This window comes from Euleptes europaea, chromosome 1 (assembly GCF_029931775.1).
Source record: "Euleptes europaea isolate rEulEur1 chromosome 1, rEulEur1.hap1, whole genome shotgun sequence".
NCBI classification, from domain to species: domain Eukaryota; kingdom Metazoa; phylum Chordata; class Lepidosauria; order Squamata; family Sphaerodactylidae; genus Euleptes; species Euleptes europaea.
Window position 1 is genome coordinate 57294774 of NC_079312.1, and position 111536 is coordinate 57406309.

General features: G+C 44.1%; 2 protein-coding genes across 2 annotated transcripts; both read left to right on the plus strand.

Moving 5' to 3' along the window:
- Nucleotides 1-903: 903 nt before the first annotated feature.
- MCM2 (minichromosome maintenance complex component 2) lies at nt 904-21486 on the plus strand. Its single transcript, XM_056846930.1, has 16 exons — nt 904-909; nt 2765-2958; nt 4171-4346; nt 5238-5501; nt 6804-7023; nt 8743-8950; nt 10385-10519; nt 12324-12515; nt 13221-13314; nt 14447-14697; nt 15090-15216; nt 15574-15686; nt 16479-16721; nt 17205-17387; nt 19247-19402; nt 21255-21486. Exons 1-16 carry the CDS (start codon nt 904-906, stop codon nt 21363-21365), a joined length of 2673 nt encoding a protein of 890 aa, XP_056702908.1. The 3' UTR covers nt 21366-21486.
- Nucleotides 21487-38205: 16719 nt separating this feature from the next.
- PODXL2 (podocalyxin like 2) lies at nt 38206-106640 on the plus strand. Its single transcript, XM_056846940.1, has 8 exons — nt 38206-38251; nt 70259-70549; nt 88659-89593; nt 93930-94004; nt 101427-101583; nt 103877-103938; nt 105850-106029; nt 106377-106640. Exons 1-8 carry the CDS (start codon nt 38206-38208, stop codon nt 106584-106586), a joined length of 1956 nt encoding a protein of 651 aa, XP_056702918.1. The 3' UTR covers nt 106587-106640.
- Nucleotides 106641-111536: the final 4896 nt, after the last annotated feature.

The window sequence follows — 111536 nt, forward strand, 5'->3', positions numbered from 1 at the left end:
TGTGTGTATTTTTATCTATTGTATTTCATAATCCATTTAAAGCATTTTCGATGTTAATATTGTGTTTATTAAGGACCAAAGTATCTTATGATTTATGCAAAAGTATTAGGATAATTATTGTTTAATGCTGATATTACTTTATCATATATTGCTCACAATCATTATTGTTTTTTATAACATATTGTTAATTATATCTTCATTTGTTATATTGTTTCTTTCTCTTTTGGTGCAATTGATTTAAATGTAACTTTTTATTTTCTTTCATGTTTTGTTTATATTCTTTAAAAAACTTTATAAAAAAGAAAGAGAGAACTGATCTTGGCCGCATGGAGATCAATTGTAATAGTGGGAGATCAGGTGCTACCTGGAGGGTGGCAACCTTATACAGGCTGCGGAGATAAGGAGGATGGAGGCAATGAGCTTTTGACCCTGAGAGTCTCCCTCAAGGAAATGACCCTTATGAAACAAAAATACTCACCGCTCCCTTTTCTTTTTCTCTACCTTGCCAATTATCTGCAGAGTTACCTTCATCTGCAGAGTTCCCGTCATGCAAATCAACTACGAGTCCCGGTTAAACATGCATAGGATCGGGCCGCATGTGTGTCCCCCCCCCCCAATTTGCTAATCGTAACATCAGCGCGCTCTTTTTCTTTCTTGCATGTAATACTGATTGAGCTTCCACGCGGGCAACGTCACGCCGCCGTCACTCACGATCGGTTAATATTCATGAACGCGTCCTCCGCAGTTCGTTCGCGATGAGGCCCCGCCTTATCTGCATATTCAGTAGGTGCTGGGTTATTATTCATGAGCTTTCGCGGGCTTTTCAACCACGTGATTTTGTTTCGCGCGGAATCCGGGCTGCCGCTGCTGTAGTCGGGAAGAACTGTGCAGGTCGCTGCAGAGATGGCGGTGAGTGGGTGCTGCTGCTGGCCAGGCCCGCTGTTAGGGGGTCGAGCAAACTATCCCGGGGGTGGTGTTGCGTTTCCCTTTTCCTGGCTTGGATGTATTCTCTCCCCTTCCCCGTTCATACCCTGGCCGCTTCCCCGCAAGGTTATTGTGCGCCAGGCATTCCCCTAGCTATTGGGTGGTTCCTTTTTAAAAGCTTCCTTCCTTGCTCAGTTGGGTACTCTGGGTCTTTCCGGTGTGTGTGTGTGTGGGGGGGGGTGTTCTAGGAGGAAGGGGTCTGATAGCATTAGGCAGATCCCGCATCTTAACAGTTCCCCTCGCAGGAGGGGAAAGTTTTCCTGTTTTGTTTAAAGCAGTGGTTCCCAACCTTTTTTTGACCAGGGACCACTAGGACTTTTTTGTTCGGTGCAGGGACCCCAAGGTTCAAAATAAAAATTCAGAGAATTTGAAAATAAAGTTTAATCATAACTGTTAGTTAAACATTAAACTTAGAATAATCTTTGAATGTATATTTTTATAATAGAGAACTTTTAATTGAAAATATTAATTTATTATGGGTTTATAACTTTGTTTCGCGGACCCTAATTTAGTTTTCACGGACCCCTGGTTGGGAACCAGTGGTTTAAAGTCACGAATTTGTATCCAGGCAATCCGCCTGCCCAATTCTCGACTGTACGATTTCAGGCAGCAGAGGGGACTCACCGGCGGAAATACGCTGCTTTGGTGAGGAGGGAACCCTTCACCCACCCCCAGAAAACTAGCATGTTGAGAAGCCTATCTTTCCGACTCTGTGTATGTTTTTGGTGGGGTGTGCTCTTAGGCATGTGAGGTCCCTCCTATATTTTGAAGTGGTACATTGAGTACATATTGAGTACAATTTTTTCCTCCCCTTTCCTCCAGTAGCTCAAGGACACATGGGGAGGGGCCGTGGCTCAGCAGTAGAGCATCTGCTTGGCATGCAGAAGGTCCCAGGTTGAATCCCGGGCATCTCCAGTTAAAGGGACCAGGCGAGTAGGTGATGTGAAAGACCTCCGCCTGAGACCCTGGAGAGCCGCTGGCCAGTCCGCGCCATAGACAATACTGAGTTCGATGGACCAACGGTCTGATTCAGTATAAGGCAGCTTCATGTGTTCATACGCTGAACTCACTTGCTCCATTTTATGCTTACAACAACCCTGGGGTAGTTTAAACTGACGATGAGAGGTCCAAAGTGAACTTCATGGTACAGTCGGGATTTGGGCCTAGTTTGACCCTTAAAGCAGGACAGCAAGTCCAGACACTTGTAATTTTACTTTTTGTAATCTGCCTTGAGCCTTGGTGAGAAAGATGGGCTATAAACAAAGTTTATACCTTCAATGTTGATCTTCTGCCTTCAAAAAGAAAAAGAAGAAAGCTGCATCCCAAGAAAGCAGCTACACTTTTACTTGTTGGGGATCCCTTCTGGGATCCGTGTGGGAAATTTTCTTTTTCTTTTTTGCCATACTTTTATTTTATTGTATAATAATAGATACCAGAAAATATAGAACAACCAAAACATACATATGGGAAATATTCTTGTTCAAGATAACAGAGATAGCACCTTCTTTCCAACAAACCTCCCTACATTTCATAAGTTGTTTGCAGAATATATTAACTTCCCTTCCCTTCTTAGAGCATTCCTTCCCTACCAATACACTTTTTGAGTCTATGGGAATAAACGGTTGTTCACAGAGAACAATTTCCTGGGTTTGGGTGGGGGTTGCATTTACTGTACATGCTTGTGGTCTTGAAAATTACCTCATTTGCTGTATCTCTGCCAATAGGATGCCTGCCCTCTCCCACTGCAGTTTTTTAAATTTGTCACTGTATGTTTTCTTAGGATTCTTCTGAGTCGCTCAACATGGCTACCAGCCCTGCACGCAGTTCTCGGCGTGGGGATGCCCTCACTTCCAGCCCTGGGAGAGATCTGCCCCCCTTTGAGGATGAATCTGAAGGGCTTCTGGGGACGGAGGGCCTCCCTGATGAGGAAGACGAGGATGATGGGGAAGAGCTGATTGTAGACGGGATGGAGCGGTAGGATGGGTGCTTGCGCTTAGGATCCTTCTCTGGAAGCAGATTCTATGAATGATGCCTTGGTTTGTTTGCTTACTGGAAACAGGGTTAGCCTAGAAGCTGTGGTCTCCCAAGGTGCAAGAGTTCTTCATTTGTCAAAGTTATCCATGCCTAAGCAGCTTGGGTTTATTTTGAAGGCTCCCATTAGACATGAGTGTATGCCTCTTAACATATGGAAAAGTCCAAGGAGTATAGGTATAAATCATACAGTTAATTAAAACTGAGAAGCAGCAGTGTGATGTGGGCCTGTGGGTTTGGACTTTTTTGCAGATAGGAACTATGCAGCGAGAGGGCCACATATAGGCCTAGGGGTGGAACAGGCAGGTGTGATCTCTTTCCCCACCACACGTAAATAGCCTGCCCAGAATTGACCCTTTGAGCGATACAGCACTTTTCGGCAGTTGCGAGTGCTTATTGCTCTCGTGGAGGTGGGGAGAAGGGTTCTCTGGAAGGGATAGCCCACATCAGCATTCAACAAAAGTGGGAAGCTGTTCCCACTTTGTGGATATTTAACAATCCTAAACAGAGTTGTGGAACTGGTACAGTCCCAATTCATTCTCCTTACTGCTCTCCCTGGACAGTGGAGGGGGTGATCTAAAGATCACAGAAGTTGCATAAGTGGGGTATTTTGCTGGAAGGGTCAGATCTTTCCCCCATCAAAATCCCTTGCTGGGTGTGCGTATATGTACCAATGCATGAAAAAAAAAGTGAAACACTTGGGAATTGTTCTTGGAATACACTGCTTCGGAGACTGTGACGTATGGAAAGAAGTGGCGCCTATGGCAGTCTGTGTTGTGGCTGAATCTCACAGCATATTCTGTCTGTTACAAATGAAATAGGGGAACTGTTTTCTTGTCTCCAGTGTGGGAACATAGATGCGCCTATAAAACCTAACCTCTGCACATCATGGTAGCAAGTTAACATTCTTTTTATTAAATGTATATCAGCATTTTGAATGCCAGGTTATAAATAGGAGATGTACAATTTCTGCCATGCTGTACTTTAGATTTCTGATATAGAGATGGCAGCACCCAAACGGCTTTTAGAGACAACTGAGAACACGAGTATCTAACACAAGTGTGGGCTTTCTTCCATTGATGGGCTTCATGCCCAAGTATCCAGAGCATTTGGTAGTGCCGTACAGCTGGCTGATTGAGTTCTGTGGGCCTCTAGGGACTACCGGCATATTCCAGAGCTGGATGTCTATGAAGCTGAGGGCTTAGCCATGGATGATGAAGACATAGAGGAACTGACCGCCAGTCAAAGGGAAGCGGCAGAGCGGGCGATGAGGCAGAGGGACCGCGAAATGGACCGTGGCCTGGGCCGCATGCGGACTGGTCTACTTTATGGTATGTCTTTGAAGCTTGGAGCATTCACCTAATCTACCTCTTGAAGACCCCCCACTCATGGCATTTCCCCACAACAAATGGTTTACTCTGGCATGGTTCTCTTCACAGTGGTAACTAAGCCTTTAAGGCATGGCTTTCAGGCTCACATTGGGATGTGAACTCACCTAGGTTTTGAGACCACTGAGACTGGATCCCCAGAGCTGCTCATAGCAGATGGCTTTACTTTATTATTACTATGGTCACTGACCAGAAAATACACATTTACATACACAACACATCCAGATGAGGACAAAAGCAGTCCTCGATAGGGCAACACCAAAGGACCAATCCATAACAGCAGCAAAACCACCTAACCTCTTGCACAATTCCAACACCGAGTAGCAGATGGCTTGATGAGACGAGTAAGAAGAAAAGACGGGGGTGGGGGTGGGGGTGGGGAAAGGAACATGATCACACTCTGAAGGGTTGTCACATAGAAGATGACGAGGACTTGGCCTAAAATGCTCCAGAGGGGCAAGACTCAGTCTAACAGGCTTTAGTTACAGGAGGGTAGGGTTCAAGGGTTAAGAGAACTGTCTTAACGGTAAGGGTAAATTGACAGTGGAACCAGTAACCAGGTGGGTAGGACTTAACCTGGGTGATGGTTTCCAGACAGAGATTGGACAGCCATTTGTCAGGAATGTTCTCAACTTTCTGCACTGAGCTTGGGATTGGCCTAAGTGACCTATGAGAGGCCCCCTTCTGACTCTTAGGGGAGGATAAGCATGAGACCAAGTCATGTTTTCTGGGAGCATATGCAGAGGATCTTACTTGTGCACTTGGAATGCTGTAGTTGGAATTATAGATGGTATATGCATCCTCATCTGATCTGACCCCTCTCACTTCATCTAGAGAGCGATGATGAAGACGAGGACCGCCCTTTGCGGAAGAGGCGCATGGCTGAACGAGCTGCTGATGGCATGGAGGATGAGGATGAAGACATGATTGAGAGCATTGAGAACCTGGAAGACATGAAGGGGCACTCAGTGAGGGAGTGGGTGTCTATGGCAGCTCCTCGGCTTGAAATCTACCACCGCTTCAAGAACTTCCTGAAGACACATGTGGATGACCATGGCCACAATGTCTTTAAGGAAAGGATCAGTGACATGTGCAAAGGTGCAGCTGAGTGGGAATAGGGGAGTGGAACAATGTGGGGGGGTGTAGGCTACTTTGCTGTCTACATAGAGACTCTCTCCTCCATATTTTTGCCTGCTGTTGAAACTCGGACCCCCATGTGCTTTCTTTCTACTTCAGCTGGAATTGTCCTTTCCAGCCTTTTCACTTTGGGGGATATACACGGGGTTTCCTACAGTTGGTCCCATAAGTCGGAAATTCCTTTAGCGGAATAAACATTGTACCCATTGCAGGAGATACCAGAGCTTGTCCTTCAGTCCCTTATTTTGACTGTGGATGTTCAACATACAACTTCTCTTCCTCCATGGCTGCCATTCGGGTGACTCATTTAGGAACCATCTTGTTCATAGAATAATTCCCTGTGGACAATTCCATAATTATTATTGCTGCAATTTATTCCTGTACTGAAAAACAATTTTTATTCTTGTTAGTCACAACTATAATCCATCTCGTAGTCATCTTTACCTGGTCATTACAAACTTCATAGAGAGGAATTTAATAGGTCAGATAAAGTTTTCTTATGGCCATTTGTACTGTTTAAATATCTCTGTATCTAATTCCAAAGGGCTGGTTCCCATGGAGGTAGCAAAATATGCATAGTGAACCAGCCAGTACTATATTTGAGGGTTCTGCAAACCCAGGGAAACCCCCAGGTTTGGAGAAAAATCCAACTTGGTAGAGAAAAATGGAGGGATGGTGGTAAAAAAAACCAGAAAAAAATTGTCACTGACATCTTCACATGCACAGATGTTGTAAGAAAGCAAATCAGCTACAGTTCCACTTATCATTTTTGGATTCCATAGCAATGCACCACAAGTTCAGTGGTTGTCTTGGGAATGATGGCTAGTATAAGGTGGAGGAGGCAGTCCTGAGCACAGTGGAAGAGAAGTAACAGGGGAAATGGGTTATTCTCTTCCACAAAATTTCTCATAGGTCCCCACTTGGTAACTGTCTATTAATAACAATGCGTTATATAGTATTATGTCATGTCTGCTTCTGTTTCTGTAGGGTTTTGTTTATAAATTATTATTCAATGGGGAAACCTTTCAGCTGATATTCAGGATGTTTTCATATTGTTGGTGCTGTTGTTAGTGAATATAACATGCCGTATATTTTAAAGGGTAATGCAACAATGAACATAAGTGTTGTTATGGGAGGTAATAGCATTATTTAATGGGTGGAGAGTTCATTCAATGCTTGACTTTCTTTTTTTGCAGTGGTTGGGGTGGGAAGGAAGAACCTGGCCCTATTATGTCACAAGCTCACCTCACTTTCTCTTGGCAGAGAACAGAGAGAGCCTAGTGGTGAACTATGAAGACTTGGCTGCCCGAGAACATGTCCTTGCCTATTTTCTTCCCGAGGCTCCAGCAGAAATGTTGAAAATCTTTGATGAAGCAGCCAAGGAAGTGGTGTTGGCAATGTACCCCAAATATGACCGGATTGCTCAGGAAATCCACGTTCGCATCTCCCACTTACCTCTGGTGGAGGAGTTGCGGTCGCTCAGGTGAGAAGTCAGCTTGGTTTCTGGAAGGACAAACTCTTGGCAAAACACTGCAACATGCACCTCTGCCAATTTTATTTCAGTAATCTGTTTAGGAAAGAGGCAGTGATATGAGGTGGTTCGTGTATTGAGAATATTTGCTTGCCCCCTTTCCAGAAAAACTACTGAAATGGAAAACGTCTGTAATGAAAAGCTATAACAGTAGATACTTCTCTCACTCTCTCAGCCTTTACAGAGCCAGCCCTCTGAAACTTTGGGTCTGAGTTTGTTTGTTTTGTAATATTGGCAGTCTGTCTTTTTCACTGAGACTCAAAGCAGAATTCACAGTGTGAGTCCATGCAGTCCAATAGTTTGAGACATCTAATAAGTAATGGAAGAGGACTAGGATTCTGGGTTAGAAACAGTGCAAAAATATTAGCTGTTATGTCAAAATAATACAGAAAATAGAATTACAAAAGTAGACAGTGTAGTAAGAGCAGGATAATACATACCATTAACACATAATCCATGCCATAAAGAGTGAGCATAGACTACAATCCTGTTCTCTTTATAAAAACACCTTCCTGAATCATTCTGTTCTACTGATTTGCTGTCCCCAGTAAAGGAGGTGCCCTTAAAGGTACCAGGTGTACAGTTAATCCTGTTATCCTTGCATTTGTGACCAGGACTTTTAAACTTGGCTTGTTAAATAGCCACTTGCCTGATTGTTCAGTGGCAGCACTTGAAAAAAACCAGGAGGAGAGTGAAGTAAAGTAGATTTTGAAGGGGCAAAGTGTATGTTACATTTTCCTCATTTTATTAATATTATTCCCCTCCAATGTCTTTGCTCTAAGTTGCTTTAGCTTTGCCTTGTAAGAAAAGTGTCATAGTCCCTTAAACACCTTTCTGTATTTGCATTATTTATTTATTTATGTCCCACTTTTCTCCCCAGTTCCAGACTCAAAGAGGCTTTTATAACGTCATTACCCCTCTGTTTTCCCACAACAACAGCCCTGTGAGGTAGGCCAGGCTGAAAGTTTGTAATGGGTCCAAAGTCACCCAGCAAGCTTCCATGGCAGAAGTGGGGATTCAAACCTGGGTTGCCCAGGTCCTAGTCCAACACTAGGGTCCTGTTGTTGTGAGAGCCAGCGTGGGGCAGTGGTTGAGAGCGGTGGTTTAAAGCAGTGAACTCTGATCTGGAGAACCAGGTTTGATTCCCCACGTAAATGTGCACTAAAAGGGGTAGGGAAATCATCGTATACACAAGACAACATCCTTATACTCTGTAACCAACTTAGCTACTGTCCTAATGAGGCATTGTACCTCTTTGGAGTCCCCAAATTGCCTGGGAGAGCTAAGGGCTCCAGAACATCCTGGTCTAGAGAGCAAGCTACTTAGGGCCATTAGCTGATGCCAGAGGAGAGCATCTTTGAAGTGCACCTGTAGTGGTGAAGACAGTTTATTGAGTCTTGTTTTAGCATATTAGCGGCAACTGAGTTTTTTCTCCTCCATCCTTGGATTATGAGCGTGCTGGTAATTTCAGCTTGTTTCACTAAGCGTTGCTTAAAAATCAGTTTACTCAGAACTGAATATTTCTAGGGTGTTGTGCCTGTTCCAGTAGTATTCTGGCATGGTCCATCATATGCCAAGGTAACAGCGGGACCATTGAGATCACTTTTCCTAATCTGAAATTAGAGGTTCTGCCTACCCTACCGTAACCTGGCTTCTTGCCTTTCATTACAGGCAGCTGCATTTGAACCAGCTGATCCGGACGGGTGGGGTTGTAACAAGCTCTACGGGGGTCCTCCCCCAGCTCAGCATGGTCAAATACAATTGTAGTAAATGCAGCTTCATCTTGGGGCCTTTCTGTCAGTCTCAGAACCAGGAAGTGAAGCCTGGATCCTGCCCAGAGTGTCAGTCTGTTGGCCCCTTTGAAATCAACATGGAACAGGTCAGTGATGCTTGGGGACCGGGTTGGGCATCTGGAGTGTCTGGAGAAACCAGACACTTCAGAGTCCGTGTGTTAAGGCAGTTGCATTGCTAACAGAATTGGAGAACGAGCCCAGAGTCCAGCTCTTTGGGTGGAATGGAACAGATGGTTGCTTGCTGGTGTAAGATGATTTGTAGATGGTGATAGGGCAGGTGCACTTGGGTTTCCCTTGTCCTAGGCCCTGCTTCACTGTTACCTTCCCGTAGGTGTCCTGTGCTAAATTCAGCAGCTTAGGACCCAAGAGTATGCAAGCACCTTTATATGCCTTCCCTTTATCCCATTTCTGAGCTGACTGCATTCTTTGTGGCAGCCCTTTCCCAGGTCACTTACCAAGCAACTGATGGTCATAGGGCTTCACAGCCCCAATTGTCCAAGCTCTGGAGATCTGAAAATCCTGCTGCAACATATCTCCAACCACTAACCTGGTAGTAGCTGAAGCGGCACCAGTCTTAGTTGCTGGACTGAAAGTTTTCATGGGACTTGCAGCATGGGCTGTGTTGTTTGGCATCTGGGCATACTGAAGAGTTGTGGCTATTTTTTTTCTTCAAGGTGTAAGCTGCATGGTTGCAGTATGCATGCATGCAGGGTTGCAAGAGTCTGACTTGTGTGGATACCGCACACTGAAGCAGGCTGCTGGCTACCAAATTAATAATATGGCTCAGGCCTTGGAGACCAAGTCTTGTAGCATTCTCTACAGATACATACTAACATGCCTACTCTCCTGGAGATTTATTGTGTGGACATGAGATCAAATGGCCTGTCTTTGCTTTAAATCCACGATGTCCCATTTTGAGCCTTGTAAACCCTGATTAAAAGAGCCCTGTGGCGCAGAGTGGTAAGCTGCAGTACTAGCTCGTCTCACGACCTGAGTTTGATCCCGACGGAAGTTGGTTTCAGGTAGCCGGCTCAAGGTTGACTCAGCCTTCTAGCCTTCCAAGGTCGGTAAAATGAGTTCCCAGCTTGCTGGGGGTAAAGGGAAGATGACTGGGGAAGGCACTGGCAAACCACCCCGGAAGCAAAGTCTGCCTAGGAAACGTTGGGATGTGAAATCACCCCATCGGTCAGGAATGACCCGGTGCTTGCACAGCAGACCTTTACCTTTTAAACAGTGATTGTCTCTGTACAGTTTTCTGCCTGAAGACTTAGGCCTTATCAAATGTTGCTCTTGTGTTTGGATGTATAATAAAGTTTGATTAATAGAACTCATCAGCCGTTAGCACTGGATGCATTCTTGCAATGCCGCATTGCATGGTAGCCCCATCTGTTATTGTTTTGCAATGAATATTCTGGAATTTGGGGGCCCTCAATTTCCTTTTGTAATTCTGTGCCGTTCATCAGTGCAGGCTCCACTATTAACTCTGAATCTCCTAATAATGCATATTGGTTCTCCTTCAGACGGTCTACCAGAACTACCAGCGCATCAAAATCCAAGAAAGCCCCGGGAAAGTGGCAGCTGGCCGGCTCCCTCGCTCCAAGGATGCCATTTTACTTGCTGACTTAGTGGACAGCTGCAAGCCGGGAGATGAGATTGTAAGTATCAGGTCCAGAAGATGGAAAGGCAGGACCAAAACACTGACCCCATTCATAGAGTTTAGGAAAGGGGTCCTTATGGAAAGGAGAATAAAGTAACTTCTGAAACAGGTGTACATCTTTCCAAAATTTCTCAGGGGTTGGGATTTTTGTTTTGTTTTTTGCACATGCAGCAGAAAATAGAAGCTATAGTTGCTGGCATGGAAAATCACCCTCAGACTAGGAATTGCTGTCTATTAACCTGGCATCCGTTTTTAGCGTCCATGGAAATGAAGACAGGTTCCTGGCATGCGGTGCAAATCTTCAATGAGCTGAAGTGTATTGCTTGGAGAATAAACTCCATAGCAATGTGATGGGTTGAGATTGAAGTGCTTACATGTAAAGGTTAGCTGTAGGGCTGTTCAGGTCGTATGTTAATTTTTCCACATGTTGCGTGCTTTTATCATTTCTGCAACCATTATCAAAACATGAGTCTTGAAGACCATTGCAGAAAGCAGTGGCATTCATACAACTCGTAGGCTGAAAGGGCTCTTGATAAATTAATCCCGTAAGCCCCTTTTAATAAAACAGATTCACAGCATTTAATACCTTTGGCAACTTGTTCCCTGAACAGATCAATCATGTACATGGCATAACAGAATCCACTTTGATTCATGTCTGATGGTTTCTGCAGTTCTCTGAATGACTGGGAATTCCCCTAGTACCGTGTTGACGAACCTATGGCACGGGTGCCACTTCCGGCACGCGTAGCCCTTTCTGCCGGCACGCACGGTTCCTCCAAGCCGCTGGCCTTTCCGGCTCTGCCCCACCCCGGATGGGGGAGGCTGTAGCCCAGGGGTGGGGAACCTCCGACATCATTGGCGGTGGCCCCCGGACTCTCCCACAGAAGCTGCCGCCATTGCCGCCGCTGGAGCGTGCGTGGCCAGCCAGGCGGGTGGGAGAGCGGGGAACAGAAGCCGAGCGCTCACACTCGGCATGGCCGGTGGCTTCTCCAGCGCCCTCTGGGCCTGTGCGGGCGGAGGGGCATGGCTGGTCGGTGGGTGCGAAGGAGGCACCCTCTGCCCCACCCTGCTCGCCTCTCACAAGCCTGCCGCCGCGCCCCACCGAGTGGCAAATCCAAGGCAAAACCTCCCATGCATAAATGGCCTCTTTCTTTTTCTGTCTCCCTCTGTCCTTTTCTTTCTCTCCCTTGCTCCATTTCTTTCTCCCTTTCTCTCTCTTTTTCTTTCTTTCTCTCCCTCCCTTCCTTCCTTTTCCCCCTCCCTTCCCTTCTTTCCTTCCTTCTTTCCCTCCAGCGGCTTCTCCGGCACCCTCTGGGTCTGTGCGGGCGGAGGGGCGTGCAGTCCTATTCCACCTTTGAAGTGCCCACAAGCTATCCTCCAAACACCTTTCCATTTGTCTTGATATGTAGAGAGAAAACACTAAGGAACTAGTTGCCAATCTCCAGGTACTAGCTGGAGATCTGCTATTACAGGTGATCTCCAACCAATAGAGATCAGTTCCCCTGGAAAAAATTGCCACTTTGGCAATTGGACTCTATGGCACTGAAGTCCTTCCCCAAACCCCGCCCTTCTCAGGCGCCACCCCAAAAACCTCCCACTCATGGCGAAGAGGAACTTGGCAACCCTAGCCTCTCCCTCTGGGCCCCCTCTGGGGGTGGTATTCAGGTTAAATTGCCGCACTGGCACTCGGCGATAAATAAGTGGGTTTTTGGTTGCAGTTTGGGCACTCGGTCTCTAAAAGGTTCGCCATCACTGCCCTAGTACCTGTAATGTTGGAATGTCCTTTTTCTCTGCCTTTCCAGGAGCTTACTGGAATCTATCATAATAATTATGATGGTTCTTTGAACACAGCCAATGGGTTTCCAGTGTTTGCCACAGTGATTCTGGCCAATCACATTGCAAAGAAGGATGACAAGGTAGCAGTTGGGGAGCTCACGGACGAGGATATGAAGGTCATCGTCGGCCTCTCCAAGGATGAGCAGATTGGAGAGAAGGTGAGTGTGATTCCAAAGTTCTGCCATTGGGCTGTCTGTCTATGACTCTAAGGCAAGGAGTCGCATGTCCAAAATAGAAGAGAAAGAGAGTTTCTTCCTCATTGTGTACCCTGACTGGGAGTAGCCACTTCTCAAAAACATTTTGGAAAATCAAAATAAGTGTGCTTTAAGATGTGCATCATATTTTTATCCCTCCCTTCTTCCAAAGAGCTCAAGGTGGCATACATGTTTACAGTAAAGAGCTTGCTCCTTACTCCAGGAACGTTCCTGTAATTGCAGTATAGTTGGTCTACAAGACAGGTGGCCGGAGCAAATAAATTGTCTTCTGTGTCATTGGCAACCAGTTCCTATATATAATCTGTAAGCAGTTTGTGTTGATCAGAAGCTGGGTGTGTTCTTTTGGTTCTTCTAAGTAAGAACTTGGATCTGGGTGGTTTGGAGGGAGAAATTGGGGGCTCCCAGTGAGGACTGTTTCTGAGGTTACATTATGATGTCTTACCTTTAGCTTTGCACACACTGAGGTTGACACAGTATGATGATATCAGGCCTCCCTAACACACACACACACACAAAAACATGTTTGCTCTCAATCACAGTTTTCCCTTGCATTTGAAGCAAACTGCTGCAGCGTTCCATTGCAATATGCATGTCTTGTACAGTTCTGGCCATTCTGTATCATGGGTGACCTGCTGGTTTTCCTTCCAGATCTTTGCTAGCATTGCTCCTTCCATTTATGGGCATGAAGACATCAAAAGGGGCCTGGCCCTAGCCCTGTTTGGGGGAGAACCCAAAAACCCAGGTAAGTGAAAGTGCCAGTTCTCAAAAGAAGCTGCAAGGTCAGTACTGCTTTTACATGTGTGCCCTGAGTTGCTCACAGTGACATCTCCTTTGGGGCTACAGTTATATTACATTGGAGAGAAATCTTGATCCACAGTTGCTTGGAAAGGTCAAGTACCTGCAGCCATCATTTTTGTACAGTTCTTGTATCTCACTGCAGGGAGAGAGGAGTTGTTAGTTTTACCTTTCAGGATGTTACACGAGACACACCGAACCATATCTTCTTCATCTCCCCCCTCAATGTTGAAACTTATGAAACTGTCCTTAAATTCCCAGATCTTGCATCAGGAAACAAGTTGGCTACTTATAGTGCTGTCGTAAGCAGAGGTACACCCTTTTAAGTCTATGGACTTCAGTGAATTTAGAACTTAGCATGGCACTGTTAGTGTCTCGTTGTCTTTTCCAAGGGACCACCAGGGTCATCTAGTCCAATCCCCTGCACAGTGCAGGAAACTCACAACTACCTCCCCCACACACACCCAGTGACCCCTACTCCATGCCCAGAGGATGGCCAAGCTGCCCTCCCTCCCATGATCTGCCTACGGTCATAGAATCAGCATTGCTGACAGAAGGCCATCTAGCCTCTGCTTAAAAACCTCTAGGGAAGGAGAGCTTACCACCTCCCCAGGAAGTCTGTTCCACTGAGGAGCTGTTAGAAAATTCTTCCTAATGTCTAGACAAAAACTCTTTTGATTTAATTTCAACCCATTGGTTCTGGTGCGACCTTCTGGGGAAACAGAAAACAACTTGGCACCATCCTCTATATGACAGCCCTTCAAGTACTTGATGGTTATTCTATCCCCTCTCAGTCTTCTCCTCTGCAGGCTAAACATCCAGATGCATCTCTTAGTTTCTGTTGTAGGATCTTTAGGTATGATGCTAGGATTCTTCATCCTAAATATAAAAGGCAATGGGTGTTGGGAATAGTGGGAGGACAGGCATCCATAGTATAAAATTCTGCATTCACTTAATTGTTCATGTTAACATGCCAATAATGCATTCGGTAACTTATTGTTCCACTAGAGGGCAGCACCAGCATTTAAAGTTTGCTCCCCATCCCAGACTGGATTCATTTTTGATCTTATGTGCTTTAGGGGGGAAACACAAGGTCCGTGGTGACATCAACGTTTTGCTTTGTGGGGATCCTGGAACAGCCAAGTCTCAGTTCCTGAAATACGTGGAGAAAGCGTCCAGCAGAGCTATCTTTACCACCGGCCAGGGTGCTTCTGCTGTCGGTCTCACCGCATATGTGCAGAGGCACCCGGTGAGCAAGGAGTGGACCCTGGAGGCTGGTGCCCTGGTGCTGGCAGACAGGGGGATCTGCTTAATAGATGAGTTTGACAAGGTGAGTCAAGGTCTGGGGTAGACTTCAAATTTCAGAGCCTAGATTATTGCAACTCTTTTGAACCTGACAGCTGGGAGGCAAAGGAATGGGCAAGCAATGGCTGGTAGTCTGTAGCTAAGGGTTTGCTTGCCTGGAAAACTGGCATAGACTCGGCTGCAGATTTGGACGTGGAATCGAGACAGCTATGCAGAGTATGGACAGATCAATAATGCTAGGCAGCACTAACTGTAGTGTCCGATGAAGTCAGTTTGATGCTTTCTGCCCTTGAAGATCCTTAAACACACTTTTGCTGGTGTCTCTTTGGGAACGGGTGTTACGTTGAGCCTCTGCATAATCAGGTGTGTGAGCCTCACTCAGCCAGCAGGTGTCTGAATTCCTTTGTGATCCCTCAGATGACTGATCAGGACAGGACCAGCATCCACGAAGCCATGGAGCAGCAGAGCATCTCCATCTCAAAGGCTGGCATCGTCACGTCTTTGCAGGCTCGCTGCACTGTTATCGCTGCTGCCAACCCCATAGGTATGGATGGATGGACCATGAAAATAAAAAAGCATTTGCTGCTCTGCACTGGACAGGAACAGTCATAGGTGCTCTGGGACACTGGCAGGATGGTGCTGCTGCAGTCGTCTTGTTTGGGGGCTTCCTAGAGGCACATGGTTGGCCACTGTGTAAACAGACTGCTGGACTTGATGGACCTTGGTCTGATCCAGCAGGGTTTTTCTTATTTTCTCTGCTGCCTGTTAGCCGATCTGAGAGAATTACTCCTTTGCCTGTAATAAAGGTGAATCAGGGCTAATTCAGAAGGGAAGATGTGCACAATATTGACAATCCTGGGTTCAGCGCCTTTTTTGAAATGAGTTTTTCTCCTTTCCCTAGGTGGCCGCTATGACCCCTCCTTGACTTTCTCAGAAAACGTCGATCTGACGGAGCCCATCATCTCTCGATTTGATATCCTGTGTGTCGTCAGGGACACAGTGGATCCTGTTCAGGTGTGTGACTTGGCGAATTGTTTCTGACCTGAGCAAGGTTTAAGGACAGATCCGTGAGCCACCCTCTTGCACAGCCCAGGCCACGAAGCGCAGGGGAAGGGGAGTCAGTGCGGAGTGCAGGAGTCTAGCTAATGAGGCCTGGGTGACAAGGTCCACTCAGAGGTGACATTCAGTGCACACAGTTAGGTCAGTCACTCACTCTTGGCATAAGCTGCATTGCAAGGTTGTTGCAGATATAAGCTACAGAGGGGGTTCATGTTTGCCACACTGAGATACTCGGAGGTAGAAGTTGGTTTTTACACCACGATTTTCTCTACCTTTAAGGAGTCTCAACCCGGCTTATAATTTCCTTCCCTTCCTCTTCCCACAACACACCTTGTGAGGTAGGTGGGGCTGAGAGAATTCAGAGAGAACTGTGACTGGCCCAAGGTCACCCAGCAGGCTGCATGTGGAGGAGCAGGAAATCAAACCTGGTTCTCCAGATCAGAGTCCACCGCTCTAAACCACTACACGTTGAAAAGGCAGGATCAAATTGTAAATGGTACCTGGGGGAGACTGCACCCTGACAGCAGAGTATTGTCACTTTTGCTGGTGCTTTAGTTTCCCTCCCCCCACCCACCACCACTGCACTTGAGAATAGCAGGATCACATAGAAATCGAGCCCATCTTCTGCTAAACTGTTCCTATATTTCCAGCCTGGTGTTTCTCTTTCCCTCTGCACAAGGTTAAGTATTTGATATACCTCAATTCTGTGACTTCATCATCGGTTCTCTTTCCTGAATTCTGCTGTAGGATGAGATGCTGGCTCGGTTTGTGGTTGGCAGCCACATCAAACATCACCCCAACAACAAGGACATTGTGAATGGAGACTCTCAAGAGATGGTCCTTCCTAATACTTACGGTGTAGAACCCATACCACAGGAGGTCCTGAGGAAATATATTATCTACGCCAAGGAGAAAGTCCATCCCAAACTCAACCAGATGGACCAGGACAAAGTGGCCAGGATGTACAGTGAACTTAGGAAAGAATCAATGGTAAAGCAACCACTGGAGGAAGTAGGATTTAAGGCAGTGGGGAGAGGGGAGGTGCAGAGGTCTTAGCAGGTCGTGCTACCTGGATTGCATTAACTGAATTGCCAGGAACTGAACTGAAGATCTTTTATGTGTGCCAAACATGCGCTATACCACTCTTGCCTCATAAGTGGAACAGTTAGAGCTGTTGCGTCCAAATCAGCCTGGAACTTATTTAAAGAGTTCATTTACTAATTTAGTTGGTAGACCGGAGAACTGATTGCCTTCTCGGCATTGTTCTCTCTATGCCAGCAGATGGCACACACTCCCTAAGTTCTTGGCATAGTTTGAACATTTAAAGTTCTCCAGTCTCCTGCGGGCTATGTATCTTGCTGTTGTTAGTTTCATTTCTCAGTTTTTTTACACACTACTCACGGAACTGTAAACCCATATAACATCTGGAGGAAAGCCCTCTTGTGTTGTAGGCTCATTCCATTGTTCCTTTAGGCAACCGGAAGTATCCCTATCACTGTGCGTCACATTGAATCCATGATCCGAATGGCCGAGGCCCACGCCCGCATGCACCTGCGGGATTACGTGATGGAGGACGATGTCAACATGGCCATCCGGGTGATGCTGGAGAGTTTCATTGACACGCAGAAGTTCAGCGTTATGAGGAGTATGCGGAAAGTACGTGGGGATGGTTTTTTTGTGAAGTTGCGTAGGCTTGCAGTCCTTTTTGAACATGCGGGAACAGAACAATTCCCATGTACACAGCAAGGGGTCCGTTTTCCCTGATCCCCTCCTTCTGTGGTAGACCTCCACCCTCCTGCTATTCTTGGGGGTCCACATCCCTCCAAAGCAGTCAGTATTTGGAGGGGGGGTATTTCCTTCTATCCATGGAAATTTTACATAGGGATCCAAGCCAGTGACAATCATTACCAAAACTTCAATCTTTGAAGACTGGGAACCAAGGTCTGGCCCTAAATTTTCAGGTGCCCTAACTTCAGGGTCTAGCTCTTTGTATGTTATATATGCACATAATCTGTATTGAAGCTGCTAGAGCACTGTTTTCATCTGTGAGAATGGCTGAGTTGGGTGGGATGAAGACATTTCAAGTACCCACAAGCATTGTATTTGGAATCCTGCCCATTTTTCCATTTTTTTGGTAGCACAAATGGATGGACCAGGGGCAAGAGTCTCACTGCAGATGTTGCTAGCCCCCCTTTCATGTGCACACCCTCCCAGCCTGAATGGATATCCTGCCAGAGTAACGCAGTGAGCAAGTCCCACGAGGCACACACAGAACATGGGGAGCACTGCCATGTTCTGTGTCTCACAGGAAACCGTGTAGCGGTGAACACAGCAGAGCATCCTAGAAGGACCAGGGGTGCGGTAACACAGTCCTACCATGCTGGTGGGTGCAGCAGAATATTCTAGAAGGATGGAGTGGCTGCAGTGCCTTGTAATCTGGAGCACTCCTGACTGACAGAGAAAATATTCTAGAACAAATCAAGAATCTGTTTTGCAGAGTTAGAATGATGGGGGCAGGCCTTTGCTTTTTAAAACCATACTTCCAAGTGTTTTTTATCCATTTGTATCTGTTTGACATAGGACTGCTAAACTTGCTGAAACCACTGCCCTTCTGATTCTTGATACAGCACTAAGCGACCTTATTCGCAACAAAGCGACCTTATTCGCAACAAAGGATGATCAAAATAGTGTTACTGTGTTAAAGCATCAAGTGTTGTACTTGAGTTTGTGTGCATGCATTTATGTGAATGTTGATTTCCCTTCAGAAAATAGTCATGGGTAGCTCACAAAATCTAAAAAAAAAAGGAAAGTAAGAAAGGTTTTGTGTGTGCCCTAAAACATTTCAAGAGGTTGGACTGTAGCTGGCTTCCCTTGAAAGGGAGCTCAGCAGCTGTGGTACCAGAACTGAAAAGGCCCTGCCCCTCATCTTCCTAGTTCTTGCTTCACAAATGGGTGGAAATCTGAGGAGGCCCCTTCTATAGACTGTCATGTGCTCAATTTCATAGGAGAAGAGGTACTTTCTAAGATGCTGCCACTGGTCTGTATTCTAAAGTTGGAAGCAGTTACTCTGAATCTTGATCACTTAATAGATGCAAAATAAAAGATTTCACTAGTGGCCACGCCTCATACCCCTGAAAGGCTGTTCTGGTTGCTGTGTATTGCTCAGCTCTGAGCTCTTACCTGAGCTTTGTCACTAATATATGTGCTTCAGCAATGTAATGATAAGAACAGCTGTAATGTTGGAGAGCTGTAATTGGGCTTTCGTTCTCTCTTAATTCCTCATTGCTATGCATCTTTGAAAAGCCCAGTCTTGTGCTTCTTCATAGAAGGTCCCATCTGTGATGGTCTGGAGATGGATAATGGCTTGGTGGCTCATAGACATTCCCTCAACTTTAAAGCGGAGATTGAGTTGATTTGGGGAGAGGCGGTGTCAAAACGTGCTTTATCTTTTGTTTTAAAAAATGATGTTGATGGTGGTGACCCTCTCAACCTCGCTTTCTATTCTTCCCACACAGACGTTTGCTCGGTACCTTGCCTTCAGGCGGGATAACAATGAACTGTTGCTGTTCATTTTGAAACAGCTGGTCTCAGAACAGGTGATGTATCAGAGGAATCGTTATGGGGCTCAGCAAGATACCATTGAAGTGCCAGAGAAAGACTTGGTCGACAAGGTACAGGACGTCTCCTTTTTCCCTTGTGCATTTTGTGTTAGGAGCCTGAACCTTACCTGTTCTAAGCCTTTCCCGCATTTCCCCTTCTGAACTGAAAGGATGTTGGTGTTAGTTCATGCGTACTTGAGTTTCTAGAAGTGGGTGAGGGGTTCTTTGCCCTAGCTTTTTCCGCAGTCTTTACGTACTTAGTCCTGGAATTGAGTTGTTATTGGGAAGAGCTAAATATGCATTGGCAGGAAAGATTCAGAGCTCGCTACAAGGATACAGCATTCATTTGGTGACCATGAGAGGGCGGTCTTTGCAACATGAATAGTGAATCCAGTCTGCCGCTGGACGTTCACTTGAGAAGTGAAATGGGCTTGTACTTCTTCCAGTTTAGCTGTTGTGTTCTGGGGCAACAAGTGAGGGCAGCTTGCAGCAACTCTCCAGGAATAGGTTAGACTTCTTTCTATCAACTCAGTGGCTAAAAATTAAGATTTTTGGAGGATTCTAACAGTGGCAACTTTTCAGTCCCTGGTTGGCAGTGTAGTGGTGGTTGTGTTTTAGAAATCACGTGCTCTCCACAAAACGAGAGGTAGTTTCGTTTATTTTTAAGCAGAATTAGAAGCTCTTATAGGCACATCTTTTCTAGACACTTTCTTATTCCTGTCCTTGTTTCAGCTTTTGTTAAGTATACGGAGAGATGCAGTAGGAATGGAAGATGCTTTTTTTTCTCCCTTTCCTTCAGTACTGGATTAATTAAGCGAGTATTCTAGATTTGCAATGCCATCCTAAGCAGAGTTACATCCTTAGAATCATAGAGTTGGAAGGGACCACCAGGGTCATCTAGTCCAACCCCCTGCACAATGCAGGAAATTGACAACTATCTCCCCCACCCCACCCCCTGTGACCCCCTACTCCATGCCGAAAAGATGGCCAAGTTGCCCTCCCTCTCATCATCTGCCTAAGGTCATAGAATCAGCATTGCTGACAGGTGACCATCTAGCCTCTGCATAAAAACCTCCAGGGAAGGAGAGCTTACCACCTCCCAAAGAAGCCTGTTCCACTGAGGAACCGCTCTAACTGTCAGAAAATTCTTCCTAATGCCTAGACAGAAACTCTTGATTTAATTTCAACCCATTAATTCTCTATTTGGTTCCCTTGCAAACCCGTTGGTGTCAATGTATTTCCAACGGTGTAATTGATTAGAACGCCACTGTTGGTTCTCCCCAAGGCAGGCTTCGGGCCAGCCAGGTACATCCCTGGCTTTGTTTGTACAGGTGCCTGTATAATTAAAGAGTGTACATAACTGCCTCTTCATGGCTGTTGAATCAAGTAATGCAAGAACAACAACAGTGGGTGTTACGAGAAGAGGCAAATGCCAAGCCAGTACAGTGGTTGTAGCCCTGCCCATGTCTGTTTCTGCTGAGATCCTGATGAGTAGCCATGTTAGTCTGTCACTAGCAATAGAAAAGAGTAGGAGTCCAGTAGCACCTTAAAGACTAACAATATTTCTGGCAGGGTATGAGCTTTTGTGAGCGACAGCTCACTTCAGATACAGCTAGAACGTGAGTCCATCTGTCCTTAAGTAGAGAAGCGTGAGTGAGACACACAATGGCAATGAAAATGTAAAAGCATGATGTCCATGCCACCAGTGAAGGCTGTGGACCTCAATACTCTCCGCCTGAGCTGTGTCTCACAAAAGCTCATACCCTCCCAGAAATTTTGTTAACCTTTAAGGTGCTGGACTCCTACTCTTTCCTACTTTAAGGTACTGGACTCCTACTCTTTTCTACTACTGGGATCCTGTATTTTGTGCTTGCTAGAGAAACCAGCCTTGGGTTTTTTAGCTCCTGTCTCTTCTCTCTTCCAGGCTCGCCAGATCAACATCCACAACCTTTCCGCCTTCTATGACAGTGAGTTGTTCAAGATGAACAGGTTCAGCCGTGATGTGAAGCGGAAGCTGATTCTGCAGGCGTTCTGAAGGTCATGAATTCCTGAGTAGCTGCAGAGAAATAAGCATGTGGAACTGTGCTTCGCATAGTGATGCAGCGGAAAAACCACCTGACCACTTCTTAAGGCTTTGCAAGAAAGACCTAGAAATTCTGCTGTGCTGGAGGACTTGCGCATAAGAATAAATGGAACGGACCTGAGTGTTTGAAGCCCAACATTCCTCTAGCTGAGCTTGTTGGATAAAACCCCAAAGGAATGCTTTCTGCTAGTTCTGTGTTTGAAATTTGCCCTGATTTGGGTGGGGGAATATTGTCAGAGTTGCTTGTTCGATTAGGAGTTTATTCTTTCCGTAGCAGGGTAGCTTTGGATAGCCTAAACAGGCAAAGGGAAAGGAAGTATGAGTGAGTTGTGTTTCCTTTCCCCTCATGCTTAGGAAGTCCAAACTGAGCCCACACGTTTCCCTCTTGGAAGACGCGCTTGTTTGCGCCTGATACGGAGACAGCTTGTGCATCTTCCCCAGAGTAGTGATGTGTGGACTTGGCTTCAGACGCTTGAAACTGGCATGGAAAATGCTTCTTGTGCTTGTTCTGAATGCCAAAAGCTGCTTACAAATCCTGTGTCATTGAGTCATAGGTTGCTTAGTGGTTCATGTGCTGTTGAGTGAAAGGTTAACGTGGCCTCTTTGGTGGTCAACAGAAACTAGCCTCCCCTTTCCTCCATTACGTTGTGCTGTTGAGTGTCCAGCCCAGCTGAAAGAGAAGAGGTTTGGAAAGTTTGAATATGGAAAAATAAAGTTCAGATTTTTAAAATGAGAGCCTTTAAAATGCTTGTCTGCAAATAAAAACAATAGTGTTGTACGGACCTTTTCTTTCTCTGTGACCATGTGGGATGGGGGAGGGTATTGAAGTCCACAACCTTCACTGGCATGGAGGAGTTACCTGCTCTGTCCTCTTTGATAGGGGGAAGGGAGGAGTTTCTAGCTTGCCCTGATCAGGATAGCCAAGGATCTCTCAAGCTTAGTAGGGTCAGCCCTGGCCAGTACTGGGATGGAAGACCACCATTGAATACCAGGGTCGCTGTGCAGAGGAAGGCACAGGCAAACCACCTCTGTTAGTCTCTTGCCTTGAAAATCCTACTAGATTGCCATAAGTCAGCTATGGCTTGATAGCAAAAAAAAAAAAAAGTGTCTAAGTTGAGAGCTGGCAGTAGCTTGGTCTGGTGCAGAGTTCTCTCTCATCTCCTGCACTTCCCGGCTAATCACTTACTTGTCCATTATTTCTGCCTTTTACCAGGTTGAAGTCCCTCATTGTCTCTTCAAAAACTGGTTTAGGGGCAAAAAATGGCCAACGTCTGTTTATGGGCAATCTGCCTCTCATACTAATTCACCAGATCCTTTGCCAGGCCTCTTACGGAAGCGAGTGTCTGGGCAGCAGAAATTAGTGATTTTTTTGACATATACGTTTTCGTGTGTGTGTTTTATTTCTACTTGTTATTTATTACTCTGCCAGTGAAGATAAGTGGAGGATTAGATTCCGCTGCCTGTGGCCAGGCTGCCAGCTCTTTCTCTTTCATTTCCTCTTCTTTCTTTCAGTCTCCTCTGCTATCAGCCAGCCCCTTATTATTCTCTCCTCCTCACACGCTACCGCTAAATCTCGTCTCAAAAACTTCCTTGATTCTTCACAATGTCTTCTGTTCTCTTCCGGCGGATGCAAGTTTAGTTCTTCTCTTCCTATATGTTTACAATTCTTCTCTCATCCTTTCCATTTAAGCCTTTCTCTTACACTACAACTACCCTGATCTTTAAGAAAGCTTGCATAAAACAATAACAAATGCAACTTTATTTTGTGGCCATCAGTTTGCATTTGTAACCATTATTAAAATAGTTAATGAATCAGCTAGTTAAATTTAAGCACATTAGACTTTGTATTTCAAGTCTAGCTTTTTTAGTAGGTGCCCAAACAAGAAATTTCAAGTTACATGTATAAGAAAGAAGCATCCCAGTCTGTAACTCTGAAGCCTTAAAGATTTCCTGTGCCTGGGGCAATATTGTTTAGACACCACTACACTATAAAATCTCCAGGCCTGCATTCATATACAGGCTGTATCCCTCTGTAGATATGAAACATATTTTATATTAGTGGGGTTTGTTCTGTCTCTAATCTTCCAGCGTTCCCTTATCTATGCTAATACAGTATTTAATGGTGGGATACCTGTTCTTTTCTATGCTGTAATAAGCAAATGCTTTTTCTAGGAAAACTTGAGGCTACAGCCCTACTTGTTAGTGATTGCTTCCGCACTAAAATCAGCTTTTAGTTTCACTGATGTTGACTAAAAATGACAGGAGCTATTTGGCTTGTTTGCTAGAATTCTCTCCCTGCTTCCCTAAACTTGTTTAGGTGATGTGTAATTGCCTATGGGGTTTGAGTGAGATCTGCTTTCCTAAAAGTAAACTTCAACTGTAGGAGGTAGTTGGGGGGGTGGGGAGAAACTAGCACAGAAGCTGGTTCAGTAACTATATCAGCAAAGGTGTGTTAGGCCTACCTAAGAGCACGTGCATTCTCTGCTATTTTGCACATGTTTCACGCATAGCAATCTGTTCTACGCTTCCCCCTCTACCCACCCAAGCATGATCATAGTCAATAATTCACAGTGGGTAGCCGTGTTAGTCTGTTTGCAGTAGTCAAAAAGGGCAAGAGTCCAGTAGCACCTTAAAGACTAACAAAAATATTTTCTGGTAGGGTATGAGCTTTTGTGAGCCACAGCTCACTTCTTCAGATAGTCAATAAGGTCATGTGGAAATATCCCTCAGAGAAAAGGAATGCATTTGGGGTGGGCATAGCAAGCAGTGCCCTTCCTTAACTTGAGTGTGATGGACCATACCCCTGTCCTACCGCTCCACTGAACCAAGCTTGATGTCTTCCTTTAATTTACGTTGCTCTTGTGTTAAAGAACGGTACCTTTGGAGGAAGGCCCCTTGAAGAATGGTTGGATCCTCCCCTCTATGAATAGAGCCTCCATAGCTCCCCCACCCACCTCTTCTCATTTTTCTGAGTGAAAACAGGAGGTATGGGATTTGATAGCTTGTTCAAAACTGCCCTGCACTAGAGCCCTTGGCCACTGGTGACTCATCACAAGGAAATGTCCATTTTTATCTGGAACACTTAATCTTTAACCTCGCAGGACACAAGTTAAGTGCCTTCCTTCAGAATAGTGGCAGCAAAATTTTGATTCTCATTCCAGCCTCTGTTGGTTTCATTTAACAGAATCCAAAAACGTCGTCCAGGTTTTTGGGGCTTCCCTCAGTTATCTACCTACCACCAAACTCCTTAGCATCACAGTTCTGGGCAGATTCTTAGCGTCTGTTTTCTTCAAGCATTAAGTCTCACCCCTTCCTGCGTACAGTATTGATTAGCACGTTTAATTTCTGAAAACCTGTAGCAAAATAACTGTCTCAAACAGAAGGAAAGCATAAATTTTTAAAAGTAGAGTGCTGGATGATGGTCCCTTTTCTATCCAGAGTTATAGTTCACGTGTAGGGTCACCGACCTCCAGGTATTAGCTGGAGATCTCCTGCTATTACAACTGATCTCCAGCCGAGAGAGATCAGTTCACCTGGAGAAAATGGCTGCTTTGGCAATTGGACTCTATGGCATTGAAGTCCCTCCCCTCCCAAACCCCACCCTCAGGTTCCGCCCCAGAAACAACCAGCTGGTGGTGAAGAGGGACCTGGCAACCCTATTCACGTGAGAAGACGCTTTCACTATGGGAAGCGTTCAGATCCTGGCTCCTGCATTTGTGGTTTCCTGTCGAAAGAGTGGGAAGAGGTAGAATTCACCGCGGCTTTTCTTGCTTGTGTGATGTATCTCAACAGTTGAGAAGACTTCTCAAGAATGGAAATAAATGTGAAAGTAATGACGGTAGCACCTTAAACACCAACAAGATTTCGGGGGTTCCAGTACCTCTTATGGTAAACTAGAACATGACAACTGTTCAGAAAGGTGTAAAGACAGTGCCTTTGCATACACAAGATACGCTACCCAAGTTACAGAACACTGCAGCCCCAAAAGTAATTTCTCTACCCAATTACATAGGAGCACGACAGGTGTGTGTGTGTGTGTCTTTGCCACTTCTGTGTGCCAGTTGTGTACTGGCATAATTAAAAGTTTGCATAAAGAATTCTAGCTTGTGGCTGGTTCTCCAAACTACCTGTCTGGTTTTTGGAGACAACATATGTTGGAAACGGGGGTGTCACATGCCAGCAGTTCTTTTGTGCTTGTGTTACGCTGCAAGGTTTGTCTGTTGCTCTCAGACGGTACCTCAGGCTGGATGTGTGTATTTTCTTAACCTGAGTAGAAGGTCAAATATGTCTCCTTGGCAACAGTGGAACGAGTTACATAAGCAAAGAAAAACCCTCCAAAGCAAAAGAAATGCTGTTTGTAATTCCTTTATTTTACTTTTTTTAAATTATATAAACTGTTGCATCCTCTTTTGTGCTTCTTTTTCACTGCTTGTGGGGTTTATTTATTTATTTGGTCTCATCAACAGTTGAGAAGACTTCTCAAGAATGGAAATAAATGCGAAAGTAATGACGGTAGCACCTTAAACACCAACAAGATTTCCGGGGTATAAGCTTTTGAGATCTGATGAAGAAAAGGTGCTACTGGACTTAAATCTTGCTCTTCTAATACTGACCAATATGGCTGTCCTCCTGAAAGTAAAGGCAGTTTATCCATTTTCACGCTTTGGGATAGATTAATGTGCTGGGCCTATTAATACAAGATAGAAAGAGATTGGGGGGGGGTGCAGGTAACTGGTCCCTTGTTTACAAACTGTTGTCCTCTAGTGAGGGAATATGCCCACTCTTGAAGTTGGTTGTGGCCAATCCCACTCAAGCTCAGTTGCAATATCAGGAATCCAACTGAATGAAGAACAATATATGATTGCAAGGTGTGCAATACTTTGCTTGAAAGCAGCTGTCAGCAAAATACTAGGGGGGCTCCTTTGAGGAGAACCAGTCAGGAATGAGCCAAGAAGTACTTTTATATACACGATATCCAAAGAATTGTGATCTGGTTTATTAGGTTTACTTTTCCACTTTTGCCTAACCCTACAGTTGAGAGAACCTATAATACCACACAATATGACTACACCATAGCAAATTCTAATAGCTGCATGAATGGCACCTCATCATAAACAGGACGGTGTCTTAAGTGAGCATGTTCATGTGCCTACAGGACATCAGTTTACCTCTTCCTTGCTTGCAGATTCTCCTAAAGACCCTCTCTGGACGTTTCTGAGTAGGTCTCTCCCGATCTCCATCCAAAAAAATACGAAATATGTTCTCCAATATTGTACTCTAATCTACAATGCTGCATAAGCTTGATTTTTTTAAAAAAATATTTCCCGCTCTATCCTGGCCACAGGCAAGCTGTGAGCGGGTTACATCATAACATTACAAATCATATGATCTATCATAAATAATTAGACATTTAAAACCTCTAGTTCTAAAAAACATCTCTAAAATCCGACAATGTTCGTTCTGTGGGCACAATGGATATCAGCCAGCCCAAAAGGCAATCAGGACCCCCCCAGTCAATTAAAAAGATTAAATTTACACAGGTGAAAGGGGGGGAAGGGAGGCCAGCTACAATGGAAGCCATTGCTGCCCTCAACCATAGGCCTGGCAGAACATCTCAGTTTTACAGTTGAGAGCCAGCATGGAGTAATGGTTGAAGGGTCAGACTACGATTGGGAAACCCAGGGTGAAATCCCCACTCTGCCACGATGGAAGCTTGCTGGGTTACCTTGGGCCAGTCACACACTCTCAGCCTAACCTACCTCACAGGATTGTTGTGAGAGAGGAAAGGAGAACAATGTAAGCTGCTTTGGGTCTCCATTGGAAAGAAAGGTGGGATATAAATAAAGTAAATACATGAGTTTAATTTGTTCAGAGGGCAAATGGGAAAGTTATTTTGTATTTGCATATATGCATATTTGGAAATAGGTTTAATTGAGCATAATGGGACTTTCTTATTGCCAAAAAAACAAGCATATAGTGGAGCTCTACATCTCGCAAAGAATGGTCATGTGTGCTGCGGGATGTTGATGGAAATATTTTATTTTTTATTTATATCCTGCCTTATCTCTCTAATAGGGACCCAAAGTGGTTTACAATGTTATCCCCTCCTCCACCTTATTCTTACAGCAACAACCCTATGAGATAGGCAGAGTGAGAATTTGAACCTGGTTCTCTTAGATGTTCATCTGACTCAGCAAGAGTGGATGTCAGCTACAAAAGGCTAGTTCATATATTCATTCTAAGGCTGTCTTTGGTTTTCATCCTTTCTCCACAATAATTTCTGCAACTTTTAAAAAACCAGTTAATGCAGAGGGACTCCGGAAACCAAACTGCTAATCAGATGCTTGATGCTGCATATGGCTTCAGGCTAGCTGGCAGAGGAAACGCAAGTTGCCCTGCTCGGAGCCAAAATACACACTACATTTGACGCATGTCAGGATATGGGTATCCAACCGGACTCGTAGAGAAACAGAGCAGAAACTAACCTCTGAAAACATCTTCATCACCCTACATGGTTTCCAAATACTGCGGGGAGGGAGGTGGGGTTTCACGCTTCCCTCCCGTGCCAGTTTTGACAGCAGAAACAGCTGTGGGGGGAACTGTTTCTCCATCCACAGGGCATGCGGAGCCAGGGCAAACAGCCCCCCCACACACACCATTTCTGCTGGGAAAAAACAGCATGAGAGGCAGGGTTGCCAGCTCTGGGTTGGGAAACACCTGGAGATTTAGGGGGAGGAGCCTGAGGAGGGACTTCAGTGCCATAGAGTCCAATTGCAAAGCGGCCATCTTCTCCAGGGGAACTGATCCAGGTCACCTGGAGATCCGTTGTAATAGCAGGAGATCTCCGGCCACCACCTCTAGGTTGGCAACCCTAAATCCCTGCTTCCCCCTCACAGCACTTGGAGCTATGTGGGGCAACAAAGATGTTTCCAAAAGGTTTGCTTCCACCATTCCAGCGGCTTAATCCTGAGTTGTTCTCTATCTATGGAAGCCAAACAAACTATCTGCAAGGCTGCAGAAGCGGAATTAGTATTCAAGCCTCTTAAAAGCATCAAGTCCTCTGGTTATTACAATTGCAGCAGGGGAAAGCGAGGTGCTACTCAGGCCGGGTCAACGCTTGAACTGTGCCAAGACTCTGACCGCTTTCAGGCATCAAGTCAGGCTGTGCCACTTGGAAACTGAAACCCCACAATGAGGAGGGCAAAGGTCCCTCATCGTCCACAGGCTGAACTAATCAAAAGTGAACCCACCAGGGCCCGTTTCAAATACCAATGACACTGTGTGTATGCCTCAGTGCATTTTTTATTTGACCTTTTTTAAAATCAAGACAAGCATTTACTTGAACTTGTGCTAACACCGCCACAAGATACATCCACGAAGAGCGTGTTAACACTGTTCCATGTAAATGTGTCATAAATGCCATTTTTAGAAAGATGTTAGTGCGCTCTGGACTCTTGGGAAAGTGTTGATTTAAAGTCATGCCACATAACCTTATGTATCTTGGTTTACTTGTACTATGGGGTTTACTCCCAACTAAGGGTGCATACTATTGCGGATTAAGTTCAGTGTATTTAAAGGCCATTCATTTCAATAGGGTTAGGCATACTGCAGTTCTAAGACAGAGAGTGCCCCGCTGAGCAAAGTAGGGCTGACTTCTGAGTAAACGTGTTTAGGTTTACAATACACATGTAATTAAATTAACATATACATACTTCATCAAACACAAATGGCTATTAACTATCTATGGCTATGACTATCCCTTATTGTTTTTCTTAATAGTCTTTTAATTTCAGGTCCATCTACTACATTAGAATGTTTAAAAACATATTTTAACTAAGGGTACGTTTGCCCCTACACTTTCAAGCAGTTTTATTCCACAGTAACTTCATCAGTAAAGAAAACTGCCAACTTTTCAGAAGGCTACGGTTGCTATGCTTTGACCAGCAGCTTCATTGGTAGGTATTACCAAGCGGTAACGCGTGTCACCATGCTATGGGAAGCATCACTTGCCAAGCTCTGCAGTTCAAGATGCTGTTAAAGGCACAAGAACACAGTGTATTTTTTCTGAATATTTGGAAACCCTCGTGTTAAAGTAATTTACTATTTGTTCTATCTGCATTTCTAACACAGCAACAGCCAGTGTGGTAAAGTGGTTGAACGAGGACAGTTCCTGTTGAACGCTCCCCTTTGCCTTGGAATTCACTAGGTATCCCTTGGGCCATCCACTCTCTCTCTCTTGCTCAGCTTAATTCATATTATACGGCTGCTGTGATGATAAAATAGAGGAAATGAACCACTATGTGTATACCATGTTCTTTGGAGGAAGGGGGAGATAAACATCCAATATCTATACTCAGGTTACTCCTTGCTTAGACAATATAGAAGTGAAGTACTTTTAACTGCCATAGTAAATTATAGTTGTTAGGATGTATTCAGAGTTCTACAGTCATGATTGACACCCAAGGCATGCCATTAGTAAGCATGTGTGTGTGGTAGTTCTGAATATACTTAATTAATTTGTTGTTTGGGGTGAGATGTTTTGAGGGGGGATGATACAAACCACAAGCCAAAGCCCTTATGGTGGAAGAAATAAGCAGGAGACTTATGGCACCTTACAGAATAACATTTTATTCTAGCATAAGCTTCCGTGATCAAGAGCCTACTTCTTCAGAAGCAATGAGTGCCCCCTAATTATGCAGACATTTTACACAGGAAGTATAAAGCAAAGAAACCGAAGGGCCAACAGGGGCCATGAAATGGAAGAAGTGCAAAGTGACGCTGAACTGAGTAAAATTCAAATCTAATCAACAAAGATACGGATTATAGAGAAGGGCTTCGTGGTATTTTGACACAAGACATTCCCCTTTTCCATATTGTTATCACTGTGGAGAATCATATTAATTCCTCTGACCCTCAGATTTGCGACCTTGAGATCAATTTTGGTTTCTTCTTTTTCCTTTCTCCACACTTAATGCAACTTTCCCAACTTCTCCAGGGGTCCCCTTTTTTCTCTTTGCATTACATGCTGAGAACCTAGTCTCTGCCCTCAGCTGCTGCAGTCTCCTCCTTGCTCCTCCTGCCGATCATTTGCAGCTAGGGTTATCAATCTCAAGGCAGGGCCCGGTGTTCTCTTAGAATTACAAGTGACCTCCAGACTACAAAGATCAGTATCCCACAGGATTGGCAGGTTTGGAGGGCAGATTCTATAGTAGGGTTGCCAGGTCCCTCTTCACCACCAGCGGGAGGTTTTGGGGAAGGAGCCTGAGGAGGGCGGGGTTTGAGGAAGGGAGGGACTTCAATGTCATAGAGCCCAATTGCCAAAGTGGCCATTTTCTCCAGGTGAACTGATCTCTATCCGCTGGAGATCAGTTGTAATAGCAGGAGATCTCCAACCAATACCTGGAGGTTGGCAACTCTATTCTATAACATCACATCCCTGATGAGCTCCCTCCCCAAACTTTGCCCTCCCTAGGCAACAGCCCCAAATCACCAGGAATTTCTCAAGACAAAGTTGGCAACTCTATAAAATTCCAACCTCCTCTGTTGTGGTCTCTCCTTATGTGTTTTTGGGGTGCATTTGCATTAATTATTTTGTTAATGGAGTTGAATGGTGCACTTCAATCTCTTAGCTGCGGTCTGGTCTCATGCCGAATTTCCCTATGTTTTCCCCATTTTCTGCAATGATAGTCTCTGCACTTAACATCTTTGTGCCAATTCCTGGATAAGGCCTAGACTGTATCTTCTATCAATTATGTAGTTGTTACTGCCACGGTTATGAATTAATATCCCCATTATACCCCAAGCAAAAGCCTGACAATGATGTTTGCTCTCTCTGCACAGCCACAGGCTGGGACTCAAACCGCAGGGAGCAAAAATGCTCAGCTGAGAGCTGCATTCGTATATCAAGGAAGCTGTCTATTTGCTAAGTAAACCGTACTGAGGTTACGTCTGGCCATCCACTTACCTACTCACCTCAAAAGGCCCCCAGCTGTGAATTCAACATATTTGTGTGGATGAAGCAGACACAACTGTCAAATAATGCACAAATGTTTTTTTTGTTTTTGTTTTTCAGATTGAAAATGGATTGTCAGTTGAGTGTGATATTTGGAGGGCTTCTGTCCTCTTGTTTTGCCAAAAAACATAAAGAATTTAGCTAGGTCACCATGCTATAAGAAGAGGAGTTGGTTGTTATATGCCAACGTTCTCTACCACTTAAGGAAGAATCAAAGTGGCTTACAATCTCCTTCCCTTCCCCTCCCCACAACAGACACCCTGTGAGGTAGGTGGGGCTGAGAGAGCTCTAAGAGAACTGTGACCAGCTCAAGCTCACCCAGCTGGCTTCATGCCTAGGATTGGGGAAACAAATCCAGTTCACCAGATTAGTGTCTGCCGCTCATGTGGAGGAGTGAGTAATCAAACCCGGTTCGCCAGATCAGAGTCCACCGCACCGCTCTTAACCACTTCACCACGCTACACCAAGCACATTTATGAAACTTAGGGTGAGTCAGGTTGTTTGGAATGCCACATGGTTGGTCAACAGGTGATGAGGAAGTACTTAACCAAAGCCCTTGAAGAGTTTCTGCTAGTCAGAGAAGTCAATATTGTTGGCCTCAGTAGTCTGGCTTGGTACAGGGCAGCTTCATGTTTTCCAAATGTTTGGGACATAGTATCCTGAAGACAATGGGAAAGGGAAATAAGCAGCTTTGGGTTTGTCATCATATTAGGTTATTTCAGTCAGAACTGGATGATTATGCAATGAACCAGTTCTGGGTAGCAATCTTATTAGGGGTGTCGGTGAAACAAATTGAAATAGGCAGCACTTAGGGTTGCCAGGTCCCTCTTCGCAACCGGCAGGAGTTTTTTGGAGTGGAGTGGAGCCTGAAGAGGGCGGGGTTTGGGGAGGGACTTCCCTGCCATAGAGTCCAATGGCCAAAGTGGCCATTTTCTCCAGGTGAACTGATCTCTATCATTTGGAGATCAGTTGTAATAGCAGGTGATCTCCAGCTAGTACCTGGAGGCTGGCAACCCTAGCAGTACTGGAATAAATTATTTAGTATAAGGCAGCTTCATATGTTCACCATTACATCCCACAGTACATCCCGTGGCTCAGTGGTAGAGCCTCTGCTTGGCATGCAGAAGGTCCCAGGTTCAATCCCTGGCATCTCCAGTTAAAGGGACTAGGCAAGTAGGTGATGTGAAAGACCTTTCTCTGCCTGAGACCCTGGAGAGCCGCTGCCGGTCTGAGTAGACAATACTGACTTTGATGGACCAAGGGTCTGATTCAGTAGAAGGCAGCTTCATGTGTTCATGCGGATTTCAAAATCTAGGCATACCTCCACAGAAGAAGGTACATAGCTACATTTTGTATTTAACAGCTGTATAAGTATTTTCCCACAATATGGGCGAAGAAAGCAACTTTTGTGCTGTTATGGCAAGGAGAGCTGCTTTAAACGTGGCATGATAGTCCTGCTTACTTAACAGGAAGCAAAGTTTAGCCAAATAATTCCTTTCAGCCATTAACTGGCACAATCCCCCTCCCCCATCTATTATACATGAAGTGAAACATCCCAGTCAATACTCTGAGATGTTTATGACAGATCTTTATCCAGTTTTGCTATAGACTTTGAGTATGGTTCCAGTTGCTTACAATGCTTTCTTTTTAAGCCTTTGATTGGCATAATACAAATACTATTTTCTTCTGAGGAACTTCTCTCAATTCACTTATATAATGTCTTGCACAAGGGGGTCATTTATTTATGCCTGAACCTGAACTTGCTGGTGTCAGACACTTAAGGGTTGTTTCAAAAGCAAGTACTTGACCCTTGTCTCTAAATCCCCAGGATCTGGTAAAACTGTTTTGCTACAGAACAGCAGACTGGCTTGTGAACAGAGTAACTCCTCTGAGCTCACGCAGGATATCTTCTCACAAGAGCTCTGGTTTGAATAATATGTTAGTATGCTTTTTTTTTTAAAGTAGCAGTGCAGTTGGCTCCAGCTATCACAAATATGTGGTCTAGCTTTGTGTTCCTTTTGTTCAGCCATTTGGAAAGTTTAAAATTGAAAGAAGCTGACAGGAAGCACTCTTGCTGAGGCTCAATAAAGCTGCTCGACCATTCAAGGTCAGTGTCATCTTGAGTCTAGCAGAAGCTGATATCTGATGCAACACAAATGTTCTTAGATGGGGTAGGTTCCATGGGATAGCACTGGGGATAGGTTGAAAACATTTTTGCTTGTATCAGTGGCCTTTTCTGCACACATCATTTACCCAAAATATTCCATGTGGTCGATCTGCGAGGCTTGGAATCGTATTCTACGAATTTTGTCCGCACGCTTCCCTTTGCAATGTTGTTTTCTCTTTTCCTAGATTAGTGTTATCCTGATTGCACTTTCCCCTAAATGTTATGTTTTCTGATGAGGAGCATCATGTTATTCATGCCTTGGAGGAGGATCGCACTGGACACGCCCCCCCCTAATTTTGTATTGTTTTGCACATGCGCTGTAGAAATGGTGGGAAAGCTTGCACAAAATGGATGCCCTACACCAAAGCACAATCCACGATTAGGGACATCTGCACGCACCTCCCAAAAACAAGTAGAGTCCCAGCGCGTTTGTCTAGTTTGCTTTGCACTCAAGCACCAGAGAGATCCCAATAACACTGGCTTCAGCTACAAAGAAGGGGGAGGGATGTTCAAATTTAGTCATTTTCAGAAGGGTAGCTTTCTCCTCTCATTTCAATTTGTGAAAGTACAGCCTTCCCTTTTGCCAAGCTTTCAGTGCGTGTTACTGGCCATATCCCCCCCCTTTTGTTTCAAAATCCTATTTGAGCAGCTAAATTTTAATGATACAGGAAAAATGGCAGAGTGCTTGAAACATTTCACAAGGAGAGCAGGATACGACCCCCTCCCTTTCCCCTACCCTCCACCTTCTTATTTTTTAATGTTCAGATTAACAATTTAACATTGGATTGAATGGGCGATAGAGCAATCCAGTGTTAAATCGCTAATCTGACCCCTTGTCAAAAAATTTAACAAATTAGGGAGGGGAATGGGTGGAAGGAGGGGAAGGGAAGGAAGACAAGCAAAACAGTGGGTGTGAACAAGAGAAGGGTGTTTGGTGGGGCAGAGACATGAAGAACGTTTTAGGAAGTTCACATGCTGGAGTATAGCTAGCTCGGAAATGGAGGAAAAATAACATTGAGGTAAAAGTGGTCAAGAAAACCATGAAGATAAACTGGAAAACGTTTCCAACACCAAACGGGGGGGGGGAGTGTGGACAGGAAAAAAAACAAAACAAATGTAGCTTTTGATGGCATTAAACTAGGATTGCCAACCTCCAGGTAATTAGCTGGAGATCTCCTGCTATTACAACTGATCTTTGGCCGATAGAGATCAGATCACCTGGAGAAAATGGCCGCTTTGGCAACTGGACTCTATGGCAGTGAAGTCCCTCCCCTCCCCAAACCCTGCCCTCCTCAGGCTCTGCCCCCAAAACCTCCCACTGGTGGCGAAGAGGGACCTGGCAACCGTAAATGAAACGCTGTAAACCGTTTGTGCGGAAATCCCAGTTGATAGACATTTACAAACAGATATGGATTATGATCCAACTGGGATCAATAAATGTAAGGAGGAGGTTACATGAGAATGGATCCAGCTGGGACTATGCATGATTATCATACCACCAACCTGCAGTTCAATGCAATGTACCTCTAACAGAGCTGAATCATACAATAGTTCTGAAAGTATAGACTAGCTCTTAGAGCCAATTCACATGAAGTAATTTATATTGGGCATTTTCATCGAGCTATTCACTGCAACTTCAAGATCACTTTTCCTCTCTGACTTGGCCTGTTTAGACCTTATCAGCATAAATTTAAAGTTAGGATATTTTGTTCCAGTGTGCATCACCTTACACTTGCCAGCAATGAACTTCATTTGCTGTGTTGTCACCCGCTCACCCAGTTTAGAGAGATCTTCCTGTTATGCTTCACAGTATACCTTGGTTTTCACTATCCTGAATAATTTCCCATGTGAACTTGGTGACTTTATTGCTCATCCCCAATTCCCAATCATTTATGAATAGCACCAGTCCTGATCTCAGTCCTTATGGGACCCCACTGATCACCACCATCCACTGTGAGAACTGTCCATTTATTCCTACTCTCTGTTATTTAGCCAATTTTTAATCCATAAAAGGACCTTATTGGAGCGGTGGACTCTGATCTGGAGAACTGAGTTTGATTCCCCACTCCTCCACATGAGCAGCGGAGGCTAATCTGGTGAACTGGATTTGTTTCCCCACTCCCTCACACGAAGCCAGCTGGATGGCTTTGGGCTAGGCACAGCTCTCTCAGCCCCACCTACCTCACAGGGTGTCTGTTGTGGGGAGGGGAAGGGAAGGTGACTGTAAGCTGGTTTAAGTCTCCCTTAAGTGGTAGAAAAAGTCGGCATATAAAAAACCAGCTCTTCTTCTTCTTCTCTCTTTCTCTTACCCCATGACTGCAAAATTTACTCAGTAATATTTGGTGAGGTGCCTTGTTTTTAATACCTTTGACTAAGACCAACTAAAATAACATGTCATTGTGCAAAATTAAACACTTAATCGGTTTGATTGTAACAAAGCAAGAACATAACAAATTATGTATTTATTTGATATAACCCATTTCTACTCTGCCTTTCTCTCCAATGGGGACCCAAAGCATTTTGACATCATTATCCTCTCCCCCATTTTATCCTCACAACTACCCCGTGAGGTAGGCTAGGCTGAGAGAGTGCGATTGGCCCAAGGTCACCCAGCAAGCTTCCATGGCATGAGTAGGGATTTGAACCCAGGTCTCCCAGATTCTAGTCCAACACTCTTAACCACTGCACGGATCTGGCATCCACAAGCCTATTATACCCCTCAAAGAACTCCATTTTTATCAATATAGTTTCAGAGAGTGGTCTGTTGGGTCTGCAGTAGAACAGCTACATTTAAGTCCAGTAGCATCTTAGAGGCCTTGACCTGCATGGCCCAGGCTAGCCTGATCTCAGTCAGATCTCAGAAGCTAAGCAGGGTCAGCCCTGGTTAGCATTTGGATGGGAGACCACCAAGGAATACCAGGGTTGCTGAGCAGAGAAAGGCACTGGCAAACCACCTCTGTTAGTCTCTTGCCATGAAAACCCCAAAAAGGGGTTGCCATAAGTCGGCTGCGACTAGACTGCACTTTACACACACACACAGCATCTTAGAGACCAACAAGCTTTTTGGGATGTGAGCTTTCGAGAGTCAAAGCTCCCTTACCTGATGAAGGAAGCTTTGAATCTCGAAAGCTTATACCTCGAACATTTTGGTGCTACTGGAATCTAGCGATATTTATCATTATGTCCTTCCTTTGGTGTCATAAAAGTGCACTTATACAGATGACTAAAAAGCACAAGTATTTACATTTGTTAAAATTAACGAACTGGCTTAGAGCCAGATGATTAATCAACTAAAATATTTAATGCCCTGTGATTACTGCTACTTCCCCTATTCTAGGGCTGATCTTTGGCACTGGAAATATGCTATGGGGCTCAGTACTTTCCCAGCAAAAGTAAAGCTTTGGGTTCGTGAATCCAAATGGGCATTTTGTGCACACAAACATCAGCCACTTTGTCCCAAAGTCCGACAGTTAAGAAACGAGGCGCTTTTGCAAAATTACATTCACAGAATATCAGGACCGCTGGCCAGGCCGAGAGAGCCACCGCGCCGTGTCATCTACGAGGGCCTCCTTGGGTGCTGCCCAAGCACAGTGACTGTGCAGCCATTTATTCATGGAAGGTTTTGCACTGGGTTTGCCACTCTATAGATGCACATTTTACCCATCCGAATTCTCAAAACTCTGCACGGGGCTCATTGTTGAGTTTTGAAAATATGGACGGGGTGGGTGGGAAAGTGCATCTAAAGAGTGGCAAATCCAAGGCAAAACCTCCCATGCATAAATGGCATGCGTGTCACGTTTCGCATCGCCCTCCCGGCAGGTTGAGGAGTGAATGGGGGCGGGGAGCGCAGGTGCGACGTCTCTCTCTAGGACCCCGGTGGAAGCTGCAGCCGGGCAGTGGCCGGAATGCAGACCACACTGCGCAATGCATGCGCTTTAGAAATTCAGCATCTTGGAAACCGGGGAGATCCTCAGCAGCCAGAGACACCGGAGAGGGGCGTGGAGGAGAAGGGGGGGCTGCCTGCAGAAGCGTCAGGGAAACGAGTCAAAGCTATTGGAGCCGCCGATGCAGAAACACCCTTCCTTTTTTGCACGCCCCTGATACCCTTTCCCCCCTTTTATTGCACCCCGGGGCTTCACCTTCCCCCCCAGGAAAAGAAGCGAGGAGTCTGCAAGGGAGGCGAGCGACTCTGGGCAGCAGCCGGCAGACCCGAGCAGCATCTCCTTGCCGGGTGGATGCTGCTTGTGCCAGCTGGCTTTGACTGGAGCCGTTCATACATTGATCGAGCAATATAGGAGCCATCTCTCTTCCCTTCTTCTCCCTCCCCCCTCCCCAATTTACCCCCCCCCCAAGCTTGCACTGGTTTGAAAGTAAGGATCAGCGAGCCTGAAGGGAGGGAGGGGAGGACGGGCCAGAAGAGAGGGAACTGCGAGGAAACTTGCAACTCACGGGGGGGGGGTTGGAGGACGGGGCGATGCATTCGGACCCAGAGCTGCTGCAGCAGGGGGGAGAGGTCTGTTCCGTTGCCAGAGGGCGCAGAGCTCTGCGGGTGGTGGCAGCACAAACCGGGTCCGACTGAAGGCGAAGGAGGAAGTGCAGGAAGGGGGGGCATCATGAAGCTGTTGCTGCGCCGGGCGCCGGAGGTGCTTTTGGCCGGGGGTGAGTGCCTTTCTCTCTTTGGATGGCTTTTCCAAGAAACACGCAGACTAGGATTTCGGTGCGCGGGTTTCGGTACGAAGTGGGAGATCTGGGGCGGCTGGACAAAGAAGGTGGGATTTAAGCCTTCCTTCAGCATGTGGGTTTGGGGAGAGAATCATACTGAGATTCCGGCTGAACAGATTGCGGGGGCTTTTTGGGGGGGGGTCTGATCCGGAGCAGCTAGATGGCCCCCGAGGGTCGATCTGCTTCGGGGCACGTCTCCGAAGGCAGGTTGGTTTCTGGAGACGGGGGGCGAAAACGCGCGGTCGCTTGAGCCTCCTTTCTTCCCTGTTCCAGCCAGGATTCAGCCCGGATCGAACGCACGTGCGTTCGATCCTGGCTGAAGCCTGGCTGGAACGTTCGTGCGTTCGATCCTGGCTGAATCCTGGCTGGAACGTTCGTGCGTTCGATCCTGGCTGCTGGAACGTCCGTGCGCTCGATCCTGGCTGAATCCTGGCTGGAACAGGGAAGAAAGGAGGCTCAAGCGACCGCGCGTTTTCGCCCCGGGGAGTACAGAAGAGGAATCGAAGCCCTTTCCCCGAAGCTGGCCTTCCCCCCCACCAGGAGGGCTGGAGCGTCGGGAAGGGGGGCGCGGCGGTGCCGGCAGGGCTCACGCGGCATCCTTGCAGCCTCTTTCATGTCACCGGTGGGAGGGTCCGCGCTGGGGAGGAGGGTCCTGCTCACTTGGCCATTTTGTTTCCAGCAGCTGTGTTTAAAAAGGGGACCCCCGGAGAAAAGAGGGCTGCTTGTTTTCCTTGCGGGCTTTGCTAACTTGCCAAGTCATCCTCCTTGCACGACATTTTTATTTCTCTTCCCTGCCCACCGGCGACCCTCTTTGGTTTCTTCTAGGCTCACATCCCCTTAGTAGGGTTCAGGTAGTTAAAGACATCTTTAAAAGAAAATTACAATAATAATGTAGATTTCCATTATTTAGATTGTCATTCAAAAGGTAACCTACGTTTTATGTTTTGTTAACACCTTTTGATCCAGTCAAGGCGGTCTCTTCTTAAAAAGAAAGTTGCTGGCAGCGTGTAATACTACAGAATGCTTAACTTGGTGAATACTGCTTGGTGACAGTAGCCCTGTGAGGGAGCTCACCATATGTGTGTGTGTGTGTGTGTGTGTGTGTATCACTATGCCCTGACCTGGATGGCCCAGGCTAGCCTGATCTCCTCAGATCTCAGAAGCTAAGCAGGGTCAGCCCTGGTTAGTATTTGGATGGGAGACCACCAAGGAATACCAGGGTTGCTGTGCAGAGGAAGGCACTGGCAAACCACCTCTGTTAGTCTCTTGCCATGAAAACCCCAAAGTTGGCTGCAACTTGACGGCACTTTACACACACATACATATCATTATACGTACATATATACCGTATGTGTATGTTGCCCGTTTCATTTTAAGTCTGGCTTTACAGTGGGAATAGGAAGCCTGCACTTGAGTGTGTACCAAATGAGGAGAAGGTGTGGGTTAGCATACCTATCTAGGTGAAAACTCTCTTGGGAGGAACTTGGTCAACAGGAAGGGCTTGGCCAAGTAGAATAGACATTGTCATGGAAGATAGGTCCAACATGAGCATTAGATTGGGAAAGTGGTATTTTGCTATGTGGTATAAACAAATTGGTGCCACACAAATCAGGAACTTTATGCAACATGTAGTTGAATCACTTATATGTTTTGGAACATCAATTGTTACTGTATAATACAATACAATACACGTACAATCCCCCCCCCCCCGGAAAGTATGAAGTCACCAAGAGACCATTGGAACGTTGCTCTGATTTTAGTATGCTTATTGCATGCGGTAGCTGAACTGAGATTCCTGCTTACTGCTGACAAGGGAGTGCATCTGGAATCTCTTTTGATATAACCCCTAATCTTCTTCTGTTCCTCTTCCCTCTCTCTCTCTGTCTTTTTCATTGTATTTGTTTATCATACAGTTTCCATCTCCCCCCCCCCAAAATGTAAGAAAAGGGACAAAATTTGCTTCTCTGGTCCTAAAGAAGCTAATCTTGAAATATGAAAGGGGGATGGGGGTATTAATTAAAGGTGATTAAGTGCAGAAGTAATTATACTTAGAATAGATAGGATGTCTGCTATTCTAATGTTGTATAATCTCATTAAAGATGTGTTTGGATAACGAGACCCTTTTCTAAAAACCGAATGGTGAAAAAGCGCTTTTCTTTATAGCCAAGCAGTCAACCTTAGCACGTGCAGTGATATTGATAAGTAAAAAAGGGACCTTTAATTGCAAGGTTTTTAAAAATTGTTTGGTAGCAGTAGGTCTAAAAGGATGAAAGCCACCTGGCCATTCTAGTGGTGGTGAGATTGGGATAGGGAAAGGTGGTTCCTCTGCTTGTCAACCAAATCTTATCTTTGTGACTATGGTAAAGATCTACTTCTGTAAAGAGACTGTGGTCCAGTGGATGATGTGTTGGACTCTGGGTCTAGAAAACTCATGTTTAAATTTTCAAAAGAGAAATTACTTTGACCTCCTTGGCCATTGACTTCAGTGGATTTAGTAGGGTTTGGCTCTTAGGATGTCCTTGTTGAATTCTATCTGCATGCATCCTCTAGCATATGCTTCTTGATGAGATGCTAGAGGATGAAGCTATGCTGTAATGGACCACTGGATTTTGCATAAATAGATATTCTGCAGGGGTCAGCTCTGGCATTAGTAACAAGTTCCAGGATTTAAATTAAACCTTTTCAACCTTCCTGTTTGCTGCAAACATCGTTTATCTCCCTAATCCCAGTTTCCCATCAAAGAGTTATTGTGAGAATGAATAAGAAGTTGGAATGAAAAGCACTTTCCATACTAAAAGTGCTATAGAAGTTATTAATAATTTGTGGTAATGTGCATTGAAGCCCATAACTTCTTGTCATGGAAGGCTCAGAAAAACATTGAAAGTGGGTTTTGGGGGTATCTAACTTTGCTGAAAAGGTCCTCCATTTTCTTATCTGACGAAGGGAGCTTTGACTCAAAAGCTCATACCCCCAGAATGTTGTTGGGCTCTAAGGTGCTTCTGGACTCGAACCTAGCTCATCTTCTTACCATTTTCTAATGTCTGACTGGCACCTCTTGGGTTATCGTAATAAAGCCGTTGAGTGTTAAACTGGCCTCTGTTGAAATGCTGTTTTTATACAGAAGAATCCTAATTGCTGGAAGCATCTGAAGTTGCTTTGTATGACTGTACAAGCATGTATTCATTCTTAGACCTCCCACAAGTAACAGCAGGTGATGGATGAGCTAAAACCTGAGACAATTAGATTCTTTCCATAGGAGACAGAGGGTTTTAGAAAGACAGGGGAGGATAAGGAAATCTGTTACCAACTGTTGGTAAGATCCCATTCCAAATGCACACAGACCATCAGTGCAATCCTATGTAGTTACTCCAGTCTAACACCATTGATTTCAATAGGCTTAGAATGGAATAACTGTATAGGATTGCGCTGCATATCATCTTACTCGAGAGGAAGAATGCTAATTAGAAAACAACAGGAAGGCATGATTGGAGACCTACAGATATTTTACATATGGCTTTTGGTTTTAATATATTTTATTTGTCCATCCCAAGAGATAACATTCCATTGTTTTTCGCTTTCACACAAACACAGTCACCCTATTTCTGCCTCTGATCTCACACCACTCAACTTACCCATTCACATGCTTCAGTAATTGGATTCTGATATTGAATAATGTTGCCTCCTCCTTTGTGTGTACCTATTCCTACCAATTGTGTCATGGCAGTTTTTTTAAATTTCAGAGTAGATGGAATATTCATAAACATTCTATACCACCTCAATAGCTAAGCCATCCATACAGTTCATTTCAGTACCCTGAAGAGGAAGCTCTTACCAGTAACAGCCAGAGAGGTTTAAAAAGTGTTGTTTTCTGTACCAAGTTTCTGGATCCTTTTCCTCCACAAATTGAAAACAACAACAGTATTTATATTATTTGCAAACCTGCTTGTTATATGATGCTTTGTTTTGGTATTTACAGCAATGGCAAGTACTCAAATACTTTATCCAAAGCTAGCTTGGACTTCACAAATATGTGATGTGTGTAAAGTGCCATCAAGTTGCAGCCAACTTATGGCAACCCAGTAGGATTTTCAAGGCAAGAGACTAAAAGAGATGGTTTGCCATTGCCTTCCTCTGCATAATGACTTGGAATTCCTTGGTGGTTTCCCATCCAAGGACTAACCAGGACTGACCATGCTTAGCTTCTGAGATCTGATGAGATCAGGCTTGCCTGGGCCATCCAGGTCAGGGTACAAAGAGTCTTGTGTGTGTTAAGTGCCGTCAAGTCGCTTCCGACTCATGGCGTCCCTATGAATCAATGTCCTCCAAAATGTCCTATCTTTGACTGCCTTGCTCAGGTCTTGCAAATTGAGGGCTTTGGCTTCCTTTATAGAGTCAATCCATCTCTTGTTGGGTCTTCCTCTTTTCCTGCTGCCCTCACCTTTTCCTAGCATGACTGTCTTTTCTAGTGACTCTTGCCTTCTCATAATGTGACCAAAATACGATAGCCTCAGTTTAGTCATTTTAGCTTCTAGGGTCAGTTCGGGCTTTATTTTATCTATAACCCCCTGATTTGTTTTTTTGGCAGTCCATGGTATTCGTAACACTCTCCTCCAACACCACATTTCAAAGGAGTCTACTTTGAAGAGTCTTACAGGGAGATAAAGGCAGGGCATAGAGTAGGGGATCTTCTTTTTGCTGTCTTTTCTGTCTCGGGCATCACACCCATGATGACTTTGAGGCTGAACGGGTGTGCATGTTGAGTGTGCTCCCACTCTCTTTCAAACCTGAACTCACTGTAGGGGTTGCGCTATGCTCTGTCTCCTTAATGTTGTTGAGGGGGTTGCCGAAGAGTGGGTTAAATGTGCTCCTGAACCCTTTGGCCCTAGAGTGATCCTGAGAACTGTGTTAGACTGAAAGGATGCAACAGCAGATGGTTTGTTTCACACTTCAGCCACCCAGATTTCCAGTTCTGACTGCCTGTATGCTGGTGTCTTCTTCCAGGGATGTTCCCCGGCAGCATGAGAGCAAGAATGCACATAACCCACTGCGTGCACCATGAACACATGAAGCTGCCTTATACTGAATCAGACCCTTGGTCCATCAAAGTCAGTATTGTCTACTCATACCGGCAGCAGCTCTCCAGGGTCTCAGGGAGGGGTCTTTCACATCACCTACCTGCCTAGTCCCTTTAACTGGAGGTGCCAGAGATTGAACCTGAGACCTTCTGCATGTCAAGCAGATGCTCTACCAATGAGCCACAGCCACTCGCCATGTTTTGTGTGGTAGTGAAATGACCCTGTGCAGTTTTGAAAACGAACTTAGGCGATCTCGATTTTCTTGTCCTTCAAAATCACAATGTACTTTAAATTATAAAGGTTGGCTTTTTGTCTTTGATATTTGGGGCAACCGGAAGCTCAGGATATAGTGCAGCATCATGCATAACATTTAAAAAAATGTCTCAGAGGTTGTCTTTCAAAGCTCAACTTCAGTCCTCTGGTTTACTGAGCTAGAGGAACATCCCTCCCAGTCCCTGGATGAGTTGGGCCCAACAAATGGATTTCTATCTCTGGGAACCTTTTCACAGTATCCCAGAATGCAGGCCCTGCCCAGCTGGAGCAAGAAAATGATTGCAAAATTGGCAGAGAACCTTCTACTGAATATTGAATTTTATCAATTCTCCGGTTATAGTAAGAATTTCTCCAATGCTGGGGTCCTAATCTCTACCAGAGACGTTAAATTTTGCAAACTAAAAAGACAAACAACAATTTCCATGGTTGTTATCATTCCAGGAATCCAGGTGGTACAACCTTGGTATTGCCCTTCTGCCAGTGGAAGGAGAAAAGCAACGTACTTGGCTGATGGGCTGATTCCCATACCCATATCTTTTCACTCAGCTCCTTGATGTCTTTTTCTTTCTTCTGTGAGATCATCTTATTGTGGTCCCATAGGATGAGCAGCCCAATCCCAGCCATGTTTCCTCAGAATAACTCTCCCTTTGTTCAATGGACTCTGCTCTCAAAGAAGGAAGCCAAGGAATGCAGCCTTAGCCATTGTGCAGCACCAGAGGCCGCCCCAGCTGCTCTTCTCGAGTTTAACCTTGCGGTGTTTCATCATAACACTATCGAGTAAAGATAAATAATGAGGGTGGTTTGTCCAATTTCATCCCTGCAAAGGCAAGAATCTTTTCTTTTGAAGAAGAGGGGCTGTAACTTCCCATAATGAGATCCTCCATCTGCCAAGCACAAGATTGATTTTGGTCCTTGGCACTCCCTGGGGTTCTCATTCATGTAATGGATCCTAAATAATATTATGGTGATGAGAAGCGGCAGATGCAGTCTGGTGCTAGCTAAATTCTTAGTCTAATTAATAACAAGTGAAGGTTGTAGCTGCTCAAAGGCTGAACTAATTTCCCTGCTGCTTCTGGAGAGATGGACTTTCCTTCACTGTAGAGGTCATGAGTGAAGGTGGGCTCTTCTGCCACTGTAGATGGTCCCCAAGATAACTCTGGAAACGAATAGTGCAATCCTATTCAGAGTTACTCCAGTCAAAGCTCACTGAAATCAGTGAGCCATACGGTTTTGGCCATGCAGATCCCATGATCTCCTACATAACTTTTTGGGTGAGCAAAGGAGGCCCTTGCCTTTTTTCACCAACCACACACACACAGAAAAAGGTTGGATCCAGTCCATGTTCCTTTGATGCTGGAGTCGGGTGGCTGCAGGTTAGCTGATGAAAAATGTAATTGAATGGGGTCCATTGGCGACTGAGGATGACATACAGTGTGCTGCAGGCTGTGTTTAAGCCTGGTACCCAGACTAAAGCAGATGCTCTTCGGCTCAGTTACACTCGACTGTCTCTTTCACAAGGCTTGGTTCCAGCTTCTTGAATCATCAGTAGATGTAAAGAGTGGAAAGATCTCTTCCTTCTTTGGTTGCTCTACATGTCTCTGGGTGACTGTGTTGTGAGTTCCAGATGGCATTTAGTGCTTTATATTTGCTTCAGCTTCTTGTGCTTGAGTAATTTCTTGTTGGTGAGTCTGTTCAACCCCAGCAAATTGGGATGGCTTCAAAAATTCCATGCAGTCAATCTTTCTTCCTCCCCTTCTTTGCTAAAGTAAGAAAAGGTTCCGTTAATTATAGGCACTGAAAGTTTAAATAACTGTATTCATACCCTGAGGGGGAGCTGTAGGTGACAGAGTACACATCAGAGCACAGAGTCTTGCTTTCCACTGGAAGAAGGAACAGTATTGTAGGATGTTATGGTAAACAGGCATAGTGTGAAAAAAGAGAGAAAGTGTATGTTTCATGGAATCTCAGAACCAAGGATGGCATGAATTTGCTCCTGATTCTCAGTGGTAATTTTAAATATGTAATCTCCCCCCAAGTGAATCTGTTACTCACATGACTATAGTCAGGGCAGATTCACACTTGAGGCAAGAGATGGCCAGGTTGTGGAACCTATATTTTATATGGCTACTGGTCCATGTATTCCATGCATGTAATTCCCAGAAGCATGTGCACATTTTTTCTTTACATATTCTTCTTCATGTTCACATGACTAAGGAGTTGCCAGGATCCGGTCGTTTTGTTTTTTTGAGGTGTTGGAGCCAGTTTCGGCCTCCTCAGAGTCATTTCAACCAAAGGACATGCACCCACTCAACCAAGTAATTCCCTATCCCTACCCCTATAGGCACCAGGCTAGTGTTTGCAGGTTGTCAGAGATATTTCCTGGTGGCATGAGGGAAGTTTGCGGGGTCAGTCCTCACCTGGGGCAGTTTTGCAGGCTTGGTGGTAGAGACATGTTTCTATTAGAGTTACCAACCTCCAGGTGGGGCCTGGAGCTCTTCCAGAATTACAACTGATATCTAGACTACAGAGATCAGCTTCCCTGGGGTACAGTTTCAGAGGTAGACTTTATGGCATCATGTCCCTGCTGATCTCCCTCCCCTCCCCAAACTCCACCCTCCACCCGTGTCTCCGGGAATTTCCCGAACAGAAGCTTGCAACCCTAGATAGAATGTGTATTCTAATCCCTTGTTATTTTCTGTAAGGATTGGGGGGGCTGTACTCTGCCTTCCCCCTTATTTGGGCCTCTGGTTGGCCACTCAGACACGTCACTTCAAAATGGATAGATGAACGTGCTTTTTGTCCACAATTCTAGTGGAAAAACCTGGACCCCGTGTTGGTAGTTACCTCCTGTTAGTTGAGAGAAGCTGGGTAATATTCCACAGAATCATGATTTTATCACCTAGAGTTCCAATGACCTGCTGATTTACAGTCTTGTGAATCGTCTTCCAGTCAATGGGTGATTGTCCTCCACAGTAAGTTATGGGTCATTAAACTAATACTTGCTTCCTCTTTTTTTTGCAGCTAGCCCAGAAAACATGCAGGGTCCCTGAGAATGTGGGTGTCTACGGGGTGTCAGCAACTCCCATCGCTTGGTCTGTGCCAGAGGAATGCTGACCACCTGCCTATGTTTTCGGCAGCCCTAATTAGAAGTGATTGCTCTGCTGGGCTTCTTAATCCTGCATTCAGAATGTTCTACTAATAAATTAGAGAGTGGCAGCGGTGGGGGGAGGGATAGATGCAGGGGTCCAGGACCCGTTTCCTATAGATGGTCTGGAGCACTCGTAGGGTGGCAGACAAAAGAGCTCTGTTTGGATTCTGAGCCTTCTCTATGTTCATAGAGGATACTCCTGGCGGCATTCAGACATGACAAATAACCTTTGTTTGTCTACAGTGGGCATGAACGCAGTATGATGTCGTGCTTGTGTACGTTCTCCTCCTTCCCCTCCCATGCAGAGGGCCATTGAAGGCTTTCTGAGTTTTAGAGCCTTAAAATTCCAATGTGCTATGACATCTGAACATAAGTGCCTGAGCAAACTGGCATTTGCTTCCTCCTCACAAACCAGGATTATAAACCACAGCTTAACACCAGTTTTTGGAGAGGAAGCAAACTTCAGGCACTTGGGTTGCCAACCTCCAGGTACTAGCTGGAGATCTCCTGCTATTACAACTGATCTCCAGCCAATAGAGATCAGTTCACCTGGAGAAAATGGCCGCTTTGGCCATTGGACTCCATGGCATTGAAGTCCCTCCCCTCCCTAAATGCCCTCCTCAGGCTCCAGCCCAAAAACCTCCCACCAGTGGCAAAGAGGGACCTGGCAACCCTATCAGACATCCACATTTGAATAGGAGTTTGATCCAAGACCAAAAACCAGGAAACTTTCTGTCACATTTCAGATGCCAGGGGAGATGGGAGGGATCCGTTCACCTGGAGAAAATGGCCTCTTTGGCCATTGGACTCTATGGCATTTAAGTTCCTCCTCTCCCAAACCCTGCCGTCCTCAGGCTCCACCCCCAAAACCTCCCCCTGATAGCAAAGAGGGACCTGGCAACCCTACCTATCATGGATGGGATGAGTTTTGTCGTAGCCTCTGAATGTAGCAACTGAGATTGTTGGCCCTGATGCCAACTGGCAATCTGGAGGAGGCTCCAGTTCATACAAAACCTGTGCTGCACTCAGGGGATGGGTAGAATCATGATTCAATGAGCAGCATTTGTTACAGGAGACATGTGAGCATCGTGTTGTCTCATACCAGACAATTGCTGTAAACAATGCTTTGGCTGAAAAAGAAAAATGGCAAATGATGGCACAGAGCTCATGCAGACCTTTTTTTTGGAAGCAGCCTAAAGAGCACTACGGAAAACAATAAGTTAAAGCACATGGCTAAGATCATAAACCGGTGCGTTCTTAAAATCATCCTTGTAACAGAAATAATTATATTTATTTATTTGAAACAGTTTGTGGGGTGTAAGCCCTCTATCATTCCTAAGAGAGGAAACAGTTTTTGTCTTGGAAGGGGGGAGTAAACAGAGGGATGGTTTTCAAGCAGCTACTCTGTTTTCACAAAGGCAGATTTTCCACCTTCCCCGCGCTTCCAGCAAAAGTGCCGCCTTCTGTACCATCTGATTTGGGGATAAAAATGACTCTCTTCCCACCCTGCTCTCATCCCTCTGCTATTATCTGTGTTCTTTTGCACAGAAAGACAATAGTGGGTTGTCATTGTGGGCTTTTTTAGCACTAACTCAGGATCAGTCGTGCAGTCCTCTGCCAGTTAAGACCTTAAGGATTATTTTGCTGTATCAGATGAGCTCAGTATTCTGCCTCCAGTGACCAGATACCATTGGATAGCTCAGAAATAGAATGCTATCGCAATGGCCATTCTGTTTATTCCAAGCACCTGATAATCAGAGGTATACTTCCTCTTGAACTGGAGGTTTTGTTTTTCTGCTATACTGTCTGATAGCCACAATCGTGTCTGCTCCCTTTAATAAGCCATCTAAGCATCTTGAGGCAATGAATCCCATAATATGTTTTTCTACCTATTACACTGTAATCTAGCAGGAGCTCACTGCAGTTCTCCCCATCTGCGTTTTATCCTCACAAGAGCCCTTATAAAGTGAGTTAGGCTGAGAGAATGATGGAGCCAAGGTTACCCAGTGAGTTTTGTAGCATAGTGGGGATTAGAACCCAGACCTCCCCAGGCCTGGCCCAGCACTCTCTCCGCTACTTTGCAGAGAAAATTGTCCAGATCTGCTCTGGGTTAGATGCTGGTGTAGATGCGTATTCAAATGATGTAGCTTTAGCACCTGGTTGTCCAATATATATGGGTAATTTTCAGCTTGTGGGTTTGGAGGATGTGGACAAGATCCTTGGACAGGTTGAGACCCGCCACCTGTGTTCTCAACCCATGCCCTGTTTTGAAAGAAAGAAAAACCTCCCTGAGCCCTGTTAAATTGACAGATTTCCAGCCAGTCTCCAATCTTCCATTCTTGGGCAAGGTGCTAGAGTGGGTTGTTGCGTCTCAGCTCCAGGTGTTCTTGGAAGAGACTGGTTTTCTGGACCCATTTCAGCCTGGCTTCAGGCCAGGATTTAGAACAGAGACTGCTTTGGTCGCCTTGGTTGATGACCTGTATCGAGAATTAGACAGGGAGGATGAGCCCTGCTAGTTCTGCAGGATCTCTCAGCAGCCTTTGATTCTATCTACTATCTTACTGCACCGCCTCTCAGCATTGGGACTAAGGGGCACCGTGGCACAGTGGTTTGAGTCCTATCTGGGGGATCAGTCTCAGAAGATAGCGTTGGGGGATTCCTGATCTGCCCCCTGAGTTGTGGGTTGCTGCAAGTCTCCGTCTTATTCCCTTGCTATTTAATATCTATACGAAGCCACTGGGAGAGGTTGTCAGGAGGTATGGGCTCCGATGTCACCAATATGCAGATGATACCCAGCTCTACCTTTATTTTCCACCTAATTCTGAGGATGCTATTGATGTTCTGATCCAGTGCTTGGAGTCAGTCATGGGCTGGATAAGGATGAACAAGCTGAAACTTAATCCTGACAATACAGAGGTTCTCTGGGTTAGTAGAAAGGTAGACCAAGGACTTAAGATCTCTCCTGTCTTGGATGGGGTTATATTTCTCTTGAGAAGCCATGCTTGCAGCTTTGGAGTGCTTCTTGACACAGCAGTCATTTTAGAAAACCCAGTGGCTGCTGTGGCTTGGAGTGCGTTGCCCAGTGTTGGTTGGTGAGTCAGCTGCACCTATTCTTGGTTTAGTCATATCTAGTCACAGTGATTCATGCCTTAGTTACCTCTAGATGGGTCTATTGCAATATGCTCTACTTGGGGCTACCCTTGAAGAGTGTTCGGAAGCTGCAGCTAGTGCAGAATTCTGCACCTAGACTGCTGGTCAGGGCCAGCTACTGGGACCGTATAACCCCAATTCTACAACAGTTTAACTGGCTACTGATCTGCTCCTGAGCCCAATTCAAGGTGTTGGTTTTGGCCTTTAAAGCCTTATGTTATTTGGGACTGGAGTATCTGAAGGACTGTCTTCTCCCATACATTTCTGCCCAAGAATTAAAGTCTCAGGGAGAGGACCTCCTGACTTTTCCACCAATCAAAGAGGCTTGTCTGGTGGGCACACAAGAAAGGATTTTTTTTCTTGGCAGCTCCACAATTATGGAACAACCTCCCCTGGGAGATGCACCTGACCTCCTCATTGTCGATTTTCAGGAGGCAGTTGGAGACAGTTTTATTTAGGACTGCATTTGGTTCATTTAGTTTCTATCATTGGCAGTCCTAATTTGGGTTTTTAAATTGTGACTTTTTATAGGTTTTTATAATTGTTTTTATTGTGTTTTTTTAAAAAAAATGTTTTATTGATATTGTAAGCCACCTTAAGAGAGCCAGCCTGGTATAGTGGATAAGAGTGGCGGGACTCTAATCTGGAGAACCAGGTTTGATTCCTCACTCCTCCACATGAAGCCTGCTGGGAGAACTTGGGGCCAGTCACAGTTCTCTTAGAACTCTCTCAGCCCACACAGAGGTAGGCAATGGCAAACCTCCTCCAAAAGTCTCTTGCCTTGAAAACCCTCCGGGGTCACCATAAGTCGGCTGTGACTTGACGGCACTTCACACACACACAAACCTTCCTGAGGTCCGCAAGGGAGAAAGGTGGCTAATAAATGTTTTAAATGAAGAAACTACATTACATTGGTTCACATTTTCTTTATTACGTATTGCATGTAGAATTATTCCTTCTGTCTGTCCTTCACCTGTTACCTGCCAGTTTAATAACAGGGGTCTTATGTTCTGATAAACTGTTCCCTCTCCATAGTGCATATAATTTTATTCTCTACCCATGTTTATCTCGATTCCTCCCCCCCAACTTAAAATACAGGAATTCCCTGGAATCTCTGCCTGCTTTTGTCTACCAGATGCATTTTTTGATAGTCTCCAGGACAGAGGGCACCAATGCCAGATGCTTTCCTTAGCCATCCATTGTGCTTTCTGTCTTAAATTATTACCAATAAATGACCGTTTTTGACCCAACTCCCTGTTTTAAATAACATCTGCTAGACACATACCAATTGAGGAGTTAGATCACAATCGAGGAGTGTTAGTGATGAATACTGGACATTAACTGGAACAAGTTGACATGATGTCGTTCCACCCCCCACCCCCAACAGAAAATTGTCACTCTGATCTTGTTCAGGGTGGCTGATTTGGGGGTCTCATTAAAGAGAAGCCTATTGTAAACTATTTATTTTATATTTACCACTAGGGGTATGATGTGGATTTTCTTCTGGCACTAAAAAGTCTTGGACCCGCTTTTATTTAACCAGTATATGTAATTTGTCACTAATATCAGCCTCCATGCGGGATAAGTGGAAAGCAGCAAATGTCTCACCAATTTTTAAAAAGGGGTCCAGGGAATTACAGACAGGTTAGCTTAACAACTGTGCCACGTAATTATTAGAAACTGTTATTAAAGAGAGAATGATTAAACATACCAAGGAACAAAGTCTGCTGGGAGAAAATGCAAAGAAGCAATGGCTTCTGCAATGGAAAGTCTTACCACACCAAACATTTGGAGGTGTTTGCGCAGGTTAACAAGGGATGTGGATACAGGTGATCCAGTAGACATTATCTGCTAGGACTTCCAAAAAAGCTTTTGACAAAGTACCTCACCAAAGACTCCTGAGTGAACTTAACAGTCGTGGGATAAAAGTATGGGTCCTTTTGGATAAAAATTTGGTTAAATGTCAGTAAACATAAGAAAGGCCGTGCTGGATCAGACTAAGGCCCATCAAGTCCAGCAGTCTGTTCCCCCAGTGGCCAACCAGGTGCCTCTCGGAAGCCCACAAACAAGACGACTGCAGCAGCATTGTCCTGCCTGTGTTCCAAAGCACTAATATAATAGGCATACTCCTCTGATCCTGGAGAGAATAGGTATGCATCATCACTAGTATCTATTTTTACTAGTAGCCATGAATGTGTGTGTGTGTGTAAAGTGCCTTCAAGTCGCAGCCGACTTATGGCAACCCCTTTTTGGGGTTTTCATGGCAAGAGCCATGAATAGCCCTCTCCTTAATAGCCATGAATACCCCTCTCCTAAATGGACAGTTCTCACAATGGAGGGAAGTGAGCAGTAGGGTCCCACAAGGACAGGTATTGGGGCTGGTGCTGTTCAATTTGTTCATAAAGTATTTAGAATTGGAGGTAAGCAGTGTTGTGGCTAAGTTTGCAGATAATACAGAATTATTCAGGATGGTGAAAACCAACGGGGATTGTGAAGAATTGCAGAAGGATTTCTCTAAATTGTGTGAGTCGGAAACAACATGGCAAATTATGTTTCAAGGTGGTAAGCTTAAGGTGATGCACATTAGAATAAAAAAAAAATCCTAAATGATGGGGTCTCTAGTGGCTGAGACCGAGAGTGAAAGAGATCTTGGGGTTGTAGTGGAAAGCTCAATGAAAATGTCAAGTCAGTGACAAAGGCAACAGTGACAAATGCAAACTTCATGCTGGGAATTGTTAGGAAGGAGGTTGAAAGTAAAATAGCCAATATTGTAATGCCATTGTATAGAGCAATGTTGTGGCCTCATCTGGAATACTGTGCACAGTTCCAGTTGCTATACCTCAAAAACAGTGTTGCAGAGCTGGAAAAAATGCAGAAGAGAGCAACAAAGATACCGGTAATTAAGGGGTTGGTGTACCTTTCCTGTGAGGAAAAGCTGGAAAGTCTGGGAGTTTTCAGTCTAGAAATAAAATGGTTAAGGGGGCACCTGATAGAGGATTATCAACTTATGCATGGAATGGAGAAAGTAGATAGGGCACCCCATGATGCTGAAGGGCAATAGGCTCAGGACAGACAAAAGGAAATACTCCTTTACTCAACAAGTAACTCACTGCCTGCAGATGTAGTGATGGCCAATAGCACGGATGATTTTAAAGGGAGTGGTAGAGATATCTATGGAGATCCATCAATGGCGACTATCCATGGTGAGTAAGAGGAGCCTCCATATACAAAGGCAGCACATCTCTGAATACCACTGCTGGGAGGTGACAGCAGGGGAGGGCCTTGGCCAGTATGCCCTATTTGCTGGCCCTTCAGGGCAGCTGGTTAGCCACTGTGTGAAACAGTATGCTACACTAGATGGGCCAATGGTCTGATCCAGTAGGGTTCTAATTATGTCATTATGTTGAAGGCTACTGGGTCTTGTGTAACATTTGAGAAGGCAGAATTGTGGAGAACACGACATACCTGCTTATTGTGTCTGTTGTCACAGAATCCCCCTTTCACAAAACACACGAACACAACATGTATGGGCAAATCTGCATGGATCAACTTCTGTTTCCCTTCAGATCTTGAAGATTGTGGTTCCTGAGGAGGATAGGCTGGAGCAATGAGGAATGACTCCTCCATTTCAAGCTCTTTGTTTTATGAGCCTAGTGGAATGGCTTTTATGCTGGTACTACATATCTCTCAATGTGGCAGGAAATTGCTGGAGGGCGGAGCATTTACTCTTAAAGGAAATTCCTTATTTATTATATGTATTGGGGCAGTTGATTATGCACACTGTTCTGGGTTAGACTTTGAAAGGCTTTGAGTGCTTCCACAGTAGCATTTTTTGTCCAGGAACTTGCTTCATTTCTGAGAAACCAGGCAACTTTCCTCTCAATTTACTCCATTCTCATGTCGTTCCCCCCCCCCCGGGTGCCATTCAGTTTTTAAAAATTGAGTTTCCTTTGTAATTGAAACTGCTGAGAACTTGCGATCACAATATTGTTCCAACTACTTCATAGGTGTGGTTTATGACGTCTGGCAATGGTAGCTCTACCTCTCTTCATTACCTTCACTCTCTTCTGCAGCCTCTCTCTCTCAGTTTTAAAAAACAAAAGCATGACTGATGCTGCCATTGCTACTCCTACTGGTCCAGGAAAGGAGCGGTCATGTCTACCAGCCACTACTGCTAGGGATACTTCATGCCCACCCCTTTCTCCATAAGTGAGTTAAGTTTGACAGGCAGATGGGGTGGGGGAATAAGCAAGTAAGGTGTCCATAGTATAGTTTTCTGAAGAAGCCATCTGTTCAGTGGCAACTACATGTGTTCAAGTAGTGCTGAATCAGGCTAGCATTGATATAATGCCAGCAGGAAAAAGCCCTGATTTCGATAGGCCAGGCTAGCCCAATCTCGTCAGATCTTGGAAGCAAAGTGGGTCGGCCCTGGCTAGTATTTGGATGGGATGTGTTACCCCACGGGATCGCCCTAGGCTACCTGGTATGCCCCTGAGAGGTATATAGGGCTGGATTTAACAGATAAAAAGCGGGCCCTGCTGTGATGCCAGAGACAAAATGGAAGTTTTCTGGCATCCATCTTGTGACGACTCTAGGGCTGACAGGGCAGGTACAGACTTGTCTGCCGTCCCCCCACCCCCTGGCCCAGGGCATGTGAAACCTCAAGAACAATGAGAAGGAAACCGCCTCCTTAGCATATGTTTTAGTGCTCTCCTGCTCTCCTTGCAGGCCACCTGGAAGCTGATCGCAAAACCTCTTAATTACTTCAGTAATTAGAACTCTATTCAGAGAACTTGGAATCATTCCTCTACATATCCAGCTAAACCCATCAAGTTGCAAAATGGGTATAGCCAAACCCCTCTGAGTCATCTCCTTCTTCCCGGGGGAAACTCTCCCAAAACATCTCCACTCCTCTGGAAATCTTTAACAAATACGGTACTTAATCAGAAGCACCTAGGTATTATTTCTCTTCGCCCCTCAAACTACTAAACTAATCAAAGAGCAATAAATCCTTTGTCCCTGGTTGCCAGTGAAGTCACAACGCCTCAGGATACATTTCTGGGTATAAATATACCCCCAAATGGCCTCCATTTTGTGTGTGTCCTGGACTCTGCGTACACCCCCACTCGCTGTGGGTCCTAATCTCTCTCTTCACACCATGCTGCCATCGCTGGACGTCTCTGTTATTTTCTTATGTTTCTTGTATGTTTTGAGTGTGTGATTTGGCTTTGTGTGTGTGTTTAAATTCCACTGTTTTCCCTTTTATCCCTTAGAAGCTCTTTGACCCATTGATCTTGAGCAGCATAGTTTTAAATCTATTGTTTGGGGGATGTAAAGAGATAAATTTTGCCACTTCCATTATTTTTAATAAAACTCCATAAAAATTACAAAACGCTTCTGATTTAAAGGGTTATTCCGCTAGTGTGGCTACCGATGTAGCATTGGAATCAAAAGGACCTGAGCGCCAACCTCTTGGTCTCCATAGCTAATTTCCCCGAATCAAAGGAGACCCCTCTTATTGGCGTAACAGGGAGACCTCCAAGGAATACCAGAGTCCATGACTTGGAGGCAGGCAACGGCAAACCACCTCCCAACATCTCTTGCCTTGTAAACCCTACAGGGTCGCCATAAGTCAGCTGCGACTTGACAGCAAAAAAAACCACAAACACACACAGGCAAAACCCTTTGTTGTTGTCACTTGGAAGCTTCCTGCAGTAGGAGTGCTACGGAAATGGTGTTAAACTGCCGAAGACATTCAAGACTGAGGTGATCTTTATTCAAGACTGAGGTGGAGTTTATCCCTAGATTCATAGCTGGATTCTCAACTCAACAGATACATACATTAAGGTGTGTTGAAGTATGTCTTGTAGAGTCATTAGTGTGCAGTAACCTCCCCCCCCCCCCCACCATCCAGAGCATAGTAGAATCACTTACCCAAAGCTGTCATGGTTAAAATTTGCCTTGTCACTACTGGCTGGTCTTGTGCTCCCAATTCTTTGTATTTATTCAGACAATTTATATGCCTCCTCTCCAGAGACCTGCTTGAGGCACCTTACAGCTAAAACAATAAAACAGAACAATAAAGAGAACCATTCTGTCAACGCACTTCGTAGAAGTGATGGGATGTTTGCCTAGGGCTGGTTGGTTGAAAGTGCCATCAGGTCACAGCTGACTTATGGTGAATCTGTGTGGTTTTCAAGGCAAGAGAGACTTTCAGAGGTGGTTTGCCATTGCCTCTGTGTAGCAACCCTGGGCTTCCTTAGAGGTCTCCGATCCATATACTATCCAAAGCTGACCCTGCTTGGCTTCTGAGATCTGATGAGATTGGGCTAGCCTGGATCATCCAGGTCAGGGCACCTGGGGTACCAGTTACATAATGATCCGAGTCCACATTAAGTTGGGGTTTCAGTTTGTTTAACAGTTATTGAGCAATATTTGTGGAAGTGAGACGTGTTCTCTAATATTTACATGCAGAAATTCTACACATTTTTGCTTTCTTATGATGTCTCAGTTCCAGGATAGATGGAAGGTTTCTGAACATTCAATAAAAAATAATTTAACCAAAGATTCATTTCAAATATATTGCATAGTATCACTCTTTGGGTAAGTTCTTGGGATATGGGTGTAACAGAACAGAACATTACAGAAATACTCTAATACTCAAACTATTACTTTTATTTAGATACTTATACTCTGCTTTTCTCCCCAGTGGGGACCTAAAACAGTATTGGTCTCCCCTCCTCCATTTTATCTTCAAAACAAGCCTCTGAGGCTAGATGAGAGTGACTGGGCCAAGATCACCCAGGGACTGCCACATCATTGTTGGGAGAAATTTGAACCCAAGTCTTCCAGATTCTGGTCTGACCGTTATAACATGCTGGCTCTCGATTTACTGATCGAATTACTGGTTACTGGTCCTTTGTGGTTATGAGTTATCCAGCATCAGTAATCCTTGGTGAAAGGGCTCCCACTCTTCATCTGAGGAAAAGCTTTTGATCCTCATTTCAACACTGGGAGGGAGCTCGTCCCTTGTTGCTCATTGTCTCATCAGCAGATGAGATTTCCTGGCCTTCTGTCTCCCTAATATTCAGTAGATGGTGCTATCATTTCATTCATTCTCGTTACAGTCGGAGGGAAGAATTCTCTCATGACCTGAGATGGTGCAAGGTTTGTGATCTGATCTTCCCAGCAGTTTTTAAAGGCACGTAGAAATCCTGCAGAATGCCAGTTAAGCTTGAGGCTGCGATGCAGTAGATATGGGTTTTTTTACTCTTCCACCCTGCTCAGTTTCACTGGTCGAAACCAACCTGATAGCCTCGCTGACTTGTCAGTTTGGCTTGTGTCATGATGATGTGTTGGAGTCACAGCAGCTGAACATTCAATGGGCTTTTTGGCCAGTGTCCAAACAACTCAAACACATCTTTTGTAGAAATGTTTCTTTGCACATGTGCTAACATAAAGAACAAATTATGTAAAGAAAGAATCACATTTAAAAAACTGTTTTTCATGCTTGCTGATTTTGTGTCTCTGGCCATTTATGCACGGGAGGTTTTGCCTTGGATTTGCTTCTCTCTCGATGCACATTTTCCCCATCCAAATTCTCAAAACTATGCATGGGGGCTTATTTTTGAGTTTTGAGAATTCAGATGGGAAAAACCTCCCGTGCATAAATGGCCAGTGTGTATCCTCCTGAGTTAAAGTTGCCAACCTCCTAATGGGGCCTGGAGATCTTCCAAAATTACAACTGATCTCCATATCAAAGCAATCAGTTCCCCTGAGGAAAATGGGAGCTTTGGAGGGGGGGCTCTATGGCATCAAATCCCTGTTGAGCTCCCTCCCCAAACACCCCTTCCCTAATCTGCAGGAATTCCCCAGCTCAGAGTTTGGAACCCTATCTCTGAGTTAGTACATTAATGTCTATGGAACTGTTCCAGTTCAGAGAGGTTTGTGCATGTGTGCTATCACACAGTGCCATGGGAGTTGTAGTTTAACCCCCTCCCCCCAAGAAAGAATTACCTTGAGATTGACTTCTGCATAGGTACAAAAGCAGCTACAATATACTGAGAATAAATCTTATCTACAAAGGTTACTGTAGAGCACAGAAGCTGCCTAACTTGTTGTTTGAGTCAGGCAGCAAACATTAAAAGTTAGATAAGTAGACCTGAAACTCAAGTTCCCGTGTATGGTGTGGTTAGGGTTGCCAGTCTCCAGGTGGTGGCTGGAGATCATCTGGAATTATAACTGGTCTCCAGGTTACAGAGGTCAGTTCCCCTGGAGAAACTGGCTGATTCTGAAGGTGGACTCTGGCATTATACTCCGCTGAGGTCCCTACCCAAGCCTTGTCCTCCCTAGGCTCTAACCCCGAAATCTCCAGGTATTTCCCAATCCAAAGTTGGCAACCCTAGGTGTGGTTGTTGAATACAAGTATAGTTCTTGGTTAGCATGTTTGCCATGAAGTTCAAAGCATGCCTGGAATAATAGCCTAGGAAGGTCTGTTTTGATTGGTGAAATTGGAGAACTGCTGGTTTCACTGCTGTCCTCTTACATTGCTGAATTGGTTTTCTGCAAAGCTATTTGCTTGGGAAAACATGAGAAAGTCCTACTCACTTCCCTCCTAGTTTAGCTATAAGCAGGGTTTTTTCTGGGCGGGGTGGTGGTGGTGGTATCTCCTTAAGAACAAAAGATGGACAGAAAGAAATTTATGTTGTATTAAATAAATGGATTCTGAACTTGATTTAGAAGGAGATGCAGGGAGATGAAACACAAAAATAAATTGAAAGTATTTTATCTTCGGTTCCTAAGAAGATTTCTAATGGAGGTTGCAGTATCGCGGGCAAAATACATTTAGTTATTTCACATTGAGGTTAATATGCATACAAGAACATTGTGAACCATGCATAAATAAGACTTCTCTTTTGACCAGATGATAATCGGCTTGAATGATGGCCTTGAAAGTGCTCCTTGTTTTTATTGGCGGCCACTAGAAAAGGCAGGACAGAGGAAGCACTGGGAGTAGAAAAAGAATCATGGTGGCACTGGGACAGGGTATAAGATAACGGCACAGCCTGGTCTAAGGTAGGCTTGCCAACCTCTAGGTGGGGCCTGGAGATCTCAAAAAATTACAATTTATCTCCAGACTACAGAGAACAGTCCACCTGGAGAAAATGGCTAATTTGAGGTGGTATTATACCCCATACCTCCCGAATCCCACCCTCCCCAGGCTCCACCCCCAAATCTCAAGGAATTTCCCAGTTCAGAGTTGGCAACCCTCGCCTAGGAGTGCTGAGCTGTAGGGGAGGCGTGTGTGTCAGTCCTATCCCCCCCCCCCGAATTCTATTAGGGGTACTTTGCTCTCAAAGTATACTTGACAGTGGGTAGCCGTGTTAGTCTGTCTGCAGTAGTAGAAAAGAGCAAGAGTCCAGTAGCACCTTAAAGACTAACAAAAATATTTTCTGGCAGGGTAGGAGCTTTCGTGAGCCACAGCTCACTTCTTCAGATACAGCTAGAATGTATCTGAAGAAGTGAGCTGTGGCTCATGAAAGCTCCTACCCTGCCAGAAAATATTTTTGTTAGTCTTTAAGGTGCTACTGGACTCTTGCTCTTTTCTACTAAAGTATACTTGGTATTACAGGTTGAATATCCCTTATCCGGACTGCTTGGGACAGAAGTGGTCTGTATTTCGGATCTTTCTGCATTTTGGAATATTTTGCAATATCTGGTCCCCAGCCTGAGGTAGAGAGAGTGAAGCAGCTTCTAGCAGGGGTGCCAGCCGTGGTCTCCTCCCCCCCAGAATCCCCCTCACCACCCTTTCCCACCCTCCTTCCTGTCTCTCTTCCGTACCCTGTTCTGGGCGGCGTGGATCTGCCTGCATGCCGGCTCAAAAGGTCCGGTTTTCGGGTCAGTCTGTATATCGGATATCTGAATAAGGGATGCTCAACCTGTAGTAGGTTTCTGCATTACCGCCTAGTCAATCACACTCATATTGTTCTACTAAATTACTTAGAACTTTTATTCCTCCTTCTACCAAGGAGCTCAGGGAGCTGTGCCTTCCTTTCCCTTTCCCTCTGTTATTCTCTCAACAACCGTGTGAGGCTGTGAAAGAATGATTTGGCCAAGGTCACCCAATGAGATCTGGGAAGGATTTGTAACCGGAACTTCCAGGCTTAGTCTGCCAGTCGAACAACTATATTATATAGGGTTGCCAACCTCCAGGTGGAGGCTGGAGATGCCCTGGGATTACATCTGATTTCCAGACTAGATAGATTGCTTATTTATGTATTTAAAACATTTATTCCACTTCTGGAAAAAAATGGCTGCTTTGGAAGGTGGACTGTATGGCATTTATATCCTACCAAGTTCTCTCCCCTCCCTAAACCTTACCCTCCCAGGCTCCACCATCAAACCTCCAGGTATTTCCAAACCCAGAGTTGGCAACTCAATATCAGACCATGCTGCTTCCTAATGAAATGTGTTTCTTGTATCAGAGTTGCCAAATGGCTGGCTGTATACCCGTCTCTCACTCGCTCTCTTGGATGCCTGGCTTAGGTTTCTTATTTTAGCTCTGTTTCAGTATCATGTAGTGGGCAATCCTAATTTTGCAAACACAGCAAGCGGCACAAGACAGCTAAGCATTAGTTCAACCCCTGCTGCTGCCTCGTGTACAGAAACCTGGCTTGCCATTGTACTGCTCTCTAAATAGCCCTTGGCCGCTTTAGGGTAGCTCCGTTTCCTTCACAACCCTTTTAGGCCCTGTGCCCACAGTACCTAGCACCTTCCTCCATGGGTCTCTAACCATCTAGGTCCTTTGTGTGTGTCCCCCGGCCTCCTTCTCAGCAAACCCTCTGCTGAGGTCTAGCCCCGGCCCCTCGCAAGGCCCCCGTCTTAAGCCTCCTGTCTCGTTCAGTCCTTTTGCCTGACAGGTGGTTCTCCCAGACAGGCTTCCTTTTGGCTCCACAGCCAAGCTAGTGTTTCCCAGGAGTTCTGTTCTCCGCTCTCTTCCTATTTCACTGCTTGGGGGACACCCTACATCTGCTGTCCCTTGGGAATGAGCCTCCCCCACCTCCCCACAGCTGTTAGCCTGAGGAACAAGCCTGCCTTTCTTTGGCGGTCACCCTGGGTAGAAAGTATGCTACAATCCTACTGTGTAGTCCTCTTGCTCTCATTGCTGGCATTTTGATTTCCTTTTTATTCCCCAGTAGCTTATTTTACAGCCTGGGGGGGGGAGAGGGGGGGCTGACCTCGGCTGCACCCACTTTTGCCAGCTGAATTCTATGAGCAGTTCCCACCATCTAAAGCTGCCTTGACTAGCAGCCTGTCACAGGCTCCTCTCTCATTCCTCTCTTCTCCTCTTCGCTGTGGCGTGCTATGACTTTTAAATAGACAGGAAGGCAGTGTAGCACATACATATTTCACTTTTTCGTGGTGACCCCTTGTGATAAGTCTAGCCCATCTTGGCCATGAACAGCCCAAAGTGACATTATTGGATTCCATTTTAAAGGTGCACAACTCCATTTTGGGAGGCAGCAAAGCTCTATTACATATATACGCAAGGGCCATTTTTCATCTTTAATCCTGTCAGTGGCATATGGTGATTAGTTTCTCCCACCATTTCCCTGATTGGCCCACCTTCGAAGTGTGCTGTGTAGTATTTCTTATCATCCTGGCCCCCACCAATATTCTCAGTGTAAATGTGTGTAGACTTTGCTACTTGACAGAAGGGCCATTATTAGGGCTGCCAGGTCCCTCTTTGCCACCGGCAGGAGGTTTTTGGGGCGGAGCCTGAGGAGGGCAGGGCTTGGGGAGGAGAGGGATTTTAATGTCATAGAGTCCAATTGGCAAAGCGGCCATTTCCTCCAGGGGAACTGATCTCTTTCAACTGGAAATAAGTTGTAATAGCGGGAGATCTCCAGCCAGTACCTGAAGGTTGGCAACCCTAGCCGTTATCCAACCCCTGTGCATAATATCATTCACAAGCTGCCCCAGGCCTTGAGAGGCATGAAGGTCTAACCCGGTTATCCGGCTCGTTTAAAAAAAGCCGCAAAGAATTGTGAGCGCATTCCTCCTTTATGTTGAATTCTAACTAGCAATGGAGTCAAAGTTCAGAAATCACAAGATCAGTATCTGAATTTACCCGGCTCCCAAGTTTCAACTGCCTTTCAAGAAGCTCCCTAGTAATCGTCCTCTGCTTGTAATTATAAAGAATATTATGAACAGATTTTTGTGATATAATTTAAAAGTATATAGTAGCACTGTTGCACTCCTGCAAAAGGAAACATAACATTTTCTTTTTCTGCTGATGGAGAAGTAATTTCTTAAAATCTTAAGTAGCTCTTGTGTGTTCTTTCCACAATTAATTCAAACATACAGGAAGTGTGAAGGCTGAAGGCACATGCTGTTGTTGAATAAAAAGAAGTGGAGCAAAGTTGGGCTAGGTTTAGAGTTTCTGTTATTACTGCTGTTCTTGTTATTATCCTACTTTTCTCCCTAATTGGCACCTAAAGCAATTTATCATGTCAACAACCTTGTTTGGTAGGTTGGGATAAACTGTGACAGGCCCAGGATCATGCAGTGAGCTTCTATGGCAGAGTGGGGGTTCAAAACCCAGTTCTAGTTCTAGGTTCTAGTTCAACTAGGGTTGCCAACTAGTTGGAGATCTCCTGCTATTACAGCTGATCTCCAGCCTATAGAGTTCAGTTCACCTGGAGAAAATGGCCGCTTTGGCAATTGGACTTTATGGCATTGAAGTCCCTCCCCTCCCCAAACCCTGCCCTCCTCAGGCTCTGCCCCAAAAACCTCCCACCGTTGGCAAAGAGATACTTGGCAATTCTAACTTCAACACTAGGGTTGCCAACCTCCAGGTACCAGCTGGAGATCTCCTGCTATTACAACTGATCTCCAGCCAATAGAGGTCAGTTCACCTGGAGAAAATGGCCGCTTTGGCAATTGGACTCTATGGCATTGAAGTCCCTCCCCTCCCCAAACCCCCCCTCCTCAGGCTCCGCCCCCAAAACCTCCCACCATTGGCGAAGAGGGACCTGGCAACCCTATTCAACACTCTAACCACTACGTCATGCTAGCTAGGCCATCTTTTGCAGAGGAGATGTCTCTGGACCCAGTGCATCATGTAGGGGTGAAGTGCATCATTAGAGTATCACTTTAATGATGAGCATGCCTATTATATTAGGTGCTCTGGAACACAGGCAGGATAATGCTGCTGCAGTCATCTTGTTTGTGGGCTTCCTAGAGGCACCTGGTTGGCCACTGTGTGAACAGATTGCTGGACTTGATGGACCTTGGTCTGATCCAGCATGGCCTTCCTTATGTTCTTATGTTCACTCATAACTCTCCTCCCTCCCCCATGCCCACTGACTGAAGGTCGTGTTGGTACACTCTTAACTTTAGAGGTGACAATAGACATGATTGGTTAAACTGGACAGATAGTCCTTCCTACAGTTGCCAACTTTGCATAGGGAAATTCCTGGAGATTTGGGATGGATTCTGGGAAGGGCGGAGTTTGAGAGGGGAGGATGCTGAGCAGGGATGTGATCCACGTGAGCCAGCTTGGTGTAGTGGTTAAGAGCGGTGGTTTGGAGTGGTGGAGTCTGATCTGGAGAACCGGGTTTGACTCCCCACTCCTCCACATGAGTGGTGGAGCCTAAACTGGTAAGCTGGATTTGTTTCCCCACTCCTGCACATAAAGCCAGTTGGGTGACCTTGAGCAAGTCACGTTCTCCCAACTTCACCCACCTCACAGGGTGTCTGTTGTGGGGAGGGGAAGGGAAGGTATTGTAAGCCGGTTTGAGTCTCCCTTAAGTGGTAGAGAAAGCTGGCATATAAAAACCAACTCCTCCTCCTCCTCCCCCAATTGGGGGCCTGAGGCATCTTACATCATTCTCCTCTCTTCCATTTTATCCTCACAGCAACTGTGTTTTAGGCTGAGAAGGTCATCCAGCAAGCTTCCATGGCAGAGTGGGGATTTGAACCTGCCGCTCCCAGATCCTAGTCCAACATTCTGACCACTGCACCACACCATCTGTGAGCTATGCACATATAGTTCTATGCATATGCTTTATCATAGGGTTTTCTATGATAAAGCATATGGGTGTGAAAGCTGGACAATGAAGAAAGCTGACAGGAAGAAAGTAGACTCCTTTGAAATGTGGTGTTAGAGGAGAGTGTTACGGATACCATGGACTGCCCCAAAAAAAAAAAAAACAACAGTGGGTTCTAGATCAAATCAAGCCTGAACTGACCCTAGGAGCTAAAATGACTAAACTGAGGCTATCGTATTTTGGTCACATTATGAGAAGGCAAGAGTCACTAGAAAAGACAGTCATGCTAGGAAAAGGTGAGGGCAGCAGGAAAAGAGGAAGACCCAACAAGAGTTGGATTGACTCAAGAAAGGAAGCCACAGCCCTCAATTTGCAAGACCAGAGCAAGGCTGTCAAAGATAGGATCGCCATGAGTCGGAAGCGACTTGACGGCACTTCACACACACACACACACACACTCACTCACGCTTTATATATTCACAGACATGATAACATTGCTGATCAGTCAAGAATTTCACTTTGTCCTGACCTCAGTTCTTTACCTGTTGGTATAGCCATAAAATGAAGATGGCAAAGCACAATTTTTACAAATGAATCTTTGCATTGTCGAAGGCTTTGCATGTTAATTAGTGCTATATAGATTATTCATAGTAGAATTCATTATATTTCTTGTAAGGACAAATTGAAATTGAGACATCAGAATATTGGGTTGATCTGCACCAATAAAAATTTGCTGTGCAAGTTGCAGTTCAATAATGAAACTTGAATCCAAGGATATTGGCTCCCCAACCTATCCGTCTAAGCAGTTTTGCAAAATCAGTTTTTCTGAAACAGTATTTAACATTTACCTGCACTTCCACTTCCAGGAGCTCTTTGCATACCCAGAGGTAAATTCACACTCAAACAGGGGAGAAACAGATTGAACTGATGCTGATTCTATAGAGTGCTGTTGCAATGACTCATGATTCCATTTCAGATACTGCAGTTTTATTTTCAACTAAGGATAGTACACAGGATCATGCATCTTAAAGGGTTTAAACTGTGTAAAGAGTTCAGTGTTAAGCAAGGGTAAACAATCTACTGGGAACTGAAGCTCCTACACTAATAGGTTTAACCTTCCTGAAGGGCACCTTGGCCATCTTCTGGGCATGAAGTATGGGTCACTGGGGGTTTGGGGGGGTAGTTTGGAATTTCCTGCATTGTGCAGGGGGTTGGACTAGATGAACCTGGTGGTCCCTTCCAACTCTATGATTCTATGATGGTCATGTTCATAAACAGTGACTGAGAGATATTGTTTTAGGCTAGGGTTGCCAAGCTTCAGGTAGGGCCTGGAGACCTCCCAGAATTAGAACTGATCTCCACATTTCAGAAATCAGTTCCCCAGGAGAAAATACCTGCTTTGGAGGGTGGACTCTAGAGCACTGTACTCCACTGAGGTCCCTCCACTTCCCAAGTCCCACTCTCCCCAGTATCCATCCCCAAATCTACAAGAATTTCCCAGTCTGGAACTGGCAACCCTATTTATTCAGCAATCACCAGGAAGAGAGGAGAAATAAGGAAAGCTAGGTCTGATTTGGGGCCAACAGAATGGAGGAGAAATGCAAAAGGTCTAATCCATAACTGTTCTAATCTTACCTCTAAGGTATGTCTTTGGAGGAAAATGCTTACTATTGTCTCCAGTATATTGATTAATGGAATGTGAAACCATATTAGGTTTGTCCAATGGGTCCCTACTTCTAGGATTTCAGTGAGGAGGTTTGCAAACATTGTTCCTTCTTCCTTGACTAAATGTGGCTGTACATAATTTGGATGAAAATTGAGTCCTGTTACAATAAAAGCTGAGAACCTCTGGCTTAAAAAAATAGATATTGGCTAGGAAATGTCCAATCTATGGTCCTCTGGTTCAGCTTCCCAGAAAATAGTACACTACTTTCCTAACAAATTGGTATGAAATGAACCTTGCTGCAGTTTCCTTAAGAACTTCTTTGCAGTCTCCATCGTGACTTACATTCATAACAGTGGTTTGGATCCTATTAAGTATATCTGTGGTGAGGAGCAATTTTTGCCAATTACTCCTTCCCACTGCAGACCTCCAGCTACTCCCTTATGCTTTTCTGAGTGTTCCCTGTCCCCCATCAGCAGCATTTGTGGGGGCATTTTGGGAGTGGGGAGGAGTGGGGAGATGAGAAAGTAGATCCATGGAGGGAAATCCCTCCCTTCCACAGAAATCTTCTGTGGGATCCAGCTAGGGTTGCCAGATCTCGGTTGGGAAATACCTGGAGATTTGGGGGTGGAGCCTGGGGAGGGTGTCATTTGGGGAGGGGAGGGACCTCAGCAGAGTATAATGCCATAGAGTCCACCCTCCAAAGCAGCCATTTTCTCCAGGGGAACTGATCTTGGTTGTTTGGAGATCAATTGTAATCGTGGGAGATCTGTAGGTACCACCTGAAGGTTGGAACCCTAGATCCAGCCCAACTTGTAATGTCTAAAGGAGGAAAGGTTGATCTTGTGGCTAAGACTTTCCTGAGGTATTGCTGGCCTGGTCTCAGTGTTTACACATGCCACAGGTTTCCTTCATAACCACAGGGGAATTTCACATGCTCCATTTTTGACAGATACATGCAAAGAACTCTTTGTCCCTTACATTTACATACACCACAGAACTGGGATTGCCACAATTCTATGTCTCCTGTACATGTAGCAGCTAACACATATGCTGCTGTAGAGTGTGTAGTGGCCCCTAGCAGAGTTGTTGAGTTTCTTTGTGCCTCTTTTCCCCATCCCCAAAAGAGAAATATGATTCCCAAGCCTTTGCTAACTTCGTTCCCATCCTATTAACTTGTTCACAAGCAAAGGTCATAAAACCAGGCAACGGGGTTCTAGCTAGGGATGCCAGCCTCCAGGTGTAACATGGGGATTCCCCAAAGTTACTGCTCATCTCCCGACTACAGAGATCAGTTCCCCTGGAGAAAATGGATGCTTTGGAGGGTGGACTCTATGGCATTGTACCCCACTGAGGTCCCTGTCCTCCCCAGGCTCCATCCCCAAATTTCCATGTGTTTCCCTACCTGGATCTGGCAACACTGCCCCCCCAACCCCTGTTGGTGGCCAGTGGGGACCTAGCAACCCTAGTCTTAGAGATGGCAAAAGGTCACTTATGTTTGCATGTCAGCACTTTTTTTTAGTGCTGGGCAACAAGAAACTATTTTGGCCCCTTTTATGTGATACCCAGTGGCAAGGTCCCCCACCTTTTTCAACCTGTGGGTATTTTTGGAATTTAGAGAAGGGGTGGTGAGTGCCACCCCAAAATGGCTGCCATAGGAGGTGGAACCAAACCCAAAATGACTGCTGCAGGAGGTGGAGCCAAATGGACTACCTTCTTCCTCACACCTCCTGCAAAGAAGGAAAACCTAAAGGGGGAATGGAGCCACACACTGACTAAGGAAAGCCTAGGTTCTTATCAGCCCTTATCCTACAGTAAAAAACCATTTTGTTTGAATAAAGGCAGCCAAAAAACAAGCCCTGCCATACACTGACCCAACCCACTTTCTGTAAAGCTTGGCAGATGCCAAGGGAAGTGCAGGTAGATGCAATGGCGGCCATGGGAACCATGTTGGAAAACCCTGACCTATGGTATTTCAGGTCCACTGGGGTCAGTTCTTGCGTAAATGCCATAAGTGAATTGGAGGTTGCTGATAAACCTTGCTCTACTAGACAAACGATGGATCCCATCAGTCATAGCAATTTATACGTCTGTTTAAAGGGGATGAATAGGACAAAACTGTTTGTTTGGGTGTAGCTTTTGTGTAAGTGAGTGTGTACATGTGTTTATAGCGCAACAGTTTTTATAGCTGGGGGGTGTCTCTTGATGCTGCTGTAGTGCCTATAATAGCATGGCGGCAGCTGTTGTGTGAGAACAGAAAAATCCTAGACAAAGTTCTATCCCCCCCCCCCCAAGCTTCCTTGCAGACTGAACTAGGGGAGTTTTTAAGCAGGAGATAATCTGACCTGCAAAAGCATTCTGCATCCTTAATACTGGGGCATATTTCGGGATGTTTTGGCCTCAATGGCTGACTGACTCAGCCATGTGCAAATAACACTTGGTGAGTTTGTCCATCCCTTGGGAGGGCCGGAGAGATCTTGGTTGGCTGCTTTATGCTGCAGTGCTTTCCCCTTCAGTGCTGCTAGCTTCTGTCATGTTTCTACTGTCTCTGCTCTTCGCTTTTGTTTAAAACTGATCTCCAAGTAGCTAAGTAGATCTCAGATAAGAAACTCAGCAAGGAGGAGTGCAGAAGAACGCCAAGCAATAAAGTTTCCAAAAATAAAGTGAATCAGTGGTAGAAAGAGTCTTACAGACCAAGCATTAGGCAAGACTCAAAAAGGCACCCCTTTTGTTTTTTGTTTCCAGGAATATTGACGCTGAAATGTTCTTCCACAAATGTTTTAGTAGTGGGTAAATTCTGTGTTGTGTTTCATATGCATAGAGTCATATCACAATTTAAATACCACTGTGGATGGCAGTTACCACTTTTAGAATGCTTTCTGTGTTGCTTGTAACATGCCCAACTGATTTATATGGTACTCTATCCTCAGTTACTGCTAGGGTTGCCAACCTCCAGGTATTAGCTGGAGATCTTCTATTACAACTGATCTCCAGTCGATAGAGATCAGTTCCCCTGGAGAAAATGGCCGCTTTGGTAGTTGGGCTCGATGGCATTGAAGTCCTTCCTCTCCCCAAACCCCACGTTCCTCAGGCTCCGCCCCCAAAACCTCCCACCAGTGGTGAAGAGGGACCTGGCAACCCTAGTTGCTGCTACTCCTCCATCCTTACATATACGTATGTATGGGTTGCTGTGCAATCAAAGCAGTCTAGCTGACATAAGCCCATGATCACTTTCCAAGCTACTATTCCATCACTTCTCTGTATATTATTCCCCATTACTATGTATGGGTGTGAAAGTTGGACCGTGAAGAAAGCTGACAGGAAGAAATTTGATTCATTTGAAATGTGTTGGTGGATCGTTTTACGGATACCATGGACCACCAAAAATACAAATAAGTATTTGTATTTGATAAGTACAAATCAAGTAAAGTACAAACCAAGTAAATCAAACCAAGGCTGAACTCTCCCTAGAAGATAAATGACTAAACTGAGGCTATTGTACTTTGGTCACATTATGAGAAGACAAGAGTCACTGGAAAAGACCATCATGCTAGGAAAAGTGGAAGGCAGCTGGAGAAGAGGAAGGCCCAACATGAGATGGATTGATTCAGTTCAGGAAGCCATGGCCTTCAGTTTGCATGATGTGAACAAGGACGTTTGGGAGGTTATTAATTCATAGGGTCGCCCTAAGTCGGAAGCAGCTTGACAGCACATAACACACACTGTATTTTAAAAGAAGAGCAATGCACTTCAAGCAATAGCACTGTATTGAGATCTAGTTTAACAACCCAGGAGAACGTGATAGGAAAGCACAGTTTGGTGACCAAAGGGGAAAAGATCATTGTGCAGCCAGCCGGTCTCCAACTTTGACCTCTGTACATTCGAGATAGCTGTTTCCCCCCAAGTCAATATCACTATGAAATCAATGTAAATAATGGGCTATTCATTTTTCAGGCTCAGTTGGGAATGAGGAAGATCTAAGTTTTGGAATTGAGGCATATAAATGTTTGTTCATGCATGCAAATGTAGCACTTAAACCTCTCTCTAAAGACTGCTTAGGACTTAACTAGATAATTGATTTTAATGCAGTAAGTGTGCTGTTACCTATGTGTTATGCAGAACTCAGAAGTCTTCCTTCCAGACTGTGGTTCTGCTGCAGCAATATCTCATTTCCCTATCAGTGGATAAACTATATTTTGTACCTGTGAATAATTTTATACTTCCTCCAGATAGCACATCCATCACTACTGTGATTGCTGTGGATAATATAGTCATTCCTAAACCAGTATAATGACTTCCATCCTTCCAAGGTCGGTAAAATGAGTACCCAGCTTGCTGGGGGTAAAGGGAAGATGACCAGGGAAGGCACTGGCAAACCACCCCGTAAACAAAGTCTGCCTAGTAAATATTGAGGTGTGACGTCACCCCATGGGTCAGGAATGACCCGGTGCTTTCACAGGGGACCCTTAACTTTTAAGGGCAAAGGAGACTATGGCCATTATTGAATTCTAATATAATTTATTTATTTTAGGTCTTTTATGCATCAATGTTTATCAATACTAATATGTATCTCCTTGTTTATAGCTTCTTTGTGCATCTGCCTTGCTTTATCTGAAGATCTTAGCACTGAGGGTCTGAGCTCCACATCGTTGGTAGACTTCTCAGCAATGTCCCGCATGGAGTCTGTGGAATCCAGTGAACAGACAAACCTGAAGGTGCCAGAGTCTGACCTTGTCCCCAGTGCCCTGCAAGCTGCACCTGGATCAGGCTTTGCCAGTGAGGAAAATGAAGATTCCAAGATTCTTCAGTCACAATATTTCTGGGAAGAGGGTGGAGACCTCAATGATTCCAGCTTGTATCCTGGAGCAACACCAGGTAGTCCATTTTATCCCATTTTTGTCTTGAAGGGCTTCCATTGTAAGACCTGTCATTCTATCGGTTTCATGTAACTGGCTAAGAAAATGTGGGATTAATTTTCACCTACTCTCTTTCTTCAGTGGCTGATGTACTCACAGCCCACAGGAGATGCAAGTTAGGATTTTCCTAAGAGGGAAATAAGCTCAGAGGGTTGGCTGAAACGGAAAAAAAATTGGAAGGGAGGCAGAGGGGCTTAGAGCAAGGGTCCACAATCTTTTGAGCCTGTGGGCACCTTTGCAATTTTGACACAGAATGGTGGGTACAACCACAAAATGGCTGCCACGGGAGGCAGAGCCAACCACAAATGGCAGGGAATGAGGTTATGCATAACTCTAATAGTAACTGTTCAACACTTCAGGCAGAAGCTCTGCTAAATAGGATGCCTTTTGTAAATGAACATATTGTTTTAAAACATTTTCTTACTTATACTCCGCTTACCTTCAGTCTTTCCGTGAAGATCCTAATGCTGTGGTGGCAGCAGCTGACAAAGCAATCTTTTTTAAAAAATAAACTTTTTTTAAAAAAAGTCACTCAGACCTCCAGTGCCAGTCAGAAGCCCTGCTGGGCCAAAGCCCCTCTTGGCCTTTCCCACCTTCTTGGCAGCACCAGGAAAGATGTCGGTGGGGCACCATACTTGGGGACCCATGGATTAGAGGTTTGCCACTGAAAGGAGCATAACTGCATCAGTTTCTGTGGCTGCTCTCCTCTGCCTCTGGAAAAAACGTTGGACAGAATCAGCGTCCTTGTTTTGCAGCCTTGATATTAATGAAACCAAGCAGACAATTTAAAACTATTCAGTTCTAAACACTGTATTTATATTTTAGAGGTATGAGTGGTGATAAAATTGTCTGCTCTGATTTCAAGCTTCATTTTTCAGATCTCCAAAACTTTCGTTTCATTTCACAAGAGAATGAAATATAGACAGTGCTGTCCTAAGCAGAGTCATGTCTTTCTTCACTGGACCTAGAGGGGTGTAACTCTGCTTAGGATTGCACTGGTAATACAATGAATAAAGTACATCTTGCCACATGCATATTTTGCAGGGTAAAGCTCTAAAGCTGGTGTCCACCATCTAGATAGGAGCATATGCTATGCATGCAAACTTTCCCCCCTGCGTTTTGTTTTCATTGCTCCAAAAACACTTTGGATAGATGGTACAAGAGTGTTTTTACTTTCTTTTCTTTTTTTAATTTGGAAACTTCATTAGGGGTAAACACCACGCACAAGCTGGCAGCATGGCTCCTCCTGCCCCAGTCCTCAAACTGTTTTTTATTATTATTATTTCTGGAGTTCAAAAACAGCTCAAGGGGCCTCTGGAACCAGTTTTTAAATGGGAAATTCTCAAGGAAAAAAATTTCACGCTCCTTCTGGATTGCAACCAACGTACTATACTAATCCCCTTTTGAATTTCTATCAGTCTCTTGCTATGCTCTTATAGAAACTCATCCATGGAACCTGGATCCATGCATCGGAAGTTGGCAGAAATGCTTGCAAAATTTATCCAGCTTCCCTATCTCCCTGTGCATGTAGAAATATTGCTACTCTCTTAGGCCCTTCATCAATATTTTCCATGATCCCTACTTCAGAATAAAGAGTATGCCTTTGAGATGCCCACCTAAAGAGAGAGAAAGTGGGACATTTTCAGACTCACCTTAAAGTTTACGAGATTATCCTGTACAATCCTGGGCTGATTTCCAGGCACGGCATGTTAAATGCACTGTGGGGTTGGCCTATCGACTGTCCCTTCCCCTGCTGCCTGAATTTCCATCTCTTCCCTTGCTACCACTCCTTGCTTATATTGTTTTCTTTCAGTGGATCCCTGCCTTGCTGGATTAAAGTCTAGAATTAGAAGGTTATATTATTTGTAGCCGTGTATCCCAGCTGACTACTGGTGTGAAAGGATGGGTCCCGTGCTAGGATAAAAGCCATGTCAGTGACAAAAAAGCCAACTTTCAGTTCTTAACACTCTCTTACTCATACATTCTCATGTTCTCATCCTTAGGAGCCAAATTAGGATAAAGTAGGGGGGGAAACAACTCTGTAAGAAGCAGCTATTTACATGTATATTGTAATTAGGCATGTTGTTTGACTTCACTGAGTCTGCCTTTCCTTTTATAACTCTGGGCTTAGTTCCTGGTTTGGAATATAAGCTGTTAGGTTTCCCATATGCCTGTTGTTTGCATCAGCGTTAGACTTGGATAGCAGAAACAGTGCAAGTTTGTGTCTCAGTGGCAGAACCGTGAGTTACAGAAGAAGAATCCCGGGCTCCTTGCTAATTCTAGCTCCTTGCTCTTAGCGGAAACCATTCGAGACAGAAAATATTAGACAATCTTGGATGGTAGCAATAAAAGCTCAAACCATTTCTTGTCAGAGGTTGACCATAAGACACATAAGAGTGCCCTGTGGTTTAACCTGACAGAGGAACTCCTGAGCTGGGAGGCACCAGATTCTTATAATAGGATAAGGTTTCATTTAGAAACCCCAGGGAATCAACATGCTTTGGTCTTCTTGTGAAAACATAAAAAAATACAGTCATTTGTGCTCTGTAACTTGGGATCCTGCTTCTAGTTTGCAGGGGGAGAAAACCCTTTGGCATGATTGCAAAGGATAATGCATTATGGATGTGGCATTTGTGTTAATTCCCTGTCTCTTATTCATTTTGTACATGTACAGGTTGGATAGGAAGACTTCATATTATGACATTTAAATTACTGTTTAGACAACACTGATATGTGAATGTGGCGGCTTAAGGCCAAATGAAATTGGTGCTTCCTACTCATGGCACTACAAAGATACTTGCCTGTGCTGGCGCTGCATGTGACTAATACTTAAAAATTTCTTACCCCATGGAGCAGCCCATATGTGCATGGCACCTGCGCAGCACCAAGGCGCCTTCCTAGATCACAGTTATTTGTTTGTTTGTTTTGTATCCTGCCTTTCTCCCCAATGAGGACTCAAAAGTTGCTTACATCATTCTCCACTCAGTTTTATCCTCACAACAACCTTGTGAGATAGGCTAGGCTGAGAGTATGTGACTGGCCCAAGATCACCCAGTGAGCTGGCAGAGTGGTGATTCAAACCTGGTTTTTCCCAGATTCTAGTCTGACCCTTTAACCTCTGCGCCATGCTGGCTCTCTATCATATGAAGCTGGCATCCAAGCAGGGCATTCATATCATCTCTGAAAGGTTACAGTAACCACATGGATCATCACCATTGGAAAGATCATTTCACATGGGAGGTTTTATATTTAAAACACCAGAACCAAAAATATCTCAGTTCCCTGCTGTAGAAGAAGAGCTGTTTTTTATATCCCTATTTTCTCTACCTTTATGGAGTCTCCAACCAGCTTACAAACACCTTCCATCTCCCTACAACAGACACCTTGTGAGGTAGGTGGGGCTGAGAGAGTTCAGAGAGAGGCTTCATAGGTAAGAGTGGTGAATCAAACCCGGTTCTCCAGATTAGAGTCCACCACTCCTAATAACTACACCACGTTTGCTCTCTGTATTAGAAAGTTCCATAGGAACTTTTGTTTGCCAGGCTATACCCATCCTGACTACTCCATTTTTCCATTCATGGTCTTTTTCTTGTACTTGGATCTTATTGTGATAGTTAGAGGTAAGAAATCTGAAGGTTTCAAACTCTTGCATATGTGAAATCCTTGAACAGGTTTCCAAGAATAGCTGTGGGAGCAAAGAACCTCACCAGTTTTCAGGCAGAGTTCTTTAACTGTGGATACCCCTGTTGTAGAACATTTAATTCACCAAAGAGTATTCCCCTAACCATCAGTGCAATCCTAAGCAATGTTGCACCTTTCTAACCTCAGTGATATCAATGGGCTTAGAAGCATTGAACTCTACTTAGGATTGCACTGCAAGTCTCTGGCTTTGCTTGAAACATTTTCATGCCACCTTTTCACTGGATTTAGGACCCCCAAAGTGATAAACAATCAAAAACGTTAAAACAACCTTTTAAAATACATACATGTAAAACAATTAAAACAGTAATTAAACAAATTTCATTAACAGGGAGGTTTAGTGAGGGAACACCGAACAAAACAGAGAAGTCTTTACTTGCTAGAGGAAGACTATGGTAGAGGAGAACAGACACATCTCCTTGGTGAAGGAATTTCATAGTTTTGGTAAGTTTGGACTTGACTAGTCAGATTCTTCCACAGCTACAGGCAAGATGGTAACCAGTTGATCAAAAGGTGGCAGGAGGGGTATAAATCTTTAAAACAAAGAGGAGCTAGACTTGCTAGAGCTAATGCATAGAAACGCTTGATTCAGAAAAGTAGATTGGGTTTGATGATTTTAAAATCCCTTCTAGCCTTTTGCTTCAATGTATTATTCTTGTGCACTTTGAAGTTACTTCCACAAACTGTTGAACTTGTACCTATATTGCATATATCCCCAGACTTTTGCACTCTAAGCCCAAACATGTTACAAGAAAATCCCTCTTGAAATTGGTGAGAATTGCTTTTCCTGATGTGTAACTCGTCACTTGGGAGCTAGGCTTGTAAGAAAAGTTCATCCCTGTTAGATTTGTCAAAGAGTCTCAGGCAAAGATGCAGGTCCTTCAGTGTCATAATATTTCAACTTTAACAGAAATACATGGAGGAAACCACAAAGAGCCTTGTGTTCTGTGAGTATATGTAGCACTTGTGTATATGCACCCCCTTTCTACTTGTATGCAATTATATCCCCACTTGTGCATCATTATTGACATTATATCCTTATACTACTTTATCTATTCACCATTGAACAGATGTTCAGAACTAACATTATTCCAGATGATTATCCATCCAGATATTATGTATTGGTGGTATGTTAGTCCTTTAGTTAACATGACATTTAATTATTCAATAGGTCGAATACTTATTTCTGTTTCAAATTTAATTAGAATCGGGCTTCCTGTCATCTTACAATAAATTATAACACTGGACATTCAGTAAGGGCTTTCTTCGGCATGTGTGGCAGGTTTGCATGTACCACCTGTAAGCTGTGGTCAAGGCCACCCACTGGGTTTCAGGGCAGAGCAAGAATTTTGACTTGTTTTTTTATATTCACAACTAGAATAAAATAAGAAATGGCTCTAACATTTTACCGGACCTCATAGTGCACTTACAGGATCTGAAATTGGCTTAGCTTTGTTAAAATACTTAAATTGGCTTAACTTAATGAAAACATATGAATAAAACATATGCAATAAAAATTAGTCCTCAAAGTGTACTTGCATTCATTGCAAATGAAAAATGCATATATTAAAAACATATATTACATTGTTTAGACACACATTAAGTTAGTTGAAGTGCTTTAATTGGCTTACAGTCCTGACTGTGCAATCCTAAGAAGTTACCCTGCTAAATCCACTGAATTCAGTGAGTTTAGAAGGATGTAATGCTGGTTAAGGTTACACTGAAACTGGGGGTCATCTTCTTACTGGTGTGATTTCACTCCAAATCACTGGATGATCTCTCCTGGCGGATTTGTATAGCTGTTGCACCCTGTACCATAAAGCAGCAGTCACCCCCCTCCATCTTCTGGAATCAGTCAGCCAAGTAAGAGCAGAACCACCAAAGCATGGTGCCCACCACTCCTGATTCAGCCAGCTTCGCCAGAAGGATACCATGGTCAAAAGTTGCCAAGACCTCTAGGAGAATCAGCTGGGGCGCACTGTCCATCTCCCCACGAAGATCATTGACTAGGGTAATTTCCATCCCAAACCCAGACTTGAATCTGGATTGAAATGGCTCTAAATAATGCATCTCCTTCAAGAGTGCTCAAAGCTACGTAACTACCACCTGCTTCAGCACCTTGCACAAGAATGGAATATTAGCCGCCAGGTGGTAGTTATTTAGGTCATTCAGATCCAGGGATGTCATCTAAAGGAGGGGCTTCACAATCGCCTCTTTCAAAATGGACAGGACTACATCCTTCAGAATCCTCATTTTTTAAATATCCTGGACCCACTTAACCAGCTCAGCCCAGCTTGACATCACCCAGGAGAGACAGGGGTCAAGCCTAGATGTAGTGGACCATTGCACTTCTAAGCAACTTGTCCACTTCGTCGGGTTTCACCAACTGAAATTACCCATGCAACTAGGAACTAGACTGTGATTTGATGGCATCCTGAGATTTAACTGTAGATGCAAGTGATTTTATCCACAAAATAAATCGCTAAAGAGTCGCAACTGGTCTGTATGTTCTCTGGGTCAACATCCTCAGGGGCTCAGAATAAGAGCCCTCTCATAACTTTTCAACCTGTTCATCAATGACCTGAAGTTGGGGTTAAACAGTGAAGTAGCCAAGTTTGCAGATGACACCAAATTATTTAGGGTGGTTAAAACAAAATCAGACTGTGAAGAGCTCCAGAAGGATCTCTACATACTGGAAGAATGGGCATTAAAATGGCAAATGAGATTCAATGTAAGTGTAAAGTGATGCATATTGGGGCAAAAAATTCCCAACTTCACATATACACTGATGGGATCTGTGCTGGCAGCGACAGACCAAGAAAGGGATCTTGGGGTGGTAGTGGATAGCTCAATGAAGATGTCAACCCAGTGTGCTGCTGCTGTAAAAAAGGCAAATTCCATGCTGGCCATAATTAGACGAGGAATAGAGAATAAAACTGCTGATATCATACTGCCCTTGTACAAATCTATGGTGAGACCACACTTGGAATACTGTGTACAGTTCTGGTCACCACACCTAAAAAAGGATATTACAGAGCTTGAGAAGGTGCAAAAAAGAGCAACCAAAATGATTAGGGGACTAAAGCAATTGTCCTATGGGGAGCGGTTAAGACACTTAGGGCTGTTTAGCTTGGAAAGAAGGCGGCTAAGGGAGTCATGATAGAGGTCTATAAAATTATGCATGGTTTGGAGAGAGTGGACAGGGAGAAGTTTTTCTCCCTCTCCCATAATACTAGAACGCGGGGTCATTTGCTGAAGCTGGAGGGTGAGAGATTCAAAACAGATAAAAGGAAGTATTTTTTCACACAACGCATAGTTAAATTGTGGAATTCTTTGCCCCATGATGTGGCGATGGCTGCCAGCTCGGAGGGCTTTAAGAGGGGAATGGACATATTCATGGAGGAAAGGGGTATTCATGGCTATTAGTTAGAATGGATACTAGTCATGCTGCATACCTATCCTCTCTAGTATCAGAGGAGCATGCCTATTATATTGGGTGCAGTGGAACACAGGCAGGGTAGGGCTGCTGCAGTCATCTTGTTTGTAGCTTCCTAGAGGCACCTGGTTGGCCACTGTGTGAACAGACTGCTAGACTTGATGGGCCTTGGTCTGATCCAGCAGGGCTTTTCTTATGTTCTTATGTTCTTATAACCTGGAAAAGCACCACTGCATAGCATTTTTGTAGATGCAATGGTCCTGAAGAAGTAAGCACGCTTCACAGTTATCACCACCACAGAATAGGCACCTTAAGGCTCTTTCACCCCTGTTCAGTTGCATCCATTTCAAGTTTTTCTTCACTTGTGCCCTAGCTGTCTGCCCAGCCATTTCATCATCCCAAGCTCCACAGTAAACCAAGGGAGAATCCAGACTCCATGGGAGAGGAGAGGAGAAGACACTAAGAGCAATTGTGTCCACCAGCCAGCTAGGTAATCTCTGCATCCCACAAATCCCACAAATGAGGACTGACAAGAGCACCAGTCTTGCTGACCTGAAAATCCCCTAGAGATATCAGGAAATCCTCTGGATCCATCAGGCTTCTGGGATGGATAATGCTAACAGCCCACCACCACCCTTGTGGAGGTTCCAAGTGTACATGAGTCTGAGTGTCACTTGTTGGTCCATGACATGTGGAGTAAAGATACAAGCATAGCAAGAACATTGGAATCACTTTAAGTTGGCACCCTTTGGAGGGGCTGTAGCTCAGTGGTAGAGCATCTGCTTGGCATGCAGAAGGTCCCAGGTTCAATCCCTGGCATCTCCAGTTAAAGGGACTAGGCAAGTAGGTGATGTGAAAGACCTCTACCTGAGACCCTGGATAGCCGCTGCTGGTCTGAGTAGAAAATTCTGATTTTGATGGACCAAGGGTTCAGTATAAGGCAGCTTCATCTGTTCATATGGATCACTGGCAGTCTAATGGGCTCTAGGGCCAGATAGACTTGGATTTACATCATCATGAAAAAGGCTGATTTAAAAAACAAGTGTCCAGTTTTCTAATTCATATGTTTTCCAAAGAAGCAAGCACGCTAAGTAGTTGCTATTACAACTTAAACACACTACTTTGTAACTGAATAGAACCTTTATGCTAACTCTGTTCATGTAGCCTCGTTCTTTTGCACTGTGGAATTAATGGATCGATTCATTCATCAAGTAAGCTCTTGTGATGGCATAAAGGTGGGATATAAATTTTGTAGAATAAAATATATAAAATAAGCTATGGGTACAGAAGTTTAACTATGGCTTGACATAATGTCTGAACTAAGAAAGCAAATTGGAATTGGGTTGAAGGGATTTGCAAATCATGGTTTGTGCTAACTTTGATGTCTGAACAACAGTTACAACTGTTGTTCCACCTCCAGAAGCACTGGGCCAGTAAAGAATTAATAAAAAAAAGAAGAGTTGGTTTTTATGTGCCAACTTTCTCTACCACTTAAAGGGATAATCAAACCGCCTTACAATCACCTTCCCCTCCCCACTACAGACACCCTGCGAGGTAGGTGGGGCTGAGAGAGCTCTAAGAGAGCTGTGACTTGCCCAAGAAGATACACAAGCAACTCTAAAGTTTGGTTTGGCTGGTATTTAGTAGGCAGAACTGTGGTTTTGTGTGAGATGGAATGAAATATTTGTTCTGATTGACTGAGACACTCATTAAAAACATTTATACCCCACCTCTGTCTGATGCATGGAGTTGCCACAGGCCTGGAGAAAAATGTCCTGTGTTCCTTTAATAGAGGCTTACTGTGTGGAAACAGGCAGCTGGAGCTTTTGCTGGCACTGAAGAAGATTAACACCACCTGGTAATAATATCCCATTAAGCCACCATTAAAAGGACAGAACATATTTTTCTCCAGGCAGTTGGCAACCAAAGGCAACTCATCGTAAAACAAGATAGAAGAATAAAATAGCAAAACCAAAGAAAACAAAGTAGATCAATTTAAAACAGCATCAGATATAAACATAGGAAACTTTCAGAATTATACAACAGCCAATGTAAAACCAAGAAAAGACCACTGAGAGAATCATGGAATCAAAGAAGGATAAAACAACTGATGGATCCCACAGGCCAGTGGGGGGTGGGGGTATCTAAAAGTCCTGGATGGAAGAATAAAAACAGCTTCAGCTGGCTCTTGAAAACTTGCAAGCTTTTGCAGGAGGTAATTCCAGAAGAATTTGGGAGCCACTACCGAAACAAGGACTCTTTCCTGAGAGTGAGCCCCACTGACTATTGTGGGACATACTTCTGAGTAGATATGATTAGGTTTGTTTCCTTAGTGGAGCATGCAGAACAGGGCTTTTAATGAAGATCTTAATTGACAGGCAAGCTCATACAGGAAGAGGCTCTCCTTCAGGTACACTCAGACTGAAGATCTTTGTAGGCAATAACCAGCATTTTGCATTATGCCTGGAAGTGAATCAGAATCCCACATAGAGCTTTTAAGGCTAGCAAGATATGGCCCCTGCAACTTACACCTGCTAGCAGCCTAGTATCCACTTTTTGAACTGGCTGAAGATTCCAAGCAGTAATCGAAAGCAGCCCACATATTGCAGTAGTCCAGTTGAGATGCAATCAGAGCATGGATACCTGTGGCCAAATCACAAGGAAGGGCAGCAGCTTGTGAATGAACCAAAGCTGTTTGAAGGTGTTAAGTGCTATAGAGGAGATCTGTACATCCTTCTGCAACACTGGGTTGAAAAACACCCCCCCCAAAACTGCTCTTTCAGAGGGTGTGTAACCCTGTCCAGAATAAGCAAATTCAGGGTTTGAATGGTCTGATTTATTTGCACAGTAATAAAGTCCATTCCTAATGGGTCATTTTTATAGTGATTGAGCTCCTTCTTGCATTTTTGCACATCGGTTGTTTCTCTAATAGAAAAAATAATAATTGTTTTAATGGGGGAGGGTAATAGATTCATCTTTACAGTTTACAGGTGTAGACTAATATGTTCATTAAATTCAGATTTCATTTCAAACTATAGGAACTATAAGGATTGCATAACCAGTTGTTATTTTATTTTTAAAACTGGGTTGGCTCCAGTGTATGCTTTCTAATAAATGAGAAGTTTTTCTCCATTGGAGCAATAGTCTTCCTTTATCAGAAGAGAATCATTGGCCCCAACCAAGTGGTTTTTACTCACCCTGGACAGACAAATTGGCCAGAGGATGTGGGAAACGTTTTTGGTGGAGAAGATATTGACAATGCTCTCCCTATCCTTTTGTAGGACAGAGATTTTCTTTTCTCTCTTTCCTTGGGAGAATGCTTTCAGAAAGTACTGTATAGTGGAGACCCACTCTAATGGTAAGAATTTATTCCCTCTATTGATGGTGGAGTTGCAGAATCATGAAGGGCAGGTTACATAGTCTATACCCTGATCTTAGGCAGAATCCTAAATGCCTCAAAAATTTCAGGCTTCCAGCCCTTGGGCAATTAGCCCACATCATTCGATTTATATTATTGTACGTGGAGAGCCCTGACGGATGGCCCAGGCTAGCCTGATTTGTCAGAGCTCAAACGCCGAGCAGGGTCGGTCCTGGCTAGTACTTGGATGGGAGACTATTAAAGAATACCAGGGTTGCTATGCAAAGGAAGGTACTGGCAAACAACCTCTGAAGGTGTCTTGCCTTGAAACCCCTCCAGGGTCACCATAAGTTGGCTGCAATTCAACATGCAGAGAGTAAATGTAGAGAAGGTGTCCGGTGCCAAATAAGGGGTCCTCCTATGTGTTATTAGCCTTTTCTGTAAATTCAACATTTGGCACCTGTGTCCAGGATGTTTGATTGCACCATTTAAAGGATAAGTTAATAACGCAATCCGGATGACTGAGACCAGGGATACAAACCATGTGCATGAATAGAACACCCTTGGGACAGCAGATAACCAGAATGACTTGGGAGAAAAATCCTCTCAGTTAAAGCAAGGGTTCTCAAGATCTGCACAGTAAACTTCTTCAAGGTATGAGAATAAGTTTTCAAGCCTCCCTGATAGCAGCAGAACATAAAGATAATGGCAATGCCCAGTTCTACAGTTAATCTTTATCACAGGAAAATAGACGAAGTGTGAGAAACCACAGCTTTTTTACAGGTTCTTCCAGTAGTCGAAGCATACAGAAGGCACTTGTCTCATAGATACCTTGGAATGGATGAGTACAAGGAACTGGGCATAGAGGTGTACCTTATTGGACAGGTGTGTTGGCACTTTGCCTCCTGGCCCAAGCAACATTTGCTGGTAAAGAATGAGAAACAAGGTTAGGGTTCCTTTGGTAATTATTTCCCTTGGAAAATCCACCTCTCATTTTGCAAAACATTGAAATAGATCCTCAGTGTGAAGCAACATTCACCTACCAAAAGATCTCTCCAATGAGAATTATTTTAGCTTCTAGAACAAGTTAACCCTTTTCTTATGCGTATGGTCCCTCATTTATTACAGATGGTGATGGGAAAGGAGGAGAACACAGAGAAACAGAGACTGTGCAGATAGAGCCATTCCTCTGAGGTGGATACAACAACTTCCTTTGTGTTCCGTGCCTCTCACCGCCACCTCATGGTGGCACTGGATATCATCTAAAATCAGTATCCTGATAACTGGAAAGACACAATTAAGTTTTGTGTGTGGGGGGGGGATGTGTTTCGATTTCCTAACTGCAATCACTTCCCATAGTTCCCATAGTGGAGTGGTGAATTTGACTGGATCACATCCTAAGTGGCTTCTGGTCAAAAAAAGAATAAAGCTTTTAAAATTAAGAGACACAAATTCATATGTGGACATTTAAAAGCAATTCCTAAACTCTGGGCACGCATTACCTTTCATGAACATAATTCAATAGATTCTGCAACATTCCCTTCTCTCTAGTTTGCACTAAAAGTGTCTGTTTTCTGAATGCAGACAACTAACTTACATCTTTTAATCTCTTCTTCTGCCAGAGCATTAACAAAATGATGCATCTTGTAAAGGCGAAACATAAGAGGCTTAATTCTGAGCAGTTCCTGGCCTGCATACTGCTGGTGTGTCATCACGAGGTTTAAATGTACTAAGAGATCCTTCTTGGTACAGTTTGTCACCTGCCAGTTTGGTACTTGGTGTTATTTATGTGTGGAAGCCCCTTAGTGACTACATGTTGCTGTTCCTTTTGGGACACTTGCTTAGTGATATCGATGATAATTTCAGAGAAGTCCTAAACAAGAAGTGTTAATCACTCACTGTTAGCAGAGATCCGGTAACACAAGATTAGAGTGTTGAGTGCTGATGTCTTGGCCAGATTCAAGTTTTGTTAATTGCATTCTGCTACCTTAATATCTCCCTCTCAAGGCTTCTTCACACATGGTATTTTTCCTGCATAGAGATCTGTATAGAAAGAAATTTGTCCTATTTGCATTATTGTGGCTTACAGCACAAGTATTGTTTATTCTCTATCTAATATGAATCAAGAATACAGTGTGGCTTCTTATTTAGATATATGCTCTTTAAAATAAAGATGTCTGCTATATTTCACAAGTATTGTACATCCCCTCCCCCCATGGAGATGATATACATGTAAGGATAGTATAATTTATGAAATGGTCCTCTTTCTGATAACAGCATTCCTCATTGCGCCATGTGATACTAGAACCATTATATACTATCCCAGAATCAAATATATTTTAAAGACAGATAAACAGTTCTTGCATTATTTTATGTAGTTTGTGAGTCACTTTGGAGACTATCAGTAACTGAAGTTAGTGTTTTCCAATGGAAAAGCAAGGAGATGTCTAGATTTTTATTAAGGCTTCTACTTAACAGTAATTCAATTGCTAGTTAATATGATTTCCTCAGTTTGATCACATAAGTCCTATGTAGCCAGATTGCTTCTCTTATGAAGGGTGCCATCCTTTCTGCGATTATGGGCTGGTGTGCGTTTTTAAGCCTAGGTAGGTAAGGATGGGTTGGATTGGTGTTATCTCCTGAGGAGATTTTCTGTGCCAACTACTTGCCACAATGTGTGGGTCTGGCATGAATAAGCTCCACAGAGTTTGGTTCCATCTGACTGGCAAGCCACTTAGAAACAGTCAATATAATTTCAGTTTTCAGAAGATCCCAATAGCTTCTGTTGCAGAACAATCCCTCTGTGCCTCAGGAGCCATTCCACTTTGGGCTTCTGAGTGGTGGAGCCATTCAGCAGCTGTCCTGGGTCTCTCCCCAACAGCCAAGACTCTCCCTACCCCACCCAACTTTCAGAGGGGTTCTTCACTTCTGTCTGGGCATCTACGCTGCCACCAGCTGGTCATTTAGAGTGTCTCCCACTAAAAGGGGCAGCACTCCTAGCACTCCATCTGCATCACAGTTCACAGGCTTTACCTAGTGCTCACATCTCCTCCTAGTTCTGAGTTGCTACTTCAGGGGCAGCTTACTGCATTTGTGTACTCCAAGGATTTAGCAGTCTATTGATCAACAGCCTCCCTTCCCCGGTACCCTTTTAGTAATGTTTGAGTGGGGCTTTATGTGGTTACAGAGAACAAGCTGCCAACATTCGAAGTAATAAGAAATTTATTAAGAAAATGTCCACACAGATACTGTGCACCGCAGTGGATCAAACAAGGAGACAAAGTAAAGGTGCATATATGCAACCTCTGTCCCTCTGCTATACATACCCTGACTGTTGCTATTCTAGGGTAGGCTTTAAGTTACAGCATTCTATCAGTCATCTTTTACCTTGAGTCTTTGTTGGGCTGCCTGCCCTTTGCTAGTTCCATGTAGTAATGGTGGAAATCAAAATGGAGCCTAGGTGTGAGAGCTCCTTCCTCAGAATACTTATGAATCTTCTCTATTGAAGTAATTCATCTTCTCTGTTGCCCCCCATGGGTCAGTCCCTTTCTTCCAGTTATTCACAGGAAGAGATGCAGTCTAACACTTGGCCTCCCCAATTCTTTGCCCCTTCCTCGGTGTCACATTCCTGCCAGGATGTGAGATGGACCCTTGATTGTTCTCTGCTGGCTAGATGCATTTTCATGACCAGACCTTAAGTAGTGGGTGCTTGTGAGAGCCATCAGCATGGGTGAAGCGTGAGAACAATTAACTTCCCTTTTATTTGCTGTTCTTTTTACTGACAGATAAACCTCTTTAAATTAATTGGGGGGGGGGGTTCAGCCCCAGAACTCCCAATACAGCAATAGAGCCCAAAGTGGAGGGCATTTCTCCACAGCTTCACTTATGTAGCAGTGCCTGGGTGGGACTGCCTCAGTGTAGAACTGTTTTGTGGTGGCCTTTTTATGGCTTTCGTCACATATGAAGCAGTGCTCAGAGGGATTTGCATGGTCTAGATTTTAGTAAGGCTTTTCACATGCTCTAGTGTTTTTGTGAAAACCCCTTGGGTTATTTAAACTACCTGCTTATGGGAGGCTGGCTGCAGTAGGAACCAGTAGCACTTCTCGCTCCAGTGCTCAACCCACAGCACACTTCCATATATACAATATGGGGCAGGTGAGATAGCTTCCAGATCAGTGGTTTATAGCATGCCTGGGTGGTGATGTTTCTCTTTTTAGAAGTTTGCCCCTGACTATCGTAGCATCAGGAAGACTGGTGTCCTCTCCTGTTACACACCCACATGTTACAAATGCTATCCAGGAAAACTAGAGAGAAATGAAAATCTAGTCTTGTTTTGTGAACAGTCCTTCTGTACATCTTCCTTGCCAGTAGTAGTCTATCCTTCCCTTACTTCTAGTATTTGCTTTAATAAGCCAGTTTATCAAATGAGAGGATATTCTGTGGATTACAAACAAGAGCACTGCTCATAGATGTGTGTGTATTTAATTGCTGCAGGTTTACTTGCAGATCTACCTCTGGAATTGATCAAACAATGTGGGGGGGGGGCACACGAAGAATCATAGGAGGAGGAGGAATTCTCACCCCACCCCTCGAAATCTTCCCCTTCTGGATGTTGTAAGAAGGCCATAAACAGACTGATTTCCTCAATCTTCCCCCTTTTTTCTCTTTAGCCACTCTCAACATTCCTTCCCTTCTGGAGAACATTCAGCCATCCTCAGGCCATTTTTGAGGTTTCTCTTCCTTTTCTTTTGGTTAATTTCTAGTCATATTTTTCAGCATACCTAGGGAGTCCCTGGAGTATGTAGAAGCCCCTGCTTTGCCTCTGAGTAGCCTGGTTTTGCTGTGGCAAGTTTACTATTAGATATAGTGATAATAATAGAAGAAGAATTGGTTTTTATATGCCAGCTTTCTCTGCCACTTAAGGGAGAATCAAACCCGCTTACAATCACCTTCCCTTCCCCACAACAGACACCCTGTGAGGTAGGTGAGGCGGAGAGAGAATGACTTGCCCAAGGTCACCCAGCTGGCTTCGTGTGTAGGAGTGGGGGAGTTTAGACACAATATTGGTCTAAAGAAGGGCTTTATTGGAATTTTGCATTTTTTTTACTAGCAGGAATTAGTCTCAGTGTAATCAAACCAGGAAATATTGATGACCTACTTCACAGAAGGATTATAGAGCACTTTGCACATTCAAATGGTATAGCAATACAACCTGCATGTAGTTTTAATATTCACCATGAATACATTGTTCCCTTACTAGCTGAGTTCAGTGGACACAAAAACTGAAAGATGGATGAAAAAGCCAATGCAATGATTAAATGAGCAAAATTGTTGCCCTGTATCTTCTTTTTAACCTGCTTTGGATTTGCCAAAGTAGAGTTCTCCTTCCCACTGGGCACAGATAACACTTCTTTATTTCAGCAAGCCATCTACTGCCTATCTTGATCAACATAAAACCTTACATCACCTTGCCTGTGCAAGAACAAGTAGCCTCTATTGGTTTAGAATTCATGAGCTGTGGTGCAGGTTTACCAGCTAGGGTTACTGCACAAATCTCATTGGTGTTCTGGGCTGGGACAGTATCTGTTGTCTGGATTAAGATTTTGATCCTTGGCGCAAGGACTGGCAAGGCATTATTGGAGGAGGCAGAAGGCTTGTGTATGTGTTCCTGCCAGTTCAAAGGACAAAACTTAAGCACTGAAAATGTGAGCAGTATGGATCCATGCGTGGGAGAACACAGAAGAATAGCCTCTGGAAGGATAACATGTTTGTTACATTGTGCGAACAGCATAGAAGTAAAGATGACTGTAATTGTGTATGTGTTATGTGCTGTCAATTCACTTCCGACTTATGGCAACCCTATGAATTAATGTCCTCCAAAACATCCTATTGTTAACAGCCTTGCTCAGGTCATGCAGACTAAGGGCCATGGCTTCCTTTATGGAGTCAATTCATCTCAAGTTGAGTCTTCCTATTTTCCACTTCCACTTTTCCTAGCATTTTTTTGTATTTTCCAGTGATTCTTGTCTTCTCATAATGTGACCAACGTATGAGAGCCTCCATTTAGTCATTTTAGCTTCTAGGGAGAGTTCAGGCTTGATTTGAACTAGAGCCCACTGATTTGTCTTTTTGGCGGTCCATGGGATCCATAAAACACCACATTTCAAATGAATCAACTTTCTTCCTGTCAGCTTTCTTCATTGATCAACTTTCACTCCCATACGCAGTAATGGGGAATACTGTGGCATGAATTAACTTGATCTTGGTCACCAGTGAATCTTTTCTAGCTCCTTCATGGTTGCCCTTCCCAGTCTCAATCTCCGTCTGGTTTCTTGGTTGCAGTCTCCCTTTTGGTTGATGATGGAACCAAGAAATAGAAAAATCTGGAACAATCTCAATTTCTTTGTCATCAACCATAAAGTTGTGCAATTCCCCAGTAGTCATTACTTTTTGTCTTCTTGATGTTCAGCTGTAATCCTGCTTTGGCACTTTCTGCTTTAACGTTCAGCAGTAGTTGTTTCAAGTCTTCACTAGTTTCTGCCAGTAATGTAGTGCCATCTGCATATCTCAAATTGTTACTGTTTCTCCCCCCAGTTTTCACTCCACCTTCATCTAAATCTAATCCAGTTTTCCTTGTGATATGTTCTGCATATAGATTGAAGAGACAGGGGGATAAAATACATCCTTGTCTGACACCTTTGGCAACTGGAAACCATACTAACAGTAGCCTCCATCTTAGTCTGATGTCTAAGCTATGACTATTATTCCTTGAGTGACTCTGTTAGGAGTTTAGCCTCTTGACAGAGTCTAGACCCCTTACAGGTCTTCTCTCACCTTCACTCACACAAACCTGCTTTCCCAGTGTGTGGGTAGGTGCCTGCCCCACTGTTCCCTGGCCCAGGCTTTGCTGTCATGGCCTCCAATGGGATGGGAAATGGCTGTGGAAGCCAGGAGGAAGCTGGGGCCATGGCCAGCCCTGGACAAGCTACAGCCTTCAGAATTCCAGAGCAGAAGTAAGATACTTCAAAGCTGGGCTGCCCCAAATGTAGCATAGATATTCCTACCTGGAATTAATGCTCACCACATGTAGATAATACGACTGCTGAACATGAATCCCTGCCAGTGATTCAGTTTCAGATGAGGTGATTCATGTAAATTGTATGTCATAAATACTTTTCTATTTTGTGTTGGACTTGTGAAAGGGAAGATAATGAATATGTCTAATGTAGGCAGAGGAAGGTTGAAAATTCACTCTGCTTGTATGGGCACGTACTGTTTTAAGAAGTTTATAGCTTTGCAGAGAAAATGAGCTTTGAGGAAGGATTTGAACAACGTTAAAGCTGCTTATAAAAGTTCAGACAGAAGGAGCCAAAAGGAATAATTGGTGAAATCCTTTGATAGAACAGGAAAATTTGAAGTGCATAAGGATGGTAGACCAATTATAATACTCTGCTGCTAACAAAAAGGTATCAGTCTAGCATCTTTAAGAAATAGATGTGAAAGAAGATTCAAGGAGTAGCAGTCCCATTTCCAAGTTCTGATTGTTTATTCACAACTTCTTCTGCTTCTTTTCAGATTTCAGTTTTCCACTTGCCTCCCAGAAGGCCCTGCCGAAAGGAAACGTGACACAGACTAAAAACCAGTGGGAAGTGCCTGTCGTTCATCATTCGACTGATTCTGCTGAGCCGGATTCTGAAACTCCTTCCACCGGTACCCTTGAGGAAGAGGAAGGGCTTCTCCCTATAAACCAGTCAAAGGGAACACCTCAGAGCAGCCAAAGACCAAAGGTCATTTTCCCTGAATCAACTGGCCAGGACTCATTGTACTCCATCCTTTTGTCCACAGCCGCCAGCAGAACGAGCGCAGTGACTGAGGTTGCTATAGAGAGACAAGAGGAAGAGTCTGCCCCTGAGCATGCTTCCTCAGGCTTTGACTTAGGGAGCAGCATGGGACCCAGTCTCTTGCCTCTGTCCTCCATTTTGTCAGCCACTCCTGAAGGACCACAGGATGTCTCTGAGGTCCCTTTCAAGAGTACTTCAGAAAGTACAGTGGCTGTTGTAGGAGCAGGAGGGGGACTAGCAGAGGCTATAGCAACAGCAGCAACCGTGAAAGCTGATGTGAAAGAAGCGGAGGCCGCAACAAGAGGGGAAGGGCCCAAGCCCACAGCAGGAACTGGACTGGGACAAGAAGATTCCACAGCAGGGACAGCATCCATAGAGTCCACAGAAACAGCTGAAATGGAGGAGACAAATGAAGACCTTCTAATAACAGCATCTCATGGCAACGGCTTCCAAGTAACGAAGACGGTTTCCAGGACTCCTGGCAACCCATCAAGCCCAAGCTCTTCTGTCGACTGGACTGATAAGCCAGCTCCTACCCCTACGCCTGCATGGAACAGCACAAAGCAGCCAGTCACGGCAAGTACTACTGCTGAACGGAGCTTTGTACCACAGACTGGAGATGTCCATATGGCAGTGTTGTCTACCGGAGTGCCATGGAGTTTGCCACAGGTAATGATACAGTAGTCAAATGTGGGAGTGGTATTTACAGTTGTAACTTGCCCTACTTCAAAGGCTTGGAGGAGATAACAAATCCTAGAAAATTATGTCATACTTCCTATATGCTGGAACGCTATTCATATGCCTTTCATTTTTTAGTCAGTCAATCTTTTATTAGTCATAGAATGCATGAATAAAAGATGTCACACGGCTATAACCATACTTTGATGCTGAAGTTCAAGACACGAAACTATATTTACTGTCGGTACTATTATATTCCAATTCAGAAAGTAAACAATAAAACAACAACTTTGTTCTAAGCACAATAGAGGTAGTAGCTTTTTTAAAAATCCAGCTTTTTCTTAGGCATATTTGTAGGATTTGTCAAGGAGAATTTCAGGAGCTCTTGGGGACAGAATCCAGATTTTTTTTTTGCTAGCACAAGGATATGTTTTTTTACTAGCACTCATACATTTTGGAGAGGTGGTCATTGCTGATGCTGACACTAGAAAAGGGGAGATTTTACTAGGGCTTCATGGTGGCCCATTAACTACTCATCTAGGAAAAGCTGTTTGTACAGCTCCAGAGCAGCAAACCTTACCCTTGCCATGGGGTTGCCTCTGAAAATGGCATTGCTGTGGCAAGTTCTCCATCCCACTCCTTGTCATAATATTCGGAGGTTCTTCCCTGATAGAAGACTGATATCACATGGTGAGCAGCCATGATGCTACTATCAGAAGCCAGGAATTTAGAGCAAGAGGATCTAAACAGTTTAGTGAAATGGGCAAGGATAAAACATTCACCATGATACTGTTTTGGGATATCCTTTTGTTGTGCAGTAACAGCTCTGAGTCTGGGATTTTATTTTCATATTGAAATCCTGAATTGGGGTCTCTACATTTTGCAAGAATGAAGGAGGCAGAGGAAATTTTCAGATTCTGAGCCCATGCCTGAAGGGGGGGCGAAGCTCCTTAGGAGCCAGTGTGATCTCGCACCGGTATAGGTGCCACCTTATCATGGAATAAGGTGGCACCTTCGCCAGCATGGGGGCAAACACAACGACATCTGGGTGCTGGCGCCCTCGCTGCTAGCGCAGCCACGCCGGCAGGGCTTTCCCAGTGGGTGGAGCTGCCTTTCCCCCATTACCTCTATTTTTATTTTTGAAAAACACTTTTTTTGCCTCCGTGGCTGCTGAGAAACCTTGGAGGAGGAGGCACAGCTGCACCACTCCCAGCTGCAACAGATCTGCCCCGCCACTTCAGGATTGGGCTGCCCATCTTTGAAATATATCCTGCCACTTCAACCAGTACCTATTAGCTAGTGGGTGGTGTGTAACAGTGTGATCCTAATCAGTGTAAATTGTTTTTTAGGGTTTCACTGTAAGAGACTCGTTATTTCAGTAGCAGGGAATGTTTTTCTCCCCAGAGATATAACTGCTGTCATATTATGTTTTTTAAATTCCCTGCTTGTTGAAGCAACTCAACCATACTTCGCAATCCGTTGGTTATTGTTATGCCTAGGTAAACATTATTCTGAAGTAAAAATTAAGAAAATGGATTTTAGCAGACATTTATGCCAAGCTTGGTCAGTTTTAAGGAAACTGGTTCAGGTGAGCCATAGTTATTTAAAGACCCATATTTAACACATATATACCTTACATTCTCGGCACAATACTCTCAAGACAAAGCTAAAATATAGATAACGGATCCACTAGAGACTTTCATTAAATCTTTTCATGAAGATGCCCTATATGGTTGTTTCATAAGCATTAGCCAGTTACACTATTTTCAGAATCATGAGCTGTACTCAGATTAGGGTTGCAAACTCTAGGTTGGGAAATTCCTAGAGTTGGGGTGGAGCCTTGAGAACAGTGCCGGATTTACGTATAAGCTAAACAAGCTATAGCTTAGGGCCCAACTCTCTTGGGGCCCCCAAAAAAATTTAAAGGGAAAAAAACTGGATGGATATTTCCAAAATATAAGATAAAAAACAAATAAAATAAAACCTACATACAGCAACAGTGTTTTGTTATGTGCAAATGGCTTTAGATACCTATTAGGTCCATAAATTGCCATATAGCATATATTCAACACAAAAAACAGTGACAATTTGTTGTTGACAAAGGACAGCTGGACATATAAAGGGCCCCATTACCTTCAATAGCTTAGGGCCTCATCAAACCTAAATCCGGCCCTGCTTTAGAAGGTGGGTTTGGGGAAGGGAGAGACCTCAGCAAGGTATAATGCAATAGAGGTCACCCTCCAAGGCCACTGTTTTCTCCAGGGAAACTGATTTCTGTTGTCTGGAGATAAATTGTAATTCCAGGAAATCTCCAGGCCCCACCTGGAGATTGCCAGCCGTAGCTCAGATTATGATGTTTGTAAATTTAGTAATTCTGCTTAGTTCTTCTGTTAAGCAAAGAGCCAACCTGTTTTTAGTATTGTTTCAAACTTCCTCCGCCTTGTTGAAAGTTATTTCTAATCTTCTAGTTCAGAACCAATGCTACACCAGCGTGGTGTAGTGGTTAAGAACGGTGGTTTGGAGCAGTGGACTCAAATCTGGAGAACCAGGTTTGATTCCCCACTCCTCCACATGAGTGGCGGAGGCTAATCTGGTGAACTGGATTTGTTTCCCCACTCCTACATATGAAGCCAGCTGGGTGACCTTGGGCTAGTCATACTCTGAGCCCCACCTGCTTCACAGGGTGTCTGTTGTGGGGCGGGGGAGGCTATTGTAAGCCAGTTTGAGTCTTCCTTAAGTGGTTGAGAAAGTCGGCATATAAAAACCAACTCTTCTTCCTCCTCCTCTTCCTCCTCCAAGAAATTCCTAATCATGCAGATCCAGCAATATTTCCCCAAACGGAGGTTGATTTAAACTGATTACTGGGAGCTGGATCCTAGAAATGGCCCATCTGAGCCTCAAAACATTTAGTTGCTTTTTCAGTTTTCATGACTTACAGAATCTGTTTTTTTCCCCTCAGTTGTTCAGATTCAGTAAGTTTGCTGCCTGATCAGGGTTCCACAAAGGCAGATCTGAACCTGAGAAGACAGCAGGGAGGGAAGGGAAGAGACGGAAATAACATGCACCCTAAATAAATTACCAACATTCCTAATGAAAGTCTGCAAGGGTACATTTCAGATATAGCTATGAAATCTAAAAGTGTTATGGAAGTGCCTCTTGGCTCCTCTGTGGAATCTCTGCTGCTATAATTTTAAAAATGTCCATAATCCTTGTCTAACACCATGGGTTAACTATGTGTGTGTCTCTCCTAGCTCAGTCCTGTCTGGAAAATCATGGATAAATAATTGTCCATACCGGAGCAAAGTAACCTGCCAGGCTTTTATATGATGGACATGCATAAGAACATTTAGTGCTGTGTGATGAGCATGTGGGCTTTGTGATGATCCATTCACTCAAATCAGACACTTCTTTGAACAGCCATGAAATCTTAGCATTTAGTTCCATCTGGAGAATTAAAATGCAGACTTACCTCTGTGTCCAAAAAACTCCTGGTGATTAGCACAAAATGCCTCATCATCTTATTGTATTCAGTAGAGTAGACCAAGGACAGAATGTGCAACAAAATATGTGGTACTCCCTCGTAAAGGAACCTATCAAATAAGCATATCATTATGGTAACCGAGAAGCAAGAAAAAGCTTTGCTTTCTTATCCCTCTGTTATATTTGCTTGGGACATCAAAAGAGGATAATAACGATACTTCACAGCATTTATATTGTGCTTTCGAGAGTTCAAAGCATTTTGCGTACATTACCTTGTAGTCTCTACAACAACAACCCTGTAAAGTGTGGCAGATTTGGGGAGTGGCATTGAGGCCGAGAGAAGGGCCAGAAAATTAGTTCATGGTAGAGATGAGATTTGAATCAGGGGTTTCCTGGTTCATTCTTTGGTCACTATGCTACACCAGGGCTCATTTTGCCTCTTTACAAAAAGAGGTTTTATTTCAGAATATTCACCTGGAGGTGGGGAAAATGAATCCTAATTTCTCATTGTATATTGGCTATTGGGAAAAGAGATTTCCTTTCAGTTTATTTTTAAATGCTTGTCTCCTCGGAACTGCTTCGAACATTAATGATGTGCACGAGTATAGGAAGTGTGAGTGGGTTTTACTTCCTGTCTTCATGCATATCATTAACGTCAGAAGCTGCTCTTAAACTTCTTATGGTTTTAGCAAGAGAGTTATACCAATCAGAGTAGACACATTGGGCTTAGGAAGACCATAAGACTGACTCAGTTTAAAGTTTATAAGTGACGGACTTGTACCTCTTTCAAAATCATTTCCAGCTAAACTCAGGGGCAGGTTTTTTTTGTTATTTTTTTCCTTTCCAGGTGACCTGTAAAGACTGGAGCAACCTGGCAGGCAAAAACTACATCATCTTGAACATGTCTGATAACATTGACTGTGTGAGTGGCTTTTCTTTTTACTGCTATCATTTAGTGCATCTTTATCCCCCTTTCCCCTTAAATCTAAAATTAAAAGCAATCAACTTGTATGAAGGAGTAAAAAAATCTTGATCCTATCTATATAATTCATTCATCTAAACATTACTAAAGCAGCATGGAAGCCAGCCATGAGAAAATAGCAAACACATTGCTCTGGGGATATCTAAAATGGGTTTTTGAAAGCTTATCTGGATGTATGAGTCTTGCTATTTTTCACATCACATAGCTGATACTTGAGAAGGTGTACCTGTGTGTCTAAAAAGTAACATGAGACGCAACCTGGGGCTGGCCTTTCTAAGCAATTACAATGATGTCATATGAGATAGTATAAAATAATACCCTGATGCTTCCACAAGTGATATTTGATAACCATGACCACAGGACTCCATCTTAACCATCTCAGAGCTGTACAACATAGGGTCCAGGGTCTGAATGACTGGCCATGCGTGATTATAAATGAGCCAGATCCTTGATTAAATTCACTGACTTCAAGACTTGCTTTGACTCCCTTGCAGCATGTTTTGGGGTGTGAAGAAAAAGTCTCAAATGGGCTTAGATGAAATCCGCAGGTTTAGATGGATATAACCATCTAAATAGGATAGGGCTGCTAGCTAAGTAATGGAAGTGTCATATGGCTCTTCCAAAGGTTTGAGTTATATGATCCTTGTTTATGGACAAGTATTTTAACAAATTAGAATGGAGGGACATCCTTTCCCCTTTCATTCTGGCAACAGGCCAAAAAAAGAAAACCGTGGACAAACCATTTTCCCCATGGTCCATTGGTGACCCTAGACATGGAACACTTTTTCCAGGCATTGAGTTGCTTTCTCTTTTTGACTGGTTATTTAAGAAGATGTTACCTTAGGACTCTGCCTATTTTGCAAGGTTTTAATTAGCTGGGAATAGATGGATCTAGATTACACATGTCTAGCAGTTGGGTGATAATGAGCAATTTAGCTACAATAAAAACAGAACTGCTGCTGGCATTCTGATCAGCTAAAATAGACTTGATAGAGAGATACATGGTGTCTTCTATGAGGGAAAAATCCAGCCCACTTTGTTGGTTGTAGTAATTTCCTAACAAAGCCTAATGAGATATAGGGGTTGTTGTTGTTTTTTACTGGTAGCTACGGGTGCTATTATTTAGCATACTTGCAAACAGAAAGGATCGATCCTTTTCTTTGTTTCTCTCAGTGATGATGTTTAAACTGAAGGTGCCTGGTTTCCAGTGTGATCAGTTCAGAGTGAAGGCCTGCTGCCAGTAAATCTTCCTTAAGTGCCTCTTTTGCTTCCCTGTTATCTTGTTTACTATCTGCAGTCTGTTAACCAGACACAGTCCTCTAATCCATTACTCCTCCATCAATCCCGTAAAGCTGCAGTTAATTGATGATCCAAAGTCTTCTTCCTGTTAAAGGTCCCCATTCACCTTAAGGAGTTCTGATAAACCAGTTGTTGTTTTTAGAAGTCTTTTGAAACCTTCCTGCAAAGATGACTCTTCTGCATAATTCTAAAAATACACAGCAGACCCTGGGCCTAGAGCAGATCTTTTTTTAAAAATCTGAACCTACTTCATCTTCCCTGGCAATGCACCTTTACGTTTGTCAGAATTCCCTAATATTTACCCCCTACTCCATACTAAGTATTGTTTCCTTTCCTTCACGTTGGTCATTGGCACAGGTATTCACAACTGGGCACAACTCAGAATTTACAATGGGAACAAATCCTCACTCCCTTGTAAACGACAATGCTCCTAGAATTGTTAGTGATGCGCTTTGGTTGATTGTGTGTGACATAAAGTTTAGGCCACAATCCTCATTGTGTGGTTCCGGGTTTGTACCACGGGGTGGGGGGATTACATCCACGTCTTCTCCACACTCCCCCTCTGCCAGGGTGCGTGCCTTGATGTAGTAGCATAAGTTTCCATCAGCCTATACCCATAACCTTTGCCTAGCAAGACGTGGAGCAGATAGGCCTTTATGACTCAAGCCTGACTCCTCCTTGTCTTTTCTAATTAGGCCTGCGCCTGCCCTGAGTGCTTGAAGTCGCTATGGCAACCAGCAGAACTAGCATGTATTAATAATCTGGGTGGCCTTTGGGTTGGCAAGGCAACTGTGAACAAGAATAGAAAGGAGGAAGTGGAAAAGTAGGAGAAGAACTGCCAAGTGATATACATCATATCAATGGGATGGGACTGTCTGACCTGCCGTTTGAGCAGAAGTCCCACCTTCAGCTCTGGTTATTTGCCTTCTAAAAATGTCCCTTAGTTGTATCTGCCAGCTTGGAGGGCTTTAAGAGGGGAGAGAACATATTCATGGAGGAGAGGGGTATTCATGGCTATTAGTTAGAATGGAGACTGGTCATGCTGCATACCTATTCTCTCTAGTATCAGAGGAGCATGCCTATTATTTTGGGTGCGGTGGATCACAGGCAGGATGGTGCTGCTGCACTCGTCTTGTTTGTGGGCTTCCTAGAGGCACCTGGTTGGCCACTGTGTGAATAGACTGCTGGACGTGATGGGCCTTGGTCTGATCCAGCAGGGCCTTTCTTATGTTCTTACGTTCTCTTCCTTCTTGCAAAGAGCTCCTTGGCGGTTTTTGTAGGATCCAGGCACATTCCAGCTAGATACTTACTTAGCTTCAGACATCAAATATCTTCACAGCATTCTCTTTTATTTAATTTTTTTTATTTTCTTGATTTAAAATATCAACATATAAAACATTATCCAATGTTAAAAAATAATAATAATACTAAAGAATTAAATAATATTACTAAATTAACCACAAATTGACTTCCCCCTCTCCCTCTTCCATCTAAAAATAAATTGTATAAACTTTTGCTAACGGAACTAATCCCAATACTATTTTAATTAATATATTCTTGTCCTATCTAACATTATTAGATCAATACCTAATATAAAATTGATGAAAAGTGTAGATAAGGGATTAGGTCAAAGAGTATCCTTTAAATGGTCCCATTTAGAATTAAATTTTTCCAAAAATATTAAATATATAGTTTAACAATTGACATAAACAGTAAAAGATAAAAACAGATAGGAACCATTATTAAAGATATTTGTATGTAATCAAAGATATATTAACTTCCCTTACACCTCCCTCCATTTCCATTAAAAATTAATTATTCTGTAAATCCTACATTTCTCCCTAAACTCATTTAAGATATATTATAGTTGTAGTAAATTAATATCATATATGGTTCTATTTCCATTAAAGCCAATCCTTTTAACCAATTCCTTTTAATTCTTTCTACAAGAGAAACTAAACTCTTTTAAATTAGTCCCTTAGCTCGGTATTTCCAACATTTCCTTCTTTTCCCCATTAATAGTAAGCATCGAAGAGCGTCCTTGGAGGTTATTGGTATAGTCTCTTCCACAGATAGATGATCTTCATAGTATATCCATGTTGCATTATCTTCCATCCCGAATTCAAAGAGAAGGATCCTGACAGCTCCAGTTTCTCTACTCATTAAGTCCTCCAAGCAGGTATTGAAAAGGTCATCCGGCAGAATAAAGAGACGGAGGTCCAAGTCACTCACTTTCAAATCCATTGTTGCCAGCTGGGTTATTGCAATTTGCTTGTTGTAGATCTCCATTTCCTCTGCAAAATTCTTCTGTTCTTCATCTCCCTTGTCAGCTAGAGGGACATCTTTAAGGTCTTCTATTGCCTCATTCATTTTTTGAATGATTGACTGGGTAAAGATTTTCAGCATGGCAGTCATTCGTTCCATCTGTTTTGACATCTGCTCTTGTTGTTTTGACAGCTGTTCATGTTGTTTTACAGTTGTCTCACTTTGTATGGCAAACATATCTTGGATTTTCTTTTCCATATTTACTTCTTGCGAGAATCTTTAAATTTAAACAATTTTGACAGGTGTTGAAAAATGTTGTTTCTAGAGTGTGGGTAGTTTAAAATCTTATGGTAAGCAAAATTGCTTAAATATTTAAGCACAAATCCTCCAAATCGAGTTTTCTGGACGCTCTAGGTCGACAAGCAGACAGGAAGTAGGAAGTCAGTCAATCAAAAACTATAGAGCCGCGGACCTTCCGTCATCCCCTTTCAGTAGTTTTTAGTGTCGAACCTTTTAGTTGGTACACCAAGGGGAATCACTTCCAGTCCTGCAGACCTCAGTCCTTCCCGTCTCCCTGGTATGTCTTGCAATGCAATGGTGCTGATAGAGATCTTCCGGTACTTCAAAATGAATCTTGAAACATGGCTGGAGGACCTTCCCAACCTGGAAAAGGCAGCGTGACCAAGGGGTAGGAGGGTTTTATTTCTCCTTTCCCCTCAAACGTCACCGAATCTGATTGGTAATTGCTCCGTCCTTCAAAAAGTTCGGTTGTTTAGTCTACCCACAGATCTACTTGATAAAGTCCTTGCTGTTTTATCTGACATCTTATCCAAATAAGAAAGTTCTTGTACGATTGTGGGGGGGAATGCGGAGTTCTCAGTTAATTCTGTCAATCGTTTCAGCTTTCCTTTCCCGGTAAGATCAAAAGAATTCTTGTTACTCACTTAGATTTCAGAGGGTGAGGTTTTTCTTCTTTAAACAGTTCATAAGTTGGTTATAGGTAATGGAGGTCCAAGCCTAAAGCCAAAGAAACGCTTGCGGCGATGTTATCTCCCCTCGATGCCAGCAGGGACAAACATCCACACCTCCGGGGGACTTAAAAAAGCTCCCTCGGAGAGTGTGGGAGTGTGTGGGAGTCACACCGCTTTCTTCGGGCTGCAGAGGAATTCCTGCGTCCCGGTCCACTATTTAGAACCGGGTTGGTGTTCTAAAAACACTCCAATTCAAAGCGTTTCTTGGATTCCCTTGGAAGCTCTCCCAAGGGACGTGTACTGGGACCAGCTCAGTTACCAGAAGTCCATCTTTACAGCATTCTCTTGATTGCTGTATATGTATACGGTTGGGCCTTTGGATGACCAAGAAATAGAGGGATTGCTAAAGGAAGATGAGATGGCAAAGAAGCTCAATGAATTTTTTGGGGTTTTGTTCACTGTGGAAGGCATGGAGCATGTACCCATGCCACAGCCACTATTTTGAGGAAGAGAGTCTGAAGAACTGAGTCAAATTGAGGTGATGAGAGATCTATTGGGGAAATTAACAATTGATAAGTTTCCAGGTCCTGATGACATACACCAGAGATTTCTTAGGGAACTGTGTTCTGGCATAGTTGATTATTATTTTTTGCCATCAAGTCACAGCTGACTTATGGCAACCCATAGGGTTTTCAAGGCAAGAGACGTTCAGAGGTAGTTTGCCATTGCCTGCCTCTGCGTCACGACCCTTGTATTCCTTGGAGGTCTCCCATCCAAATACTAGCCAGGGTCAAGGCTGAGAGTGTGTGACTGGCCCAAGGTCACCCAGCAAGCTTCCATGGCACAAGTGGGAATTTGAACCTGGGTTTCCTAGGTCCATCCTAGTCTGACACCTTAACCACTACACCATGCTGGCTCTCTGATAGTTGATCTACCAACCCATATATGTAACCTACCACTAAATTCAGCCGCTGTTTCAGATGACTAGAGAGTAGCAAATAATTTTTTTAAGTGGTCTAGAGGGGAACCAGGAAATTAAAGGCCAGTCAGCCTATCATCTTTCCCAGGCAAATTAATAGAAACTGTAATCAAAGATAGAATTATTAGGCACATAGAAGAACAAAGCCTGCTGAGGGGAAATCAGCATGCTTTCTGCAAAGGAAAGTCCTGGCTCACCAACCTTTTGGAGTTCTTTGAGAAAGTGAACAAGCATGTAGACTGTGAGGATCCGTCCCTGAGGCCCCCGCCTATCTGCCCCGTGGCCTGGCCAACTCGACCCAGAGGGGGCTTCCTTGGCCTCAGAATGGGCGTCCTGAGAGAAGGCCTCTCCCTCCTCTTCAGCCCCTCGGGCTGCTTCTGCTCCACCAAGCCACCTGCTCCACAGTAGACCATTGCCGCTTCCTCCCCGGCCTCCACGCCCCTCCTGGTCATATAGGCCAGGCCCCCTGGGTTCCGCCCCTCTCCCCTCCTCCTCCTGACGGGCAGGGGCTCCACCAGTCAGCCCCTGCCAGCGCTGTCGGCCCGCCCTCCCTCTCAGGGGGACCGCGGCCTTCCCCGGTTGATTGGCGGCATCTACTCCGCTCCCCCCCCCGCTCACACCCGACCGCCCTGCGGCCTCTGCCCCTCCCGGCCCCTTCTCCGTCGGGGAAGACGCCGCAGAGCCCGGATCTCCGACGGGGCCTTCGGAGGCGGTGCCCCGCAGTCCCTGCCGCCGCCAGGCGGCGATGCCTCGCGGCTTGGCCCCAGCCCTCCCAGTCGGGACAGCGTCTCTCCCAGGGCCTCCGTGGGCCGCGGCCCAGCCGGCCCCGCCCCCTCGCGGTCCCTGCCGGCGCCCTAATGCCCTTGTATAGATCTGTGGTGCAGCCTCATTTGGAATACTGTATGTAGTTTTCATCACCAAAAAGGACATTGCAGAGGTGGAAAAAGTACATTAAAGGGAAACCAAGATAATTAGAGGATTGGAGCACCTTCCCCATGAGGAAAGGATGAAGTGCCTGAGACTTTTCAGTTTAGAAAAGAGACGACTAAGGGGGAACAGGAGGAGCCCCGTGGCGCAGAGTGGTAAGCTGCAGTACTGCAGTCAAAAGCTCTGCTCACGACCTGAGTTCGATCCCTGACGGAAGTCGGTTTCAGGTAGCCGGCTCAAGGTTGACTCAGCCTTCCAGCCTTCTGAGGTCGGTAAAATGAGTACCCAGCTTGCTGGGGGTAAAGGGAAGATGACTGGGGAAGGCACTGGCAAACCACCCCGTAAACAAAGTCTGCCTAGTAAATGTCGGGATGTGACATCACCCATGGGTCAGGAATGACCCGGTGCTTGCACAGGGGACCTTTACTTTACTTTAAGGGGCAACATGAAAGACACTTATAAATTTATGCATGGGGTGGAGAGAGTTGACAAAGAGAATTTTTCTCCCTCTTCCAAAATACTAGAATTTGAGGACATCCAGTGAAGCTGATGGGCTGTAGAGTGAGGACAGATAAAATGAAATACTTATTTGCAAAGCAAATTATTAAAATGTGGAATTCACTGGCAGAGGATGTAGTGATAGCCACAGGCATAGACAGCTTTAAAAAGGAATTAGACAGATTCATGGAAGATATATCTGTGGCTACTAGCCATGGTGACTAAAGGGAACCTCCATGTTCAGAGGCAATCAACCTCTGAATCCAAGTGCCAGGAGACAACATCAAGGGAAGGCCTCAGTCTCTATGCCCTGTTGTTGGACCTCCAGGGGAACTGGTTGGCCACTGTGTGAGACGCTGGACTAGAAGGACCATTGGTCTGATTCAGCAGGGATCTTCTTATGTTCTTATGTTCCTGTTTCAGGAGGAGTTTCGACTGGAAAGGGGACCCCAGTTGCTGGCCGTGGTGGAGGAGGCTTTCTCCAGATATGAAAATGCCTTACAGAACCAATGGTGGATCTCCCTCAGCAAACCCAATGAGAATGACAAGCATCTGCTAATGACTTTGGCCGGAGAGCACGGTAAATACATTTGAAAAAACAGTGAGGGTCGGTTCTTTTTAGAATGGGCTTTGAAGGGCATCTTATACTCCTTTGGGTGACTCCAAATTTCCCCTGTGAAGATCACCTCCTCCACTGCTTTCTATCCCAATGCTTCTTTTGTCACATGTAATTGAAAAATTCAATAGCATCTATTACATGGGTTGTAATTCTTCTCAGATTTTTTTCTGGACCATGTATCTCCTATTTTATTCTATTGTGCTAGAATCTTGTCTTCTAGTTTTCAAAAACTAGAAGCTTTGCTTTCCTTGGTTGTTCCTCCTACTTTGCAAATCCTCATCTTTGTTTTTGTCTCTGGGGCTTCCTTGATGTCTGTTATTTATTCCCTTCTCTGGGACAGAATGCAACTTTCAGTTTCACATAACACTCATGTCACTAGCCAGATTTCCGAATTCTTCCTGCCTGGATTTTAAAAATCAATTTCTCTTTCTGAGAGCATCTGCATTCCAGATATGATCTTTGTGTACCACTTGTCACCCAGTCATATGAGATGAGAGTTGTCAAATATTCCTTATTTTAAGCAAGACCTAATGGCCATGTACTAAAGATACCTGGTGGGCAAACCAAGGATCCCAGCAGGAAAAAGACGACTGGCTGGTCATTACTGATAGTGAGAGAGGTCAGGTTGGAAATTCATTCACAAACATAGCCAAAGGTAACACATCATTCTCCTCTCTTCTGTCCCCACTCTTCTCCATTGGCTGCTACTTGTGGTAATGAGGAAACTTGCATTGTGATATGGCATTTCCACACTTTGCTTTGCTGAAGGTTTTATTATGGGAAGGAGCTGCTACTTTTGGTGGTAGTTGCGTAGCAGCAATAACATGTAATTCTGGCCTGAGTGAGAGAGAATATTGTGGAGATTAAATGCCAATCTAGGCAGTCTTTTGTATTTTTTACTGAAATGAAGCCATGGTTGGCTATGAATCTGAATACATCAGCAGTGAGGGATAGGGAATGCTTACATTTTCCCCAATTTTTTTCCTTTCCTAGTATGGCTAGTTGACATGTGAAATCTATAGTTTACCTGGAAGAAACTGGGAGAGGCAGAGGAGAGGATCTGGTTGCATCCCCTCCTCCACTATGTTGGCCAAATCTTAGCTAATTAACCCCCTTCTAAGAACCATGCAGGTCTGTTCACATGCTGGGGAAGGAGATCACAGAGTGATATGATACTTATTGCTGTTCCAGTGTCCCTTGGTTTTTTTAAAGCTAATTATCTAGAGGACAGCACTGGGACATTTGTTTTACTAATACTTTGTCTTCTTTGAGTACAAGCCCTTAGGGCTTGAGTACAAAATGGCTTTGAATACAAAAGGCAAAGAGCATCGTCAAAGTGTATCATGTTTCCACTTTTATAAGGTGGTTCTTTAAAGGGTGATTTTTGTACATCTTTGGTATGAAGCAGTATTCTTTTCCATTCATGAACAATGGCATCAGGATGGTCAGTGGTCTTAGATGAGTCCTCTAGCAGGGACCTGCAACTGAAGCAATTGCCAGTAATTTTGTTAGTTGCCAGAAGGGTTCTGGGTCCAGCCTTGTGGACTGAAGTGATTTCCACCTTGCAAAGTGATGATCTCACTGGCTTTCCTCTTTAGCATTTGACAATATGGAAGAAAGGCAAAAACAGTTGGAGAACAACACTATTAATAGCTCACAATCTACCTTTGCTATGCCTATAGCTGGCTTGGAAGCCCCCCCCCCCCCCCGTATAAGAAGAAAGCTATCTGAAAGCTGAGAACCAGTTTCTAGATATTTCATGATCAGATTTTTCTTATCTGGAAAACAATTACAGAATTTTCTTATCTGGAAAGAAAAATGAATTTATAAGCTTTCCCCTGGCTAGCGTTCCTGGATATTTTGAAGACCTACGTAAAGCACTGGTAGTATGCGGCAAGTTGTGGTTAAGATATATTCGCAGACTTGGTAATGGGACGCTCAGTGAAATGTTATGGATTCTTCTGATCATACTTAAAATAAATATCAGTGATGGGAAGAAAAAAATCTAAAATCTGTTCACATCCTTTTACCTGCCCTTGTTTATACCCATCATAGCTGCTGTTAAATTTGCTTTTGGATCCTAAAAGAGATCTAATGCATGTAATAACAGTATGTACTCCCTGTAACCACTGCACTGTCACCAAGCAAATATTGTTTTGATGTAGACATGTTTCTCCAAACTTGTACGTAACCTGAAGAAGAGCACATTCAACTAATAACATCTATTTTTCTGTCACCGTGTTTCTTTTCCTAGGAGTCATCCCAACCAGTGATGTTCTCCTGGCACTAGATGACATGAGGAAAAGCTTAGCTGAGGTAATACCTTCAGAGCAGATAATGCTGCTCTGTTGACCACTTGGAAAAGTAACCCAACTTAGCTGGGCTTTGAGCCCAGGATAGGCAAACAGTTGGCTCAGCAGTTTGCAGCAGAAATATCTTCTTTCTTAGCTTCTGAGACATCAAGTGCCACTTTCCATAAGCTGATGTAGAAGGTCTTGAAAAAACCACAACATTGATTGTGTCTTGAAATCCTACATGTCCATGATGATGAGAATAGAGAAATGCAGGTCACAGTGACGCTGGTTAGAACTTTCTGCGGGTATTGCCTTTAAGGCATGATGAACCCTCTTACCATTTCTGTTCACTGTGTTTGCTTAGAGGCTGTATCAGCAGAACTGTCCCAATCAGTCTCTGAGATGCCCTAAGCGGTGGCAAGGAAGCTCTTCATGTCTCTTTTTTCAAATGGGAAAAATGACTGTGCAGTTCCCTTAGGCATCCCTTGTGCCCAATTCATTGTTTTAAAGGGTCATTACAAAGCTCTGTGGTTCTTAAATCCAGATCACACAAGGTTTGGAAATGAACACAAGATAGAGGAGGTGACTAGGTTTAAGTATTTAGGGGTGGTGTTGCAGGCCTCAGGTTCGAGGAAAGCTCATTGTCAGCATGCAGCAGGTACTGGACAAAAATCCGCCCATACTATAATTAAATTTCTACAAACAAAGGGTGGACACTATGTCACAGCTGTTCTTAAATTATTTCAAGCTAAAACAATGGCCCAACTTCTATATGGGACCATGATAAGGCCTCCTTCTTCTCACTTTGCTCCGTAGGAACAGGTGCAAACAAAGTTCTTCAGCTTCCTTGCTGTGTGTCAAATGTTATTCTGCGCCTGGAGACTGGCAAGATCAAAGTAGAGGCTCGGGAATGTCTTGCTTCTATCTATATCTGGCTCAAGTTAAACCTAAAACCTCAAGGCCTAATTCCCTTGATTCTTCTAGATACTTACCAGTCTACAAGGCTAAAGGCAATCAGAGGCAAATTGGTTGAGATGGGCTTTCCCCCTCAATCGGCCCTGGAAATGGGGTTTGATCAGGCGAGGCAAGTTATAAAACAAAGGATCCTGGATACGGAGTGCCAAAAAGATCTAGAGAAGGCACCAACTTTTCTGTCTACAGAACTGTCCAGATATGTAGCCTCTCCTGCCGCTTACCTCTTCCAATTAGAGATCTTCAGATACAGGAAAGCATTCACCCTTGCTAGATGTCAAGCTCTTCCCTCGGTGGTTTTGGATGGGAGATATAGAAAGGTTCCCTTGGAGGATAGGTTATGCCTCTGTACTTTAAGAGAAATTGAAACAATGGAGCATGTTCTACTGTGCTGTCCACTATACCAAGAGGTTCCTTCTAAGTTGATCTCCCCCTGGCTAAGTTGGCATCCCAACCATTCAGGTCCAGGGTGTACTAAAATGTTGCTTATAGATGAAAATCCACAGGTTACAGCAGGAATGGCAAAGTTTTGTGCAGCGGCCTGTAGAATCCGTCAGATGCTGCTGAGAACGTTGGTATGCCAATTATTTTTAATGAGTAGTATAAAATAATTGTGCAAATAACTATTTTATAATTTGTATAAACTTGTGGGTAGAGTATAATACTAAGGGTTTCAGTGGTAAATTGTGAAGAGCTGTGCTGGTCTATGACTGTTTTAATAAAGATTCAGCTCAATAAAAATTACTTTTAACAGAAGTTGCTCTGGTAAAAAAGAGTGCTTTACCTATGATATATTCTTTAGTTTTAAAAAAATCTCAGAATATTAACATTCTAGCATAGTCTTCAGCCTTCAACCCTGTTGGTTTCACTGAGTTTCTGCTGCTTGCTATTGCTTTCAAATGTGTACCAGACAGTAACCACCATTTTTCAACCGCTTGCTCTTCTTATGAATTATTTTTAGATTGGAATCCAAAACTATACAACAACAACGAGCTGCCAATCACGTCCCAGCCAGACCCATAGTGACTATGGGAAGCTCTTTGTGGTGTTAGTCATTATCGGCTCAGTCTGTGTTATCATCATTGTCATGGGACTGATCTACAACTGCTGGCAGAGGCGCTTGCCCAAGATGAAGAACATGGTGAGTCCCTATGTTTACACACATGAAGCTGCCGTCTACTGAATCAGACCCTTGATCTGTTAAAGTCAGTATTGTCTACTCTGACTGGCAGAGGCTCTGTGGAGTTTCAGGCAGAGGTCTTTCACATTGCCTACACCCTGATCCTTTTAACTGGAGATGCCGGCAATTGAACCTGGGACCTTCTGCATGCATTGCGGATGCTCTGTCACTGAGCTACAGCCTCTCCCCACCTGCCCATCTGCTTGAGTGTCTATTCTGCAAGAGGCGGGGGGTACTTCCCAATTACCTGTCTTCTTTCTTAGGTGTCAGACTTCTATTACGTACTTTTTCCTTTTCTTCTCTTCCAGTCACATGGTGAGGAGCTACGCTTTGTTGAGAATGGATGCCATGACAACCCCACCTTGGATGTAGCCAGTGACAGCCAATCAGAAATGCAAGAGAAGAAGCCAAGTGTGAATGGCGGGGCATCCATTAATGGCCCTGAGAGCTGGGATGTCCTCATCAACAAGCGGGCAGGTGAAGAGGGTGATGCTTTTGAAGAAGATACGCACCTTTAAACAAAAAGACCTTTCAAGTACCCGACTGCGTTCTTGCTTGAATTAAGGACTATATGGTGAGGGTGGCTCCTCAGAAACTTCTTTTCAGGCTTGCTATGGATCTTCCCGTCGTGGTTCTGAGGCACCATCACAGACCTGGAGCCAGAAGGGTCGCCCTGAGCAGAGGGGGTGGGGGTGGGTGGGGGCGTGTTTGTGTGTTGCTGTCAGTTAGCGCCAATGCTTCAATCAATTTTAAATGCACTTGCTCTAGCTCTTTGGTAGCGGTGGAGGATGGCCAGGTATGGAAAATAAAAGGTGTCAAAGTTTAGCATTGCCCCCGAGTGGCATTTGCTGAATGATTTGTCCTGAAAATGGTTAGCTAGTTTCGCACAGGAAGAACTGAATCCGCATCCTGTCTCAGAAGGTGCAATAGGAGAAGCAATGAGGGAAAACAGTGCGTATTTCTTGCCTAGGCTTTGGGTGTGGTGTGTTAGGCCAGTCTTGCAATTAGCCACTCTACCCAGTTGCCCAGGACGAGCAACAATTCTCTTTAGTGAGCAGTTTGGCAGACTTCCTGCAAGTTGCCATCTGGCACATAAGAACGAGTAGCTGGGCTAATGGTTTTTTTTTGTTTTGTTTTTTTTGTGGGCTGGTAAAAAAATTTAAACTTTTTTGTAAGGCTGTTTTTAGGCAGAGCAAATGTATTCTGCACACATATTGGATGTTCTCTCGTGCACTAGCTCTAGATTCTAACAGGATAGATTGTCTTACCATCCTACCTAACTATGATCGTTTGCAGTACAAACTCTCTTTTGTGGATCCAAAACTCCTCATGGAAATTGCAGACTTTGATCCAGCCCTTCACTGATCTACCTTGGACAGTTTGGCCTCAGAAGACTGTTTGGTTTCAAACACTGAGTGAATTCCTTCTATCTCCTCAACAAGACTCCTGGACACAGCTAGAGAGAATGAACCCAATAGCAAAAAAAAGAAAAAAAAACTTTTTATAAATCTCAGGCTGAGAGGTCTCTCTCACTTTCAGACTTACTATAACAGCTAGGCTGATGACTGCCTCTAGTCTTGTTTGCTTGATCTTGAATGAGGAAGAGCTGTGAAGTCTTAGCTTGTGAGGGTTTGGGCAGAGAAGACAGATGGAAACCCTCATGTATTTATCTGTACATTTGGAGCAAATTGGATTTGTGTTTGATTCTGCACTACAGGAATAGATCAGTGTAAACAATTGGGGCAAACTCAAGTAATACCCTCGAGATCAGACCCAAGATCTCTTGTATGAATGCTTCTTTGCCATGCCTTAGGCAAGTCTGGATGCCCTAGAGTTCTCAGCAGGCAGTTCTTAAGAAGCTCTTGCGTATACAGAATGTTTGTGTTCACAGATGATGAACTGGCCTAGTATATTTTTGCTCCATTTCCTTGCGGTGTTACACTGCCTTACACCAAAATAGCTTCATAGCTTGTGTCACTGCAAGAAAAAAAAACTTTATGCTTTATTATTGGCTATATTTGATCTTTAAAAGATCTCTCTCTCTCACTGAAACACCCACACGCACAAATAAATTAATGTATATTTAATGCGGACTGATAATGAACTTGTAATTGAAGTCCATTAATATCTAATCTGTAGTTCACTCTGAGCACATAAAACAATCTCTTGTCAACAGAGTTTAATTCCATATATAAATATCTAAGTACCGTTAAATGTCATCTCAGCACGGTATTATACAGATTTTTGTAAAAGAAATCACATATCTGTAAAGTTTATAATAATAACCCTTTCTTAGCCTATTTCCAGTTGGAGTGGTCAAACTATCTGAATGATGTTTGTAGTACTTAGGTATTATAATTATTTTAAGATAGCACTTCCCACCTTGTGGGAGGGCAGCTGGCATAAACTCTCTTGAACTGGTGGTTATCTATTTATTTTAAAGATCTTTGGCTATTCTAGCCTTCTCTCGCTCCTCTGGTCCTAAGGCCCGCGTCTGGCTGACTTCAGGTATCCCTGGCTTTCTTGCACCGTCACCTCTTAGACTGACAGTACATGTCGATGTACAGTTATTCCTGTCTAAGACTATTGAAATCAGTGCGCTTAGACTAGAGTTAGCTCTGCATAGGATTGCACTGTCAGCCTCAAAGAATTCACCCATTGTGTTTATACCGAGGTGAAATCCCACTGACTCCCATCTGCTTGCATTCTCCATGACATTCTCCCTCTAATATAGCATTTAGAAATGGGGTTCCGCTCATGACCACCAGCTGGTGCATGTTCATTGGGGGCGGGGATCCATGTACCATCTTGTAGCTTCTGTGCCTACCTAGTTACTAAATACTAGACTGAAACTTTGCAGTGCCATGGTGGGGGGGGGGGACTTCCTAATATGTTTGTCAAGCTGCTGCACACAAACAGGTTTACATCACAGGAAGTGATGTCAAAGTGGTGCCTACAAGGCTGCCATTTAGTGTTCACTGGTCCTAAGCAGCTTGCCGTAGTATCTATGATGTACTGGCCGTTTGATTCAGAACTTTCTATTGAAATACATCAACAGTAATATGTTACGTAAAAACAAACCTATAGCCACTGATAAACCATTTCAATTACCATGATTGTGTTTTGTTACATCTGGATGAATGGAGTGCCATTGCATAAAATAATTTCTTCAGTATAGAGAATTGTTTCTCTACCTCGTTTACACACTTAAATACACAGAGGTGATGTGGGAGAAGGAGAGGAATGTAGAGCTTGCATGACACAAATGGGCATCGAAGGGAAAAACTGACAACTTTCCGCTGGAGGTCCCTGAGCTAAATCCCAAAATCTTCATCTGCCCTGTGGTATGTCGCTAACACGAGAAAAAATAGTTTTGGCCCTCACCCCATTGCATTTCTTAGAATCACATATTCTATGAAAAAGCTGTCATGTTGTAACATTTCTGGGTCTTTCTGTGGTGATGAAGAGTTCTTTGGAACAGGGTAAGATTTATCTTGCACCATTATGTCATCTTTATCTTCACTGACCACATGGGGGCAGTTTCATGAAAGATTTGCTTCATCGCTTATAAAGTCCCTACGTCTTCTTAATGGCTATTCTTGACAGTATGCTTTGTGTTCATTCTTGAGTCTCTTCAGAGGCAGGCAAATGAAAGGAAATTAGAAGAGCTGCATTGACCTGCAATATTCTGCAAAGGTTTTTCCAAATATCCAAATATCAACCTTCAAAAGCAAAATGTCTGTCTTATGAAAATTAATCCCTATTATTAGCATAACATGCTTCCTTGAATGGATGGGGGAGCATTGGGTCAACCCCATGCTGTTTGAGATCTTTATGACTTTTTAAAAAGTTGATTGAAGAATGTATTACAGAATCCCTTTTATAAGTTTAAAAATTATCTTTAATTTTAATGTGACTCATACATTTAGGACTGAGCCTCTTTTAAAATTACCAAGCTAGAAGACCACCTTGTTTCCTGCTCGCGGAGGCACTTTGATGGCCGTCTTTGCTTTTTATTTTGAGCCACACTGACCTCTGGTGGTATTTGGGAACAAGGCTCAGCGACAAATTTAGTGCTGCCAAGGTTTTGTCTTTGTTTCCCCTCACCACTATGGATTTCAGCACTTAGTTAACGGACAGCCATTTGCATATATTTCGCGTTTTGTGTTGGTTAAAAGGAAGAGAACAAAACCTCATTTTAAAGGAAAAACTAGGTGGTGTAGCTCAGTGGTGACCCCTTGCAAGTTGCTTCTGACAGTGGAATGAATCTGAGTATCTCTAGTGGGTTTTCACTGATGAAAACCACGAAGAAGGGAATCAATATATTTTGTTTAGAAAAGAAATGGCACACCAGGTCTAATCCCAAGTGAAACGGGAAGTTTGCAGAACGCTCCCCAAGCTGTCTAGAATGAGACATCAGTACTATGATGCTGGATACTGGATGTTTAATCGATTAGATAAAAATGTAGCCCTAAACTTGGGGGGAGGGTTGCATCGCTGATTTCATGAAGCAAAATATGGGTAAGAGGCAATGCCAAATAATAATAGACACACACAATGGACAATGAAACAGGAGTCCAGTGGCATTCTGAGCTCTGACTTGAGAAAACGTGCTACAATAAACGTTGTTATTCTTCAGTGTGCCATTAGCCGCCTCTTTTATATTGTTGCTACAGACGAAAACAGTTATTCATCTGGAATTACAGTAGACAATGGAACATGTTTAGCTGGATCTGCTTTTTATTGGTGCATTAATATATAGACTTGTGAGCAACTCTTCATCAGTTAAAATGACTCAGAAAACTTGCTGCAAGGAATACCTTCTGATTTAACGCTAGTTGGATGGCCCTGTTAGCTTGTAGCAGCAACATAAAACATGAGTCTGGCAGCACCTTAACAACTAACAAAATTTATTCTTGAAAAAGAGTGAGTCAGAACTGAATGCCATGCTAGAAAAGTAGCATATTGTCATAAAAAATAGTTGTGAGCATATCATTTTAAATTCTATTAGGTGGCTTCTTTGCTGGTAGCTAGTACGGTATCTTCAGAACTACCACTTTTGGAGAACTAGCAAACGTGTATTCTTGTCAAAAATGCAAAGGTGCATGGCCTTGGAAGAGAAGGAACACTTAGCACACTAGTCGACTCAGGGAATAATCCGCAGCCATTAAAAAGAATGGGTGGGGGGTCTTATCAAAAACTTCAAAAGTATATATGGATTGCACCCTAACTCTGCTATTAATTGCTCTTCAACAGCAATTTGCACCACAGCAGAGGGGTCTGGCTGAAGTTGACATGCTTCCAATATAAGGATATGGTTCAAGAAAGCTTAGAGGCACTGAGATTTGGCTCTTAAAGGAATATGAATATGTTCTAGTTTTCTTTACAATAAACACTTCTCTTAGATAGCTGGACATTTTTTTTCCAGAGGTAGCTAGTGGAGTAAGAAGTTGTCTCTGGTATCACAG

What these genes read in the sequence shown, in the direction of transcription:
- MCM2 (XM_056846930.1), top strand. An exon ending in ATTGTAGACGGGATGGAGCG is followed by an intron (nt 2,959 to 4,170) that starts GTAGGATGGGTG and finishes GTGGGCCTCTAG; the next exon opens with GGACTACCGGCATATTCCAG. An exon ending in ACACAGTGGATCCTGTTCAG is followed by an intron (nt 15,687 to 16,478) that starts GTGTGTGACTTG and finishes ATTCTGCTGTAG; the next exon opens with GATGAGATGCTGGCTCGGTT.
- PODXL2 (XM_056846940.1), top strand. Translation starts at nt 38,206, where the DNA reads ATGAAGCTGTTGCTGCGCCGGGCGCCGGAGGTGCTTTTGGCCGGGG. An exon ending in GGAGGTGCTTTTGGCCGGGG is followed by an intron (nt 38,252 to 70,258) that starts GTGAGTGCCTTT and finishes CCTTGTTTATAG; the next exon opens with CTTCTTTGTGCATCTGCCTT. An exon ending in TGCCCAAGATGAAGAACATG is followed by an intron (nt 106,030 to 106,376) that starts GTGAGTCCCTAT and finishes CTTCTCTTCCAG; the next exon opens with TCACATGGTGAGGAGCTACG.